Below are 144,179 nucleotides of genomic sequence, written 5' to 3' on the forward strand. Positions count from 1 at the left end.
TAAGACCTTTTTTCCTAAAGTACAATATTGTCACAGACGAGGAGGCCCGTAACTGTGTTCTGACCACCCCCTCTCCGAACAGGTCTGTTTTAAAAAGTTTTTTTTTTTTAAACAATTCTTAAATATATACTAGCATATCAAACGGCTTGTCTCGCTTAGCCATCGTAGGCCATTTAGGTTCCCTTTAATGCTAATCTTAGTGAATTTTATAGGTAGTGTTTCTGGCCAGCTTTTAACAGAGGGTTGTAATTGTTAAAGTGTTATTGATATAATATGTTTGTTATTAATCTTGTCATGATTACATCTGAAAAGATTTTTTTTTTCTCGTATGCTGCTACCATCATGCACAATTGCATATCTATTAATCCAAGATTTGGATATTTGAGCACTTGCACTTTCTTGCTCCCTGTATGCTGCTAGCTATTGCGTGCTATAGTTGCATCCTTGCACTTTGATTCTTTGTCTACTGCTACCGTCAAGTACAATTGTATGTATATCAATTCAAGATTTTGATATCTGAGCACTTGCACTGTAGTATGGCTTATAGGTCCATTGTCAACATTTGCTAATTTAGCAAGAGCTTTGCTGCCATGAGGCTGCTTTTGCGCACGACACTGCATGCATATATTTCGCAAGAACGTGTTTGTGCCCCTTTCACATGAGAACTGTCTACCTTGCACGTTCTCACCTGTGCTCTGAGGTTGAGACTGCACACGCTGTTCATGGTTAAACAATAATGCCTCTTGTGATTCTGTTCTGGTCAGTCCCTCGCACCTAGACATAACATGCTACCCACAGCTGCACTACTGGAAATCGTGTGCTTTAATATTGCAAGCGCAACATGTTTTAACACACTTAGAGAGACCCTTTTCCGAAGAGAAGAGCTGTGCTTGTCCTCAGATGTGAACATTGCATCTAGGCCTTGAGGTATGGGGGTCTGCTGACAAAGCCCAGAGGTCATCTTTTTTATAATAAACTATCTCTTACCACAGGGTGGGTGGCTAGGTCGTTAAGTCCATTTCCACTGATTTTTATAAAATGATATCCCCGTTTGTATTCTATGTGTAGCTCTTGGCCATTTTGGCTAAAGTTCTCTAAACCTTTTGCGTTCCCACTAGACCGTTTTCCTGACATAGATTTGCCAATTTAGATGCTTTGGGTACTTTGCCACTGCTGATCAGTGTCAAAGTACAAGTGTTCCCTATGTAAAATGTAATGGTAATTAGTTGGCCATGATTGGTATGTTTGCCTTACTAGTAAAGTTCCTAGTGATGTGCACTGTGTGTGCCAGGGCCAGTAATGCAAAGGCACATGGAGAAGGGAACTCAGGCCTGCAGTGTAGGGCCTGCACGCAGATTGCTAAGTTAGCATGTTGCCCTGACAAGTGCAACCACTTGTCAGGCTTGACTTTTCCTTTTTGCATACACATTGGGCACCCATGTGGTAGGTCCCTGGTTAATCCCTGGGCAGGGTGCAGTATAGGTAAAAGGCAGGACATATACTAAGGTGTGTTATGTCCTGACAGTGAAAAACACTCCATTTCGTTTTTCACTGCTGAAAGGCCACCCTGCCCATAGGACAGAATGGAGGAGGCTGGGTGTTGTGCTTGTTAGCCTAGTTTTCTGTAAGTTTATAATGGAGAGGTGAAGTTTAGCATGTATGAACTCCCAGTGTCATAATACATCTTTCTGTGAAGGTGGTTTTGTCACTGTGTGTTCAGAAACCACTCTTTTAGAAAGTGGCTGAGTTTTGTGCTTTAGGCATTTCTGCGTGTCTCTGCTGAAATGTGGATTGTCTGTCTGGATCTGAAAGGTGAGAGGAGCTGGGAGAGGTATTGATCCAGGGAGGGGTTTAGATGGCACTAGGCTGCCCTGCATTTGGAGAGTAGGGGGAGGAGACGCCCGGCAGGTGAAAAGGCCTGGGCTGGTGCTATTAACCAATTGACCATCTCCTGCTGAGTGATTAAGGATCCAGACCCCCAGTATGAAAGGGAGAGAGGTGACACTGGGAGGGAGACACCCAGAACTGATTTAGGGAGGGGTCAAGGACCCCTGGGAACCAATGAACTTCAAAGACAGTAAGGGGTATAACTATGAGAGCTGAAACCCCTGAACGTTGGAATGAAACAGAAATGGATTGAGCCTGAAAAGGCTTGGACCCATTCTGTGGTCAAGAGGAACCTCTGCTAAAGAAGGGGCAACTGAAGAGACTGCGGTGGAAAGATCAATCCTTGCTTCGTGATCTGGGGCTGGTCTGCAGTTTGCTGTTCTAACCAAGGGAGAGGCTGTTGGGACTGTGCTTGGAGGCGCTAGGTCCCCCTGCTTGAAGAAGACTGTGCTTTATGCTGTGTCTTGTAAACCCAAGGGCCCGAGGTGAGCTGGCTCCCTGTTTGGAAATACAGGATCATAAAAGTTTCCGCAGAAGTCCCAAGCAATGCGGTGTGCGCATGCTTTTGCAGCATGAGACACTCAGAAGTTGTGCCTTGTGATTGCGGGCATGCAGAAGTAAGCTGAGTCTCAGACGCTTGGGTGCGTGTCATGGTGCAGGCCAAGGCTTTGGCGAGGAACACCTGGTCGTGGTGTGCACGCGGAGACGAAGTGAGACTCGGACGCGCAGAGTGGGTGTTGTGGTACAGGCCAGGGCGTTGCGGAGGAGCGCCTGGTCGTTGTGTGAAACCAAAAGAAGAAGTGAGTCTCAGACACGCAGAGTGCGTGTCGGGGTGCTGCCAGGGCGTTGGTGAGGAGTGCCTGGTCATCGTATACACCGGGAGAAGAAGTGAGACTTGTCGCAGAGAGTGCGTGTCGTGGTGCAGCCAGGGCATTGGTAAAGAGCGCCTGGACATCGTGTGCACCAAAAGAAGAAGTGAGTCTCAGACCCGCAGAGTGCGTGTTGGGGTGCAGCCAGGGCGTTGGTGAGGAGTGCCTGGTCATCGTATACACCAGGAGAAGAAGTGAGACTTGTGAAACAGAGTGCGTGTCGTGGTGCAGCCAGGGCATTGGTAAAGAGCGCCTGGACATCGTGTGCACCAAAAGAAGAAGTGAGTCTCGGACGCGCAGAGTGCGTGTCGTGGTGTAGCCAGGGCGTTGGTGAGGAACACCTGGTCATTGTGTGCACCGGGAGAAGAGGTGAGGTGAGGATGCGCAGAGTGCGTGTCGTGGTGCAGCCAGGGCATTGGTAAAGAGCACCTGGACATCGTGTACACCGGGAGAAGAGGAGAGACTCGGATGCACAGGGTGCGTGTCGAGGTGCAAGCAGAGGCACTGGTGAAGAGCTCCGGGTCATCGTGAGCACCAGAGAAGAAGCGAGTATCGTGCTCTCAGTGTGCGTGTTGAGGTGCAACCTGAGGCACTGATGAGGAGTGCCTGGGTAGGGTGTGCACGTAATTTGAAGTAAAGTCTCCACAGTGCTGAGGACAGGTCTGAGGCTGCCGGAAGGAGGGCCAAGTCATTGGGCCCTCAGAGTAAAATAGCAGAGGCCCGGACCGGCAGCCCCGGAGCAGCAGAGCCGCCGGCCCGAGTTTGCCACACCCCGTGACGGAGTCCTGGATCAAGGCCCAAGTCGCTGAAGCCGGAGTGGAGAGTGGGGTCGTGCCCCCCCAGGTAACGTGGATCACCACCTGGGTGCAGGCCCAGAGGGACACTCTCTCGGCCTCTCGTTTCTGTCAGCTTCGCGAGCCTGCTGCTTTGGCTCGGATCTTGGCCTGTGCTGACCCAAGGAGGGGCAGTACAGGGGCCGGAGTGAGAAGCAGTACTTTTGTGTTATCATTGATCCATACTGGGGGCACTGTTAACGGAGCATCTAAACTGTTCTATTACACTTTGCATTATTGCGGCTAACAAACTATATAACTGTCGTATGATGCCTGACCTCATTTGTGCCTGACGAACTACATGCTTGGTGCACTACGCACTGCGTTATTTTTCCCTTGCAGATTACCTGATTGTAACGTGGCACATTGCATTATTTCTTCATTGCACAGTATCTAATTATAATGTGGCGCAGTGCATTATTTCTTCATTGCACAGTACAGGATTGTAGCGTGATGCATTGCTTTGTTTTTTCCTGGTACAGGGCATGCTGGTAGTGATACGCATTGCATTATTCCTTGTATTGCAAAGTACATGACTGTGGAGCTACGTATGGCATTGTTTCTCTGTTGCACAGTAGAATAAAATGAATATCGTTATGCATTGCAGTATTTGTTTTCTTTTGCAACGTGTGTGATTCTAGCAATACGACTGGCCTAACCTTTTGGAAACGGTTAGAAGTGAGCTTAACTGTTGGTTAGAAGCGGTGGTTGGGATTTGAAACTACCAACCCACCGGAAAGAATACTACCCATTCTTATATCTTGGTTTTGTATCCTGTGGTCATATCGTATAACGTCTTAGATAAAGATTATACTCATTTTATAAAAAACTTGTGTGGAGTCTATTTGTGGAGACATCATTGGGTTGCTGTTGGTGTGGTTGCACATACTGTAGACTTGTGCCTTGGAGATAAGCCTGTCTGCTCGTGCCTAGCTACTAAGGGAGTGAGAAGGGCTATCTCAGATGGTGTCCCTACTTAGCCTAACATTGAAGCGAGGGGTCGGGGACTCCCGCCTCTAGCATTGGTGGCTGCGGTAAGCGATAAGGACCCCCACTTCCAACATTTGGCCGCAGAGTGGTGGGATTCGATCCTAAATAAAATTAAACGCGTATGTGCAAAATCACTCACAGTAATTGGTGTTCATCATAAAGTTTTTGATTTTGTGGTTCTATTGTTGAGTAACCTTTAATCCACACATCATGTCTCAGGGTGAGAGCCAGATAGCCAGTGAGGCTGATGTTGCAGAATTAGAGTTTGACATTGAGGCACTGTTTACCTACAAGGTTGATCAGTTGAGAAAATTCTACAGAGTTTTGGGATGTCCCATGAAGAGTAGCGCCAAGAAGGAGGAGCTGCAGGTGGCCTTGAGGGCCTGGTGGAGAGCCAAAGAGGCTCAGGAGACATGTGATGGCGAGGTGGATAAGGATGACCCAGGGAATGGATTTGGTCCACAGGATTTGTCAGTGGAGGCACCAGCCACAGGGGCTGGTAGTAGTCATTCAGGGATGAGTTTTTCACCAGAGGAGTTGGAGGAAAACCAAAGGGTCAGGCTGCATGAGTTGGAGGTGTTAAAACTTAAAACTCAAGCAGAGGAGAGAAGGAATGCTCTTGCGTGGGAAGAGAAGCAGATTCTCTTCGCTCATGAGTTAAGCATGAGGGAACTGGACATTAAGGGTAGACAAGCAGAGTCCAGTGTAATTGGTGGCAGCGCACAGTCAGTGCCAAGAGTGGATGAGTACAAGTGTGCTGCACTGGAAGATTGCATAGTGGTTAGCATGGTGAATGATTTGGAGGGGTTATCCAATCTGGCCCCAGGGGAGCCCAAGCTCAGAAATTATTTTCCAGGATTGCGCCACCCCGGGTTAAGGTGTGGGCTCTTTGATTCGCGGGAGCCTGCACGAGAACCGGCCCCCTGGTCATGGGTCTAGGGACCTGAAGGGGCCCCAGTGAGGGAAGAAAGGCCAGTTGGCGCAAAGAGATCCCCGAGTAGGGAGGAGGGGTTGCTGGCCAGCCCCTTGTCTCCAAAGAGGGGGAGGCAGAGTGAGCAGCACCCCAAGGGATCAGCAGCACCACCCAGGAAACTGGGGGGGGCATAGGAGAGCCTTGTGCCTAGTTGCCAGCAGTGTGGGGAAGAACACCTAGTGTCAGGAGGGCATGGGGAGTCTGGAGTCAGAGCTCCTGCCGTCCTGAAGTTTGTGGGTGCCATTCCTGAGGGGCAGGCCTGGAAAAATAAATGGAAGGTTAAGAGGATTGTGTTCCCCAGTGGGGACACCAGTGGGACAGTGTCCAGCCAGTGGCACTGGGTTCCCTAGGAGTGACCACGGTAAGCCCACTCTTAACCTAGAGGACAGGATAATTGGAGGTAGTATCTTGACCGATGGGTCTCCCCAGGGTACCACTCCAGGGAGGGATTGGCATGGGTCCAGCACCCCTGGAGAGGTCCCACTAGCAGGGAGGGATCCATGGAACAGCATTGTTGGCTCAGGGGGTAGTGATCAAGAAGTCCCCCTGGGGGTAGGAAGGCGAGGAACAGGAGAGTGTCCCTGTGGTAGAGGGCCTGCGTCCTGGTTCTATCGCCCAAAGCCGGGAAGTCCATCAAAGTAATGATTGGTCTAACCTGGCTTTTGGCTGGGAGGGGGTTGTGTAGGACTTGGCCTTTTCGACTAAAGTTCCCTAAACTTTTTGCTTTCCCCCTAGACCGTTTTCCTGACATAGAGTTGCCAATTTAGGGGGGCGCTAGGGGGCACGCGGACAAGATGGCCGCAAACGCGTAAGGCTCCCACAGCCCAGGGCCGTTATCCCAAAATTCTCCTGCTTGTGCAGTGTGTTGGTGCTACTGTGGCCTCCCACTGCTTACTACGGGACTCCGGCGGCCCCAGGGGAAACATCCAGAGGCAGAGAAGACTAGTCGCCGGAGATATCACCCCTAACTGATTCCCCGGCAAGACGCGCGGAGCGTGCTATCGGTGGCGACAGGCTGAGGGAGAATACTACAGGCCGCGGCTTACCACGCGGGGACCAGGCCGCGCGGGCCGCGCACCGCGAGGCGGGCAGCGAGAGGTCCACTGGTGCCTTGCGAGGCTATTGACGCTCCCCCAAGAGACGGTGGGGTGTGGAGGAGCTGGTGATCGCCTGCACTGCGGCGCTACATGAGAGGAGTGCTGGAGCGGAGGGACCTGCTGTGGTAGATGACCCTGCCAGGTGGTGACATGCACAGCGAGCAGCGGAGGTGCCATCGGAGGTGAGGTCTGAAGAGGCCAGTGTATGGACGGGCGAAACTCCCCCGGCCCGACGAGATTTACCGGGTGTGACCTCGCCGCTCGCCGGTTGGAGTGACCAGGTGAGGCACATAGGGCCGCCGCCCGGTGCAGAGGCGACCAATGTCACTGTGAAAACGCGACCTGGGACGCAGAGCGAGGCCCTGTGTGCAGCATAAGGGGGTCGGGCCAGCCATGTACCCCCGAGTGCCACTGTGAGGAGGCGGACCGCTTTGATGATACGGAGAGCTCCGCTCTGTCCCAGGCTCTAGGGGCATAGCGAAGTGGGACCTGGCACCTGGACACTGGCCTTAAGCCGGGCGGCGGCGGAGAAGCGGGGAGCTGTAGTCATACCGCAGCGGGGAAGCTGCCTGGAGCATCATCCCTGGGAGTCGCCTGGCTGTAGAGGGGCCGAGTTCTCTTCGCACTGGACGCCCACTGGAGACGGTGAGGAACCCACGAACTCATCGGCGAAGGTTGGTGAGACCAGGCCAAAGGCAGTATAGTGTGGGGGAGAGATCCCGGCTGCAGAAGCAAGATCAGCAGAACTCGACGTGGGTGTGTCTTGAGCACTGCCCGACCTGAACTGTGAACGATATCATTCAGGCGGAGACACATTGGTCGGTGGCCCCCGTGTGCTGGGTACTGGCGGCTGAGGTGGAGAAACATCGGACTCTGCTGGTGAGTGCCGCACTTGCTGGGGCTGGAGAGAGAGACAACTGGTAGGCGACCCTGTTGCGGAGTATGCCCACTGTAGACCGGGCGGGACAGTCTCGACCATCCAAGGGAAATAGTCGGACATCTCTGACCCCACAGGGGAGGTGATAGTGACCGGGAGGACCCTGCGACCCTCTCCCTTCTCCGGTGCTGATCGACAAGGTGGGAAGTTAGCTCCTTGCAGTTCTGATACGGTGGTGCCCAAGGTCATACCTGCCTGACGCACATCGAGGGAATTCATGAATGCCGTCAGCGCAATAATTGGCCATGGGGCGGTTGCAGAACAGGCAAGGTAAGGGCCGGCCGAGGGTGGAGGGCCCTGGCCTGACATCGGGACGCTCTGATGGAAGCACGGGACTGCCAGCATCGTCTTTAGAAGCCAAAATGGATGCCGTGCTGGCAGCAGTAGATCGGCTGAGCAACACCATGGAACAAACTAGAACCTACCTGGAGTCCCGTATCGATAAAGTCACGGTGGATTTTACCTTACTCCATGCTGACCATCGTAAACTGGCGGACACTGTTTCACACCAATGCTAGACGCTACAAGATGTTCAACCTGTGGTGCGCAGCCACACTGCAACTTTACAGGACCTGATAGATCGAGTCAATACACTGGAGGACCACGCTGAAGATACGGAAGGTCGCTCTCGACGCCAGAATATACGCATGGTGGGCCTGTTGGAAGGCGAAGAGGGACGGCACCCGGAGCAGTTTGTGGAAAGGTGGTTGCGAGACCTGTCCCTGGGGCTCGGCCGCGTCCCTTTCTATTCAGACTCCTCAACTATCGTGACAGGGATGCGATACTTCGTGAAACGAGGAAACTGGGGGCCCTTGCGGCAGGGGGTGGCCCGGTGATGCTGTTCCCAGATTATACAGCGACAGTTCAGAAATGGAGAAGTAACTATCTAGAGGTGAAGCGCCGTCTGCGTGTACTACAGATACCATATTCCCTGCTGTTCCCCTCACGCCTCCGGGTGGTTACGAAGGAGAGGACGCACTTTTTCGACGCACCATCGATGTCTGGGACTGGTTAGAGGAAACGGGACAACACAGTGGCCGAAGCCCTCGGACTCAGGCATTGGAGGGCGGCGAGAGAGACGGTCGAGGCGGCGGCACAGGAGGGAAAACTGTGGAGGAATGGGGCCGAGTCCCCTTGCGGCACCCAGTCCGGAGAAGATGCGTCTGGAACGTCAGGAAGCCCTTGAAGCAGTGGCAACTCTGGGATCTGCGAGCAGTCAGGGAGACGCGGCAGCTCGCGAACACAGTGACACTGAGACTAGTAGATCTTCCACTCCGTCTGCCATGCTTTCTGATGACCAAATGCTACCAGTGGTGATGCCTCAAACAGCTGACATTATTGCCTGAACACTGACACGCTGGGGAACCGATATGTACAGGTGATGGGGTGGAGTGGTTGTGGCTGGGCACACCTGTGCCGGTGGGGGGAGGGGTGGGTTAGTGGACTTTCCTGCCTCCTTCTCTGATGTGGCACGGCCTATCGTGCTGGCACATGCAGACTAGCTGGGACATCGTGACTAAGAGGGGGAGTTGGGGGGGCGGCGGGGAATTCCCACCCCAGGCAAAGGGAGGAGAGGAACACGTGTTATACGGCCAATAGACGGCGGGCGGCGGCAGTGGGCACCATCGCGCCGTTAGTGAGTGCTTGGCACCGCTGGCACCTCAATAGACACATATATCAAAGGCCGGAGTAACACTGGGCTTTCATAACTCGGGACCAATACATCACCCTTAGCACCCACTAGCACACACCTGGCTTAATATTTCACAGGTGACTGACTTGTAAGTTTGGACGAATGCCAGCTCTGGGATTTGCCCTCATAGTTTCAAGGTTTATGATTTTTGTTAGGTGCCTTCAGCAGTGCATTGTAGTTTTTTTGTTTGTTATGTTATTGCAGCAGACTGACATGATATTTATGACTGCAGTCCCTTCCCCCGGCCGACCCGCTTCTGGCCCTGAACCTCACATAGCCGTTACTCATCCTCGATGGCTGGCACTACGTTAGTTACATGGAACATAAGAGGAATGCACACACCAGCGCGTCGCTACTCTGTGTTCGCCTACCTAAATCGACATAAGGTGGCCATTGCTCTTCTCCAGGAGACCCATATGACACAGCCGGAGCTAGATAAATTACGTGCTCGATGGAGGGGTCAGCTCTTCGGGACCACATACTGTGCACACGCCCGTGGCGCATTGATCTGGGTGAGGCAGGGCACACCTTTTACATGCGTAGGCACGGTGGTTGACCCTGCTGGGCGATACACTTTGGTTAGTGGGAAACTTAATGGACAGCATGTGCTTTTGGGCTCCCTCTATGCCCCGAATGTCGACCAGCAGTCGTTCCTGGACCAACTCTCTGTAGTGCTGACACCATATGCAGGTCTTCCCTGGCTATTGGGTGGGGACTTTAACGCAGTACTCGACACATACCTCGACAGGTCCTATCCGCCCCTCCGTAGCACACAGGCAACCTCGAACGCCAGGAGTCTCACTGACTGGTTGTTACACTGGACCTTATGCGATGTGTGGCACAACTTACATCCCAGCGACCGTATTTATTCGTACTATTCGGCGGTACACGACCTGCACGTCTGACTGGACAGGGTGGTGGGCTCTCCTGCCGTGGCCCCTCTGATAACCCACGCAGAATACTTAGGCCGGACCCACTCGGACCATAACCCCCTTAAGCTGAGTCTGTGTTGGGACCCAGGAAGACCCCCTGTTCCAACGTGGCGACTGCAGCCGGCCGGTCTGGAGGATGCGGAGTTTCGTGCCTCGCTGGGCACGGTGGTTGAGCAGTTCTTCAACCTAAATGAGGGAACGACGGGAAATGTGCTGACGAAGTGGGATGCTCACAAATCCACGATGCGTGGACATTGCTTGGGGGCGACCGGAAATATTCATAGGCAACTCACGTTGTCACTCGCTGCTCTGGAGTCCCGCCTTCTGCCGTGTGAACGCCACGGCGAAGGAGGAGGTCAACATGCTGAGCTGCTTGAGCGACTACGGTGCCACAACTACGCGGCGCATTCGGCTCGGGTCCACGCTACATCCGATAGGGCGGGGCGGTTACTGGCCTGGTTGCTTAGGCAGGAGACGGTACATGCGCCGATAGAAGCTATTCGTGGGTCGGACGGGACAGTGGTGCACACAAAGCGTGAGATCCACCAAGTACTGACAACGCATTACGCGGCCCTATATGGCTCGACAGGGCGCCGACAGGCGCAGGATCTGGATCAGTTTCTAGAGTCCGCCTGTCTGCCCACGGTTCCGGACGATCATCAGGATACACTAGAGGCGCCCCTCACGGTGGAAGAGATAGGGGAGGCGGAGGCTTCATTGGCCTCTGGAAAGGCGCCTGGACCGATGGACTTCCGGCAGAGTATTATAAAGCCTATCGGGAGTCCCTAGTGCCCAAGCTGCATGCGCTCTATCTCGCGGCCCTTGAGGAGACCACCATGCCTGCCTCCATGAGGGAAGCTTACCTGATCTCCCTACTCAAACCCGGGCGTGACCCTACCAACTTGGGGTCCTACCGCCCCCTTGCTCTTCTCAACGCAGACTATAAAATTCTGGCCAAGGTCTTGGCGGAGCGGCTGGCCCCAACAGTATCAGCGCTGGTGCACAAGGACCAAAATGGGTTTGTGCCAAAACGTAGCACCTCTCTTAACCTGCGACGGTTCTTCTGGGTGGCTACGGATGGAGGGCGGCTTTGGCCTAGGGCGGGCTGCCTGGTCTTGGACCTGGAAAAAGCCTTTGACTGCCTTGAGTGGGGGTACTTGGTGGCGGCGCTCTCACACTATGGATTGGGCCTCGGGTTCCTCCAGTTGGTGGCGCTCCTTTACAAGAACCCTGTGGTGCGGGTAAGGACTGGCCCCTACATTTCTGATGCCATCCCGGTTGGTCGCGGTACCAGACAGGGATGTCCTCTCTCGCCCCTCCTTTTCGCGCTCGCAATAGAGCATTTGGCGGCAACACTACGTAGAATGTTGACAGATGGCATCCCCCTGGGTCACGCGACTTATCATGTTTCCCTATATGCGGATGACCTCCTGGTCATCAAAGATGTGACACACATTCCGGGGGACCTAGAGCGGGTCCTGACTGACTTCGCCGCGCTCTCCGGACTACGAGTGAACGCGGCTAAATCGTGCCTTTATGCGTTCCGTGCAGACACTCATGATCCGCAGTACTGCTTGGGGGCTGTACAGGTCAAGTTGCGACCAGACACCTTCCGTTACTTGGGCATCCAAATATACCGGCACCCGGCTGATTTAGTAGAGGGCAATTTGGGTAGGGCGGTAGCGGCGATCAGAGCCCAGATGCGGTTTTGGGGTACTCTCCCTCTCGCGGTCACGGGGCGCATCGCTCTAATCAAAATGGTGATCCTGCCCAGGCTCCTATACTATTTTACTAACCTGCCCATTTACATACCGACATCCTTTTTTACAACCCTGGAGCGGTCGTTCCGGGATTTTGTATGGGGTAGTGCACGCCACAGAGTCACATTCTCTAAGTTATACCTCCCTACAGGTCAGGGAGGCCTTGCGATGCCGTGCCTAGCGCATTATCATCTAGCAGCGCAATTGCAATGGGTGGCCAGGTGGCTAGCAGACAGAGAGCAAGACAACACGGCGTCTGCGGGGCCCCCTATTTTTCTAGCTGATATTACTGAGGCATTCCACCCGACTGCAAAAGTGTTTAAGCCGATGCCCCTCCTCGTTAAAGTGGCCTACAAATGTTACCGCCGTGCTCTTTATCTAACCCGGAATCGAATCCCGTATGCTCCCGCCATACCGATAGAGGGCTCCCCTAGTGGGCGGAGGGTGCTGCGCTCGGCTGAGCTCGCAGATTGGCATGCAGCGGATATTCACACATTGGGGGATCTCTACCGAGTTGGTGCTCTCATCCCATTCGCCTTGTTGGCGGAGGAGACTGGGTTACTGACCGGCCAATTTCACTGTCACCGCTCACTGATATCGACACTGGCGATTCGATGGGGAGATCTCAGAGAGGAGCCAGAGCAGCACTTCATGATGCAATATCTGCATGTCATGGGGCGGGGGAGGCATATGATACGATGGTTTGCAGCTTCCCTGCACGCACAGACGGCAACCGACTTATCCCCTTTGCGCCGTAAATGGGAGACGGACCTGGCCCGCCCCATGGCTGACAAGGAATGGAGTAGAGCACTGCAGGGTCCGACGCGGATCCCCAGGAACATGCGATTGCGCCAAATCCAATATTTTATTCTACATAGAGCATATCTCACACCCGACGCTGGACTGGTTCACATGATGTGGAGCTGCCCTGCACTGGATTTGTACTGGCGGACGGTGTATGGAGCACTGAGTGCATGCACGGGCCGCCTGGCCCCATTCGAGTGGCCGGTCTGCCTGCTGCATCTGTTCCGCAGAACCCCCTCCACGAAAGTCGCTTCCCGATTTTTAGATCTGGGCTTGGTGGTGGCAAAGCAATTGCTTACCAAACGAGCGTGGCGAAGTTCAATGCTGGTGTGGGCAGGGGCGGAGAGCACGGCCCTTCTGAGGGAGGAAACACTAGGCCTCAGACGAACACCAATAGCGAGCCAGTGGGAAACACTCGTGCAAACCCTGACACACCTAGATGGGGACACCCTGAGAACCTGCGAGGCGAATATTGGGGAGGCCCTTGCTGAGGAGGGGGGGGGCGGAGGTCAGACCGGGAGTCGGACATGAAAAGTGTCACTGCGGCATTAGTGTCTAGGTGAGGTGCTGGGAAGTGGTGTTAATATCAACGGAGCTGTTTGCATAAAGGGAATTAGGGTTGGTGGGAAGGGATTGGGCCGAGAGACAGAAAATGGAGCGGTTAAAGTGAAGGTTGGAATTGCTGCTGTTGTTTTGTTGAGGGCATTTGTTGTTTTGGCCCTATACTTTCTGTTTGGTGTACCAGTCATAGGAATGCAATGGGAATGTGTGGGCGAATTATAGATGGCTACTTTAGGAGAAGCCCCCTAGGTCGTGAACGCAAAAAGGGATGTTGGGATGGCGGAGCTGGCTGAGAGGCTCACAATGCTTATCCGTCTCAGAAAGTGGGCGTAGCAACTGTTTTGATCATTATTGCACACAAGACTAGAAATGTATCATTGGACCTCCCCAGCCATTGGCCATCAGATTGTTCAATTGTACCATATACTTTCATTGTACTTTGTAACAACAGAAAAGAAAATGCCAATAAACAGATTTCATAATAATAGAGTTGCCAATTTAGATGCTTTTGGTACTTTGCTACTGCTGATCAGTGTCAAAGTACAAGTGTTCCCTATGTAAAATGTAATGGTAATTGGTTGGCCATGATTGGTATGTTTGTCATACTAGTAAAGTCCCTAGTGATGTGCACTGTGTGTGCCAGGGCTAGTAATGCAAAGGTGCGCGGGGAAGGGAACTCAGGCCTGCAGTGTAGGGCCTGCGTGCAGTTTGCTAAGTTAGCATGTTGTCCTAACAACTGCAACCACTTGTCTGGCCTGACTTTTCCTTTTGCATACACATTGGGCACCCGTGGTAGGTCCCGGGTAATCCGTGGGCAGGGTGCAGTGTAGGTAAAGGGCAGGACATATACTAAGGTGTGTTATGTCCTGATAGTGAAAAACACTCCATTTCGTTTTTCACTGCTGAAAGGCCATCAGAATGTGGAGGCTGGGTGCTGTGTTTGTTCACCTAGTTTCCTGTAAGTTTATAATGGCGAGGTGAAGTTAAGTATGTATGAACTCACAGTGTCATAATACATCATTCTGTGTGTCACTGTGTGTTCAGAAACCACTCTTTTAGAAAGTGGCTGTGTTTTGTGCTTTAGGCATTTCTGTGTGTCTCTGCTGAAATGTGGATTGTCTGTCTGAATCTGAAAGGTGAGAGTAGCTGGGTCCCAGGAAGGGGTTGAGATGGCACCAGGCTGCCCTGCATCTGGAGAGTAGGGGGAGCAGAAGCACGACAGGTGAAAAGGCCTGGGCTGGTGCTATAAACCAATTGACCCATCTCCTGCTGAGCGATTAAGGATCCAGACCCCCAGTATCAAAGGGAGAGAGGTGGCACTGGGAGGGAGACACCCAGAATTGATTTAGGGAGGGGTCAGGGACCCCTGAGCACAAACAAACTTCAAAAACAGTAAGGGGTATAACTATGAGAGCTGAAACCCCTGAAAGTTGGAATGAAACAGAAATGGATTGAGACTGAAAAGGCTTGGACCCATTCTGTGGTCAAGAGGAACCTCTGCTAAAGAAGGAGCAACTGAAGAGACTGCGGTGGAAAGACCAATCCTTGCTTCGTGATCTGGGGCTGGTCTGCAGTTTGCTGTTCTAACCAAGGGAGATGCTGTTGGGACTGTGCTTGGAGGTGCTGGGTCTCCCTGCTTGAAGAAGACTGTGCTTTGAGCTGTGTCTTGTAACCCCAAGGGCCCGAGGTAAACTGGCTCCCTGTTTGGAAATACAGGATCATAAAAGTTTCTGGAGAAGTCCCAAGCAACGCCGTGTGCACGTGCTTTTGCAGCTTGAGATCCTCAGAGGTTGTGCCTTGTGATCGTGGGCACTCAGGAGTAAGCTGAGTCTTGGACGCGCTGGGCCGGTATCGTGGTGCATGCCGAGGCATTGGTGAGGAGCACCTGGTCTTGGTGTGCATGGGGAGACGTAGTGAGGATCGGATGCGCAGAGTGCGTGTCATGGTGCAGGCCAGGGCATTGGGGAGGAGCGCCTGGTCGTTGTGTGCACCAAAAGAAGAATTGAGTCACAGACGCGCAGAGTGCGTGTCGGGGTGCAGCCAGGGCGTTGGTGAGGAGCGCCTGGTCATTGTGTGCATGGGGAGAAGAAGTGAGACTCGGACGCGCAGAGAGCGTGTCGTGGAGCATCCAGGGCATTGGTAAAGAGTGCCTGGACATCATGTGCATTGAAAGAAGAAGTGAGTCTCGGACGCGCAATGTGCGTGCCGTGGTGCAGCCCGGGCGTTGGTGAGGAGCGCCTGGTCATCGTGTGCACAGGGAGAAGAGGAGAGAATTGTAGGAGAGTAGGGTCTGCAATCCTATGATCACCCAAATTTTTTTGCTTTTGCTTCATTGGTTTACGACTTTCCCCGGCTGCGGGCCTGCCAATCAGACCCACATCCTAGCTGTTCTCTCTCGAAATTAACACACATGTACATTAGGTGCATCCACTAATTGGAACTGGGCCGCCTTATCAGTCCCTGTATCAGCATACCACAGGTATCCAGGGCATCGGTGTACCCAGGGCCTACCAGGGGCTGCAGCATGTATTGTGCCACCCCTGGATGGCCGCCCAAATCTGACACAACTGGCTGCACGACAGCTGGGGCAAGGTGGTGTAATCACCCGTTGCTGTAGGTGTAGTATTCCTATACCTAACCCTAAAATGAACGCATGGATTCCTGTCAGTCACTCCTATGGCAGGCCTTATCAATCCTGAAGGCAGAGTGCTGGGAATCATGTGAGATGGTGCTCTGGCGCGAGCTGAGCCCGTCGACGGCTTGCGGAACCAAATCCTAATAGCCGTTCCATGGTGACGCGGGCCAACTACCTTAAAGTACATTATAGTCCTCGCGGTTATTTACTAACTTTGGCATCGCGTCACCCAAACATGTCGAGTAAGGTGTCATACGAATTGGAATACGAACCCCTCGCCAGTTCTGGCGACGGGGTTAGCATTCCACCCTTCTAGAGGGACACGACATGGAAGTAATCTTGAACCCCGGTTAAAAGTTGACTCAAGCCTCAGCATCACAAAATGGATGCTGCCACCAGACACAAGTCTGACCTCCTGCTGCTGGGAGACCTTCCAGCGAGGGGAGCTTGGACAAAGGGTTTCCTGCCAAGGGCGGTGTTAGCACCATCCCAGACAGGGTTTGTGTATCCCAGGTAGGCAGGGCTGAAAGGAAGGTGATTGCAAGTGGCACCCCGGTGCTCACGGTGCATAGCCCGGCTCAAACCAGTTTCGGGGGCACACCAGCCCCTGAGCTGGGGCGAAGCCGGACAAAGGATAGGGGTGTAACCACCCCCCTCCTGGTCCCACCCATAGGTAGGACCTAGTCACGGGCCAGCCCCTTTTTCCTAGAATAAAGGTGGGAGCGGGTCCCCTTCCCAAATTGGATAATTCTGAATCTTGAACTACTTTCCACGAAAGGAACTCTTGACTATTTCTGAAGACTCTCCCTTGTGGCTAAGGAGTAGCCACCCTGCACCAGCAGGCACCACCTAAGCGCTTGCGGTTTGCTGCACGTCTCTCCCACGGATCAAGACTGCCCAGCTCGACGAGACCCGGGTTCCCTGCCATCTCTGACCTCGACCTACATCATCAGCTCAGCTGAGATTCGTAGGTGTGACGAGACCTGCGGGGCCGGCCATCTTCAGAACCTGCACGACGCTTATCTAGCACGCCCACCGAGGGACCCTTGAGTGAGTGCACCTAGGGTTTGAGAAGCCCTAACCCTGAGCGGCTCCAGCACCGAAGTCTGCCTCCCCAGCATCCACGAGATCTGCGTGGGGGCCCTTCTGCTCCTTACTGCTCACCGCGTTGTCCGACCACTCGCCGACCGGCTTGTGGCCCTCTTCACGACGCACCACGACAGACTTTCATCACTGGTCTGGTTGCTCCAGACTGGCTCTTGCTCCCCTTCAACAGAGGAGTACCTCGGACCCTCCTGGTCCACTCCCGACGCCATCTTGACTCCACCGCGTGGGTTTGCCACTGCCAAGACCTGCTGCCCCATTCCTGGGCCCAGCATCATCGACAGCAGACACCTTCGTGGGACAGCTCGCCCTCCCTCCGGGTCGCCGCCGCGCCTCCTGGTCCAAGGAGCAGCCGAGTCCGACGTCATCCACTCACCTGGTCGAGGTGACTTCAGCCGGTACCTTCCTGGTACCCACACGATCGCTGGCTAGCGGTTGAGAACTGAGTCCCCTCTGCTTTCAGGTTTCCTTCCTCACCGATCCAGGCTTGGATCTCTCTGAACATCGACACTGGTCGCCTGCCAGCAGCTTCTTCTTTCAGGCTCCTGAGACTACAACGAGGACTCCCGACATCTTGCTGAACCCCGCGCAGCCGCAGCCTCTGGGCTAGGTAACTCGAGCATCTCGGTGCTCCACCGTAGGTTCACTCTACAAGTGTCCAGTTCCTTTTTCGTTTAGTCCCACTGATCGGATTCCTCCGGAATCAGTAACTTTAAACTATCTAACCTTTCCCATTCCACTTGCAGTGTATATGGTCTCGTGCCCTTCGGGCATTTGTGTAAATTGTGCAACCAGAGGTATTTTCATAAGAGTTTTGTAGTGTGCTTAGCTCCCTGACTCATAAAGAGCCAGGGTAGTCTTGTTATAAATAAATATCCTTTATTTTCATAACAGCTTGTGTGGTGTCCTTTCACTTGGTGTTCAAGGGGTATATGTGATGGTAAACAGCCGGCTTAACACGCCCTCTAGAGTTTAGCCTAAAGACTGCTCGTATCCACGCTACTAGGATAGCTGGTCTATAAGGTTGACTTACAACCAATCATCAATAAGGGTCGTTTGGAATGATACACAGTGATCACTAGAATAGTGAGCACTACATATCAGGCCAACTTCTCACATTGGTGAGCAGCGGTTGGGATTTGAGCTTGCTGTTGGTTACCACACACGTATCCTAAGAATATCAAAGTGAAAGATCACATAAGTACCCAGGTACATATAACTTAACTTAGAATACTCTGAGTTCTACTGAACCAGCTGTTGTAGTGTAACAGGGCTTAGCACACCCTGACTACGACTCTTAGCAAGGGACCAGTAGGTAAACAAATAGTGTAGGTAGGTGCATCACTTACACCTCACTAGAAAGCATGTCGGTCCACAGAGAGTCTGCAGAGACTCCCTTAGTGGTCAGTGACCCTCCACAGGTCGTGTCACGATATGCAGCTCTTAGCTTCAAGGAGATGAGACAACTGTGTGCCTCCAGGAAGCTAAACCAGGGTTCTAACCCTACCATCGCATTTCTGATAGGTCTCTTAGAGACATACGATGCTAGGAGGTCCTCTAACACAGGTCCCCCCAATGCTGATGGGAACATGCCTCCCTTAGAGGGAACCCTTGGTGACCCGGACCTCGACCTCCATACAGAGGAGGAAGACGAGGAGGAGCTATCAGGAGACGAGGCAAACAAAGGTCCAGTGGTAGTCGGCAGGCTTACGAGGACCAACTTAAGCAGGCATGAGAATGGAACCGGGGGAGCCCCGGCCCCACGCTCAAGCAGGCCTAACATTTGGAACGAACGAGCTAGGTCTCTCTCCAGAGGCTCTAACAGATCTGTTCGTACACATGTCTCTCAGGCATCTTCTCAGAGAGGAATGACGTCCCCTCAGAGAAGGGAGCATGAAGCGAAGATGAGGGAAGTCAATCTGAGGATCGAGCGGGAAGAACTTGCCCTCGCCAAAGAAAGACTTGCCTTAGCCCGAGAGCAGAAATTAAGTGGGTTAGATCCCACTGGTGGCAGCATTCTCATTAGAGAGAAAGACAGGGGTATAGATACTAGACACCTGAGTAAAATAGTGCCCCCCTTTAAACAAGGGGACGACATCCACAAGTGGATAACTGCTTTGGAGAGGGCCTGCACTGTCCAGTGCGTCCCCCAAAGTCAGTGGGCAGCTATACTGTGGCTCTCCTTTGAGGGTAAAGGACGAGACAAGCTCCTCACTACTAGAGCTGAGGATGCGAACAACTACCAAGTCCTGAAGAATACACTGATTGATGGGTTCGGCTTAACCACCGAGCAGTACCGGGTGCTGTTCAGGGACACCCAGAAAATTCAGTCTCAGGATTGGACTGACTTTGTCGATTGTGCCACTAAGGCTTTGGAGGGCTGGTTGCTGGGTAGCAAGGTTACTGATTACACAGGATTGTACAATCTTATCATGAGAGAACAGATTTTAAACAACTGTCAGAACCAATTGTTGCATCAACACCTTGTCGACTCGGATCTGACCTCTCCCCAAGAATTGGGAAAGAAGGCAGACAGATGGGTCAGAACAAGGGTCAAGCAGAACCAGACTCAGAACCAGGGTGGTCAGAAGAAAGCAGACCAAAAGGGTAGTAACAAGAACGAACAAAATGACCAGAAGTCTTCGACAGGTCCCCAACAAACTAAAGAGGGTGGGGGTCAGGCTTCACAGAAGAAGAAGACTCAGGAAGGCCAGTCAAAAAGGTGGTGCCAATACTGTAAAAGTAAGACTCACTGGTTTAGTGAGTGCACCAAGAAAGGAGGGCAAACTCCTGCCACTGCAGCCCCTAAGGCACCTGCACCCCCTAGTACAGTCAGCAGTGGTAGTGCGCCTCCCAAGGCATTAGTTGGGTTAACCTTGGGAACCGAGGGGAGTGACGACTTAGTCGGCACGCTCACTCAGGCCGTCCTTGTCTGTACAGGGGATATGGATATGTCCCCTGGTGCCAGTCCCAATACTTTGGGCAAATACAGACAGACACCTTTGATCAATGGAAAAGTGGCTCAGGCCTACAGGGACACTTGTGCCAGTGTCACCATGGTGACGCCTAACTTTGTGGACCCTGGACAGATCATGCTAGGTACCGACTACCTAGTGACCAATGCCAGCAATGTCACTACCAATCACAGTATGGCAGTTGTTGATTTCTCCTGGGGAGGGGTAAGTGGCCCGAAAAAGGTTGTGGTTAGTTCAGACCTCCCTGTAGAATGTCTGTTGGGCAATGATTTGGAAACGTCACAATGGTCAGAAGTGGAGCAGAGGACTCACATGGAAATGTTAGGCTTGCCAGCACATGTCCTTGCTGTGACCAGGTCACAGGCCAAAAGATGCCCCACTGAACAGGTGCTGGATCCTGGAAGAACGGACCAGACACCTTCCAAGAAAAGGAGTAGTAAGGGTAAGGCTTCGCCTTCCCCCTTGCCCCAGGTCGTGGATCAAGTCTCCGAGGAGGCTGACCTTAAAGAAATGAGGGAAACTGAGCCGAAAGAGCTTGAACCTGGTCAGGTTGAGTTTCTGGGCTCAGGGGGACCCTCCAGGGAAGACCTGGGGAAGGCACAGTTAGACTGCCCCTCACTTGAACCCCTCAGACAGCAGGCTGCTGCTGAGGCTGCAGGGAACGCCACAGGTACCCACAAAGTGTACTGGGACGATGGACTCCTGTACTCCGAGGCAAGAGACCCCAAGCCTGGCGCGACCAGGAGGCTGGTCGTCCCCTTGTCTCTGAGAGGTTTCCTCCTTACCTTGGCCCACGAGATTCCCCTTGCAGGTCACTTAGGCCAGAATAAGACATGGGACAGAATTGTTCCACACTTTCACTGGCCCCACATGTCCGAAGATACGAAGGAGTTTTGCCGCTCCTGTGTCACTTGCCAAGCCAGCGGTAAGTCAGGTGGCACGACAAAGGCCCCCCTTATACCACTACCGGTGGTGGGGGTACCCTTTGAACGAGTGGGGATCGACATTGTCGGACCAATGGAACCCCAGACAGCATCAGGGCACAAGTTTATACTGGTGGTGGTGGACCACGCCACCAGGTATCCTGAAGCTATTCCCCTTAGGACCACTACAGCACCTGTTGTGACACGAGCCCTAGTTGGAGTGTTCTCCAGAGTGGGCTTCCCTAAGGAGGTTGTCTCAGACAGAGGTGCAAACTTCATGTCGGGATATCTGACTGCTATGTGGAAGGAGTGTGGTGTCAACTACAAATTCACCACACCCTATCACCCACAATGCAATGGGCTTGTTGAGAGATTCAACAGGACCCTCAATGGGATGATTCATGGACTACCTGAAAAGCTTCGGCGGAGATGGGATGTCCTGATACCCTGCCTCTTGTTCGCCTACAGAGAGGTCCCGCAGAAGGGGGTTGGCTACAGCCCTTTTGAACTTCTGTTCGGACATCCTGTAAGGGGACCCCTTTGTTTGGTAAAGGAAGGATGGGAGAGACCTCTCAAAAAGCCGGCATCAAACATTGTGGACTATGTGCTCGGTCTCCGCTCGCGGATGGCTGAGTACATGGAAAAGGCATCTAAAAACCTTGAGGCGAGCCAAGAATTACAAAAAGCTTGGCACTACCAAAAGGCTGTCCTGACTGTGTATCAGCCTGGGCAGAAGGTGTGGGTGCTGGAGCCAGTGGCCCCAGCAGCACTCAAAGACAAATGGTCTGGGCCCCACACGATCATTGAGCAAAAGGGAGAGGTCACCTACTTGGTAGACCTGGGAACTCCCCGGAGCCCCCACAGGGTGCTCCATGTAAACAGGCTCAAGGCATATGTCAACAGGGAGGGCATGGGCTTGCTCATGGCCACAGATGAGGGACAGGAGGAGGAGAGTGACCCTCTCCCGGACCTGCTCTCTCAGAACCCTGACGATGGATCAGTAGATGGTGTTGTCTTTTGTGGCAGCCTCTCTGGACATCAACAAAAGGATTGTAAACAGGTTCTTCAATCCTTTCGACATATGTTCTCTCTGACACCCAGTCAGACCAATTGGTGTACCCATGAGGTCGACACTGGGGACAGTCTGCCCGTAAAGAGTAAAATCTATCGACAGCCTGATCATGTCAGAGACTGCATCAAGACAGAGGTGCAGAAAATGTTGGAGCTGGGAGTCATTGAGCCCTCGGACAGCCCCTGGGCTAGTCCCGTAGTTCTCGTGCCGAAACCTCACACCCAGGGCGGTAAGAAAGAGATGAGGTTTTGCGTGGACTACAGAGGCCTCAATGCAGTCACTAAGACTGACGCCCACCCGATACCGAGAGCAGACGAACTTATAGACCGGTTGGCTTCGGCCAACTACTTAAGTACGTTTGACCTGACAGCTGGGTATTGGCAAATCAGGTTAGCTGAGGAGGCCAAGCTCAAAACAGCATTTTCTACCCCAGGTGGGCATTATCAGTTCGTGGTAATGAACTTTGATTTGAAAAATGCACCTGCCACCTTCCAAAGGCTGGTGAATCGAGTTCTCACTGGGTTGGACGACTTCTGGGCGGCGTATCTGGACGATATCGCTGTCTTTAGCTCCACCTGGGAGGATCACCTGGTCCACCTGAGGAAAGTGTTAGAGGCCCTGCAAAAGGCAGGCCTCACTATCAAGGCCACTAAGTGCCAGATAGGGCAGACACAGGTTGTATACCTGGGCCACCTTGTAGGTGGAGGCCAGGTTCAGCCATTGGAGAGCAAAATACAGGCCATACAGGACTGGGCTCCTCCAACCACCCAGACTCAGGTTCGAGCTTTCTTGGGCCTGACTGGTTATTACCGGAAATTTGTCAGAAATTATGGATCCATTGTGACCCCGCTAAACGATCTGACAAGTAAGAAGATGCCAAAAAAAGTTCAGTGGACAGCCAGCTGTCAAAAGGCATTCGATGACCTAAAGCAGGCCATGTGCACAGCACCTATCCTAAAGAGTCCAGACTACTCCAAAACATTCATTGTCCAAACAGACGCTTCGGAGTTGGGTGTGGGAGCTGTTCTATCTCAGCTGAATTTTGATGGTCATGACCAGCCCATAGCTTTCATTAGCAGGAGGCTGACCCCCAGAGAGAAGAATTGGTCAGCTATTGAGAGGGAGGCCTTTGCTGTGGTTTGGGCCCTGAAGAAGTTGAGGCCATACTTGTTTGGCACTCACTTCAAGATTCAGACCGACCATAAGCCCCTCTTGTGGCTAAATCAAATGAAGGGTGAAAACCCCAAACTACTTAGGTGGTCCATTTCCCTACAGGGGATGGACTTCACAGTGGAGCATAGACCTGGCACTGATCATGGCAATGCAGATGGGCTCTCCAGGTATTTCCACTTAGAGCAAGAAGACTCACCTGGTCAAGGTTAGTTTATTGTCCCAAAGTTTGGGGGGGGGGTCATGTAGGAGAGTAGGGTCTGCAATCCTATGATCACCCAGATTTTTTTTCTTTTGCTTCATTGGTTTACAACTTTCCCCGGCTGCGGGCCTGCCAATCAGACCCACAGCCTAGCTGTTCTCTCTCGAAATTAACACACATGTACATTAGGTGCATCCACTAATTGGAACTGGGCCGCCTTATCAGTCCCTGTATCAGCATACCACAGGTATCCAGGGCATCGGTGTACCCAGGGCCTACAATGGGCTGCAGCATGTATTGTGCCACCCCTGGATGGCCGCCCAAATCTGAAACAACTGGCTGCACGACAGCTGGGGCAAGGTGGTGTAATCACCCGTTGCTGTAGGTGTAGTATTCCTATACCTAACCCTAAAATGGACGCATGGATTCCTGTCAGTCACTCCTATGGCAGGCCTTATCAATCCTGAAGGCAGAGTGCTGGGAATCATGTGAGATGGTGCTCTGGCGCAAGCTGAGCCCGTCGACGGCTTGCGGAACCAAATCCTAATAGCCGTTCCATGGTGACGCGGGCCAACTACCTTAAAGTGCATTATAGTCCTCGCGGTTATTTGCTAACTTTGGCATCGCGTCAACCAAACATGTCGAGTAAGGTGTCATACGAATTGGAATACGAACCCCTCGCCAGTTCTGGTGACGGGGTTAGCATTCCACCCTTCTAGAGGGACACGACATGGAAGTAACCTTGAACCCCGGTTAAAAGTTGACTCAAGCCTCAGCATCACAAAATGGATGCTGCCACCAGACACAAGTCTGACCTCCTGCTGCTGGGAGACCTTCCAGCGAGGGGAGCTTGGACAAAGGGTTTCCTGCCAAGGGCGGTGTTAGCACCATCCCAGACAGGGTTTGTGTATCCCAGGTAGGCAGGGCTGAAAGGAAGGTGATTGCAAGTGGCACCCCGGTGCTCACGGTGCATAGCCCGGCTCAAACCAGTTTCGGGGGCACAGCAGCCCCTGAGCTGGGGCGAAGCCGGACAAAGGATAGGGGTGTAACCACCCCCCTCCTGGTCCCACCCATAGGTAGGACCTAGTCACGGGCCAGCCCCTTTTTCCTAGAATAAAGGTGGGAGCGGGTCCCCTTCCCAAATTGGATAATTCTGAATCTTGAACTACTTTCCACGAAAGGAACTCTTGACTATTTCTGAAGACTCTCCCTTGTGGCTAAGGAGTAGCCACCCTGCACCAGCAGGCACCACCTAAGCGCTTGCGGTTTGCTGCACGTCTCTCCCACGGATCAAGACTGCCCAGCTCGACGAGACCCGGGTTCCCTGCCATCTCTGACCTCGACCTACATCATCAGCTCAGCTGAGATTCGTAGGTGTGACGAGACCTGCGGGGCCGGCCATCTTCAGAACCTGCACGACGCTTATCTAGCACGCCCACCGAGGGACCCTCGAGTGAGTGCACCTAGGGTTTGAGAAGCCCTAACCCTGAGCGGCTCCAGCACCGAAGTCTGCCTCCCCAGCATCCACGAGATCTGCGTGGGGGCCCTTCTGCTCCTTACTGCTCACCGCATTGTCCGACCACTCGCCGACCGGCTTGTGGCCCTCTTCACAACGCACCACGACAGACTTTGATCATTGGTCTGGTTGCTCCAGACTGGCTCTTGCTCCCCTTCAACAGAGGAGTACCTCGGACCCTCCTGGTCCACTCCCGACGCCATCTTGACTCCACCGCGTGGGTTTGCCACTGCCAAGACCTGCTGCCCCATTCCTGGGCCCAGCATCATCGACAGCAGACACCTTCGTGGGACAGCTCGCCCTCCCTCCGGGTCGCCGCCGCGCCTCCTGGTCCAAGGAGCAGCCGAGTCCGACGTCATCCACTCACCTGGTCGAGGTGACTTCAGCCGGTACCTTCCTGGTACCCACACGATCGCTGGCTAGTGGTTGAGAACTGAGTCCCCTCTGCTTTCAGGTTTCCTTCCTCACCGATCCAGGCGTGGATCACACTGAACACCGACACTGGTCGCCTGCCAGCAACTTCGTATTTCAGGCTCCAGAGACTACAACGAGGACTCCCGACATCTTGCCGAACCCCGCGCAGCCGCAGCCTCTGGGCTAGGTAACTCGAGCATCTCGGTGCTCCACCGTAGGTTCACTCTACAAGTGTCCAGTTCCTTTTTCGTTTAGTCCCACTGATCGGATTCCTCCGGAATCAGTAACTTTAAACTATCTAACCTTTCCCATTCCACTTGCAGTGTATATGGTCTCGTGCCCTTCGGGCATTTGTGTAAATTGTGCAACCAGAGGTATTTTCATAAGAGTTTTGTAGTGTGCTTAGCTCCCTGACTCATAAAGAGCCAGGGTAGTCTTGTTATAAATAAATATCCTTTATTTTCATAACAGCTTGTGTGGTGTCCTTTCACTTGGTGTTCAAGGGGTATATGTGATGGTAAACAGCTGGCTTAACACGCCCTCTAGAGTTTAGCCTAAAGACTGCTCGTATCCACGCTACTAGGATAGCTGGTCTATAAGGTTGACTTACAACCAATCATCAATAAGGGTCGTTTGGAATGATACACAGTGATCACTAGAATAGTGAGCACTACATATCAGGCCAACTTCTCACAAGAATCAGACACAGAGGGTGCTTGTCGAGGTGCAAGCAGAGCTGCTGGTGAAGAGCGCCGGGTCATCGTGAGCACCAGAGAAGAGGTGAGTCTCGGACACGCAGTGTGCATGTCGAGGTGCAACCTGAGGTGCTGGTGAGGAGTGCCTGGGTAGAGTGAGCACCGAATATGAAGAAAAGTCTCCACAGCGCAGAGGGCAGGTCTCGGTGTTCACTGAGACCGCCGGAAGGAGGGCCAAGTCATTGGGCCCTCGCAGTAAAACAGCAGTGACCCAGACCGGCAGCCCCGGAGGAGCTGGGCTGCCGGCCCATGTTCGCCACACCCTCTGACCGCCCCCCCCAGGTAACGTGGATCACCACCTAGGATGGGTTGCGGGCCCAGAGGGACACTCTCTCGGCCTCTTGCTTCTGTCAGCTTCGTGAGCCTGTTGCTTCGGCTCGGATCTCATCCTATGCTGACCCAAGTAGAGGCAGTACTGGGGTCGGAGTGAGAAGCAGTACTTTTGTGTTATCATTGATCCATACTGGGGGCACTGTTAACGGAGCACCTAAACTGTTGTATTACACTTTGCATTATTGCTGCTAACAAACTATTGAACTGTCGTATGACGCCTGACTTCATTTGTGCCTGACTAACTACATGCTTGGTGCGCTGCTCACTGCGTTATTTTTCCCTTTCAGATTACCTGATTGTAACGTGGCGCATTGTATTATTTCTGCCTGGTACAGGGCATGCTGGTAGTGATACGCATTGTATTATTCCTTCTATTGCAAAGTACATGGCTGTGGGGCTACGTATGCCATTGTTTCTCTGTTGCACAGTACAAGAGAATATAGTTACGCATTGCAGTATTTGTTTTCTTTTGCATCGTGTGTGATTCTAGCAATACGACTGGCCTAATCTTTTGGAAACGGTTAGAAGTGAGCTTAACTGTTGGTTAGAAGCAGTGGTTGGGATTAGAACCTACCAACCCACCAGACAGAATACTACCTATTCTTATATGTTGGTTTTGTATTTTGTAGTCATATCGTATAACTTCTTAGATAAAGATTATACTCATTTTTATAAAAACTTGTGTGGAGTCTATTTGTGGTGACATAATTGGGTTGCTGTGAGTGTGGTTGCACATACTGTACACTCATGCCTTGCTGATAAGCCTGGCTGCTCGTGCCAAGCTACTAAGGGGGTGAACAGGGCTGACTATATTGTGTTTATGCATGTTGCTGCTTGTATTGGCATATGTACTGCATCATAGAGAGCGTTAGTTGAAATAAACATTTTAAACTATACCGTGTCTCAGATTACTTGCATTGTGGGCAAGTACGAGTGATTGAGCGAAAGAGTGTCTGGCTCCCACGATTCCCAAGATAGAGTGACGTGTTCTGGGTTGTCTAATCATTGGTAGGTTAGCTGTAGACGGAGAATGAATGAGACACTATAGCTCGTCGGTTTGGGATTTTGGGTGCTAATGTGGTAGGTTGGTACACCCCTTTTCACTGAGGTCCGATTTTCCTGTGCATAGTTCTGTATATGTGCAGAATCCTAGCAACATGGCGCCACCAACGTTTGGTCTGGTTCTTATCTGCGAGATGCTTGAGTAGTGCCTGTGCTTGTCCACAATACCCTCACTTCTGCCTCCGGAGGCGGCTGTGACGGTGCAACCTCCTATACTGACGTTTTAATAGGTTCTTTCAAGCTTGAACTTTTAATAAAAGGTTTTTCTCTCTCTTATTTGCCCTTGTTCTGCTGCGGACTTTTAAGTTGTCCTATATTCTTTTGTGATGGGGCATAATATTGCTTTTCACAATCGCGCTCCGCTCAGAGATTACTTGAGAACATATGATGTCCCTGATGCTGGTGTGGATATGATTTTTGTAGTGGAAGCAGATCCTGCATACCCATTCGAGGCATTTTACTCTTGGGTCACCTTTCCGGCGGTGAATGGAGACAGCAATCTTTTTCTTGAATACACCGCCGGGGCTGTTCCGATTGCATATCAACCCTATCAGACACTTGAAGTTCCGCTAACAGCTTGGCAACACCGAATTTCGTTTAATGGCGCCCTTCCTCACACTTTCACGCCGGTCCGCTTAGGTTCTTTATCAATTGAAGGACCCGCATGGCCGGTGTTGGCTGGGTATGCACCTCATCCTACGCTGCAAGAGCTACGCGTGTTGCATACTTCTTTGATTCAAGTACATAGAGCTGTTATTCAGTTTGTGTCACGTACTTTCCAGGTGGCTCCACCTGGAGTTGTTGTGCAACCTTCAGGGACTGGTGGGGTGACTATCAGTCCCATTATGGTTAATTCGGTAATGGGCAAGCGTCCAACAAATAAGGATGAATTGCCCTATTGGCTTGCCGAGAATTTTGGACAGCTTAAAGCTGTTTTTCCTAATACCTCTCCTGTAGAAAAACACTGAATTTTGACTATCAGTTTGCCTAAAGACTTGATTCCCGAGTTAGCTGATTGTAACACCTGGGGCAAAGTGTTTGCAGCAGTGTATTCGAAGTGTGTCGGCACTCCCTCTATGACAGTCCTCCCCTCCGTGATTAAGCGTGTTCAAGATGAGCATGGTGCTGAAGCGGCTGTGGAACTGGGGATGCGTCTGGTGGGAGTGTTCGATGTGGTGGCTGATATGATCCTTGCCAATGTCAAGGGCGATGCAGTAAGCTTTCAAGTCGTTAACGACTTGGCAGCAGTCCCTGATGTGAACAAACCACGTGAATTAACAAAAATTGTTGCAAAGGCTTATAAAACCATTGGTCACAATAATTTGGGGGTTAAACCTTTTACTCAAATGCAAACTCAGTCTGAAACACAGCTGAAAGTTCCATCTAACACAGATGGATGCCCAGTCTTTTCTAAAAAGAACTGGAGGAACAAAAAAAGGGGGACAGCAACAACAACAGAAGCAAGGGTCGCGTGCTGGTTCACCAACACATGATACTTCTGAGCATACTTATGACTTGCGCAACTGTACGAAAATTAAAACTCCTGATAGATTTCAGGTCCCTGATCAGCGTTCTCCTCGTTCTTCACAGGACTCATCTGGCTCGGAGGTGGGGAATGCCAGGATTGTGGCACAAGTCATCTTGTTCCCCGGGGACGTGATCAGCCTCGTCAGTTTGACAGCAAGGGGAAGCAGGAGGAACAACAATGCTTCCGTTCCCCTTTTCAAAAGAAAAAAGTTGCCGCTTTGACAGCGAGATATGACTCAGACAGTGAGAACCCGAATGCTGGACTGGACTTGGGCAGTAACGCTGCTAATCAGCGCAGCAGAAGTTACCATAGTGCAGGAGGCAATGCATCCTTGTCTGGAGGCAACAGCAACTGATACTTTCATTACTGTGGAGACAGCTGACACCCGGGTTGCCCACCCCGGATCGACTGTACAATATGGTTTTTCGTATAGAGGGTGACATTGAGCGTGTAATCACAGGGATTTTTTTGGAGAATCTAACAGCTTCCTATGATATTTTGCTAGCGGAGGCAGATTGGCCCCCACTTTTTGTTCTACCCGCGGCTCGAGGGGAGGACGTGATACTTCCGAGTTTTTCATGTTACGTCCCCAAAGAGCATGCAGAGGCCTTTGCAGCTGAGTGGGCTTTGGCCCTCGCACTGTACCATAATCAAGTTGGCTGGGATGAAGATTCACCGCCACATGTTATTCCATTGAGGTCTATGCTTCAACCACAACCCCAATATCCCATACGGGCTGGAAGCCAAAGGTCTCGTTGCTGATATTCTCGCCCAGTTGGAGTATCAAGGAATGATTGAAACATGTGTGTTACCAATGAATAATCCGCTTTTTACTGTATCTAAACCTGATGGGTCTTACTGCATAGTTTTTGATTACCGGCATTTGAATTCTCATTGTCGGACCTTTGCGGTAAAGAATACCCATAGCTCTGCTTTAGTAGACAGCATAGTTCGTACAAAATATAAAACAAAACTTGATATTTCTAATGGTTTTTATAGCCGCAACCTGTCCCCTGAATGTAGTCAATGGACCGCATTCACGGCTGGTGGAAAACAGAAAAATTACCGGCGTTTGACTATGGGGTACAAAATTGCCCCCGGGTTTTCGCCGCACGTGTTGTCTCTCTGTTGGACAGCATAGACCCAGATGCATACTCAAATGTGGATGATATCTATCTCACAGACGACGAATTATGGCAGCATCTGTGCCGTGTGGACCGCATAATTCTGGAATTTGTGGACTTCGGCTACAAATTCAATTTTGCCAAATCCCACATGGCGTGCTATGCGGTGCCCTTTTTGGGCTATAAGCTCAACAATGAAGGTCGTGGCTTGGCTCCCCACTTTCTGGAGAAATGTGCACATTTGCAGTCTCCAACTACCCTTAAAAAACGTCAGTCTTTGCTGGGATTTTTGAATTTCGGGCGTTCTTATATTCCAGGAATACGCCCAGTGTATCAAGCCGCTTTATGCCTTGAAATACCCTACATTTTCAAAAGCCAGCTGGTTACCGGAATATTCTACTATTTTACTTCTTTGCAATCTGATTTGCTTGAATCTAAGTACTTGTTGATGTGTGATAACCACACTAACCTGGTGATACGAATCGAGACAGGCACAGTGGGATTCACTTACTTGACGTACAATGAAGGAGGCACAGTACCTATCGTATACAAATCACATTTGTACACTTCGGCCGAGATAAGGTTTTCGACTGTTGAAAAAGTTTTGACAGCTGTGCAGATGGCGGTCCTAAAGGAACGCGCACTGGCACAGGGAAAACGCATTTTGGTGGTTACACCTTACCCTGCTTTAGAAGCAGTGACAAAGGCTAGTGTGCCAAAGTCAAAGGCTTTGCATCCCTGCTGGATACAATGGGCTACTTCCTTGATGTCCCCAGATGTCACTTTTATCTTTGACCCCTCTCTTCAGACACAGAAGTTCTTCCAGTATGAACACGTTCATCCACCTCCCCTGTCTTTGCTTCCTTTGGAGGAGTATGCATGTATCATTTACACCGATGGTTAGGCGCAACCGGCCACCACTTCTAAACATGCTTACTCAGCGGCTTGTGCCATTGTAGCAGGTACAATGGTGAATGAAGAGTTCAAATCTTCCATTGTGCATACTCAGGCACTGGGAGACTGTACTGTCCAATTGGCTGAGCTGCGCGCTCTGATTCTTGCTCTCAAGTTTGCTGATCCAAATGTTTCGACTCTCATTGTCAGTGACTCATATTACTGTGTTCAGTCTTTCAATGACAACTTCTAAAAACAGCACAATTAAGCATAAAACGCTTTGGGCTCAAGTGGCAGATCTTAAACAGCGTCTGCCGCTCACACATGTTATACATACTTTTGGCCACCAGCGTGTGGGAGCACACGCTCTAGGGAATTGTTTGGCTGATGAAGCAGCCAAATCTGCAGTAGCCACGTTTTCTGTAGCAGCCGTTACTAGATCCAAAACAAAGATTGATAATGACATTTTGGCAGCAATAGCTGCTACAAAGGATACCTCAATTACCCGCAAGGTTTCCCTTCTAAATATTCTTATCAGTTAACTCCCGAACAAGTTCCTTTTAATAGAATACCAGATGTTGGAAATCAGCTGATTCCCAACGCGGACTGCAGACAAACTTTAATCAAAACCGCACACGAAGGCATGGCTTCGGGACACATGCCGGCGTGTCTGTGACTGTTTCTATCTTGCAGCAAAGTTATTGGTGGCATGGTTTACATAAACAGACCCGTAATCATGTACTTTCTTGTGACATCTGTCAACAAATCAAGCCTTCTGCAGTAACACGTCCACCACAAACACCGCTTTGCATTGCTAATCGCCCTTTTGTTTGTGTGTATCCTGATCACTGCGGTCCCTTTTCTTCAGATACTGCATTTAAATATATTTTAGTTGCAGTGGATTCATGCACTAGATTCCTTTGGGTAATGCCACAACGCAGTGCTGATGCTCAAACTGTCATCAGGGATTTGCGTGTCTTTGTAGGGATTTGTGCCTGTGGCACCTTTCATTTGGACCAATGTCCACCGATCACCTTTAAGGCGTACAGGGATGCGATGAGGTCTATGGGGGTGCTGGTGAAGTTTTCGTCTCCACACAGGCCTGAGGGCAACTCAATGGTGGAGCGAATGAACCGTGACTTAAAGCAATCCTTGACAACTAGAGTCTTAAGTACTGGCAGCAACTAGTTAGCCTATTTGTATGGCATCCAACGTGCATCTAATAATCTCCCTAGAAGACCTCTGGGTGGGCGGACCCCATACGAGATGCTCTTTGGCATCAAAATGTTTGTGCCAGACCTTGATGGTCTAGACGTAGATAATCATTCTACTATGTTACAGAACCTACAAGATACCCGTGCCAGCCTTGCTACTGAACATTTGTCCTCAGCAGCTGAAGCAGCCCAAGGTGGAGAACACAAAATAATTTGGTGCCTCCTATCATGCACTGGTTCCAGTGCTTGGACTAAAGGGTACTCGAACAGTAATTTTACCTCCTCTTCCTGGTCGCAAAGAGAACAGATACATCTCAGTGGACAATGTCAAGCTACAACATCTGGCCAATCCTGATAATGTGACATCTGCTGTTTCGTGTCCCACAATTTCGAGGACTTGTGGAATTGGAACGTCATCCAATATGCCAAACAACACTGTCATCGAGATGGACCCTGTTATTGATCATACTTCTGTTCCCCCAGCTTCCTCCTGCAACGTGGAGGCTGTATACACATATCCCACAAGTGGGTCTTTACATGATTTGCCGGATAGTCCTTTGAACCATGACAGTTTTTCTTTTGACTCATCCTCCACCTCCTCCAGGAACCAGACAAAATTGTCCATTTTTTTATCCTGGTTTGAGCACACTTATTTCATTCCTCCGTGGACATACATCTTGTTGATACTAATTATGATTTTTCTTTTTATGTCAATTGGATTGGTAACTGTTTTTTTCCTACACATCAATGGTCACTATTTGCCTGAACGCTCTGCTGTGAACTCTGTTGATGGTATTTTGGCACCCCATTCATCTTCCCACATCATGAAGCGTGACAAGACTCTTGTTAACATTTCTGCGTTCCCAGTTTCGGATGGTATCGTTTGGGATAAAGTGGGTTTCCAAGTTCATGGTCCGACAGAGCTCATTAATGTCCCGTACATCTTTCGTGTCTCTATTGGTGATGTGGTGACACAAAACATACGTTCTGATCATTACGATGTGTATGCAATACAAGCCTTGTTTTCAGATTTAAAATATTATTCTGCCTTTGATGCTGAAGTCTTGTATATGAATTCTGCAAATTATGCCGACCTGTTCTGTTATCAACATTATGGGTATCTTTTCATTCACAGGACCAAAACATCCTGTCGTAAATTGCACTCAGTGGGAACATTGCCCTACACCATTAAAAGGCAGCTTGAAAAAACTTAAGAAAAAGTTTTCATACTTTACAGATTTTGATAAAACAAAGCCTGCGTCATATTATTTCAAATTAAGTACCCCTTTCTCTCAGAAAGTCATGTTCACCCATAGTAAATTAATATATTCCAATTCTTTTCGACAGGTTCTGTCCATAAAGGATTATGACCATTGGAAGAACACCATTGATCTAAAATCAATTTGGGGTTCTAAGGATTGGCAGGTGCAAGGCTCTGAAGCCCTACACAGTGCCTGCCTCATCCCAACACAAATGTTGTTTTTAAATAATACAGTATACCAAACCACATGCTTTCGTTTGGCTACTGCTAAGAAAATGAATGACCCGGCCAATCCACCATTAGCTGAACATACTGATTGGCGCACACATACAAATTATACCATAGAAGCTTTACAAAGTTTATTTCAAAATAATTCATTTAATAAATCTACCATGGACCCCCTAGGTTAGCTAGTTTGGCAAACTAGTTCAAATGCATGCCAACTTCGCTTGCTTATCTCTAGTTTAGGTTTTACGCAAGACAGACCTGACCCTAGATTTTCTGATTCTGATACCGTCACAACCTATTCTGTGGGATGTGCAGTACTCTACACTCTCGTCCGTTAAATAACACTTGTCGTTGTTGTCCAACAATATTATTTTGGCCGATTTTGTCTTAGGACCTAGAGCTCCTAGAACAAAATGATGGATATACGCTGCGTACAATGAAATTTGGAAACTTTCTCAAATTGAAGCAGCATCTCGTTTGCGGGAAATAAACCAGGCAAACTTAGAAAAAGTTTTGGCTGTTGTCGACAACAGTATTAATACACTGTCTTCACGCATATATACATAAGATAATATTGTTTCCTCTGTTATTGACATTGTACAAGAAGATGTATCTCTGTTATATCGTGGTCAGAATCAATTGCGCTCTGTAATGCAATTTGCATGGACTTTGCAAACTCTGAAAATGGGAAAAGTACCGTGGGATTATTTGACTGCAACTGCTTTGTTCTCTCAGTTTAATTTAACAGAGAAACAGCAATTCATGTCCATGAAAGATGCAACCTACACGCTTCTGCACATTGAAAAAATAGACCCTTTACCTTTTTCTGTAGCAGAATCTGACTCTGCTGTTTGGTTAATCCATGGGGTAATATCTTTACCTTTCTCTCTATTTCAATTTAGCTCCTGTATGAAACATTACCCTGTAGGCCGCTTTGAACCCCTTGGAAGTGCTTTTCTACGTGAACTGTGGTCCTTGCCTTTCACGTATCGATGTTTAAGGGAAGATACAGAAGTTTACCTTAGCGGGGAGGATTGTGATTCCACAGTAGGGCATTCCCTAGTATGCAAAAACATACAATTGCATGGAGCATGTAATCTGTCAGCTCCGAGCCTTGCATGTGTTTTGAAAGTAACACCAGTGCCCGCAATCATTCCCACATTCACTCTGCTTGCTAACAGTAGCTATCTTATTTTAAATAACCAGGAATGCTGCGGCTTGCTTGCTGGCATACCATACATTGTAACGGTTTTCCAGCGCGTGATTTGTTGCAATAATGTGCTTTTTCCAGCCCCGTGTGGGCCGCTGGACAGTTCAGTTTGGCCTTGAATGCCAACTTTGAAAGCAGATTTCAACAAGCTGAGCAGATTAAAAGCGCTTTTAACCCAGCAAGAAGTTGCACTGACTTCCGCACGAGAAACCTTCACCCTCCAGGTGGCTAGCATGGCCACTGAAATTAAAACACTTTTAAATACAAACCTCCTACTACATTTTGGGGAGTTAATACATCGCATTTTCAATGTGTCGACTACTCAAGGCCTAGCACATTTTTTTAAGGCAGTGTGTTCTGGCCTTGTGTGTTCTTTTCAGACTATATTTGGTGTAATACCTGCATTTATTCATTCTATCTTTTCCAGCATCTTGGGCGGTTTTCCGCTGGAATCCTGCTTCTGCTGTGCCTGCTACGCAATGGCTGCTCCTCTTGTGGTGCTGCATAGAACGGGGTGGCTGCAATTACTTTGTGACAGGATGCATGCATTCTTCGGTACACTGCCACTTGCAACGCTCAGCGTGTCTTATGGACTATCCTTCCGTTTGGAGTATTTCACTTGCGTGCAACCCATATTTTCATGCCTCCGCTGTCAATTTACGTGGGCTTTGGATTTATTCCTTTCCAATACGTCATGTCCGGACCCGGATTTCGACCAGCTGATGAGCCCCTCAGTTGCTCATGAGCAGCACTGTTCTGGGATTGGCTTAATGGCTCGTGCTGCTGCACTTGGAATGTTGGCACAATGGGATATCAGTGAAGCTACACAGAATCTCATTAATTCAGAGTTACATTGAATATCACGCAAGTTATCTTGCAATGCTAATGGAGGCACCAGACTATGAAGAACACTCTTGCTCCCTCAGCTTGCTAAATTGGATGGCATCTCTTTTTTCCACAGACAAAAATAATGACCTTTTGGAGGGTATTGCATTCTTTTGCACCTACACCTTGATGGATTAAGCATGAACATGGCCAGCCAGCATCAATTGGGTTTTGTCTGCCTTTTTCCCACTACATTTGTTTTTCTTCTTCCCTGCATCTTCCAGAACTTGTTTTTTTATATAGACTTTGGTCTTTGCTTTTTCCAAATTTATGGACACGCCGATTAATATCTGCTCATGCTTTTTTAACTCTGGGCCATATTAGCAAGGACTTGCGATAATCATCGCAAAGCGCGCTTAGCACTGTATTTTTTATCGCCGGCTATCGCTGGTTTAGATCGCAGAGATAACGCATTATTATCAACGTTTATCTCCAAGGCGTTAATAAACCAGCGATAGCGGCGATTCTCCATCAATGACACGGGAATACCAGCGATGAATTCCCACCGCTAAGGAAAAGGTCGCTAATAGGCAGAAAACAATGGCTAAGTCAGGATTTAAGCAGGTGTTAAAAGCCAGCGATAATCGCGGTTAGCGCAAGTTTTTTTATCGCTTTGCGGGCATTGCTAATAGGGAGAAGTTGTGTTAGCGACTTCTTCCAATTACTTTTAGTGAGGAACGCCCACTTTGCATGTCATTAGCAATAAATATCGCTGACATGCAAAGCGGTAAAAAAACGTCCGCTATCGCCATTAAGCTGTCGCTAACAGTTGTAAGCGACAGCTTGCTAATAGGGCGATAGAAATATTGCCGCTTTATCGGCAAAGAGTGCCTCTAAAGCGGCAATACTGCCCTTGCTAATATGGCCCTTTGTTTTCTTCCTATGCCTACATATGACGGACTTACCAGGGGGAGGGTGTAGTATGGTTATAGGTCCATTATCGACATTTGGTAATTTAGCATGAGCTTCGCTGCCATGAGGCTGCTTTTGCGCACAACACTGCATGCATATATTTCACAAGACCCTGTTTGTGCCCCTTTCACACGAGAACTGTCTACCTTGCACGTTCTCTGCTGTGCTCTGAGGTTTAGTCTGCACACGCTGTTCAAGGTTAAACGAAAATGCCCCCTGTTATTCCGTTCTGGTCAGTCCCTCGCACCTAGACATAAAATGCTACCCGCAGCTGCACTACTGGAAATCGCGCGCTTTAATATTGCAAGCGCAACATGTTTTAACACACTTAGAGAGACCCTTTTCCGAAGAGAAGAGCTGTGTTTGTCCTGAGATGTGAACATTGCATCTAGGCCTTGAGGTAGGGAAGAGGTGTGGCGCCGCGGCCAGGGCAACTGACTCTGGAATCTGGGGATCACAGTTCGATCCCCGGTGTCGGAGGCAGATTAGCCCAGCACCATGTGACTCTGGCCAATAGCTTGCTTAGTCTTCCCGACGGCCCCCAGCACCTAGAGACCCTTACGGGTGAGTGTTCGCGGTTTACAAATGTGGATATTATTATTATTATTGAGGTATGGGGGTCTGCTGACAAAGCCCAGAGGTCTTCTTTTTTATAATAAACTATCTCTTACCACGGGGAGGGTGGTTAGGTCGTTAAGTCCTTTTTCACTGATTTTTATAAAATGATATCCCCGTTTGTATTCTATGGTATTGTAATAATGCTGACTATATTGTGTTTATGGATTTTGCTGCTAGTATTGACACGTGTACTGCATCATCGAGCGCGTTAGTTGAAACAAACATTTTAAACTATACCGCGTCTCAGATTACTCGCATTGTGGGCAAGTACGAGTGAGTGAGCAAAAGAGTGTCTGGCTCCCACGATTCCCAAGATAGAGTGACGTGTTCTGGGTTGTCTAATTATTGATAGCTTCAATGTAGACGGAGAACTAATGAGACACTATAGCTAGTCGGTTTGGGATTTTGGGTACTAATGTGGTAGGTTGGCACACCCCTATTCGCTGAGGTCCTGTTTTCCTGTGTATAGTTCTGTATATGTGCAGAATCGCCGCTACAGCCCTTTCTCATTTCCCCGTATTCTGCTTGTTATTGCAAACTGAACTCTGAAGCCAAAATTTCAATTCTCAATCCTTCCCCGTTAGCCTTGTATTTGAAAGGACTCTGTAACTGATGCTGTGCCTACATTGCTTCTCCTTGTTTTTATTGTATAATGATGAATCTTTTACTATTTTAAGAAAACAGAATCTTTATTTCCTAAGTGTTGGTTGTATTGATAACTTGGATACGAAGAACCAGGGCCTTATGGGCCTGGCGGCGCAGGGCACGCCTTAATCTCCTGAGTTCACCTGCTTTGTTGAAGAGAGACACAGGACATTCTGTTGAGCGTAGAAGATCAGGTATATTATCTGCAGCTAAGTACAATTGTCCCAGAAGTACACTCAGTATGTTCTTAGGAGACTGCCACTTTACTCCGTGGCGCACAATCTTTTATAGCGCATAGATTCACCAAGAACACTCCCAATGCATACATGGTTATCCAATGAGAAGAGTTTGAAAACAAGATATAACCAATGAGAAAAGTTTGAAAACAAGATATCAAGTAACCCAAATAAACCTCTCTTCCAACTGTTTTTGTCACCCCTCCCCACAAGTTAATCAGTGGTAGTGTCTACAACTCAACTTGCAGGTGGCAGAACATATTTGTATGCTTTGGAGGACAGTTGTGAAATGAGAGAATACAAGTAGAGAATAGCGAAGGCCAGAAGATAAGATAAAGTCAGGAAAGAATGGTGTGAACCGACAGACAGTTGAGACGGGGTTTAGTCAAACCAGACGAGGATTAGTGGACTCAGCCAGTCCCTGACATCAGTCTCGTAAACAGAGGCAGAAGGTTATTTGACACGTCGCAGTAAGATCAGCAGAAAAACTTCATTCATTGTGCTGCCTGAGTGAGGGCAACACAAAATGGCGGTGGAACACAACTGAATACAAGCGAGATCGAAAATCGAATTTCCTCAGACCCTCCTTTTGCCATAACTCAGGCAAAACACACAGATTCACGTTAATCTGAATCAATGTCAATAGCCATGAGGTCGTCAAACTGTTGCTGCAACATCATTTTAATGTTCTCTGTTTTCTGTGACTCAGGTCTTGGGACACATAGAGTGGCACAAAGACCGCAGATGGCGGGGCCACACTGCATACAGAGACAACAGGAAAAAATGATGGCCAAAACCACTCCAAGGAAGGTTAGTACCTTCCATCCCCATTTAGATAGTAATCCCCAAAACCATCCTAATAAAGACCAATCTCCTTCGTCTTGATGAATCGATTCGGAGGTCATGTGTAATTTGGAGATGGCTTGGTATACCGTAGGGGCGTCGTCAGGTATATAAATACAACAGCTAGATCTGATCAATTTACAGACTCCACCACGATCTGCAAGAATAACATCTAGTGCAATCCGGTTCTGCAAAGTCATGAGACGATCCGCCTGAAGTTCAGCTGTGAGATTACTCAAGGCTCCCACAGTGACATCTATGGTAGTCTCAACAACACGAACCAGCTGTCTCATGTTTCTGCTGTTGGCCATTGGGCCCCAAAAAGGAAGAAATCCTTTGAGGAAATCACTTCCCTATTGTCCTGCCGTGTCTTTAGAATCAATAATCCCTATGCCATATCTGTTTCTATGATGGCCTGAAGGAGCAGTGTATGTAGGAGGGAGAAGAAAAGCTATATAGCATGTTCCTGAAAAATCCGTTGGTAGCCACGTGTAAGCTCTATCGTGGCAGACAAAATATGTGCCCTGGGATGGCACTAACGGCGGTGAATTCTGAGACGTGTAGATGTATGTATGGGAACAAAAGCTTTTTCTTTGTCCAGTGTCAGTAGTCTGGCCATTCATTTGTAAACAGAAATTACCTTGATGAGGGACAGTCCAAATTGGTGGAGATTTTCCCTGTTTAGTTTTATCTGTAAGGCTAGTAATGTAACGAGTCACGTTCCAAGTAGTATATGTTTGTCTCACGTCAACAGGAACCTTATTATTCTCCACAATTTTAGTCATAGCCACCATTCCCTTTATCAGAGAATTATGACTAAAATCTGGCTTACTACCATAGGAACCAACTGGACGTCTAAATCGGCTCTGATATGCATTTGAAAATATTACGAAATAGCCCCCACGCGGATCTTTCATAAGAAAATGGAAGGACTAAATATGGCATCCCTTTATCTGTGGTATGAGGCATAAGTCCACACACCCAACAGTCAGTTGTGTTGACTACCAATTGGTGTTGGTGCAACAATTGGATAAATGAATTATTAAAATATTCTGTTCTCCTGATTAGTTAATGTTGGGGAAGTGTATATAATTAATGTGGGGAGATAGAATTAGGGACAACTTTTTGCTGCATAGCATGAATAACCCAACCTACACAAGCCAAAAAGATACACAAAAATATAGAAACACACAATGATACGCCACATCGACTGTACAATATTTTACAATATTTCTTTCTCATCTCTTCCTTATTATCCTTCTTTCCTAATTTAACATCCATCCTCTAAAATTGTTGCTCACAGCAATCTTCCTTACTCACTTGGCTGTGATTATTAGCCGTCCTATTTAGCAAGGTATCCACTGCATGTGGTACCATAACAATGAGAGTATTATCTAGCACCACTCCAGCAGACTGACGAATAGAAATCGCTGCTGCTGCTGTAGCTTTGAGACAACTAGGCAATGCCTTCGCTACTGGGTCTAACGTAGCTGAAAAATAGGCACATGGCCGCTGTTTGTCTCCAAATCATTGTGTTAAGACTGACAACGCACAACCCTCTCTTTCATGGACATAGAGCGTGAAGGGCTTACTGTAATCTGGAGTACCCAACACAGGAGCAGAACACAGAGCAGTACGTAAATCAGAAAAACTCTTCTGACATTCGTCAGTCCAAGGAAGGGGTTGGGGTGTGTCTTTCAAAGTGAGTGCTAACAAAGGTTTGGCCAACAAAGAAAAATTCGGAATCCATTGTCTACAATAAGAAGTGATGCCCAGAAAGGCGCGCACCTCTCTTTGTGTAGATGACATAGACATTTGCGCAATTGCTTGAATTCGTTCTGGGGTTAATCGCCTTCCCTCCTTTGATAAGAGATGACCCAAATAGGTAACCTCTCGACCAGTTCTTAATTTGAGCCGGAGCTTTCCGGTGCTGAGCACCAGCACTTAATATTGGTTTCCGGTGCCGGGCACCAGCACTTAATTGTCAACACCACACTTAGGGCAGTCTGCCACAAGGTAGCGCTGCACATGTAATTTAGAGGGGCAAAGTATAAGAGCTGTTTAGGGAACAAAATACATATAAAAATTACTAATACCTGCCTCCCCAGACATTCCTTTAGCTTTGGGGACCTGGAATAATCTGAACTGTCGCATTTACATGCGAGAGAGATGGTTAGTAGGTGTTTTGGCAGCGATGACAGGGGGGATGGATGGTGCAAGCTGTAGTGGCCTCCTAGTCAGAGCCCTGGCACTTAATATTTTACAAATTAGGCACTGCTCTCAACGGACATATTGTAGTTTAGTAGGCGAAACCTTATGATTAAGATCAGACAAGTGACGTAACAGTGCAACAGTCACATTCTTGCAGACATCCTCTGAATCAGCAGCAATCAACAAATCATCCATATATTGAATAAGAGTAGCACCTGGGGGCAAAGGAAAAACATCGAGCTGACAGTTCAGAGCTTGACTATAAATGGAGGGGCTTTCACAATAGCCTTGGGGTGCGCGCTTGAACCGGAAACTTCGGCCTCCTAGAGAGAAACCAAAAATATCCCTACTCTCTTTGGCAATGGGAATGCTAAAGAAAGCATTTTTCAGATCAATAACAGAAAACCAAGCCGCTGAGGCAGGTATCATAGTTAACAGGGCAGTGATATCTGGAACAACAGGACACTGTGGTACAACAATTTTATTGACCTCCCGAAGATCAATCACAAAACGATAAACAGGAGGCTTAGAAGGATCAGTGCGTTTAAGAACAGGAAGAATAGGACTATTATATACATTTCCTCTCGTTTCCTCAATCACACCCTTCTGAACCAAATCATAAATGATATCCAAAAGTGCTCTTTCACCTTCATTGGAAATTCTGTATTGAGGAATGCGTGGCAATTTAGCATTGGGCTTGAAAGTAACAACATAAGGCGGGATCTCAAGACAACCAACATCATTTGGACCCGTAACCCAGAGCGTTGCAGGAAGAGAGAGCAATTCAGGTGGGAATTGATCTTTAGTTAAATACATTGAAGAAGTCAATTTCTGCCCTAAAGTAAGATGCACACCAGAAGGAGAACAATATATCGTTGCATGCATTCTTTTCAATAGATCCAAACCCAACAGATTCTCGCCGCAACCAGTCGTTAAAAGAAGAGGAGCTTCCATATCATAAGGGCCAATTGAAATAGGCAAAGGACAGGAGACCGGGTTATGAACTGGGGCGCCCGAAAATCCTACCGATACATTTGTTAAGCCAGACAAAGGTGCCCCAGGGAGTTTAGAATGAATGATAGAACTTCTCATCGCACCAGTATCTAAAGGAAATGGCTCTGAAACACCCATTGTAGTGACATTGACATAAGGCCCATCCTGATTTACTGGGATCGATACAACTCCCTCACTTTGTCTATGGCTGTACTAGTTAGCGTGAAGGCTTTCATTTTCACCTTCAACATGATAATCATCATTGTAATACTGTGTAGACTGAGTATTCTGCTGATCGAAGTAGTTCGTAGAATTTGGAGGGGGTAAGGAACGCTGTTCTTGAGGCATCACACCTCGACCTCTACCCCTGTATATTATCTGGAAACCACCACGGCCTCATGGAGCAGATAGTGCTCCCTTACGTTGCAATAAAACTGGGCAGCTATTCTTAAAATGACCTTCCTCTCTACAATAGGCACATTGGTTAGGACCTAATAAAGGCCGCGGAATAAAGGGCTCAGGCTTTTGATACACCCTCTGAAACTGTGGAGGCTGTTGAAACTGGCGCTGAGTATAACGAGGAGGATAAGCTTGTTGCAGAAGAACCTTCGTTTTTAATTCTTTCGTCTTCTTCTCTTGCTTATCTTTCTCCTCTTTATCCCTGTTCTCATAATATTGAGCAGTAGCCAATATCTGGGCAGAAGAAGAAACAGCCCATGAACTCTCGGAGTCTTTCAACTTACGTGCCAGTTCGGGAAGCAAATTAAATACGAATTTATCTACAAATAATCGCTGTCCACCCTCCGTAGTCATATCCTGACCACTGTGATCAATAAACGTCTCCTCAAAACGAGTGAAGAAATCAGAGACACTCTCATCTTTCTCCTGCTTACACGCAGCTAATTTATCCCAATTAACTCGCAAGGCGGGCATCATCGTTTTCATTAAAGTAATAATCCTACCAGGGAGTTCTGAAATCAAAACATCAGGCTTAGCACCACCCACTTGGGCTGCATCCGTGGCAGTTATAGCAGCCCAATCGCCACCCAATGCTTGGGCGTGATCCTCTCTACGAATCCGAGCCCATAATGCTTGTGGGACTACATTTCCCATCAACATATCAATATCGGCTAAATTCATAATACAGGCATCAACAGTCTGGGACAACTCCTTATAATAGCCAGCAGGGTTTTTACGGGGATCCGGTAGAGACTGTTTAAGAGCCAAAACTTCAGATCTCTTCCAGGGGACATGTACCCATATACGCTGGAAGTGCGCGGGAACAGCTGGATTAGCACCTGCTTGTGCAACCGCTTCTCTCCACACTGGAGGAACCTCTCTCATGGGATAATGTTTGGATGTCAGCCTAACAGCAGGATCGGAATCAAAAAAAGTCTGTGAGGAAAATAAGGACCTAAAAGTGACAAGTGTCCTTACGGCATCCTCAACCTTAGAACCCACAATGAGTCCCTTATCGAAATTAGCCTGAACATCTAACAAACCCTGAGGAAGTAAACCCATATCCATATCCTCCCATTCTTTAGCGAGAGTGTCACACATAACATTAAATACATATCTCTGCGTGGGCGCCTCCCACTGATGAAAGGTGGTCATGATATCTTTCACACTATACTGGGGACCCTTCTCGATCCATTTGCGAGCGAGAGAGTCCAATACCACCCGTTCGTCGGAACCTGGGAGTTGACTACGAGACTGTCTTCGAGAAAAAGCCGGAGACATATTCAAAGTCTCAAAGACAGGAGACAGAAACCCAGAGACAGTATCTGTGATTCGTTTGCGCACAGTAGGAGAATTAGACATAAGAACAGGGGACAAGGTATTAGGTGAACTAACAGAAGAATTAACAGTTATAAGGGGAGCCGAAGGCAAAGGAGATTGATGTTCAGGAAACGGAGGCAAAGAAGTCGGTGGCGGAAGCGGTGGGGGTGGCACTACCGGAAGGGGCAAATGCGGAAGAGCCGGAGCAGGCGGAGGCGCAACTAATGGCTGAACTGGTTGTAACAATGGGGGTGCATTAGCCTCTTTTACATAGGGAGGAGGCAATCTCAATAAGTGAGACATTAAAGGGTCTTCCTCCGGATCCTTACTTTTATCAGAAGGGGAAATAGGCAACACCGGATAGCATTTATCTATCGCCATACGATGCTGTCTCTCTGAAATTTCCATTTCATGATTAATCTCATTATCTTTAAGTTGCTGGGCAGCCTGTGTAATCGTCATACTTTGTGTTTTCTTATCTCGTTTTGCCTGTTTAATTTCTCTCTGTTTGGCTTCCTTACGCCAGAGGCGGAAAGAGTCAAACATTGCCGGCCGGGCTTTTCTTTTAAACAAAATTGCTTTCAAATGATCTAATATGTCAGGCTCAAAGCTACCATTCTGTGGCCAATGTAGAACACCATCTTTCTTTGTGTATCGGATCCATGCCTCATTAAAGGCAATGGGGCCAACACAATGTTTAGAATAAAGCTCATAAGTGGGAGTTCCAACCGGAGGAATTGGACAAGAGTCCTCCAGCCGGGACTCCCTATCACAACCAAAACAACAAAACTTTCTAAACTTACTCAGACCAGGCATCGTTATTTCACTGGACTGTTCACAAATATCAAGGGGTTAAATCAAATAATATAGCACAAACGTACTCACCCCTCGGCTTCGGCTTTTGCAATAGCCGAATCAAAGACCCAAATCAAAACAAAAATAGTGGGAGCTACCCACCAATACTTAACTAAGTGTCTTCTTACACCAACAGAGGCCCGTCTAACGTCTCGCGATACCATACATCACCAAAAGGGGCCAAAGCAAGGCGGCAGTCAGGGCAGCAGTCGTCAGCAGCCGTCAGGAAGGAGAAACCATGCTGAAAAAGACCTTCGGGCCACTTCGATATACAGGGGTCGCTTGACGTGGTTTGCGATTCCTCCAGAATTTTCTTGCGGGGTTCCTCACGACCCTCAGGCAAAATCGCTACCTCTGAAGCCGCCTCACAGAGGGCACCAATTGAAGAGCCAGGGCCTTATGGGCCTGGTGGCGCAGGGCACGCCTTAATCTCCTGAGTTCACCTGCTTTGTTGAACAGAGACACAGGACATTCTGTTGAGCGTAGAAGATCAGGTTTATTAGCTGCAGCTAAGTACACTTGTCCCAGAAGTACACTCAGTATGTTCTTAGGAGACTGCCCCTTTACTCCGTGGTGCACAATCTTTTATAGCTCATAGATTCACCAAGAACACTCCCAATGCATACATGGTTATCCAATGAGAAGAGTTTGAAAACAAGATATATCCAATGAGAAAAGTTTGAAAACAACATATCAAGTAACCCAAATAAACGTCTCTTCCAACTGTTTTTGTCACCCCTCCCCACAAGTTAATCAGTGGTAGTGTCTACAAGTCAACTTGCAGGTGGCAGAACATATTTGTATGCTTTGGAGGACAGTTGTGAAATGAGAGAATACAAGTAGAGAATAGCGAAGGCCAGAAGATAAGATAAAGTCAGGAAAGAATGGTGTGAACCGACAGACAGTTGAGACGGGGTTTAGTCAAACCAGACGAGGATTAGTGGACTCAGCCAGTCCCTGACATCAGTCTCGTAAACAGAGGCAGAAGGTTATTTGACACGTCGCAGTAAGATCAGCAGAAAAACTTTGTTCATTGTGCTGCCTGAGTGAGGGCAACACAAAATGGCGGTGGAACACAACTGAATACAAGCGAGATCGAAAATCGAATTTCCTCAGACCCTCCTTTTGCCATAACTCAGGCAAAACACACAGATTCACGTTAATCTGAATCAATGTCAATAGCCATGAGGTCGTCAAACTGTTGCTGCAACATCATTTTAATGTTCTCTGTTTTCTGTGACTCAGGTCTTGGGACACATAGAGTGGCACAAAGACCGCAGATGGCGGGGCCACACTGCATACAGAGACAACAGGAAAAAATGATGGCCAAAACCACTCCAAGGAAGGTTAGTACCTTCCATCCCCATTTAGATAGTAATCCCCCAAACCATCCTAATAAAGACCAATCTCCTTCGTCTTGATGAATCGATTCGGAGGTCATGTGTAATTTGGAGATGGCTTGGTATACCGTAGGGGCGTCATCAGGTGTATAAATACAACAGCTAGATCTGATCAATTTACAGACTCCACCACGATCTGCAAGAATAACATCTAGTGCAATCCAGTTCTGCAAAGTCATGAGACGATCCGCCTGAAGTTCAGCTGTGAGATTACTCAAGGCTCCCACAGTGACATCTATGGTAGTCTCAACAACACGAACCAGCTGTCTCATGTTTCTGCTGTTGGCCATTGGGCCCCAAAAAGGAAGAAATCCTTTGAGGAAATCACTTCCCTATTGTCCTGCCGTGTCTTTAGAATCAATAATCCCTCTGCCATATCTGTTTCTATGATGGCCTGAAGGAGCAGTGTATGTAGGAGGGAGAAGAAAAGCTATATAACATGTTCCTGAAAAATCCATTGGTAGCCACGTGTAAGCTCTATCGTGGCAGACAAAATATGTGCCCTGGGATGGCACTAACGGCGGTGAATTCTGAGACGTGTAGATGTATGTATGGGAACAAAAGCTTTTTCTTTGTCCAGTGTCAGTAGTCTGGTCATTTATTTGTAAACAGAAATTACCTTGATGAGGGACAGTCCAAATTGGTGGAGATTTTCCCTGTTTAGTTTTATCTGTAAGGCTAGTAATGTAACGAGTCACGTTCCAAGTAGTATATGTTTGTCTCACGTCAACAGGAACCTTATTATTCTCCACAATTTTAGTCATAGCCACCATTCCCTTTATCAGAGAATTATGACTAAAATCTGGCTTACTACCATAGGAACCAACTGGACGTCTAAATCGGCTCTGATATGCATTTGAAAATATTACAAAATAGGCCCAAGCGGATCCTTCATAAGAAAATGGAAGGACTAAATATGGCATCCCTTTATCTGTGGTATGAGGCATAAGTCCACACACCCAACAGTCAGTTGTGTTTACTACCAATTGGTGTTGGTGCAACAATTGGATAAATGAATTATTAAAATATTCTGTTCTCCTGATTAGTTCATGTTGGGGAAGTGTATATAATTGATGTGGGGAGATAGTAGAATGAAGAGGCAAGGAGATAGAATTAGGGACAACTTTTTGCTGCATAGCATGAATAACCCAACCTACACAAGCCAATAAGATACACAAAAATATAGAAACACACAATGTTACGCCACATCGACTGTACAATATTTTACAATATTTCTTTCTCATCTCTTCCTTATTATCCTTCTTTCCTAATTTAACATCCATCCTCTAAAATTGTTGCTCACAGCAATCTTCCTTACTCACTTGGCTGTGATTATTAGCCGTCCTATTTAGCAAGGTATCCACTGCATGTGGTACCATAACAATGAGAGTATTATCTAGCACCACTCCAGCAGACTGACGAATAGAAATCACTGCTGCTGCTGTAGCTTTGAGACAACTAGGCAATGCCTTGGCTACTGGGTCAAACGTAGCTGAAAAATAGGCACATGGCCGCTGTTTGTCTCCAAATCGTTGTGTTAAGACTGACAACGCACAACCCTCTCTTTCATGGACATAGAGCGTGAAGGGCTTACTGTAATCTGGAGTACCCAACACAGGAGCAGAACACAGAGCAGTACGTAGATCAGAAAAACTCTTCTGACATTCGTCAGTCCAAGGAAGGGGTTGGGGTGTGTCTTTCAAAGTGAGTGCTAACAAAGGGTTGTCCAACAAAGAAAAATTCGGAATCCATTGTCTACAATAAGAAGTGATGCCCAGAAAGCCGCGCACCTCTCTTTGTGTAGATGGCACAGACATTTGCGCAATTGCTTGAATTCGTTCTGGGGTTAATCGCCTTCCGTCCTTTGATAAGAGATGACCCAAATAGGTAACCTCTCGACCAGTGCTTAATTTGAGCCGGAGCTTTCCGGTGCTGAGCACCAGTAATTAATATTGGTTTCCGGTGCCGGGCACCAGCACTTAATTGTCAACACCACACTTAGGGCAGTCTGCCACAAGGTGGCGCTGCTCATGTAATTTAGAGGGGAGAAGTGTAAGAGCTGTTTAGGGAACAAAATACATATAAAAATTACTAATACCTGCCTCCCCAGACATTCCTTTAGCTTTGGGGACCTGGAATAATCTGAACTGTCGCATATACATGCGAGAGAGATGGTTAGTAGGTGTTTTGGCAGCGATGACAGGGGGGATGGATGGTGCAAGCTGTAGTGGCCTCCTAGTCAGAGCCCCGGCACTTAATATTTTACAAATTAGGCACTGCTCTCGACGGACATATTGTAGTTTAGTAGGCGAAACCTTATGATTAAGATCAGACAAGTGACGTAACAGTGCAACAGTCACATTCTTGCAGACATCCTCTGAATCAGCAGCAATCAACAAATCATCCATATATTGAATAAGAGTAGCACCTGGGGGCAAAGGAAAAACATCGAGCTGACATTTCAGAGCTTGACTATAAATGGAGGGGCTTTCACAATAGCCTTGGGGTGCGCGCTTGAACCGGAAACTTCGGCCTCCTAGAGAGAAACCAAAAATATCCCTACTCTCTTTGGCAATGGGAATGCTAAAGAAAGCATTTTTCAGATCAATAACTGAAAACCAAGCCGCTGAGGCAGGTATCATAGTTAACAGGGCAGTGATATCTGGAACAACAGGACACTGTGGTACAACAATTTTATTGACCTCCCGAAGATCAATCACAAAACGATAAACAGGAGACTTAGAAGGATCAGTGCGTTTAAGAACAGGAAGAATAGAACTATTATATACATTTCCTCTCGTTTCCTCAATCACACCCTTCTGAACCAAATCATAAATGATATCCAAAAGTGCTCTTTCACCTTCATTGGAAATTCTGTATTGAGGAATGCGTGGCAATTTAGCATTGGGCTTGAGAGTAACAACATAAGGCGGGATCTCAAGACAACCAACATCATTTGGACCCGTAACCCAGAGCGTTGCAGGAAGAGAGAACAATTCAGGTGGGAATTGATCTTTAGACAAATACATTGAAGAAGTCAATTTCTGCCCTAAAGTAAGATGCACACCAGAAGGAGAACAATATATCGTTGCATGCATTCTTTTCAATAGATCCAAACCCAACAGATTCTCGCCGCAACCAGTCGTTAAAAGAAGAGGAGCTTCCATATCATAAGGGCCAATTGAAATAGGCAAAGGACAGGAGACCGGGTTACGAACTGGGGTGCCCGAAAATCCTACCGATACATTTGTTGAGCCAGACAAAGGTGCCCCAGGGAGTTTAGAATGAATGATAGAACTTCTCATCGCACCAGTATCTAAAGGAAATGGCTCTGAAACACCCATTGTAGTGACATTGACATAAGGCCCATCCTGATTTACTGGGATCGATACAACTCCCTCACTTTGTCTATGGCTGTACTAGTTAGCGTGAAGGCTTTCATTTTCACCTTCAACATGATAATCATCATTGTAATACTGTGTAGACTGAGTATTCTGCTGATCGAAGTAGTTCGTAGAATTTGGAGGGGGTAAGGAACGCTGTTCTTGAGGCATCACACCTCGACCTCTACCCCTGTATATTATCTGGAAACCACCACGGCCTCATGGAGCAGATAGTGCTGCCTTACGTTGCAATAAAACTGGGCAGCTATTCTTAAAATGACCTTCCTCTCTACAATAGGCACATTGGTTAGGACCTAATAAAGGCCGCGGAATAAAGGGCTCGGGCTTTTGATACACCCTCTGAAACTGTGGAGGCTGTTGAAACTGGCGCTGAGTATAACGAGGAGGATAAGCTTGTTGCAGAAGAACCTTCGTTTTTAATTCTTTCGTCTTCTTCTCTTGCTTATCTTTCTCCTCTTTATCCCTGTTCTCATAATATTGAGCAGTAGCCAATATCTGGGCAGAAGAAGAAACAGCCCATGAACTCTCGGAGTCTTTCAACTTATGTGCCAGTTCGGGAAGCAAATTAAATACGAATTTATCTACAAATAATCGCTGTCCACCCTCCGTAGTCATATCCTGACCACTGTGATCAATAAACGTCTCCTCAAAACGAGTGAAGAAATCAGAGACACTCTCATCTTTCTTCTGCTTACACGCAGCTAATTTATCCCAATTAACTCGCAAGGCGGGCATCATCGTTTTCATTAAAGTAATAATCCTACCAGGGAGTTCTGAAATCAAAACATCAGGCTTAGCACCACCCACTTGGGCTGCATCCGCGGCAGTTATAGCAGCCCAATCGCCACCCAATGCTTGGGCGTGATCCTCTCTACGAATCCGAGCCCATAATGCTTGTGGGACTACATTTCCCATCAACATATCAATATCGGCTAAATTCATAATACAGGCATCAACAGTCTGGGACAACTCCTTATAATAGCCAGCAGGGTTTTTACGGGGATCCGGTAGAGACTGTTTAAGAGCCAAAACTTCAGCTCTCTTCCAGGGGACATGTACCCATATACACTGGAAGTGCGCGGGAACAGCTGGATTAGCACCTGCTTGTGCAACTGCTTCTCTCCACACTGGAGGAACCTCTCTCATGGGATAATGTTTGGATGTCAGCCTAACAGCAGGATCGGAATCAAAAAAAGTCTGTGAGGAAAATAAGGACCTAAAAGTGACAAGTGTCCTTACGGCATCCTCAACCTTAGAACCCACAATGAGTCCCTTATCGAAATTAGCCTGAACATCTAACAAACCCTGAGGAAGTAAACCCAAATCCATATCCTCCCATTCTTTAGCGAGAGTGTCACACATAACATTAAATACATATCTCTGCGTGGGCGCCTCCCACTGATGAAAGGTGGTCATGATATCTTTCACACTATACTGGGGACCCTTCTCGATCCATTTGCGAGCGAGAGGGTCCAATACCACCCGTTCGTCGGAACCTGGGAGTTGACTACGAGACTGTCTTCGAGAAAAAGCCGGAGACATATTCAAAGTCTCAAAGACAGGAGACAGAAACCCAGAGACAGTATCTGTGATTCGTTTGCGCACAGTAGGAGAATTAGACATAAGAACAGGGGACAAGGTATTAGGTGAACTAACAGAAGAATTAACAGTTATAAGGGGAGCCGAAGGCAAAGGAGATTGAGGTTCAGGAAACGGAGGCAAAGAAGTCGGTGGCGGAAGCGGTGGGGGTGGCACTACCGGAAGGGGCAAATGCAGAAGAGCCGGAGCAGGCGGAGGCGCAACTAATGGCTGAACTGGTTGTAACAATGGGGGTGCATTAGCACCTTTTACATAGGGAGGAGGCAATCTCAATAAGTGAGACATTAAAGGGTCTTCCTCCGGATCCTTACTTTTATCAGAAGGGGAAATAGGCAACACCGGATAGCATTTATCTATCGCCATACGATGCTGTCTCTCTGAAATTTCCATTTCATGATTAATCTCATTATCTTTAAACTGCTGGGCAGCCTGTGTAATCGTCATACTTTGTGTTTTCTTATCTCATTTTGCCTGTTTAATTTCTCTCTGTTTGGCTTCCTTACGCCAGAGGCTGAAAGAGTCAAACATTGCCGGCTGGGCTTTTCTTTTAAACAAAATTGCTTTCAAATTATCTAATATGTCAGGCTCAAAGCTACCATTCTGTGGCCACTGTAGAACACCATCGTTCTTTGTGTATCGGATCCATGCCTCATTAAAGGCAATGGCGCCAACACCATGTTTAGAATAAAGCTCATAAGTGGGAGTTCCAACCGGAGGAATTGGACAAGAGTCCTCCAGCCGGGACTCCCTATCACAACCAAAACAACAAAACTTTCTAAACTTACTCAGACCAGGCATCGTTATTTCACTGGACTGTTCACAAATATCAAGGGGTTAAATCAAATAATATAGCACAAACGTACTCACCCCTCGGCTTCGGCTTTTGCAATAGCCGAATCAAAGACCCAAATCAAAACAAAAATAGTGGGAGCTACCCACCAATACTTAACTAAGTGTCTTCTTACGCCAATAGAGGCCCGTCTAACGTCTCGCGATACCATACATCACCAAAAGGGGCCAAAGCAAGGCGGCAGTCAGGGCAGCAGCCGTCAGCAGCTGTCAGGAAGGAGAAACCACGCTGAAAAAGACCTTCGGGCCACTTCGACATACAGGGGTCGCTTGACGTGGTTTGCGATTCCTCCAGAATTTTCTTGCGGGATTCCTCACGACCCTCAGGCAAAATCGCTACCTCTGAAGCCGCCTCACAGAGGGCACCAATTGAAGAGCCAGGGCCTTATGTGCCTGGTGGCGCAGGGCACGCCTTAATCTCCTGAGTTCACCTGCTTTGTTGAACAGAGACACAGGACATTCTGTTGAGCGTAGAAGATCAGGTTAATTAGCTGCAGCTAAGTACACTTGTCCCAGAAGTACACTCAGTATGTTCTTAGGAGACTGCCGCTTTACTCCGTGGCGCACAATCTTTTATAGCGCATAGATTCACCAAGAACACTCCCAATGCATACATGGTTATCCAATGAGAAGAGTTTGAAAACAAGATATAACCAATGAGAAAAGTTTGAAAACAAGATATCAAGTAACCCAAATAAACCTCTCTTCCAACTGTTTTTGTCACCCCTCCCCACAAGTTAATCAGTGGTAGTGTCTACAACTCAACTTGCAGGTGGCAGAACATATTTGTATGCTTTGGAGGACAGTTGTGAAATGAGAGAATACAAGTAGAGAATAGCGAAGGCCAGAAGATAAGATAAAGTCAGGAAAGAATGGTGTGAACCGACAGACAGTTGAGACGGGGTTTAGTCAAACCAGACGAGGATTAGTGGACTCAGCCAGTCCCTGACATCAGTCTCGTAAACAGAGGCAGAAGGTTATTTGACACGTCGCAGTAAGATCAGCAGAAAAACTTTGTTCATTGTGCTGCCTGAGTGAGGGCAACACAAAATGGCGGTGGAACACAACTGAATACAAGCGAGATCGAAAATCGAATTTCCTCAGATATATGTTTGTATGTGGAACTCTTTGGAGTTACAAATCATAATAAATAATTGAATGGAATTGCCACATTTTTTTTCCCTCGTCAACATTACAAACATTTCCGGTGTTTAAGGGAAGGTGAGCTTCCAGGACCGAACACCCCTCCTTAATTTGTGGTAATTACTCCGTTGTTTGTGGCATAATTTTGCTGCCAGAGAATTTTGAGTTAATACCTGGCAGGAGCAAGATGCACTTGCTTATTCCTCAAAACTTTGGAACAAGAATAAACTGTCAAAAATGAGACTGCTGTTCGGCCTGTGGGTTTCAGCCTTTTGTGCAGGTTCATAAAATGAGCATCTTTGGACTGGAAAAGTAACATTCATTATTAAACACCAAGAAACAATCTTTTTGATGGTGGGTACTATAGAAATGGGCAATCTAACATATTTAATTGCTGCTTAGAATAACCATCCAGGGTGCTCCTCTGCGCACAATGTGACCCCTGGGGGCATGAATCTGCAGCCTGGTCAGGGCGGCACCAAAAGGAAAGACGCATGCCTATTTTTCCTTTTCTTTTTATCAACTTAGCCCCAATGAACCATTCATTTTAGTGGGAGGTTAATAGGTTCGGGATAATGCATCAATTGATTTGTGAAATTAATACAACGCGCGAGCCTCACAATGGGGAATTTTGGTCGTGCTGTTACTGTATAAAGATATGTCAATGGGTGCCCGTGGTTCATTGAGCTGTCTCTCAGCCTATCAGTGAAAAGTACACAAGACAGAAGACCTCATGCAAAGAGGGATGTGATGGCCAAAAGAAGCAGCTGAAAAGACGTCTCCCAGGAATAAAATGGAGGTATTCGCCAAAGCTAGCTTTCCTTGTTTGTTAAATACAATCATTTGACATCGCAGAAGCTATACTTCAGAAGTCATATGTATAGTGTTTTATATATGAATTTATATATAGTCTCTTTATAACCCATGTAAGCCCCAGGGCGCTCTATGAAAAATTAAACTCCAGAAATTATTTTCAGAGCCTGCTGAAATCGAGCACATAAGTGCAGGCGATAGGGGTAAAGCCAGTGCTTAACTTGACCCAGGAGCAGAAGGTGGGGCCCACTATCACTAATTGTTAGGAACTGGAAGTTATTTTTCAGGAGTCTCAAAAAAAGAGAAAGGCAAAAATGGGAGAAATAAAGTGGAAGTGAAAGACGGAAAAACAGGGGCAGCAGGAGAAAGCAGGTATGAAAAAGAACCTGCAAGTGTGAAATAAAAGTGCAGGGAGTTGTGGTGGTGGATGAAAGAGGCATGAGGGGCAGTCAGGACCACACAGACTTGGAATTCGGTACCCTGACCTTTAGTAGCACAGGTGGTGGGCTACTGAGGAAAACGCTTACAAATTAAGTACTGGATAGGGAAGATGCTATGTAGCACATAATTACATAGCTACAAGGACGGCGATAAATAGACGCAAAATGTGCTTAGCGCTTTTCTATTTATCGCCGTCTATCGCTTGATTATATCGCCCTGTTAGCGCGTTATTTACACCGCGTTTCCCCAGGGCGATATAATTGCCTGCGATAGCGGGGAGATCACCGTTTTGCAGGGAACATCGCTGGTTTTCCAGCGATGTTCCCTGCAAAACGGCGATAACTTTGCAGATACGACCCACACGGTCGTATCAGCACAATCCACCCCCATAATAGGTATGACTAAGTCTGCATTTTAGCAGACGTTAGTTTCCGGCAAAACTAACGTCTGCTAAAATGCGTTGGCAGCCTTGTAAATATCGCGATTTGCAACTTCAGCGATATTTACAAGGTTGTCCTGCCCAGTGACGCCCACTTTGCATCTCATTAGATATGCAAAGGGAGGCGTTGGGTAAAAGGGTGCTAACATGCATTAGCGCAATAGGGCGATAGTTTTATCTCAGCTTTTTTGGCTTTAAAAGCCAAAAAAGCGGAGATAAAGCCCTTGTAAATATACCCCTCTGTTCTTTGCATCTCACTAAAGTATGGGCGCACTTCATCTGTGAGCACACAGGATGCTGGTTTAAAAAGGACATGCAGAGAACACCCGGGAGCAAATGTTCTGTGTTCTCATGGTGCGGACAGTAGGACACAATGAACTACTGAGACAGCAGCTGTAGCGTGGATAGGAGCGTAGTATAATTCCAAAATATAATTCGCAGAGTGTCGATTGGCATAAATTGTGTGTCCTAAATATCAATTACAAAAAGATTGCCTCATTGGAGTAAATAATAGAAAATCTATTGACAACAGGACAGTATTTTTCTAAAAGATATTTCGCACACAATATTTTTGGCAGCCAATATTTCTGTACATCATATTATACATCAAAAAGCGAATTAAACAAGGCCCAGGTGGAATTTCTTTCCGTCAGGCATAATTTTGTGTAATTTGGGGAATTTTGCGCTATGATTGTTTGAAAATGTCCCCAAATTATGTCATTCCGCCATGTGGCAGGGGTGCATGGTAACAACGCAAGCGACCAAAACATGTGCTGCTATTGTTTGCAGCACTTGTGGTTTCTTGTGCTTTTTTTAAAGTGTGAAATGCATACTTGTTTCAAAAATTCGATGAGAAAGCATTTTGCTCTAAAATAAAGCTCTACATGCTATTTTTGCATTTTACAGAATTCGGTGGAACGTTTTTAGCTAGAGGCTAGACTAGAGGCAAGGGTCCCTATTTGGACAAAGGTACCTTCTCATGTGGGTGGCAGAATCAGTGCTGCTGGCCCACTAGTAACATTTGATTTACCAGCCCGTGCACACTCAGTGCACTTTACTAGGGACCTACTGGTAAATCAAATATGCCAATCATTGATAAACAATCACAATAAAAATTTATACAGAGAGCATATGCACTTTAGCACTGATCAGCAGTGGTAAAGTGCCCAGAGTCCTATAGCCAACAAACACAGGTCAGGAAAAAATAGGAGGAAGAAGCAAAAAGTTTGGGTATAACCCTGCAAAAAGGGCCATTTCCAACAAGGGGCAATTGTTTATGTGCAGTAAGGAACACCTTCCTGCATATAAACAATCTTGAAAGGCCATTTGCTCTTTTGAAGTGTGCAGCACACAAGGAAAGAGCAAAAAACGAGAGTAAATTAATAATTTCTCCTCATATCACATGTCTAAGACCAGGTATTACCTGGTCTTCGTTTTTGGCAGCCGTGGCTCGCACAGGTAAATGGTGTGGGGTGGTGAGGCGGGGCTGGGGTGGGGCAGAGTGGGGGGTAGTGGAATTGGACATACGACGGCATCGCTGAAGTCTGCGATGTGGCGAGCGCAAGGTAAGTCCTTTTATTTATTTATTTTATTAGTTTTAACATTGCCATCGTATGTCCGATTCCACTACACCACACCCCACCCTGCCCCGCCCCAGCTCCGCCTCACCGCCCCACACCATTTACCTGTGCGAGCCCCGGCTGATTTTTGGTGCTGTGCCAGCCTTGAAAATATGGGGCAGCTAAAAAGCAATGGGTGTTGCGGCGCAACGCCCACTGCAACACCCATTGCACGCTCCTTTCACGCAAAGTGAAGCATGAAATGGGGCCTTATTTACAACGCAGCGTTAACCAAGTTAAGTGGCTTAAGGCCGCTTTGTAAATTAGGAGAAGGGGCTACAGTCTGTCTTATCGCATCTGTACCAGAGTACTTCACAGGTCTTTCAAAGACCATTTACTTGTTAATGAGACTTAGTTGTTTTTTCACACCTTCTTTAAGCCCCTGCATCTCCACTCTGCCTATTGCTAAAAGAATTAACCCCCCCACGAAATTTTCTAGTAGTCCATCCGTCGTGAAGAGGAAATGCTTGCTATTTCCGCTTCTGAACTCTTCACCACACTTGACGACGATGCCGCAGTTTTTATTTATTTTGACTGCACCTTAAGCATGCTTCAGTGAAATTCCGGTTATATAACGGCTCCGTTTTCTCTGTGTTTAGTTATACTAAAGTAACATTCAATAATCTTTGTTGAGACATTGTTAATGGGAGGCGCAGCGCCAATGAAATATCAAAAAGGATTGCTGTTTAAATGCTTTATGCTTGGCGAGCCCTATCTTACTGATCCAGCGCGAGACCGGGGAAAAAGAGAGAAAGAAGCAAATTTACAACTATCCCTTCCAGCGTCGCAGACCCGACTTCACACTATCTCATTCACACACGTAGTCATTGGTGGGGCCCATAACACCAACACTCACACTAACTACACTCAACGAGTCTGCACGCAGGAGGGAACGATGAATCAAGCGCTGGACATGTGGGGGGGTACCTTATTATCTGTAGGGAAGAAAAGTTATTTTACAGAATATACATTAGCATTCACCACCTATAGATTCCTAATCCTAAACATCAAGGCACTCCACCACTTGGTCGACGGACCAATTAGTTGGATTGGTTGATGGTGATTTAGCTAAAACACATTTAAGACTTAGAATCCTCTACTCTTTTCATTGAAAAACCACAAACTCGTAATTTCCGTTAATCATATTTGTTTATCTAAATATTATTTGCAATTAATGGTAACATTTATGGTCAATCAAAGTTTAGAATTTTATTCAATTAATACAAATCTCATGACATTTATATTTACCTATTCTTGCTATCTGGATTTTTCTCTAATTCATTTGGCTCTGCATAACCGAATTTAGTCGTTAAATTGTCCAAATAAAGCAGGCCAAAGCTCAAAGTCCAAAAGTTCTTTGCTCAGCATGTTACAGTCCCAAAGATCTCCAAAGGACCAGAAATCGTGCAAGCATCTGTCATTGTCTGTGGGGTCGATAGAGGTGTGCAGTCATTGAAAACCGCAGAATGCCAGCATAGATGTAGGGAAAAATGGGGGATGGATGCCCCTCCCTATTCTACTACCCTTTTTATAATAAAATTCAGGATAACATGAAACATTCTTAGGCTAAGAAAGAAGGTGATTGGCTGGTTGGGGAACGTCCGATTTTTATAATATGAGGTTCTCATGGATTTTGCTGGTTTATTTCCTCTGTCCATGTTGCCGTTATGCAACATTGTTGAAGATTTGCTTGTATTTCCCAATTGTTCATTTAGACCAGATTTTACTGAATGAAGTTTGGCAGTCCTCCATGTTCCTAGCCTTGACCAGGAACACTGTGACTTGGGGTCGCCTGGAAGTTCACGGAGACATCCGAGTCTGCGCAGTAGGCATCGCGCTCTCGAGACAGTGGCCACTTCTGAACTCCATTTCGGATGCCATATTTTGGTAGACCCAAATGCCAACTTAAGCGAAACAAACACAAAAGAATAATTAATACAAAGATATTAAGCTTCTAATGTTAAACCCTCACTAATCCCTTTATGTATTAGTATTTTCCGAGCTTTTAGCGACTTTTAAAGCGATAATACTCACCTTTACGATCCAAACAGGAACGCAAACGTCACATAAGCAACATAAATCATGCAATGTCCTATTACCACATGTACTACTATTAATATGCGTACATTTTTTAGTAATTAGAGTTATTTTGCCATGCAAATAGCAATAAGTCCCACGTGGAATTGGTGTTTCCAAAATTTCCAAAAGGTTGATTAGTAGAACACATCATACCGTTAGTCAAATTATAATATAAGTAGGTTATATAGTTAGTATTTTCATGCAAATAGAGGAGGTATACAACATTTTGCTTTACCTGCTCCATCAAGGAAATGCTTGCTATTTCCGCTTCTGAACTCTTCACCACACTTGGCGACGAGGCCGCAGCTTTTATTTATTCTGACTGCACCTCAAGCACGCTTCAGTGAAATTCCGGTTATTTAACGGCTCCGTTTTCTCTGTGTTAAGTTATACTAAAGCAACTTTCAATAATCTTTGTTGAGACATTGTTAATGGGAGGCGCAGCGGCAATGAAATATCAAAAAGGATTGCTGTTTAAATGCTTTATGCTTGGCGAGCCCTATATTACTGAAGATGTTTGCAATATCTGTGCGAGCCTCAGGGAAGAGCATTTAGTGCAGTAACTAAAGTCCACTGCTGATCTATGTAACAATTATAAGCTCTTCTGTAGACCTGTCTGGCTTATGTCAGTGGTGTAGTGACATTTTACAGGACACCCCTTTAAGAAATGGCGAGGGACGGCAAACCGAATTGTGTTTATCTTCACAGTAAAAAAAATATTTATTATTATTTTGATTTTCAAAATTGATGTTTGAAGCTGTTTGTTTGTGCCCCTCGATGACATTAGTACAAGGGAGTATGTTTATAAGAGATGTGAACATCCAAATAAAATCTATCCACGAAAACTAAGTGGTCATTTATAGTTTGTCAAAGCGAACAGCTTTATCATAAATTGGTGAAACTCTTGTTCTGCCAAACTAGTCATTATCGGCTGTCCTGGTAACTCTGGATGAAGAAAGTAATGAATACTATAAATGGGACTCTTAAAAATGAATTAATGAAAAATTAGGAATTGAAAACCTAATTCCCTGGTTATTCCTCCTTTCACATACTCTTTTTTCTCCCATAGATTACTGGCCCCATCGGAATTACATAGTCTTAATCAATGGCTTAATGAGGAACAACCACTGACTGGGGGAGTTCACATGGCTCCTGGTGTTAGTACATTAGTATGTCTGACCCATTTTAGGTGTGCTACCTGATGCAAAGCCTCGCCATAGTTTGCAATGCCAAACAGGGAAAATCATCATTGGCAACCACCTGCAGGGAAAGTAACTCTCTGCACATGGAGGTTTTTATTTTTGGTTTTTCAGAGCCAACCCCTTGATTTGGGGGTTTGTTTCTGAAAGAAAGAACCATTTCGTGACCTACTTGTCAGTTGTGCTGAAAGTCCATCTGCTGCACCAGTGGGAGCACTTTTGTCAAAGAGATCCACATCATGAGACCGAGGGGATCTGAACCGGGTTGTCTGTTCCCCACTGGGGAGAGCAAAAGTGTGGCCACCGTGCTGATTGACCCAGGGAGCACTCAGGGCACCAGACTTAGTAATAGGTACAAAATACCCCAGGTCCTATGATGTCACTTACCTTCTCTGACAGCATGTCTATCACCCAGGTAACAGATATTACCAGAATACCGTTTTGCAACTTATCCCAACACGGCTCACATTGTCATACTAACTTACACATTAGCAGACAATATAGATGATGTCCTGATTTAAAACAGGAGGGGAGGAACACACATAATGTGACCGATTGATCAATTAGTTGAGTAGTACTGGTCACGTTTAGCAAGTTTCACAGTAATTTGCACATTATTTGCATAGGGGAAGTTTCTGAAACTGCAAGATCATATAAAGGGGCATATTATCAAGCACGGCGTTAAAATTATCACCGCTTTAGCTGCAGAAAACTGCAGCTAAGGCGGCGATAATGGGCTTGATAATATGCCGCAGAGAATTCCCATAGACGCCCATGCTGACACCAGAACATGGGCTTCTATTGGAATTCTCAAGGGCATATTATCAAGCCCATAATCGCCGCTTTAGCTGCAGTTTTCTGCCGCTAAAGCAGCGATAATTTTAAAGCCTTTTCTTGATAATATGCCCCAAAGATCGTTGACTTTATGAGAGGTAGGACAGTACTTAGAAAACACTGTAAAGCATGGAGACCTAAATAGGATGGGGAGAAAACCTTTGATCAAATGCTCAGGAAGGAGCTACTGCAGTTTAAGAGTTGCCCTAAGGTAACTACCATCGCTAGCCTATGATTCTGAATCAATTGAATGCAGTGGACCTAACCAGAGTGTGCATAACTAGAGTCTTGAATAAAGCACAGGCCATCCAGGACAGCAGCCAGCATGGATTCCATACTATCAGCCGTCCTGGAGCTTGTCTACTGTGGTTGTACAACCGGTTGAGTATGACTCTTGGTACACAGAAACTGACATGAAGTCTGGAGGGTCTCATGGATCCAAATGGGGCTTCTTCAAAAAAAGTGATTATCACTGATGTTCATGGCCGAGGCACAGTTTCTGAAGATAAAGAGGGGATCAGAGTATTCGAAATACAATAATAAATGCCAGTTAGAACATGTCACAAAAAAAATGAAATGTGGGCACGATTGCATGGAGACTATGATTTCGAAAGAGAGCAACAAACCCCCTTCGAATGTGTGATAAAGGGAAACACTACACCAGTTAGAGGCGTAGCAACTACTGAACTAGGAGCAGGCCCATTGAAAGAAAAAATAATACTTTCACAGATATTAGTCATTTTTCCTGTTGGAGTTCAAGTGATGCTGTCAAAAAGCATTTGGAAAGATTTAGTCTTTACAATTTGGACTTATTCCAGCTCTTTCATGATTCAGAACAGCTTCTTTTTTAATGTATTTTATTAATAGGTTGTTTACACAAATATTGAAGACATCCAAGAGCCAAAGTAGGGGAAGAGAGGAGGGAAACTTGACTGGTAGGCTCAAGAAATTTGATTTGGACCTGATGTCTGTACACCAAGATGAAAATAAAGTAGAGAGACAGAGAGGGTGAGTAGAAACTGATCAATGTTCTAGCCAGTGGTTGCTTGTGAGAGAGGTTAGGTTGTGGGTGCTCAGTCCTCTAATTTTCAGCACTTCAATAAGTCTGCAAATACACTTCAGTGTAAGGCAGTTTCATGCAATATAATCAGAGGATAGTCCTTGCTCTGAGTGAGAGTCTGGCAGCTTGGCAGTGGATGGGCGGCCAACAGCACCTGTGCACAATTCTGTTAGGGCTTTACCGAGATGAGCTCATAATTCAATTTAAAAATACAGTTCTCCAGCTGCACTGATCACATTTATCCCTAGAACAGCCTGATGTAGGCCTTCCGGATGTTCTAAGGCCCATGCCACTCACAAACAGACATCCACCAGATCCCACTAGACACTAGTTGGGTTGGACTCAGAGAATATCGCTGACAATTCTCTTTCCTTGCTGAGGGGGAAAGAGCAAAATTAAGTAGAAGTCATTGTTTATAACTGGCCTAGTACCCCAAGCACCTCCTCCTTGGAAAGGTAAGAGGAGAAATAGTGTTGCCAGCGTATGACCTTGAGATTAGTGGCAAGAATTACACCAAGTCATTAAAACTATTACATTTTCATAGTTCTACTTTAATTTCCCTGTTTATTTCCGTCTGAAATCGAGAAAGGAGGATGAATCATCCAGTTCCTGCTACACATCTTCACCTGAACCACACATCCATTCTCACTAACTGCAATAGGAATACGTAAATACATCCTGAGAGATGATGCTCCTAAAGTGTTGTTGTGGAGGTTATGGTGATATGACAAACTACCATGAGGGAATTAATAGAAATATAATAGGAATGTCTCTATTATAGTGGCATACATGACTATGTATTTATTTCTCCTGCCCACTGTCCCTTAGCATGATAAAGTTACATGTTATGAACCAGCAGATGGCACAATTATTTTGTCACTCATGGATGAGGAATGATTTAAGAGTCAAGCAAAACCAGACACCTGTGGACAAGGGGTAGTGATGGAGAAAGCGTAAAAAGGTCTTCTGATCTCTTTCCTTAAATTTCTGTCGATAAAGTGTGAAGCATATCAAGTTTGTTGATAGAGAGATCTGGGGTATCACAAAAGTTGTATGCATTAGCACTTGTATTCTGAATTTTTGTTTAAAATACTTTAGGTTACTGGCATATTAGTGCCTCTAAAATGTTATAAGGGCTAAGGCAGAGTAAGTCACATATGGGAAGTCACTACCATACATAACTGACTTAAACCCAACCCTACTGCCCTTTTGTTAGCTGGGAGTCTGCTCTAAAAAAACTCTAATTATTCATTTAGGTCAGTACACCTCAGATGAAAATGGCCTCTTTTCTACTGCACATGCTTTGATATGACTACCAGATCTTCACCTGGGAAATTTTCTGTATTTTTGGCCTTTCTTCACTCTATGGTCTCTGACTAACAGTAGGTGAATTTTCGGAGACTTTGCCACATTGTCCTGGGACGTTGTGCCTATAAACCAGGGGGTTTATTTACAAGCCCTGCCTTTTGTGAGGTTCCGGTGGCGTACAGGGCTTATCCGTATGAACAAGGCCATGTAAAGCCACCTTGCATGGCTTTTCATGGCCTTGGAGATATGGAGTGAGGCAATGCAGCACAAGTCGCTGCGTTGCCTCACACTGCATCAGGGAGCCGTGCCATGGGCATTGCAGTGTGTGTTCCCATGCAAAGTTCATAGGTTTTGACACATTTCCAGATTTACAACGTGGTGTTAACCAGGGGTGGCTATGCGAGAAATACTTTTATTACTCCTTGTTTTTTCCTCTTTCCATGTGTGCTGCATTCTGCAGCACACACGGAAAGAGGAAAACACCTCCAATGGTTGTTTTTGTGCAGGAAACTGTCTCTTCCTGCACAAAAACAACCATGCCAGCAACACAGGCACCCTTGCACCATGGTTGTTGTTTTTGCATTTGTCACCCCGAGTGGGGCAGGTATGCTCAGACGTGAGTCCCGTGCTCTCCACGCCACTGGAATCAATCTATCCTGGCTGAAGAGGGGTGAAACCCCGAAACCGGTCCTAGGATGCTTGTTTCCAGTCCAGGTAGGACCTGGCTTGGCAGTTCGGGCTGGACTGTTCCCATGAGGCACCGGGTCAAGACTGATTTGCATATGGCTGGGTTCAAACTGGACTGGCATGGTGAGCGAAAAAACTATGGATTTAGGCCCAGATCTCTGTACTGGGGTGAATGTATGACATTGTTCTGCATTCTGTCCATCAACTGCTGTTTTTGCATTTGTCACCCCGAGTTTGGTGGGTATGCTCAGACGTGAGTCCCGTGCTCTCCATGCTACTGGAATCAAGCTATCCTAGCTGAATAGGGGTGAAACTCCGATACCGGTCCTACGATGCTTGTTTCCAGTCCAGGGAGGACTTGGCTTGACAGTTCGGGCTGGACTGTTCCCATGAGGCACAGGGTCAAGACTGATTTGCATATGGCTGGGTTCAAACTGGAATGGCATGGTGAACAAAAAAACGATGGATTTAGGCCCAGATCTCTGTACTGGGGTGAATGTATGACATTGTTCTGCATACTGTCCATCAACTGTTGTTTTTGCATTTGTCACTCTGAGTGGGGCTGGTATGCTCAGACGTGAGTCCCGTGCTCTCCATGCCACTGGAATCAAGCTATCCTGGCTGAAGAGGGGTGAAACCCTGAAACCGGTCCTAGGATGCTTGTTTCCAGTCCAGGTAGGACCTGGATTGGCAGTTCGGGCTGGACTGTTCCCATGAGGCACCGGGTCAAGACTGATTTGCATATGGCTGGGTTCAAACTGGACTGGCATGGTGAGCAAAAAAACGATGGATTTAGGCCCAGATCTCTGTACTGGGGTGAATGTATGACATTGTTCTGCATTCTGTCCATCAACTGCTGTTTTTGCATTTGTCACCCCGAGTGAGGTGGGTATGCTCAGACGTGAGTCCCGTGCTCTCCATGCTACTGGAATCAAGCTATCCTAGCTGAAGAGGGGTGAAACCCCGATACCGGTCCTACGATGCTTGTTTCCAGTCCAGGGAGGACGTGGCTTGACAGTTCGGGCTGGACTGTTCCCATGAGGCACAGGGTCAAGACTGATTTGCATATGGCTGGGTTCAAACTGGAATGGCATGGTGAGCAAAAAACCGATGGATTTAGGCCCAGATCTCTGTACTGGGGTGAATGTATGACATTGTTCTGCATTCTGTCCATCAACTGCTGTTTTTGCATTTGTCACCCCGAGTGGGGTGAGTATGCTCAGACGTGAGTCCCGTCCTCTCCATGCTACTGGAATCAAGCTATCCTAGCTGAAGAGGGGTGAAACCCCGATACCGGTCCTACGATGCTTGTTTCCAGTCCAGGGAGGACGTGGATTGACAGTTGGGGCTGGACTGTTCCCATGAGGCACAGGGTCCAGACTGATTTGCCTATGGCTGGGTTTAAACTGGAATGGCATGGTGAGCAAACAAACAATGGATTTAGGCCCAGCTCTCTGTACTGGGGTGAATGTATGACATTGTTCTGCATTCTGTCCATCAACTGTTGTTTTTGCATTTGTCACTCTGAGTGCGGCTGGTATGCTCAGACATGAGTCCCGTGCTCTCCATGCCACTGGAATCAAGGTTTCCTGGCTGAAGAGGGGTAAAACCCCGAAACCGGTCCTAGGATGCTTGTTTCCAGTCCAGGGAGGACCTGGCTTGGCAGTTCGGGCTGGACTGTTCCCATGAGGCACAGGGTCAAGACTGATTTGCATATGGCTGGGTTCAAATTGGAATGGCGAGCAAAAAAACGATGGATTTAGGCCCAGATCCCTGTACTGGGGTGAAAGTATGACATTGTTCTGCATTCTGTCCATCAACTGTTGTTTTTGCATTTGTCACCCCGAGTGGGGCGGGTATGCTCAGACGTGAGTCCCGTGCTCTCCATGCCACTGGAATCAAGCTATCCTGGCTGAAGAGGGGTGAAACCCCGACACCGGTCCTAGGATGCTTGTTTCCAGTCCAGGGAGGACCTGGCTTGGCAGTTCGGGCTGGACTGTTCCCATGAGGCACAGGGTCAAGACTGATTTGCATATGGCTGGGTTCAAACTGGAATGGCGAGCAAAAAAACGATGGATTTAGGCCCAGATCCCTGTACTGGGGTGAATGTATGACATTGTTCTGCACTCTGTCCATCAACTGTTGTTTTTGCATTTGTCACCCCGAGTGGGTCGGGTATGCTCAGACGTTAGTCCCGTGCTCTCCATGCCACTGGAATCAAGTTATCCTGGCTGAAGAGGGGTGAAACCCCAAAACCGGTCCTGGGATGCTTGCTTCCAGTCCAGGGAGGACCTGGCTTGGCAGTTCGGGCTGGACTGTTCCCATGAGGCAAAGATTTGCATATGGCTGGGTTCAAACTGGAATGGCATGGTGAGCAAACAAACGATGGGTTTAGGCCCAGATCTCTGTACTGGGGTGAATGCATGACATTGTTCTGCATTCTGTCAATCAACTGTTGTTTTTGCATTTGTCACCCTGAGTGGGGCGGATATACTCAGACGTAAAGCCCGTGCTCTCCATGCCACCGGAATCAAGCTATCCTGGCTGAAGAGGGGTGAAACCCCGAAACCCGTCCTAGGATGCTTGTTTCCAGTCCAGGGAGGACCTGGCTTGGCAGTTCGGGCTGGACTGTTCCCATGAGGCACCGGGTCAAGACTGATTTGCATATAGCTGGGTTCAAACTGGAATGGCATGGTGAGCAAAAAAACGATGGATTTAGGCCCAGATCTCTGTACTGGGGTGAATGTATGACATTGTTCTGCATTCTGTCCATCAACTGTTGTTTTTGCATTTGCATTGACGGACGGCTGCCAACTGTGCAACTTTGCTGGCTAAAAGGACACAAATGCATTGTATCTTGTAAATACAGTGCATTCCTGCCCTTTTGAATTGGCAGGGCAGTGAAACCAAATGACTTACGGTGCTACCTTATGCAATTCTTTGAAAATATGCCCCCAGGGGCGGGTGGGACATATTTGGCCCCAGTAGTGACGTGAAGTCTCACAGAGTCAGAAAGTTTCAGTTAGAGAGCAAGAAGCGTATATATCCAAGACCCACTCACTCCAGGGACACACAACCTACATGTTTACCGTTTAAGCTGAACTTGTGTCAACTTAGTGATTTGATATTAGCTAGATTGTTAATTTGTGCATCTTTACATGTTGTGGCAGATGCTGATCCTATAGCTTCTAATGCATCTTGCCTGAAAGGGCACTGAGCATGTGACCAAGTTTGGATCAGACCTACATCTCCTCTAATGAGGAGATGTAGTTTCTTTAAATTGTTGACCTCACAGTGTTTTCTCTTCTAGCACTATGCTGTACCTCCATCTTCCACAGGCTGGGTCCATGGGTGGAGGACCTGACAATTCTTGTACTGCTGGATCCATGACTTTGTGTACCCTATAAATGATGTGGAGCCTAGATACCTCATCACAAGCTCTCATTGCCTTTCTTCCAACTGCTACTCTCCCTGGAACCCCATCTCCCAGCATTAGATTGATTTTCTCTAGAGAATCTTGCAAGGGGTGTTGTAAACACCATACATGTAAAAATCCAACGAGCAAAGCAGATTTATGTGATATTCCATGCAGGAAGAAGTAATTATTGTTTTTGGAAAATAAAATTAAAATACTTCCTAAAGGCTGCATAGTGATTGTAAGACTTGCTTTTAAATTTTAAATGCCTATTAGTGTATTAAAATAAATCATGTTTCTGCTATACATCTGCCTTGCTTTATTGCATATGCAGCTGACTTTATGTAAACAGCTGCAAATAAGACATAAACACCCATGCAGACAACCTCTCAGCCAACATGGAGCACCTCCACTTCCAGGTCCAGACCAACCCGAACACCACCCTAGGACCCCGCCCACCCTTCAACGATTCCATTATAGACTTCAACACACCCCACGTACTCACCTCCACAGACTACATCCTCCTTGGCGACCTCAACTTTCGACCTCAACTTTCACCTGGACAACTCCAGTGACAAAAACACCTAGTTCCTGCAGTAGAACCTCATCACCATCATACTCAAACAACTGGTCACTTCCCAACCCACTCAGCAGGACACACGCTAGACCTTATCTTCTCCGCCAGCAACAACATCACCTTCAGCCACACCACCGAGCGCCAGTGGACCAACCAGCGCTGTGTCCACTTCACCTTCACCAAACCCACACCCACTACTACCCTCATGAAGCTGGAACAAGGTCACCGAAGAACAGCTAATCACTGCCCTTAGCAAAACCCCTCCACAGACATCTACAGATGCCAACACCACAACACGCAATCTCCACTGATGGATCTCTGACTGCACCAACACTTTGGCTCCCCTGAAGAAAGCCCCAAGCAAGCTGCACTCCAAGAAAGCCAGCTGGTTCTCTCTGGCCTTCATGAGTCCAGACGCACCTGCAGATGGCTCAAGAAGAGATGGAGGAGCAGCAAGACCCTGGAAGATCACTCAGCTTTCAAGACCGCTGTCACCATACACCACCACCTCATGAGAACAACGAAGAAAGCAGCCCTACAAGAAAGATCAAAGTCAAAGCAGTGGACAGCAAGGAACGTTTTGCGATGGTCAAATAATTCATCAAACCCAAAACAGAGACAGCAGACACCCTCCCTCCCAAGACCTCTGCAACAATCTTGTTACCTACTCTTACCGCAAGATCAGGGAGATATATAATAGCTATGACAGCCTCGATATCCAAGACCCTCCCACCCCACCCTCATCCACTGCACCGTAAGATGCCAGACCCCAACAGACCTACTCAGCTGAACCCCTCTCACAGAGGAGGACACCCTCAAGATCATAAAGAGCATCCACTCTGGAGCATGCGCAGATCCCTGCCCGTATCTCATCTTCAACAGGTATAGGCATCACCATCACCTCTGAACTCTGCTGCACCAGCAACTGCTCCATCAACTCCGCCACCTGCCTGGAAGACTGGAAACACACAGACATTAACCCTTTGCTGAAGAAACCCTCAGCCAACCCAATGGACCTCAAGAACGTCAGACCCATCTCGCTTCTTCTCTTCCAAGCCAAGGTCATTGAGAAGACCATCAACGGCCAACTTTCCGAGTCCATCAAAGCAAACCACATCTTGGACTTCCCGCAATCAGGTTTCTGAAACAACCAGTGCACTGAGACAGCTCTCCTCGCCAACGAATAAAGGCAACCCCCTAAGGAACAATTAATTAAAAGGCCAGGGAAAAGGAGGGAAAACAGTAATGATAATTAAGTGATGTCCCTCAAGGCCTATATTTCTTTACATGTGGCTTGTGATAAGCTCAGACATGGGGCATGAGAAGGTATTCAACTACACACAAAACTGATTTTATTTATTTTTATCATATTTGATTTTATTTGTGCCATTTTTTTAAGTCATTCATTTCATATTCTTTATGCACATTATTACATGATTAGAATTTGAAGATAATTGCATAGAATATCACAAACATTAAAGCAAAAGTACAAAAATATACAAATCTAAATATTTCAAAGACTAAATATATACAACAATATTGTCGAGGAATGATATCAATAAAGTTCAACAATAAATAAAGAAATTACACACTCACCATCCCCCTTGTCATTCATACACACCTATTCTCATACCTCATACAGCACATTTGCACTCAATACACACACACTAAACACCTCAGACCCAGACTGCATACACAGATGAAACCATTGGGGAGAAAGACTCATCTGTGGGCCAATTGGCCCATTTTAAGTCTTCAAAACAACAGGTCCTGAAGAAGATGGCTAAAAAAGGAAAATAGGCCATCGAAACGTGCATTTACCAGTTTTGTGTGTGGTGCCCCAGTACACAGCACAGCATTTGAGGGATGAGTATTTCTCCCCAATGGTTTCATCTGTGTATGCAGTCTGGGTCAGGGGTGTTTAGTATGTGTGTATTGAGTGCAAATGTGCGGTATGAGGTATGAGAATAGGTGTGTATGAATGACAATGGGGATGGTGAGTGTGTAATTTCTTTATTTATTGTTGAACTTTATTGATATCATTCCTCGACAATATTGTTGTATATATTTAGTCATTGAAATATTTAGATTTGTATATTTTTGTACTTTTGCTTTAATGTTTGTCATATTCTATGCAATTATCTTCAAATACTAATCATGTAATAATGTGCAAAAAGAACAAGAAATGAATGACTTAAAAAAAGGGCACAAATAAAATCAAATATGATAAAAATAAATAAAATCAGTTTTGTGTGTAGTTGAATACCTTCTCATGCCCCATTTCTGAGCTTATCACAAGCCACATGTAAAGAAATATAGGCCTTCAGGGACATCACTTAGGGGTAAGCGATGATCTAAGGACTGTGTTTGCTGGAGATTGAAATGTGCTTGCCTGTTACTAGAAGCCCCCTGACCCTTCCTTCAAGCACATCAGATTATGCATCCGTATTCCTAAGAGAGATGTCATGAAATTCATATCACTCACCCAGGACAGAGCTTATGGAGAATGACTGGCTGGTCAGTAAGGCAAAAAAAGAGGAATCAGCTTTACTCATGCATCCACACAGAAAACCTAAGCTGATATAGCAATAAAGAGTACCCCCAGTGCCAGATTACCTTGTTTTCAGTTTTCCTGAGTTCATTTCTCCTCTGGGTCTCCTGCACCAAATTCCAGATCCCCCAAAAACACAGCAATACAACAAGATCATGCCAGTTGGTACATGCAGGAACTCAAACTGATTAAACACCAGTGCAAACAACTGGCGCGGAAACAAAGAATGAGATAATGCAGACATGAGCACATTCAAATATGCCTTTAGTCACTACCACCAAATTTCCGGAACACCAAACATACCATACTGGTGGACCACATTGATGTCAACACCAACAGAAGCAAATAAATCTTTGCCCTTGTGAAGGATTTCACCACACCAGAGGACACCTCCAATCCGATCACCACCTCAAAGGACCTCAGCAACAATCTTTCTCAATTCTTCAGCAACAAAATTACTGCCATTTACAGCAACTTTAATCTGCAATCAGACCCAACAGACCTCACAAACCATCTCTTGATCTTATCCAAAGAACCAATGCTAACCACATGGCTTGTCATCACCCTAAAAGACAACACAGCCACCATGTAGTCCATCCATTCAGGGGCCCCATTGGACCCCTGCCCACCAAACATACTCAAGATGATGGCAATCCATCAGCGCAATGCTCACACCCATTCTGAATGTCTTCACCTCTCCCAGTTGCTTGGAAACACAAAGCTGTTCTTCCATTGCCGAGAAAACCTTCAAGGGACACTGCAAAGCTTGCCAACTACAAACCGATTTCCCTTCTACCATTCTCAGCCAAGCTCTGGCTTCAACATAAACAGATGCCTCTCTGAATACTCAGTGACCAACAACTTTTTGACATCATTCAATATCGTTTCAGACCCAACCTTAGCTTGGAAACTGCCATCATTGCCGCCACAGATGAAATCTGCATGACTCTAGATGGAGGAGACATGGCGGCCCTCATCCTCGTGGGCCTCCCCGCAGCATGTGACATGGTCTCCTTCCCCATCTTCATTCAACGCCTACACAACATAGAAATCCAAGGGCACACACTCCAATGGGTCTGCTGCTTCTTGATTGGAAGGACCCGGTCAGTCTGCCTGGCACCATGCACCTCAAATGCCAGTGAGCTAATCTCTGAGTTCTGCAAGGATACCGCCTGAGCCCGACCTTCTTCAACACATACATGAACCCTCTGGCCAGCATCACATGCTCTCACAACAACGACATCCTGTACTCCGCTAACGACATGTAACTTATTCTCCCCTCACAGACAAGATACCTAGCATCCAGATTAAGTTCAATGCCTGCATGACTGAAATCACCCACTGAATGTAGACCAACCTTCAAAAGAGGAACACTGAAAAAAAAAAAAATCATGATTATCGGGAAGAACACTTCATTGTGGGATTCCACATGGTGGCCCACAGAGCATAGATCGACACCCACCCCTCACACCAAGAAGCTCTGGATCCTCATTGACAGCAAAACAGATATGACCACCCAAGTCAATGCCATCACTGCCTCATGCTTTCATACCCTAAAACTACTATGGAAGATTTTCAAATGGTTCCGATCGGCACCTGGAAAACAGTCAAACATGCCATCATCACAAGCAACCTGGACAACAGGACTAACCTCCATGATGGGAGAAAAAAGCTCACCAGAAGGAAGCAGATCATTCAGAACAGGGTGACCAGTATCACTCTCAACCTTTCACACTATGGTACACTCACATCATACCACACCTGATGGAGATACACTGGCTCCCCATAAACAAATGAGCACAATTTGAATTCCTCACATACACATTCAAGACACTACATACCACTGGCCCAGCATGCCTAAATAATTGAATCTGCTTATACAACATTCGAAAGATCTACACTCCTCTGGACTCCTACTTGCACATATCCCATGTTAATGGATAATATGATCCAGCAGTCAAGCCTTCTCCCACATAGATCCTAAAGTGTGGAACAACTTTCTGCTACACATAGTAGCCTACACCTTAATTCTTGAATTCTACAAATAGCTAAAGGCTTGGCTTATTGAGTAGACCCACTAGACCTAGATTTGGCTCGAATCTACTCACATCTGCTCAACACCAGGATACTCTCCCAATGAGCTCTACAAATCTGCATAACATAATTCATCCTGCAATCTGCACAACCATCACTTAGCCAAAATCGTGGCTTTGCTCAAGTATCCATACTCTGCATTTCACCGAATTGTTGAGGCTGTTTGTTTGTGCTAATGCCGGCACCCCTCAATCCTTCTCCACAGCACGTTTGATAATCTGTCCAGTAGCTCCCTGGAGAAGACATCAAATTCAGAATACCTCACACAGGACATAGCTTAATTAGAAAGAGCATCTTGTAACTAGTAAGGAGGTACGACAAAGAGGCAAGGGCCAGTATTGTCTTAGTGTAATTTAAGGAGATAAGCTGCCAAATCAAAACATGCACCTTAATCACCCCTTTAGATACTCGTGTGAAACTTTAGTGGTATACTGTGTCTCAGCATCACTTTTTCTGAACTTCTTTTTTTGTAAGCAACCTTTGGCACCCCGCACCAGCAACAGTTATCATAGTGGTAGCTTGCTTACCAAGAAAACTAAGAATTCTTTGGATTGTGGCAAGTCATAACGTTGGTGCTCATGCAGTGCCCCTCTGATCCTATTACACATTACATCACATTAAGCATTCAGACTCCCAATAGATTTTCCCATTACCCTTGCCACACAGATAGAACAGTGTTTCGGTCACTGGATGAGTTTGTGTGTGGGGAGAAATTGAGGCTATTGTCACCTTTGCTCTACAATTTGTACATGAGGCTAAACTGACATAGCATTACACAATGATCTAGTTTAGCCTGTTGTGTAGTTCCTATAAAAAGTATACAGGATCTGCGTGTTTAGACAACATACACTGTAGGATTGGCGTCAGATTGACTCTGAACACCTCACGGGGTATGTTGGCCTTGTGTACAAACTAGCTCACAGTGCCACTAGAATCTCCACTTACCAAGGAGAGAATAGTTCTTGGCAGCCATCGAACATGACAACCCTGATCTCTCAGGACCGTGGAAACAATATACTACTTTTTTCTCAGTCACTGGTGCTTACTTAGTCTGTCTCAGAGAGCTACACAGAATAAACAGGCTGGCATTTTCAATAAGAATTTGTTAAACAGTTGTTAGTCTGTAGAATAGATGAGCTGCAACAACCGTTAGACAGTATAAGATATAAATGATTAACAGTACTATTAGCGTAAATGGATAGTATAGTTCTACCATCTTACCAAAATCATGAATACATTCAAGTATATAAAACACATGATAAAAAGATGCGTACTCCTATGATGTCTCCCTAACTCGATATACCTACATGTACCTAGTCTGTGTGTAGGTGTTAAGCAAAGAATCCCTCTAGGATTTAGTCAACCCCATTACCTGAAGTGAGAGACTGTGGGACCCTGTCCTGTTCTTGAGTTGGACACCCCGTGAGGGATGTTAGACCACGGCGAGCTGGAGTGTCTGCATGCAGGAAACTCAGCGTCTCTGGTCAGTGTGTTGGCCGGGAAGTCTTGGTCTTCTCAAGCTATCTTAGCAAGATGTGATGTATATATATCCATCGGTCTCCCCAGGCGACCTACCTTGCTGTATTACTGTGTCGGACTAAGGATGAAGTTGGGCATGAACTTTATACATAGATTTAATACAGGAGATGATAGTCCCTCTGTGCTTCCAAGAATCCACATGCATAATGTATGAGATTTCGAACCAGGGAAATCCTGCGTTCTGAATGCAGTGTAGTATCTAGGTAAAAGGTCAGTCCCTGTAAACCGTGACAAGTGTAATGTAGGGAAGAATATAGGTGAAGGGTAATGAAATTATCGAGGCCTATATTATGGAACCTATATGGAATATAACACCCACTCCTCTTCTGAATGGACGACATAGTTAAATTCTAAACGTACTACTAGGTGGACTAGTTGCTTGTAAGCAAATAGTTAAAACATTAGTTTCTCGTTGTGTTAAAAAACATTGTTTTAATTTTTTTTTAAAGGGTTCTAAAAAGTGTTAAAAAAGAGAAAATATTAGAAAGTGATACTTAAGCCGCAGCTCTAATATGTCCGTAGGTATAGTCCGAAATACTACAAGCATTTGAAAGACTTAAATGCTCAAAAAGAATGTAAATTTTGAAATGGAGTTCTAATTTTTCTGTTTGTTTTCCAAAAGTTTAATTTTTTCCCAGCACACAACGGGCCAAATGAGTCAAATGTTTATGTGTCCTGGCTAGTAGATGCAACATTTTCCGCAGTCTACGGTCCCTGTAACACCTCGCAGATTATGTCAATTGACCACAGATGATCTTCCGTACTGTCCACAACCGGTGCTGGGGCAGCCTGTGCACCGTCCAAGGCCTGGGTGTCAGAGGAAGAGCCGGTGTCCATACCAACAGGAGCTGATACTACCTGTGGTGGCTCTAGGAATGCCGCCATCAACATGGGAATACGACCGGGACACTGCTGAACATGGGCCAGTAAAGCATCAACGTCCGGATGCGCACATGATGGGAGTGTCAGACAAAGATCCAACAAGCATTCTTCTCCGCAAAACAGGCATCGGAGGGCCGATAAAATGCAGTCCATCGAGACTGGTCTAAATGACAAGAACCAAGAAGCACTTAGTTCCCTTAGGTGAGATGTGACTAGAAGTTGTACCATGCGATCATGGTATTTTCGCTCCAGGAGTACTGGATACCTGCTATTAGAAACAGGATCAGCGGCAGCCCTCCATATATGCTTCCAAATACGGATTGTATAAAGTTTGATATAACTCCGAGGACCATCTGAAAGGTGCTTAATAGTCCAGAACCTATGGTCTTAAATAGGTCGACGATGCCTGTCGTATCAGACATCTTAAAGATATGATTTACCATTTCTGCAAAATGGAAGGGGCAGTTCGTACCTATAAGTGCCTGTATCTCTGCCGAAGACATTGCGACTTGAAGATCAAAAGTCTCTCAAGTGGAGGTTAAGGGCACGGATTTCTGTATAAGCATGGCTTTCATTCTGCTCAAAGCTTCAAACCGTATTAATAAACTATTTAGCAAAGGGCATAACGGCGCCTCTCTGACTGTATGTGTTGGTGGAAACAATACTAGCATACAGCAAGTAACCCTGGAACTCACGGTTACCAGATATGCGATGCCCGGAAGCATCCCACAGCAACCTTGATCGTTCAGCATCAAGTAACTCCCATTTTAGAGTAGTCTGAATACTGGAGTAATCACGGCAGCCAGGGCACCCTTTATAAGACACGATAAGTTTGCTACTGAACCGTTACAGGCCCCATGAAGCATTATATCCTAGCATATGAGTGATCCAATTAAAGCATTCTCGCAGTTTGTACCACTTAGAAACAGTACTTTTTCCCCACTCTGTCATCGAAATCTGTATGGTAATTCCCAAGATTCTTTGAAGAATTCCCTACCCATTTCTTCATATCTGCCCACCTGCATTCATTCAATGCAATATTGAAATTGAAAAGTTGTGACTAGAAGAGTTATGTGGCCATGGATTAACCATTCCATGGATGGTGACTCTGCCACTGTATAGGCTAGTCTGTCCAGTTTTTCAATGCACAGCATTGTTTATTTTGCTCCCCTCTGTGCCATTTCTATCTGTTTTGCTGTCAGATTGTATGAAGAAAACAGAGACGTGCTGTTTATGAAGTGCCAAGGCACATAGTCTGCGCGCAAAGATTTCAGCGTCCACCTTAATAACACAATAGAACACAATTGTGATTGCCCATGTTGTAATATGGACAAATCCTGTTTTATTACATCATTAGCAGAAGATACAATGCTGCCCAATGAATATATCCTGGAGGTTAGTGACGTTAAGCCATTATCGACCACGGCTAGAGCTTTCTCTAGATTCATACGATCGATTTCTCGTAATCTTTCTGCGGCCTCTTGTTGTGATATTTTCCAAATCTCATTGTAGACAGCATAATAGAAACGTTTGTGACATGGCTTCCTAGGACCTAATTAAAAATCCTGTAGGTCCACATCCACTGTAAGTAAGGATAAGTGTTGTTTCACATGTGTGAGTGTTGAGGTCTTTAGCCAATCAAGGCTTAACTTCCCAACACTGTATGATGTCACTACCCCTGGGTTTTGTCTCTGTAAATAGCGTGGATCTGGCATATTGATACTAAATCCTTTAGTTTTACCCACAAATCTTTCCTGACAGTTATTGGTGTCCACGGGCCAAATCCACCATCCCTTCCAATCGGGGTCTGATCTATTGTATTGAATGATGTCATTTAGTGTAACCTCTTCTTGTGATGTCATGTTACCCTCAGTATATGATGGTGTGGGCATCGGAGGTTTATTCAAATCTTTGTTCCTGGCTAATTCAAGACAGGTCATTTGTTGCACTGTTTCATTCAAAAATATTATTTGTTGAGGAATCAGGCATGCTCTAAATTTTGCCTCCGTTCCCTGGACCTGCCAGTCTCTAGTACCCAGACCGATTTTAAGTCTATGGTGTTTTTCCATAAGTCGAAACCTTGTTCAGACAATTGGGCAATAAATGAAGCAGAATAAATCTGTTTGGTGTTTGTCAACATATTTTTCTGTGATGGTGTTGGTGCAACCTTATAATAATATGAGGCTGGGTCTGACTTGTTAAACCCTGAAAAATACGGAAATTTCTGTGCAAATTGTTTTGAACTACTTCTCGGTGGTGTTGGGCAATGTTCCCATTGGTGGTATGCGAAAACATTTCTGGGATTAGCAGATTTATGCAGAAAGTGATGACCATAATGTTGATAGCAACACATTGTTTCATAGTCTGATGTGTCTTCTAACATTTCATTATTAGAACAAGCATATTATTTACAGTTTCATAATCCCAATCATCGGAAAATGTACTGGAGGTAATGATATCACTCAATGAAACTTTAAATAAATTTGGTATTTTTAAATGTTCTGTCGGGCCAAATATATCTTAATCAACTTTGTCCCTTACTATACTGTCAGGTATAGGAACTGCTGTAATGTTCACGGATGATAGGTCTCTTTTTTCACGATGTTTCAAAATCACATTCACTTTTTGTGCTGCAGAGCTTTCTCGGAGATACATTCTATTTATAAGCATACTAACGACAGTTACTAGGCCTATCCAGAAAAGAAAGAAAAGTATTCCGGTAGATACCCAGAGCTCCGCCCAATGTGATACCAGGTAAGTTTTTTTAAGAAAGTTCAAAAAATCTTTAAATCGCTGTAGACGAGAGTTTTGGGCTGGCATCAGGTTCACTTGGATCCAAAGAAAACGTATCACAGTCAATGAAATAGCCAGATGCAGTTCGATCAATTTTCAGTATTTCCGCAGGTCTTGTGGAAACTGTAGCTTGCTCTTGTTGGGGCATGTTGACGTAGATATCCGTGTTTGGTCGAATTGAAATTTGTCTTTCAGTGGAGTTCTCATTTTGAACTTCAGTTTCAAGAGGAACGAGTTCCATCGCATTGTTGCGTAGTCCATAATTCCGGGCAGGTGACCTTCAAACGTGATGAGTATTTCTGTTTGAACTTTTTGTATGTTCTGAGAGGAGGGTGTCTGTTACTCCGGAGTCCACGCAGACTACTACTCAGTATTGCTCCATAGTGTGGTTTGATCAGGTCTCTTGAGACAAATCTTTCTCCTTTTTACCGGCAAAAGGTGGCAGAAGTACTGTTCTTGTTCCTTCAACTCCCAGGACAGGTACAGGATTTCTGCATGATGGCCCAAATTCTTTTTGTCCACTATCTTTTCTCTGACCAGATCCCCAACTTTTGCAATCCGGACAGGTCTTGCTGTGACACTTTTTACTTCCCCAGTGGCGGTCCTTTTCACCGGGACATTACTCTGTAGTGCCCTGGATTCATTCAGGTCATTTAAAACAGCCAAACGTTTATGGATTTCAAAAGGTTTTTCATCCGCCACTGTGTCTTTACAATCAAGATCAGGTACCCACATTCTAGTCGCAAATAGGACCTCGTAAGGAGTGACACCTCCTAGAGAGCTTCTTGGCTGATTATTCAATGCACTTTGAACTCCATACAGATGTTTTACCCAATTTCCTCCCAAGCCTAATACTCTAGCTGTTAAAGACTGTTTTAAGTCCCGTTTTTTCCTCTCCACAACCGAATTTCCCTTGGGATGGTACGGAGAGGAGTACCACAATGCTACACACAGGCTTTCCATGGCTTCTTTGTAAGCCCTAGAGCTAAACAGATCAGAATGTAATGTGCCAATTGAGTATGTCCCTATAAAGATTCGCTATTTTTTATAACAGTTCGAGCGTCAGCCCAGGACCGGGGCCACACCCCTAGGAACCTAGAGCAGGAATCCACTGCAACCATGATATACTTGCAAGTGGTTTGTCTGATATTAGTAATGGTGTCTGCACTGGACGTGTTACTGTGAAGCCTTTCATCTGCTAGGTCAAATAAAAGAGAGGGGGGGACCAGGAGCCTGTTAAGGTCCAGTGTCGGGGCTCCACAAATAGACGTACATCAGGGGGGACACTGTTCCAAGAGTCGGGTGTGAATTATCACCCACTCGTCAGGTGGAGAAAGTAAGAATAAAGAGGGTAGTGAGAAAAAGAAGAAAGGGACAGAGGCAGATGTGTATCCCCGGTATCAAGGAACTAGTCCCGAAGGGGAGGGTAAGGTCTTGCCTCTTTGTTAGCCCTCACACTTCCTGAAGAATGTCATGTTTCATCACTAGGCTTATGCTCCTCGTCTGGCCAGTGGTGCAATGCATGATGGGACACCTATTGAAAGGATCACTTTCACGGAGATGTTTTAAGAGAAAAGCCAACAGGTAAGTGCGGGTATGCGGGCTAGATCCAGGGGTGGGGGGAGTGAAGTGCATGCAGTGAGAGTATAATAATTAAAAATACCCAAGGGTATCCACAGGGAGACTTTAATTACGTGGTACCCTTGGTAGGATTAAAAACCAAAAAGGTTAGTGAGTTACTCTGGGGCTTAATGTGCCCAAGTAACTGTTAAAAGGTCGACATGTTTCACGCCTGGTGTGTCCACAATAGGATCAATGGTGTTTCTTCAGGACCTAACTGAGGTGAGGTAGTGCACATGAGAGGTTGGGTTCCAAAGAGAACGGTAACTCGCTAAAGTATAAGGTACTGAAGGGTTAACCACATGGCTAGTGCCTTTGCTAGAGTGGTTGTAATCTCGATTCGTAGATTTTCCCTAAATAAAAAGAGTACCTAAGAGGGGATAAACAAAAAAAGGAGGTGAGGTAGAAACTATCAGTAGCCATACGTATCAACAAGGGTGTGCACGTAATCTGATTGTTTGTACAGAGAGCAATGTGTCAACACAAAATAGACCAGACGGAACTGACCAAACTAGGCTATAAAAGAATATTTAATTTAAACATCCCCACAGTTGCGTTATGTCCGGCTGACAACCAAATGTCCTTAGGCATAGAGTGAGGGGGCCCTCAAAAGAGCAGTGCCATAGCTCACTACCCCTGAGTAATGGCCCCCCGCGTTTAGCCTGGGACAAACGCTGCCGCTGGGTTTGAAGCGCAAACGCAAGGCAATGTGTGAGTGGCATGAAGGTATCAAGTGCGGTGCAGGTAACGCCCCGTGGTGTTAAATGGAACGACACCATAGGTAGCGAGCGGCGCCAGCCTGAACAATACCTGAAGTAGTCGTAACTGGTGTGTGTAATGAGCATCGTCTATTACATGTATCTATGTGCCACAGTAAGCGCGCTGTAGAGGCTTACCCTCAAATCAGGGGATCAATGTCCCTAGGCTAGTCCCTGCTGATGGCCCGCACCGAATTGGCTAGAGAGGAAGGGAGAAAAGGTTGAGGGGAAGAGACATCACGAGTAAAGTTAGATGCAAGATACACTTGAAAATATCTGTATTCTCACGTAAATCATGATCTATAATCCACCAAGGTGGTGCATCTTACTTACGGTTGCGTCAGGTGCCGGCTCAATCACACCTACCCTGTATCAGCGGCTGCCTGCTAGGAGTGGGTCTGGTAATCGGCCGCTATTCATAGAATACGTGCAGTTCACTGGAGACGTTGCCTCCTTCCTGTCGGAGTACGTGCAGTGTGTGCCTGCACAGTGAGCGCTGAGTGCGCATGTTCTGAGAGCAGTGTTTCCCGGTGCACGTGTGTGCTAGGGTGGTAACGGTGGTTACAATGTGCGCAAGTCAGTCAGGTTCAGCGGTCTCAGATGAGCCTCTGAAGGGCATACTCATGTTATATGTCAATGTTAAAAAAACAGTCACACAGACCACAAGGACTCGTTCTCTGAGATAGAAACAGGGAGACCCAAGTGCTACAGGTAATATCAACCAAGTGTAAGCAGGGGATGCCAAGGTATGTGGAGGCTCAGAAGGGGTTATTGTGTCATAGATGTCCCTGATTTCGAATACTAGTTCAAAAAAGGAATTAAAGTTCCACCCATGGTATCTCGTCATTTAACCCTCTAGTGCCAGTTTGTAAACGGAAAACCCAACGTTGTTCTTGTCGCAGTAATGCATGCAGACTCCATGCTGGTCTAAATTTCTAGGACTGTCCATGACATCTGGTCTTGATTGTGCCCAGCCTCCAGAAAGCGGTTGGTCAATTTTGTGGCTGATCTGCCGCATCTAATAGTGCTCTTGTGTTCGCTTATTCGCGTCTTGATCGGACGTGATGTCATGCCAATATACATAAGGTTGCATGGGCATGTGATAAGGTATATGCAGTTCTTAGTGTTGCAGTTAGAGTGCCCGCGTTGTTCCCAGGTGAAGTTATCTAGAGTCAGTCTTTTCATATGGGTGGTGGTTGGGCAGGCTGAACAGTTTCCACAAGGGTATGACCAGACACTGGTGGGAGGTTCCATAGTGTGGTCTCTTGTTGGTTCTTCATCTTGGTCATGGGACGTGTGTTTATCAGGGTATCATGCAAGTTGCATGTCCGCTTGAATGCAAAACGTGGTAGTTCCATGTTTAATGAGTCTGCATTCAGGGTTTTCCAGTTTCGTTTGATGATGTTTTTAAGTTTGCTGGATAGGTGTGTGAAGGTCGTGACGCATGTTATGGTGTTATTCAACTCCTTTTCTTGAGGTTCGAGGAGAGCCTGTTGGTTGGTATTTCTTGCTCGTTTTTTTGCCTTATCTATTACCCTCTTGGGGTAATGTTTGTCCCTGAGGTTTTTCTCAAGGCGATTGGCCTCGGTGTCGAAAAATCCTCGGTAGTTGTACAGTTTCGACGTATCCGTAGGAACTGCCCATACGGAAGGTTATCGCGTAGGGCCTTGGGGTGGTGGCTTGTGGAAGTTCAGAAGGCTATTGCGATCGGTATCCTTTCTGTAGATCGTGGTTTTTAGCTTGCCCTCTGTGAGCACGATTTGCAAGTCCAGAAACTGGATAGTTGTCTCGCTCATCGTACCAGTGAATCTAAGATGTTGGTTAAGTCCATTCAACCAGTCCAGAAACGGGGTGCAGGTGGCCCTTGGGCCTTTCCATAGTATTAGTATGTCATCTATGTACCTCTTCCATGTAATCAGGTTATCTTTGTAAGGGTTCTCATCTGAGTATATGTACCGGGCCTCAAAAGATGCCATATACAGGCCCGTCAGGCTCGGCGCAAATGGACTGCCCATACTGGTCCCTTGTATTTGATGGAAGATCGAAGTTTTGTACATAAAGAAATTCTGTTTCAGGGCAATGGTGATCATGTCGATGATAAAAGACGCCGGAGTGTTGGATTGGAGGTCTGCTTCATCAAGAAGGTTCCCCACCACCTCGATGGTGGCATCCTGGGGGATATTGGTATAAAGTGCTTCCACATCCAGGGTAAGGAGTAAGTCAACTGGTTCGGTGTCATCCCCGTTAATCGCCTCAATGAGGTTCAGAACCTCACGCGTGTCCTTCAGGTACGCAGGAGTTGCCTGGACCAATGGGCGGAGGAAATAGTCGCTGAATTGACTCAGGGGTTCCAGGAGTGAATTAATCCCGGATACTATGGGTCGACCTGGCGGTGGAGTTACCCCTTTATGGATCTTCGGGAGGGTGTTAAAGTATGGCATACTCGGGTTATCACTCACCAGGAAAGAAGCCTCCTGTTGGGAAATCCAGTCCTCTGTGTTAGCCTCGTTCACCATAATGCGAATTTGTTTGGAGATACGTTCAGTGGGGTCCTCATTTAGTTTCCAGTAGTACTTGGTGTTGTTGAGTTGTTTGTCGCATTCAGCCTCATAGTCATGAATGTCCAGGAGGACTGTGGTGCCCCCTTTGTCCGCCGGTTTGATAATGATAGTGGTGTCCTCTTTCAGGGAATCAAGGGCGCGGCGTATCCTTATAGGTAAGTTATTGAAGGTTGTCCCTTTGTCCAAGCGGTTAGCCTCCTTTAGAACTGCTACCTCAAATGTTAAGACTTCGCTCTGGACTATCACGGCAGTGGGTGTGAACTTGGAGGGTCGTCTTAGTCCTGAGTCATGTTGTTCTTGTGTGGGTTTTCCCAGAAAGAACGCATGTAGTCTTATCTTTCTGAAGAGTTGGTGGAGTTCCTGGTTCATTCTGAAAGCATTCTCCTTCGGTGTGGGGACGAAGCCTAGTCCTAATTCCAGTGCGGAGGTCTCGTCTTCATTTAATGTCTTCTTTAAAAGGTTGACAATTAAGGTCTTGGGTGTGTCATGCTCCTGGTCTGTCTCTGTTGTTGTTGTTGACCCCCGTCCTGCCATTGTACTTGTTTCTGACCTCTTCTTTTTCCTCTGCCTCAGAGTGCCTCGCCCCCTGCCTCTGTACTGAAAAGGAGGAAAGGGTTGTGAAAAGGAGGTTGTTGATAGCCAAGTTGTGGATAGCCAGGTTACGGTCCTTGGAAAGCAGGGTACCACATCCGTCCCTGTGGCGGGTATGCTGGGTGATGGAATACATTTTTAGGAGGTTGAAAGAGGGCCGGGAGTAGACCCGGTTTGGCCTGGTTCTTTCCCCAACTTCTATCGCTCGAGTTACTGTAGGCCAAACGCCCCGAGTTGTTTGAGAATGAGGATTCAGCATCGGATACGGCATCTGTCTTGGAAGTAAGGGTAGATTCTTTCGCTGTCAAATTTTTCCCATCCTTCTGGAGTTTAGAAACCTTCTGTTGAAGGAGGTATTCACGATGATCATTCATCTCAGTGTTAATTTCCGCAAGGCGGGATTTTAATGTTGAGATGTTGATCCCCGGTTTGAGGCCGTCTTCAGAGATCTTGATCTTGATGATCAATGCTTCCGATAGGTGTTTAGCTGTGCTAATGATCAGGATGAGCTGTTCGCGAGTGCATTTCCATGCGACTTGGCTCCATTCCTTTCTAAAAACTGGGTCATCTAGGAAATTGCGTGGTGCGGTACGAATAATCAGTCCATTGGGTGCAGCATTGGCTCTGAGGTATTCTGTCATTATCTGGCCATGTAATGCTGCCTTGACCTGTGCTTTCTTAAGGGATGCCAGTGAGTTCTAGTCTCACTGAAGGCTTGTGCCTGCCATGTTGCCATCTGTATCAAGTAGTGATGGAGTCTTTAAGATTTCAGATATGATATCTTCACCATAAGCTAGGCCTAAATTGTCCCCCCTAGTTGAGGTGGTCATGTCTGGATGTGTAGGTGCAAAAAGGAGGAAGAGATTGAGGAGGGTTCCTCGGCTGAGCTGCCATGCTAATGCTAAGTCAAATAAAATAGAGGGGGGGACCAGGAGCCTGTTAAGGTCCAGTGTCCGTGCTCCACAAATAGACGTAAATTAGGGGGGGACACTTTTCCAAGAGATGGGTGTGAATTATCACCCACTCGTCAGTTGGAGAAAGTAAGAATAAAGAGGGTAGTGATAAAAAAGAAGAAAGAGAGAGAGGCAGATGTGTATCCCCAGTATCAAGGAACTAGTCCTGAAGGGGAGGGTAAGGTCGCATTTCAAGACGTTGTCCTTAGTCTGCTTTATTAGTCCTGGCCATCAGTAGCGCTGTTTCAATAGAGAAACAGTTGCTGAAACTCCTGCATGTGCTTGTGTGCTTCTAGAATTAATCCTAACCTACGATCCATATTTGGTATTACTCTATACCTACTCCTGGAATTTGAGAAAATTTAACATTGTTTGCATCTAACTTGTAGGAGTACTTGTGTGGAAATGTTTTTGGTACTGCTAAGTTATTGCGTGTGGCAATAATTGGAACCATTATCTCACCATCTATTCTCATTTTTGAACGAGTGATTGCAGCTACAGAAGCCGTGAGTACAGCCCTCTTTGCTGCTTCGTCAACCAATGAATTCCTTTCAACAAGAAACGCCATCACGTAGATGACTCAGTGTATGTATCACGTGAGCCCTTGGTAGTTCGTTTTTCAACTCCATTACCTGTTCCCACAGTGTTCTGTGCTTAACTGTGCCACCTTTTGCATCTTTAAATCCATTCTGTTCCCAGTGATGTAAATATTCATTATATGACTGTACACAGTAAAAGGAATAACACATGATTAGTGTGGGGAATTCTCGATCAGTATTTACCAATGCCAGTATTAGTGCTTATCATTCTGCCAGCTGTGCCGTGCAGTCTCCTAGAGACTGTGTTTTTGTACACTTCGGGTGAAACTTTCCATACCGCATGCGTCCTTTAACGATAGCACACGCAGCGCTGTATTGCTGTTTACGCCCTATGGCCGGTTGCGCAGAACAGTCAGTGTAAATTATATTTTCATACTCATGCAGAGGATTTCTGTCATCTGCAGTCCTGTACCTCGGGATTGGAGCGATGCACAATTGGGTCCACCTCTTGATCATCCCAATTCCGTCTGATATAATAGCACAGAATTTTGATATGATAGAGCGAGGGAAGGATAGGAAGGGAACAGCAGGGAAGCAGATCTGGAAATAGAAGAACATGCAATTATTATTTTGGACCTGTTAAACATATAGCTATCAATGTTCTCACCCTTATACACTCTAGGCAATAGACAGTACCTGTGAAAGAAAATAACAGAAACCTCTCTTCAAGAAACACAATCGTCATTGGAAAAGATTTATGAACATCCTTGTTCTATATCAGGCAGAACTGCACAGTACAATACATCCATGGAACAGATATAGTGTTACTCCCAAATAGTTATGTACCATGGTCACAAAACAGTTTGGTTGGTTTCCCTACATACCGTATGAATTGCCTTTACACTCATCACAGGGTGTGGACTTCATTCCTAGGACACCCCTGTTAAATAGCTAGGCATGAAACATATAAAAATAATAAACTTAATGAAGTCAAGGTTTGACAAGTATATCACCTTAGTTTTCATTGTACTTTTAACAGCATACTTCCTTTTGATAATTTCCTCCTGTTTCAAGAACATTCCAAGTAATAACTGAGCAGAACATGAGCAGGTTATGAAAGCATTCACAAGGAATTTAACGTTGTAGGCTACTGCCTCAATGAGCGGTAAAAGAGTATATGCCAAAATGTTGTCACTGTCAATATTATAATCACCACAAAATAGATTGTCTGTGCCTTAATTGTCAAATCAGATATCCCAGAAAATGAGCACAAGCACCAGAGAAAAAACGATATTCAATATAAGGGTTCCTTCACCCTTATCAAAATCCCTAAGGAAAAGGCATAAACTTCAACTGGCTTGGCGGGTTCCTGCACCCACGCACCCACGCAAACTGAAATGGCCAAGCAGATAAGCCAAGTTAGATAAAGGAAATGGTGGTGCTAATGCACCCTTACCCGACCCTTCGAGGAGACGCGAACCCGGCGTCTCCATCCACAACCACAAATATTCTGCGTGCAGCCGGCGCATCGGCTGTCCTTTTCTCCGCCCAACCCGGAAGCTATTTGCGTGTCCCGGAAGGGCTGGAGCATGCTGGTACTTGTGATGGAGAAAGGACTCATTCTTGCTCGGATTCAATTCACTCATTTAACTTATTAATTTACTAACATGAAATTATTAAATGTGTCCGTGATTAATCTTTGCACAATACAGTCAAATGATTAAGGTAGTGAGGCTTGCTTATGTGTTTACTAACCATTAATACGGATAGCGGACTAAAAGCACGGCTCTTACAAGGAAAACTTTAATGCGCATGCGTCAATTGCATCTACGTAATATGACGTGTAATAGCTTTGGAGGGAACTTTTCGCGCATGAGCAGAATGCACTAACATGGTGTCTTCAAGACCCACTTGCCTTGCACCTGCTTTGCTATTTAGAAAATGCTTTTAATTACTAAAAGCTAATGCAGGGAAGTATTGAATAATTAAAGGGGAATAGGGTAGATGTAGGTGGTATACAGTGAAATAATTTATTTCTTGAATTAATATTATTTCTTTTGATCTTTTATTAGTTCTTATGGGCCTTTTTGCCGTAATCTGAGTATCTGAGCAAACCCGTCTGCGCATGAGTGGCCTCTACTTCCCCTGGACGGATGATCCCATGATTGGACAACATCCAAGGTCATCGACCGCTAAACCCTGGGAACCACGGATGTCAGAAGCGCAGAAGCCGAAGACACATGAATATTATTATTAAAAATGGATCAACTGTGAATAATTTCGGGTGGGAATTAAATAAAATGAATATTAATAAATGGGTGGGTTGGGAACAAAGAAAATGCTCTGCCATCATGGTGTGACGACCCAACGCCCTTGCCTGTCCAATCAGAAATTGGAATTTTGCGATATTGCAACTTTAGGGGGTTGTACATGAATCCCAAAAGGTATAACTAAGGTAGTTTAGTTAGTTGAGTGTGCGCAATCCTGAAGAGAATGCTGAGAGGGGAGATGCCTTCGTAATTCTATGATGCTGATGCTGTGAGATGCTGAAGAAGATTTGAATAGAAAAATTACTTATCTTAAGCAAATAATTAGAAGAAGATCGCGGAAGAATCTCGAGTAGGAAGAGAGTGTCAGAGAGGGGTGCGGTGAGATGTCGGTTCTAGATAGGTCCACTATGCTGTCCTAATACCTGTCCTGAAGTCTTTGTTGCCTGATCTTTCCTAGGGGACCCTTACCTGCCCTTTGTCCAGAGGGTTGGTCTTCACACCATCTGTGGTAATTATAAATTCGTATATACCGTGATGTACTGCTGTATCTATTCTCTAATTTCTAAGCAACGTCAATCTATTTGAATATTGCAAGAATACATGAATTGACAGATTTTTCCTTCCTAATGATTGATGGTGTCTGTGGTGTATTTGAATGGTTCACTCACAATTTAACCTTTAGATAAAGGTTTTGAAAACTTCCTGAGTCTGTGATCATTATTATAAATTAATTATTTTGTGAGAAAGGTATGTGCATCAGCTAGTTCCAACTAATTTGGTCCATCGACCAAATGGAAAGAACTTCTTGATCAAGTGATCAGTAACAAACCCCAGCTGTTAACCAAGGGAATTTGAGTGTGAGAGTCATTGATGGGCCCAAGTGAATATATGGTATTGGAGTATATGTTATTGGTGTGCCGCTGGATCAGGTTTCTGGCAGCAGAGTTATGGTTATTATTGACTAGTTTGGTAATGAGTATTGATTATTGATTAATGTTTCAACAAATCTATTTGGTTGTCTTGTATGTTGTCTGGAACACGGGTATGGTGATACCTGGAACTCTCGGGAAGGAATAGCGAGTGGTGGAAGTAGCCACACTGCTCTGAGGTTACTCGTCTGTTGGAATAGCACTGAGAAGCTACACAGGGCTGGCAGTGTTAAAGTAGGGATTATTTCATATAAAAGTGAGAGTGAATGAAAGCAAAGAGTTCACTGGTGAAACTTCAGTCGTTATATCACCTAGAAAGGGTAACAATGGAGGAGTAGCAGGTTCTTCCGAGCAAGAGTGACAGCAAAAGAGTTCGCTGGTGAAAATTTGGTCTTACATTAACCTAAAAAGGAGTAACACCAAAGAAGTAGTTGGTTCTTCTGAGCTTAAGTGACGGGTAAAACGGAAGACTTCACTCAATGAAGAGTGAGCGGAAAGTTTTTACTTGCAGTGTCTGAAGAGTAAACGGAAGTTCTTACTTTGTGAAGAGTAAGCGGAATGTGTTACTTGCAGTGAAAATAAAGTATATCCTTTGATTAGTGGAACAGGCAGAGTAGCAAATGTTTTTATGTTGTTACTAAACAAGAATTTAATGAAAAGGTATTGAAAAAAGTCATCGTATTACCTTGGGAAGGAAGGGTCAGTCACTGGAACTTGACTGACGTCACAGTGTGCCGCGCTGGGATTGGTGGAAAAAGCGGGCGTGTGTGACAAACGCAGTTTGTAAAGGAGGGGTCAGTAGTAAGGAGTGATACTGACGTCACAAAAGGCCACGCTGGGATTTGTCAAACCACTAGTGGGAGCCTGAATTTGATTGGTTAAAGGAAATAAAAGATGCTTTAGGATTGGACTAGGGAAAATTAGATGCAAAATTGGGAAAAGGTTATTGTAGGTAATCGCCCGGACAGGAGATTTTTATGATTTGCGGAATACAACTTTACACATCACTACTTACCCAAAATGTATGGGGAAAAGAGGAAAATGTCATTGATAAAAAGAATTAGGAATTTCTTCAAGAAAGACAAGCCCTTATTGACTAGAGAAGGGATTCTTATCCCTCCACCAAAAACACCTGCTTCATTTATGATGATGGAAAGAGGTTACCATACCTGTGTATTGCTAGAAAATTGGGTAGATTGCACCAAAAGTGATGGAGTCTTAGCTATCCCCGAATAGGGTACTTTCAATGGGAGAGTTCTTCAAAATTTGAGGATCAGAATGAATAGTTTAGAACCAAAACCTAGATTAACTCAGTATGAAGCTTTAGAAGAATGGGAGACTGAGTCATATGAAAGAGAGACGCATGGAAGAGGGAGAATGAAGGGGTTTTTCCCCAGACATTTGAATCAACCTCGAGAAGATCAAATAAACAATGGAGAAGGGCAATGGTGTCAGAAGGGTTATATCCAGTATTGACAGATTAAGAGCAGACAGGAAGTAAGTGTATAGAGAAAACAAAACACATGGTTGCGACAGGGTTTGTTGAATCAGAAGACCTTAGAATATATTTTCACTAACAATCCTCCGCCATATCAAGAAGGGCTAAATAGAGTAGTTAGCCCAAGTGCCCCAATATTAGGAACCCCTTTAGTTCCACATATTTTGCATGATAACTTGACAAATAGAATACTCCAAGAAGAGGAAATTGAGGCTCTGAACAAAAATAGAGAAGGACTGATACAGAAAAGAAACCAATTGAATTTGCCCGCAGAAGCTTTGTCCGTACCGGTAACTATAGGCCCTGTTATACCATTATTTGGGAATAAAGCAAACGTTCAATCTTCTCAAACTGTGCCTGCCCCAATGAGTAATTCCAGAAAAGAAATAATAATTGCGGATGATCAAACTAGTGAGTGCAGTTCAGTCATTTCATTAATGGATCTTCCCATATGGGAGCCAGTAATTGGGACCTCAAAAAGAAGTTCACCTGATCATGGGAAAGAAAGGGGGACAGTGGCACCTCCAATCACTAAAAGAACAACAGCAGTTACCACAGAGGACTTGGAAAATATGGTCACAGGGAACGAAGATGAAGTTCAGTCGAGAAGATTCTAGATACTTATAAATTGAAAGTGGAGTAAGGGGAAATGATTGCTGGAAATGTGGGATTAGGAAAATTGAATGTTTACAATTAAGAAGAATTGTTGTTTGTCTGTAGGAGTATTATGCGAAATGCAAAGGTGTATCATGAGAAATTGGTGGAATTGGCTGCGGAGATTGGAATAGGCATAGGAAAATCTAAAACGTTTCAGAAACCTTATTGAGTGGAATTCACAGACAAGGACTTAGAAAACATGAATGTGTCTGGTAGAAAAATGCAAGTAAAATAACTAATGAATATTTTGCAGTATTGGGGAGACACGGATACATGGAAAACTAGGTGTACAAAGAAGAAAGAGAAGGCAAAGGCTAGTGAAGCATCAACATCTGTTTTCTTATTGAAAGACACAGAAAAGCTGGAAAGATTGTGTCTTATGAGGGAAGTACCTGGTAGTGGATATGCTCATGTCCCATGGAGTAGACAGGATATTTTATCATTTACAAATGATTTTCCGAAATTGAGACAGAACCCCATGGAATGGTACAAACAGGTTGAGAGGTTTGTGAAGGTGTCGAAGGTTTTGTTAAAAGATCTGGATGGGTTATTTGACATTGTGGTACCTGCAGATTTGTGGACAGAATGTAAAATTACAATTGATTGGCCAAGTGAGGAGTATCCACGAGATGCTAAAACAAGAGCACCCTCAGATGATGTGATGAAAAAGTATCACCGAGTGATTACTTTCTTAAAAGGGAAAATTCCATCAAAAGTGACAGATTGGGTAAAGATAGACCGAACAACTCAAGAATCAAATGAGACTGTACATGCCTACTACAAAAGGCTGTTTTAGGTATTGAAGTGATTTTGAAATTATTGGTGATTTATTTATTTTATTTTATTTAAGCAATTTATTGAGCGCGCAAATACCCGTGGGTGTCTCAGCGCTACGGACTGCAAGGAGTAAGCGTTTATTGGGATGCTCATTGATTGAAAAGTCAGTATTTTATAAGTTTCCTGAAGGCAGGTAGCGTTGGGCACGTTTTTATGTGTTTGGGGAGGGAATTCCATAATTTGGTAGTGTCAATGGTGAATATCTTGTCACCCCATGATGCCTTATATGTGCGGGGAACCCTTAGCAAGTTGGCGGTTGAGGAGCGTAATGTTTGATTAGGCACATGGGCACAAAAGGCTTTTTTCAGAAAGTCTGGTCCAGTGTTATGAATGGCCTTATAGGCAATGCAAAGGGCCTTAAACTTGATGCGGCTTGTTATTGGTAGCCAGTGCAGACTCCGGACCACCGGGGAAATTAAGTTGTACTTGGGGGTGCCTGTTATTAATCTGGCGGCGGCGTTCTGCACCATCTGTAATCTTTTGATAATCTGTTGTTGGGCATTAATGAGCAGGCCATTGCAGTAGTCAATTTTTGACATTACTAGAGAACTAACCACTGTTTTTCCTGCATTTGGGGGGAGGAACGGTAGTAGTTTTTTGATCATTCTGAGAGTGTAAAAAGATGATGAGATGATGGCGTTTGTATGGACTAAGAAGGTTAGTTTGTCATCGAATATGACGCCTAAATTTCTAGCTTTAGGTACAGGTCCCAAGGTGGTCGGCCACCAAATAGGGGACCATGCTGGATGTAGTTTGCCAAAGATCACTACCTCTGTTTTATCGGAATTCAGCTTTAGACAATTCTTAGCCATCCAGGAACTGATGGCAAGCTTGCCAGTTTGAAAATTGGCTGCAATTGCTTCTCCGTCGTTGTTGATTGTAAGCACCAGCTGTGTGTCGTCGGCGTAGGTTATCAACCTGATCCCATGAGTTTTAATTACCTTGGCCAGGTCCGACACATAGATATTAAATAGTGTCGGACTCAAGGATGATCCTTGTGGCACTCCGCAGGGGAGGGTAAATGGGGGGGAGTTAAATTCGCCGAGACTCACCAGCTGAGAGTGGTTGGATAGGAAGGAGGCCAATAGTTCCTTAGCTTTAAGTTTGACGCCTAAGTTTGAGACACGGTCGATCAGAGTAGCATGGTCGACCGTGTCAAAGGCCGCTGATAGATCCAGCAGTATCAGGACTGCTGATCCACCTTGGTCTCGAGTGGCTCTGATTTCATCTGCTGCCTTAATGATGGCGGTTTCCGTCCCATGGCCCTTTCGAAAGCCAAATTGTGTCTCATCCAGGATATTGTTTTCTTCAATGTAGTGAGCTTGTTGCGTGTTCATTATTTTTTCAAAAATGTTTACTGGGAAAGGGAGGTTTGTGCTGGGTCGTTTTTGGTGTCTAGTGGGTCTAGATGCTGCTTCTTCAGCAGGGGTTTGATAGTTGCCCTTTTCCAGGCTGTGGGGTAGATACCTGTGTCAAACATGGCGTTGCAGATGTCTGCAAGGTTAGGGGCTAGTAGGTCAGGAATGAGTTTTAATACCAAGGGTGGACAAGGGTCCGTTGGAGAGCCCGATTTTATGGTTAAGATGTGGTCTTTTATTAGTTCGGGTGAGACTTGATGAAAGTGCAATAAAGAAGGGGAGTTGTCGTTATTTTCGGGAAAGATTAGGTGATCGTTTTTTGTTTGCGTAGTGAAGTCATCGTATATTTTGCTGACTTTGTCTTGGAATGCACTGGCCAAGGCGTTGCATTGGTCCTGGGTAGGAGCTGGTGGGGGGTTTACTGTGGATCCTGATAGTTTAAGGAATACCTGAAACAGACTCTTGGTGGAGTCTTGGGCTGCTTCTATTTGATTGGTGTAGTATTTACTTTTCTCGGCGATTAGGCGCTGTTTGTATTGGTGGATTGCCTCTTTATAGCGCGTTTTATCGGAGGTGTTATAATCTCTGCGCCAGTGTCTCTCGAGGTTCCTGCAGCGTTGCCTTTCTAATCTTTCTGAAAACCAAGGTGCTGAAGGGGAGGTTCTGTTTTTTGACAGATTTTTGAGGGGTACCAGTACTTTAAAGGCATTGTTCAGCCAGTCAGAGTATTTGGAGGAGGCTAGTGTAGGATTGGCTGTGGGCTCGTAGTTGGATGCTGACAGTTGAGCGTTAAGGAGCTGCTGATCTATTTGGCTCCATGCTCTAAATTGTTTAGGCCTTCTAGGTATAAGTGAAGGGGAGGTTTTTTTTGCCAGGATGTTGAATAACACTGCCCAGTGATCAGTCCAGGTCAGGGGTAGAGTTTTGATAATGGATAGATTGGCGTTATTAGTGAAAAGCCCGTCTAACGTGTGACCGGCTCTGTGTGTGGAGCAGGTGACCAATTGTCGGAGGGTGATAGCCTCTAGCTCAGTAAGTAGGGTTGCTGTATCCTTATCGTCAAGGTTTTACAGATGGAAATTAAAATCACCTAGAATGGTGAAGTCCGTTTCCCCTGCTACGGGTTCCAGCAGGCTGTCCAGGGAGGTTAGAAACTCTGATCGTGGACCTGGGGGGCGGTATAGTAGGGTTCCTTTGAAGGTATAGGAGTTGTTAATTTTTATGGAGAAGGTTATAGCTTCACAGGTCGTGCTAGGGAGAGTCTCTGTCCTTACCAAGTATTTGTCTCGGTATATTATCGCCAGACCACCCCCCTTTTTATTATTTCTGTCCTGTCTTACTACGCAAAAACCGTCTGGGGAAGCGGTACAGAAATCTGGGCCGGACAAAGGGTCTCCCCATGTTTCCGATATAAATAAGATATCTAGGTTATGATTGATTATGAAATCTGCTAGTTCATATTTGTGTTAGGGAGTGAGCGCGAGTTTACCAGTGCCGCATGTATATATTCCTGTTTGGAGTGAGTTTGTCGGGCCCAGGTGTCTCCTGAGATCTTATAGCTGTCATTAATGTTAAGCGTAAAAGGGCATGCGGGACAGCTAAAGGTTGTGTTGGTTTCTAACGAGCAGAAGTGGAGATGAGGACAGAGGGGGATGTTAGCAGGGTGGCCAATATTTTTAAGCTGGGTGCTGGAGTAAGATAAGTATTTCTTGGGCTTGACTGGGTTGTTTAGGCCAGGATTCCTGGCCCTTGGCACGGTCGAGGCGTGGACGGGCGCAGACGGGCTTCCTTAGTTTACCACCACCCAGCGTTCCCCCAGGTCTCCCGGTAAAAATGGTGCCTCACTTGTGTGGGAGGCCCAAGTACCCGCGGCAGGCAAGGGCCCAAAACGTAGTTTTGATAGGCAATGTTGATGTCGCCTCACTACGTTTTGGGCCCTTGCCTGCCGCGGGTACTTGGGCCTCCCACACACGTGAGGCACCATTTTTACCGGAAGACCTGGGGGAACGCTGGGTGGTGGTAAATTTCTGTGAGCCCGGTGATGCCACAACTTTCCCACACTAAAATGTGTGAAAAAAGTGATTTTTTCAGCAAAAATTGAGGTATGCAGGGGATTCTGGGTAAGGAAACGTTGGGGGATCCACGCAAGCCATACCTCCCTGGAAGCCGCCGGGTGTCTAGTTTTCAGAAATGCGTGGGTTTGGTAGGTTTCCCTAGATGGCCGCCGAGCACCGGGCCAAAAACCAAAGTGACCCCCCTTGCAAAACCAGGTGGTTTTGCAAAAGGCCATTTTGATGTCGCCTCACTACGTTTTGGGCCCTTGACTGCCGCGGGTACTTGGCCCTCCCACACAAGTGAGGCACCATTTTTACCGGGAGACCTGGGGGAATGCTGGGTGGTGGTAAATTTGTGTGAGCCCGGTGATGCCACAACTTTCCCACACCAAAATGTGTGAAAAAAGTGATTTTTTTCAGCAAAAATTGAGGTTTGCAGGGGATTCTGGGTAAGGAAACGTTGGGGGATCCACGCAAGCCATACCTCCCTGGAAGCCGCCGGGTGTCTAGTTTTCAGAATTGCGTGGGTTTGGTAGGTTTCCCTAGGTGCCGGCAGAGCTAAGGTTAAAAAACTACAGCTAGTCACTTTGCCAAAAAAGGGTCATTTTTCACTGCAAAATTGAGGTGTGACCACATTGCGTTTTGTGCCGTTTCCTGTCGCGGGCACTAGGCCGACCCGCACAAGTGAGGTACCATTTTTCTCGTAGGACTTTGGGGAACGCGGGGTGGGTGGAAATTTGTGGATCCACACAGATTCCAGAACTTTCCATCACAGAAATGTGGGGAAAATGTGTTTTTTTTGTCAATTTTTTACGTTTGCAAGGGATTCTGGGTAACAGACCATGGTGGGAGGCAGTCAAGTCACCCCATCCTGGATTCCTCTGGGTGTCTAGTTTTCAAAAATGTATAGGTTTGCTAGGTTTCCCTAGGTGCCGGCAGGGCTAGGGTTAAAAAACTACAGCTCGTCACTTTGCCAAAAAAGGGTAATTTTTCACTGCAAAATTGAGGTGTGACCACGTTGCGTTTTGTGCCGTTTCCTGTCGCGGGCACTAGGCCGACCCGCACAAGTGAGGTACCATTTTTCTCGTAGGACTTTGGGGAACGTGGGGTGGGTGGAAATTTGTGGATCCACGCAGATTCCAGAACTTTCCATCACAGAAATGTGGGGAAAATGTGTTTTTTTTGTCAATCTTTTACGTTTGCAAGGGATTCTAGGTAACAGACCATGGTGGGAGGCAGTCAAGTCGCCCCATCCTGGATTCCCCTGGGTGTCTAGTTTTCAAAAATGTATAGGTTTGCTAGGTTTCCCTAGGTGCCGGCAGGGCTAGGGTTAAAAAACTACAGCTCGTCACTTTGCCAAAAAAGGGTCATTTTTCACTGCAAAATTGAGGTGTGACCACATTGCGTTTTGCGCCGTTTCCTGTCGCGGGCACTAGGCCGACCCGCACAAGTGAGGTACCATTTTTCTTGTAGGACTTTGGGGAACACGGGGTGGGTTGAAATTTGTGGATCCACGCAGATTCCAGAACTTTCCATCACAGAAATGTGGGGAAAATGTGTTTTTTTTGTCAATTTTTTTATGTTTGCAAGGGATTCTGGGTAACAGACCATGGTGGGAGGCAGTCAAGTCACCCCATCCTGGATTCCCCTGGGTGTCTAGTTTTCAAAAATGTATAGGTTTGCTAGGTTTCCCTAGGTGCCGGCAGGGCTAAGGTTCAAAAACTACAGCTAGTCACTTTTCCAAAAAGGGGTCATTTTTCACTGCAAAATTGAGGTGTGACCACGTTGCGTTTTGCGCCGTTTCCTGTCGCGGGCACTAGGCCGACCCGCACAAGTGAGGTACCATTTTTCTTGTAGGACTTTGGGGAACGCGGGGTGGGTGGAAATTTGTGGATCCACACAGATTCCAGAACTTTCCATCACAGAAATGTGGGGAAAATGTGTTTTTTTGGTCAATTTTTTTACGTTTGCAAGGGATTCTGGGTAACAGACCATGGTGGAAGGCAGTCAAGTCACCCCATCCTTGATTCCCCTGGGTGTCTAGTTTTCAGAATTGCGTGGGTTTGGTAGGTTTCCCTAGGTGCCGGCAGAGCTAAGGTTAAAAAACTACAGCTAGTCACTTTGCCAAAAAAGGGTCATTTTTCACTGCAAAATTGAGGTGTGACCACATTGCGTTTTGTGCCGTTTCCTGTCGCGGGCACTAGGCCGACCCGCACAAGTGAGGTACCATTTTTCTCGTAGGACTTTGGGGAACGCGGGGTGGGTGGAAATTTGTGGATCCACACAGATTCCAGAACTTTCCATCACAGAAATGTGGGGAAAATGTGTTTTTTTTGTCAATTTTTTACGTTTGCAAGGGATTCTGGGTAACAGACCATGGTGGGAGGCAGTCAAGTCACCCCATCCTAGATTCCCCTGGGTGTCTAGTTTTCAAAAATGTATAGGTTTGCTAGGTTTCCCTAGGTGCCGGCAGGGCCAGGGTTAAAAAACTACAGCTAGACTCTTCGCAAAAAAAGTGTAACTTTTCAGTGTGAAAATGTGGTGTGTTCACCTTAGGTTTTGAGCCACTTCCTGTCGTGGGCACTATGCCTACCCACACAAGTGAGGCACCATTTTTATCGGGAGACTTAGGGTAGCTCAGATTTGTAAAGCAACTGTTATTACCTATTGATTTTTGATGCATTTCTCCCTTCCAAATGAAAGACATTGTGTAAAAAAAAAAGTCATTTTGAAAAATGACCAATAATTGTCATGCAAGTATGAGTATTCCCAATTTCGAAAATGTGCAAATATGCACTGTTTCTAAACTCTGTAATTTGTTCCCATTTCAGAAATACATAGGTGTCTTTAATAAAGATTTTTCCATGTATACATTTTCCCACAATAATTGCTATATACCCGGAACAAAAAAAAAAAACATCACAAAATGCTGCTCAGTTTTTTACTCTGGGTTCGTTGGGCTCTTAGTGAACCTACAAGTCCTATATATCCCCACAACCAGGAAGGTCCACGGGATATAACGGTACATTGCTTTTAAAAAGATGTCATAATTAGAAGAAGTTACAGGTGAAAACGTTGACTCAAAAGGCTGCTTTTTTCAACAAATTTTTAATTTTTCCTATATTTAACTGTTAGTTGCTATAAAGAAACCTTGATGGATCTACACACATGACCCCTTGCTGAATTCAGAATTTTGTCTACTTTTTAAAAACGTATAGCTTTCCAGGATCCATTATTGCTTTTCTACCCATTTCTACCATTATCTGGAAAGAGGTTGAAAGCACAAAAAATAGCAAAAATAGGGTATGTCCCAGAAAAATGTCAAAACTGTGTAAAAAATGTTGGATTTCTGTCAAAAATCTGTCATTCCCTAAAAGCTGGAGAAATGGTGATTTCAGCCCCACAAACCCTTTTTTGATATCATTTGCAGAGAAAAACCCAGACGCTTTCATTTGCAGCCACTTTTCCCCATTTTTCACAATAAAAACAAAATGTTGCTGTATTTTGACTAATTTCTGGGAACCCTCTAGGAGAATCCACAAACCCTGGGTACCTTTAGAATCCCCATGATGTTGGAAGAAAAGGACGCAAATTTGGCGTGGATACCTACTGTGGTCAAAAAGTTACAGGGGCCTAAGCGCGCACTACTCCGAAAGCCCAAAAAAGGCTTAGCACAGGAGGGGAAAAGGCCTAGCAGCGAAGGGGTTAATTATGCATACATTAAATCACACAGGTAAGTAATACAGTTAGGCCCTAGGGGCCACGCAAACCATATACTAAATAAGTGGTATAAGGACCACTGTCACGGAAATAGGATAGGCGTAGGCCTAGGGAATCGCTGGGGCTACACTACACTACCAACAGTTAGGAAGTGGGAGGCCCACGGGATTCAGGTGCAGAGTGGAAACACTCACGCGTAATGCGTATAATCGATATAAATAGTACAGTTTAGGATTATTAAGATTTAGGACACTTCTGGAGCAACTAGGAAGTCGAGACTTGAAAACTAGATACTAGGATTGTCAATACCCTGATGAGCACCGGAGAACCCAAGTTACCTAGCCTACGGGCTGCGGGTGCATAGGTGTGAACTTGCGTCGGGTTTCGTCGTTGACTTCTATGGATGCCTGAAGGAAAGATGCTGACAGGCAGTCAGTGAAGAGTGTCCGGTGGATCCCAAGGCCGGGATCAAGAAGGAAGGATACCTGCAAGCAGAAGGGACAGAGTCTGGGTCACTAGCCAGTGACCACGTGGAACCAGGAAGGAACCAGGCGATGTCGGGAGATTGCAGGTGAAGAGGTGAAGCTTGTCGCAGCAGCCACGGGTACCAGGAGACGTCGAGGACGACCAGGACCAGGAGGTGAGCTGTCCCATGAAGGCTCATGCTGTCGGCGGCGTCAAAGTCGAACTAGGACTCACCAAGCCTTGGCAAGCGGAACCCACGAAGAATGGAGGACTTGCTTCTGGTGCAGACCAGGAATGTCTGGGGTGCTTCTCTTTTACAGAGGAGCGGGAGCCAGTCTGGAGGAGCCAAACCAGCAGTGGAAAATTGAAAGTGTCGTCGCAAAGGTTACTAGCCGACGGGCAAGCAACCGGACAGACGCGGCAAGCAGGAAAATTAAGAAGGGCCCCACGCAGGACTCGTGGAGTGTGGGGGGCTGATCTTCGGTGCAGATGGTGCTTGGGGTTGGGGCTTCTCAGTCCCCGGTGCACAACTTCGAGGGTGCCTCAGAAGCTGCGCTGGAAGATACTCGCCACTTTTCCCAGGTAGCCGGTCCCACGTCTCTCGTCGCCTCCACGGATCTCAGCTCGGCTGTGGATGTGGATCAGGGTCGGAGAAGTCTGGAAGTCAAGGCTCTGGTCAGGCTCTGCAGTCGGTCCCTCGTAGAACTTCAGCAAAGCAAAGGGTAAGTCTCTTGATGGTGCCTGTTCGCACAGGGTGGCCACTCATTGGCCACAAGGGAGATTCTTCAGTCTTCTTCTTTCGTCGAATGTCGAAGGTCCAGAGTTTCTGTTCAAGTTGCAGGTTCAGGATAATCTAATTTAGCAGGGCCCAACTAGCTACTAATATACTGGACTAGTGGGCTGGGCTACCTGCAAGGTCCCTCCTATGGGTGGGACCAGGAAGGGGAGTGGCTACACCCCCTTTCCTTTGTCCAGTTTCGCGCCAGAGCTGGGGCTGGAGTGCCCCAGCACCGGTTTGAACTGGACTATGCATGGAACACCTTGTGTGCCCCAGGCATGTCTCATTCCTTTCAGCCCTCCCTGCCCCAATACACTAAAGTCTGTCTGGGGAGGTGCTAGCACCTCCTCAAGCAGGAAACCTATTGTCCAGGCCTCCCTGGCTGGGAGGGCTCCCAGCAGCAGGAGGTCAGACTCGTGTCTGTGGCAGCAGCATCCATTTTGTGATGCTGAGGCTTTGGTGAGAGTTAAACAGCAAAGTAGGATTTTAACATGTCTCTCCCTCTAGAAGGGAGGAATAATATCCTCATCACCAGAAATGGTATGGGGGTATTATTCCAAAGTGTTAGACACCTTACACGACATGTTTTGATAAAGCCAAACCATAGTTACCATAACCGTTTAAGATTATAAGGCACTTTAAGAGTATATGGTAGGCTATATCATAGAACAGCTATAAGGACATGGTTCCGAAAGCTGCAGACAGGCTCAGCTCATGCTAGAGCACTATCTCACATGTTACCAAGCACTCTGCCTCCAGGATTGTTAAGGCCTGCCATAGGAGTGGCTGATAGGTACACATGTGTCTATATATAAGGTAGGTATAGGAATACTACACCTAAGCAAGGGGTGATTACACGACCTTGCCCCAGCTGAGTGATCAGCCAGTTGTGTCTGATTGGAAGGCCAGACCAGGGGTGGCATAATGCATGCTGCAGCCCCTGGGAGGCCTAGGGTACACCTATGCCCTGGGTACCTAGGGTACACTGTACAGGGTCCAATAAGGTGATCCTTACCAATTGGGTATGTACCTAGGGTACATGGAGTCCATTTTAAAGAGAGAGCAGACAGCCTGAGACCCTGAATGGCATGATCTCAGGCCAACTAAGTCGAAAAACCAGCTAGACACTAGGCAAAAAGTTGGGGGTAACCATAGTCAGATATCCACCTTCCTACACCCACCCCACCCCCCAAAGCTTGGTGGTCCAAGCTTCCACATCCCGAGGCATATTCCCTTCCACACCCCAAACAGGGAATCCAAGAGGCTGGAAAAGTTCAGGAAAAAAAATGTTCTCTTCCACCAGCCTGGCACTGCAGTCGGTGAACACCGCATGCCTCTTGGGCCATTACTCCAATTCTCTATGAGGAGGACGGGGCTCTACTTCACAAGCTATATCAGATTGGAGGGACGCAGGTAAGTACGCCATCAGATGTGGCTTGGACACGACGGACTAGCTAGGTAGAACAATTTCCACGATGGTGGCAGTTCGTCGCCATGCCTGGCTGAGAACATCTGGCTTTTCAGGGGATGTCCAAGCCAAACTCATGGACATGCCCTTTGATGGCTCCCATCTCTTCAGAGACAAGGTTGATACTGCCCTTGTGCGCATCAAGAACTGTTGGGCCACGGCCAAGTCCTTGGGCCTCACTACTGCCCCCAGGGCTTCATTCAATTTTAGCTCCCTTTGTGGCTACGGAAGGGGCTACCAGCAGTGCCAACCCTATTCTGGCCAGAGGGCCCCACAAGTTTAACAATCTGTGTAGGGCCGTGGGCACGGCTCAACCCGGCCTCATGGGGCAGGGAACCAGAGGCCAAGCCACCAATCCCCTCCTCCACTGCAAAACCTTCCTAGTCCAATCCCCCAGGAACACTCTAGGCCAGTTGGTGGCAGAATATGCCATCACTTCCACCACTGGCAAAACATTATTTGCAGCACCCACTTGTCTGATGTAGTCTGGAGGGGCTACTCCCTCCCCTTTGAGACTACCCCCCCTTCTATGCCACCAGCAAACGATCTGCTGCTGGTGGATGACCTTGCCTTCCTCCGGGAGGAAGCAATGCTCTCTTGGCCAAGGGAGCTATAGAAAGGGTTCCCAGGCCCGCAGTAGGCAGTGGTTGCTATTCCCGCTGCTTTCTAGTCCAGAAGAAGGACGGAGGCCTTCATTCTATCCCATACCTCAGCACCCTCAATTTCTTCCTCAAAAAGGAGAAATTCAAGATGCTCACCCTTGCTCAGGTCCTGTCTGCCTTGGACCCAGGAGACTGGATGGTAGCCCCGGACTTGCAGGATTCATACTTCCATATTCCCCTCCTGCCTGCCCATCATCGCTATCTGCGGTTCACGGTGGGCCACAAGCACTTTCAGTTCATGATGCTCCCCTTTGGCCTCACCAGTTTGCCCCTCGGGTGTTCACAAAGGTGATGATGGTGGTCGCAGCTCATCTGCGGGGATCTGGAGTTCCAGTCTTCATCTTTCTGATGGATACATCTGCCAGTGGATTCCTCACCTTGTGAATATCCCCTGCGCCAGCATTCCACGTAACTTTATTTTTTCCCCAGCTCTCTACGCCGACGTGGATGTCATAATACCTCTGCTCCGCTCGCAACTCCGTATGACGTCAATGGAGCCATAAGAGAGCCACGTCGGCGTGATGACGTCAGTTCCCTTTTTTCCGCGCCGTCGACGCGTAACGGTTTTCCAGAACTCTCCTGCTACTTTGTAGTCTTGTAGTAGGTTACTGTTTCTGGATAAGCTATGTCTTCAACAAGGAAGTCGGGTTTTAAACCTTGTAGGGAATGTGGGGGCCACTGTAGGAGAGTAGGGTGGCCAACTTCTCACAGCCACATGTCCATGACTGACCCCCATGAGCATTGTTTATGGTGCCTTTCGTCGGACCATGATGTGGATGACTGCTCCAGCTGCAGAGAGATGAACCCGAAGGCCCTGAAGGAGAGGCAGGCGAAACTCTTCAAGGCCAAGGCGAAGAAGGAAAGAAGAGGTAGGAAGGAGAAATCGAGGCCGGAGTCGTCGTCTTCGCACTCTTCGAAGTAAAAGAAACATCATAAGAGGAGGAAGCATAGCTCTCGGCGCCGGTCTTCGAGGAGTAAGGCTTCGAGGTCACCGTCGCCTCGGCGTCGAAGCAAGGAAGTTATATCTCCATCTCCTTCTCGAATGTCTCCAGAGAGGTCACCTTCGCCGAAGCGGACTCTGGCGCGGTCCCCGGCGCAGTCCCCGGTGCAGTCACCGGCGCAGTCACCAGCGCCAATGGAGTCTCCAGCTTCTGATGCCGAACCGGATCAGGAGGCAGAGCCTTCTCCAGGACCAGCTGAGCCTGCGGCGCCAGTTGAGGACACTTTGGCTCCGGTTCCTGGTACTCGACCGGATCCAGGGCCTATCCCATACCCGCAGTTCCCGACTCCGGATGCAGATTCAACGCATTTCCTCAATGCGATGTATGGGATTTTTCAAAGGGCTGCCTTCCCATCCGGCGCACCATCTTGTCCCGTGGGTCCTATGGCATACACTTTGGGAGTGCCGCAGCATTATGCTCAGGCTCCCTTTATGCCCTTTTTGCCGATGGCTCCTTCATGGCAGTTTCCGGTGCCGTCTGGTGATCCTTCCCGGCTTCATCTGGATCGGCCTTCTTCGGAGCCTTCCTCGATGCCGTTGCCGACTCCTTCAGCTCCACGCCCAGCGCCGCCGACTCCGGCGCCGCCGACTTCACATTCGGTTCCACCGACTCCGCGTACGGCGCCGCCAACGCCGGTTCCTCGGATCCGTTCTAGAAGAGAGGCCCAGAGGGTTTTGGAAGAGGAACGTTATAGGGAGGAAGTGGAAGAATGTGAGGTTGATGGATCTTCTGATGACTTTGAAGGCATTCAGGATGCTAGTGGTCTTGATACTACTCCAGAGTGGGAGCCTCCTTCTGCTAGGTCTTCACCACCACAAGAAGTGGCCCCTTATCATTCAGTCATCAGGAAGGCTGCAGAGTTGCTGGACTTACAGTTGGCCTCAGCAGAGTATAAGCCAAACCTCCTAACTGAAGTCCTGCATTCACCATCTTTGATTGTTGAGCCCTTGTTGCCGGCTTTAATGAGGCTATTTTAGAGCCTGTGATGGACGTTTGGCGCAAGCCACTTTCTTCGCCTGCAGTCTCCAGACAAGTGGAAAGGAGGTATAGGGTGGCTCCAAGCTTTCTTTCTTCCCACCCTTCTCCAGAAAGCCTTGTGGTGCAAGCTTCATGCTCGATGCATTCTTCAGGTGCCTTCCCTCAAACTCCTGCGGATAGGGATTCTAAAAAGACTGATCAGACAGCCAAAAAGGTCTTTTCTTCAGGAAGCATGGCACTTAAATCAACCAATGCCACTTGATAATAGGGGCGTTATGTTCATGCGCTGATGGACTCTATGAAATTATTAGCTCCTAAGCTGCCAGAAGAAGAGAAAGCCTCTTTTATGGAGGTAACTTGTCACAGACACTCAGTCTGCTACAAGGCAGGTTATTCAGTCGGGCCTAGACACGGCTGATTCTGTGGCTAGAATAATGGGGTCTTCGATAGCCACTAGGAGGCAAGCTTGGCTTCGTTCTTCCGGCTTTTCGGCAGATGTTCAGGCCACCTTGGTCGACTTGCCTTTTGATGGAGAGAAGCTGTTTGGCGAGAAGGCTGATTCTGCCTTGCAAAGGTTTAAAGATAGCAGGGTTACTGCAAAGTCTTTGGGTTTACAGACTCCTGCTAAGGGATTTGGACTCAGGAAAGTTAGAGGATTTGGGAGGTCCTCATTTCGTTCCTTCCGGCAACCTTAGCAGCAGCAACAACAGCAGCAGCAGAATCCCCTCTATAGGTCGTATAGAGGAAAACAAAGGGGTAGGAGAGGTTCTGGCTGCAACCCATCTTCATCTTCAGCCTCCTCTGCTCCCAATGAAGCTTCAGGGAAGCATCCCTAGATCCCCCATCCTAGATCATGTGAGACCGGTGGGAGGTCGGGTGTCCCACTTTTTGCACGGTTGGAAATCTGTCCCGACCGACCTTTGGGTTTTAAACCTCGTGGAGAATGGGTACGCCCTTCCTTTTCAGGAGTTTCCTCCCCCTTACCCTCCATGCCAGGGTTTCTGCTCGGAAGACCATCTGCTTCTTCTGCAGAAGGAGGTCCTTGCTTTACTACAAAAAGGTGCGATAGCGGTGGTTCCGGAACAGGAAAGGGGTCAGGGATGCTACTCCCGGTATTTCCTGATTCCCAAGGAGGACGGCAGATTGCGTCCGATCCTGGATCTCAGAGTCTTGAATTTTTACCTGAAACAGGAGAAATTCAAGATGCTGACCCTTGCACAGGTTCTTGAAGCGTTGCAGCAAGGAGACTGGATGGTGTCGATCGACTTGCAGGATGCGTATTTCCACGTCCCAATCCTGAAGTCGCATAGTGTTGCGACCCAACCGTAAAACGGAGATACTTCCTACCAGTTTGCGGTCCTCCCGTTTGGTCTTACTACCGCACCTCGAGTCTTCACAAAGGTGATGGCAGTGGTGGATGCTCATCTCAGGAGGTCGGGGATTCCAGTATTTCCCTACCTGGACGACTGGCTTCTGAAAGCAGAGTCCCCAGAGATGGTGCTACATCATCTGCAGGTAACATCTCAGCTGTTATTCGATTTGGGTTTTTCAATCAATGTGCCCAAATCTCACCTGGTGCCCTCTCAACGCAACCTGTTCATAGGGGCAGTAATAGACACTACTGTGTGTCAAGCATTTCCTCCTCCTCAAAGAATTCTCGACATTCAGGAGATTATACCTTTATTCCACAATGGAGCGGTTGTTCCAGTTCTGAAGGTCCTTCGACTGCTCGGTCTGTTCGCCTCCTGCATTCTGTTGGTCAACCATGCACGCTGGCACATGAGGGCACTCCAGTGGTGCCTCCGCAGGCAGTGGTATCAGCACAACGGAGATCTCAGGGAGTCTGTGAGGATCTCGGGAGAAGCTGCAGCGGATCTGTCTTGGTGGAGCATGGAGGGCAATCTGTCTCAAGGAAAGACCTTTCATCTTCCTCCATCGGTGGCCACAGTGATAACGGATGCCTCCACCCTGGGGTGGGGTGCTCATCTGGGGGATCTGGAGATCAAGGGTCTTTGGTCTCCAGAGGAAAGGTTGCTTCACATCAACCTTCTGGAATTATGGGCTATACGTTTGGCGCTCAAGGCCTTTCTCACTTTCCTTCGTGGTCAGTTGGTTCAAGTCCTGACGGACAACACTACCGCAATGTGGTATGTCAACAAGCAGGGAGGAGGAGGGTCGTATCGTCTCTGCAGGGAGGCGGTAAGGCTCTAGTCGTGGGCTCAGGATCATCAGATTTGCTTGATGGCGAATCATCTGGCCGGGGTGCTGAACGTACGTGCAGACAGTCTCAGTCGGCAGGTCTCTGCCGACCACGAGTGGAGGCTCCATCCGGAGGTGGTTCGTCACGCTTTTCGGACATGGGGGATTCCTCGGATAGAACTATTTGCCACCCGCGAGAACGCGCATTGCCCGTCATTCTGCAGTCTCCAGTTTCCGTTGCAGGGGACGTTGGGGGACGCGTTTCAGTTGAGTTGGGCCTCACAACTCCTTTATGCGTTTCCTCCCATACCCTTGATTCATCGGGTTCTGAGGAAAATTCGCCAAGACCGGGCCCAAGTTATTTTGGTCGCCCCGGATTGGCCAAGAAGGGTGTGGTACACAGATCTACTTCACCTCTCATCGCACCCTTCGCTCCGTCTCCCTTTCAGGGCAGACCTTCTCTCTCAATCGGAGGGTCAGGTTCTTCACCCCCACCTCCAGAGCCTGCACCTTCATGCCTGGAGATTGAGCGGGGCAACCTGAGTTCCTTCTCTCTCCCGCCTGATGTGGTGGATGTTATTTTATCGGCCAGGCGACACTCCACCAAGTCCATTTACTCATATCGGTGGTCTAAGTTTGTTAAACGGTGTGGAGGGAGATCCGTTGATCCTTTAAAAGCCCATCTTTCTAATGTGCTTCAGTTTGCTCTTTCCTTGGCTCAGCAGGGCTGTGCTGTGGCCACGGTCAAGGGCTATCTATCGGCGTTATCGGCTTTTCTGTGTCTTCCAGATCAGCCGTCATTATTTAAATCTCCTATTGTATTAAGATTTATCAAAGGTCTTACTAATAGGTTTCCACCTACTCCTTTTGTAATGCCACAGTGGGACCTTAATCTTGTCTTAACTTTCTTGATGGGGTCTCCTTTCGAGCCCCTTCATAGTTGTCCTTTAAGGCTGTTATCTTTTAACATGGTCTTTCTTGTACCCATAACCTCGGCAAGGAGGGTGAGTGAGCTTCAAGCTCTTAGTTCTAAACCCCCTTTTTTAACCTTACATGCTGAAAAGGATGGTTCTTATGACCAGGGCTGCTTTCCTTCCTAAGGTAGTTACTCCCTTTCATCTGGGGCAGTCTGTTACTCTCCCTGTGTTTTATCCGCCTCCTCATCCTTCCAAGGAGGAGGAAAGACTTCATCGACTGGACCCAAAAAGAGCTGTGAGCTTTTACTTGGACAGAACGAAAGACTTTAGTTTGGACGGTCAGCTCTTCGTGGGCTATGTTGGACATTCTAAAGGAAAAGCTGTGCACAAGCGCACTCTGTCCAGATGGATCATCCTAGCCATCAAGATCTGCTACGCCCTTGCTGGTAAGGTTCCTCCTGAGGAGATTAGAGCTCATTCAACTAGAGCAAAGCCTTCTACCTCGGCTTTGGCCAGGGGTGTTCCTGTTGCAGACATTTGTAAGGCTGCGACTTGGGCCTCCCTCCATACTTTCGCAAAGCATTATTGCTTAGACTCTGAGATGAGGAGGGAGGGCCACTTTGCGCGCTCTGTCTTGCAAGACTTTTTGGTGTAAGAAGGTGGACACCCTCCTCCGGGAGTGGGACTGCTGTGGGAATCTATTCACAAGGTGAGGAATCCACTGGCAGATGTATCCATCAGAAGAACAAGTTACTTACCTTCGGTAACGCTTTTTCTGGTGGATACAGTATCTGACTGTGGATTCCTCACTGGCCCACCCGCCTCCCCGTTGTCCACATTTGTATACCTTAAAGGATGTCTTGCTTGAGATGTTGTTATACTTTGGAGATTCTTTCTATCTGGTACATTGGTAGGAAATGCTTTCCTTTTGTATATGTACTATGTATATTTGATCGAATGTTGTATACTGTGTATACTTTGAATCTGTCGTTGGTCCACCTGTTCGCTTCGGAGGCACGGAAAAATGGGTGGAACTGGCGTCATCACGCCGACGTGGCTCTCTTATGGCTCCGGTGACTTCATACGGAGTCACGAGCGGAGCCGAGGTATTATGACGTCCACGTCGGCATAGAGAGCTGGGGAAAAAAAAAAGTTCCGTGAAATGCTGGCGCAGGGGATATTCACAAGGTGAGGAATCCACAGGCAGATACTGTATCCACCAGAAAAAGCGTTACTGAAGGTAAGTAACTTGTTTATCTCGACTACTGCTTGTTGAAGGCGGGCTCATCCCAAGCAGTCGTCTCCAGATGACAGCAAACCTCTTGCATTCGCTGGGATTCACAATCAATGCCCAAAGTCACACCTGACTCCCTCTGTTGCTTCCTTTCATTGGGGCGGTTCTGGACACAGTGCAGTTTTGGGCCTATACTCCTGAATGGTGAGCCCAGGAAATTCAGGCTATGACCTATGTTTCAGCCTCTATCCTGGGTTTCGGTGAGACTGACTCTGAGGCTGTTGGGCCTCATGGCCTCCTGCATCCTGCTAGTGACCCATGCATGGTAGCACATGCGGATTCTGCAATGGGACCTGAAGTTCAAATGGGCACAGCATTGAGGAAATCCCACCAACCTGGTTCAGATTTCAGAGGGCACGAAAGATCTGCAGTGGTGGCTGACGGACTGCGAATGCTTCAACGGCAGACCCCTCTCCCTTCCCCACCCAGATCTCGCAGTAGTGACTGACATGTCCCTTCTGGGCTGGGGTGGCCATATGGGGGTGGTAGAGATCAGAGGATTCTGGACTCCTGCAGAAGCCAAGCGCTATATCAACTTGCTGGAGTTTTGGGCCATCCGACTGGCACTGAAAGCCTTTTTGCCGTCAATAAATGGAAGGCTTGTTCAAGTGTTCACAGACAACACTACCGCCATGTGGTACTGCAACAAACAGGGCGAAGTGGGGTTGTGGACCCTCTGTCAAGAGGCCCTGCATCTCTGGACTTGGTTGGAACATCAGGGCATTTCCATGGTGGTTCAACACCTGGCGGGTTCTCTGAATGCCAAGCTCAACCGAAGGTGCCTTGCAGATCACAAATGGCATCTCCAGCCAGAGGTGGCACAAGGTCTCTTTCAGCGATGGGGAGAGCCTTGGTTAGATCTGTTTGCCTCTCTAGAGAATGCCCAATGTCAGCTGTTTTGCGTGTGTTAGAGTTTTCAAGGCGGCACTTGCTCGGTGACGCTTTTCATTGCGAGTGGAGTTCAAGCCTCCTATATGGGCTTCCGTCCATATAACTTCTACCCTGAGTGCTCAAGAAGATCAGGAGAGACTGGGCACAAGTTATTCTTGTGGCTCAGGACTGGGCATGGAAAGTGTGATAGCCCGAGCTTCTAGACATGAGCATCGATCCTCTAGTCAGGCTGCCTCTTTGGGAGGATCTTCTGTCGCTGCAGCAGGGAGTGTCCTCCACCTGAACCTGTCCGCTCTCCGCCTCCTTGCATGGAGATTGAGCGGCGACAGTTAACAGCTTTTGACCTACCTTCTGAAGTCTGTGAGGTTATCTTGGCAGCCTACAAATCAGTATACGCCTGCTGATGGAACAAGTTTTGTAAATATTGTACAGACCGGTCTATTGACCCCTTATCTGCTCCCTATTCTGAAGTCCTTCTCTTCATACTTTCTTTGGCCCAGCAGTGCTCCACTCTGGGCATTTTGAAGGGCTACCATTTGGCCCTTTCTTCTTTTCTTCGGCTGCCTGATCAGCCATCTTTGTTTAAATCTCCTATTGTGCAGAGATTTTTGAAGGGGCTAACCCATTTGTTTCCCCCTTCACCTTTCATCATGCCATAGTGGGACCTTAATTTGGTGTTCACCTTCTTGATGTGTGCACTATTTGAGTTGCTGAAAAACTGTCCTCTGCAGTTGCTCACCATCAATACAACTTGTTTGGTGGCAATAACGTCTGCCAGGAGAGTCAGTGAATAACAGGCACTTTCGTCAAAGCCTCCTGACGACATTCGGATAAGATAGTACTCCGGACTAGGGCATCTTTTCTTCCCAAGGTGGTAACACCCTTCCATCTGGGACAGTTGGTTAACCTGCCCACCTTCTTTGCACCTCCGCAGCCTTCCAAGGAAGAGGAACGTCTTCACCATCTGGAACCAAAAACAGCATTGTCATTTTACCTTGATCGAACAAAAGAGTTCCAGGTGGATGACCAACTCTTTATATGGTATGTGGGTGCAAAGAGAGGCTTTGCTGCCCAAAAGAGGACTATATCCCGATGGGTTATCCTCTGAATAAAAATGTGTTACGCCTTAGCAAAGAAGGAGCCTCCTGAAGGGCTTAGGGCCCATTCCACCATGGCAAAAATGGCCACCACGGCTCTCCAGCGTTCCCGTTTTTGGATATATGCCAAGCTGCCACGTGGGCATCTCTGCACACGTTTGCCAGACACTACTGCCTGGATTCCCAGGTTCGCAGAGAGGGCCTCTTTGGTTGCACTATTTTGCAGGATTTTCTGGTCTCAACCATTCCGCAGTCCCTCCTCCAGGGTTGGTATTGCTTGGATATTTGTTCAAAGGTAAGGAATCTGCAGCTTGATGTCTCTGACAGATAAGGCGTTACCGAAGATAAGTAACTTGTCCATCTGATAGAGACATGACATAGCTGCAGATTCCTTACCGACCCACCCATCCTCCCCCCACTGCGGAATTGGAGTTAAGTGTGTCAGTAATTCTTGATCTCCTCAACACTTCCTTGAGCACGGGTGATATACCCCAGAAATGGAAGCATGCCTTGGTACTCCCTCTGCTCAAGAAGGATGACCATGACCCTCTCTGCTGGTCAAACTTCAGGCCAATCTCTCACCTCTCATTTTTTTCTAAAATTCTGGAAAAGCATGTAAACACTCCACTCTCTTCATTTGCCACTACTCGTAATCTGCTTCATCTGTCTCAGTGTGGGTTTAGGGCAGGCCATAGTTCCAAATCGGCCCTACTAGGAGTCACAGAACTCCTTAAGCAAGAACTCGACTCTGGTGGGACCGCTGCCCTTATCCTTTTGGATTTAAGTGCGGCTATCGACACGGTCTCACACTCCATCCTTCTGGACAGATTGGAGGCACTAGGCACTAGGCATTGTTGACCTGGCCTTGAGGTGGTTGTCTTTCCTTCTGAAAGATGGAACATTTCAGGTCTCATCAGCAAACAACACATCCATGACCCTAACATTGACCTTGGGGTTCTGCAGGGATTCATTTTGAGCCCCCTGCTTTTCAACATTTATCTTCGCCCTCTGATGGATGTGATTGAGAAGTCTGGTCTCACTGTATTCTCTTATGCAGAAGATTCCCAGATTTTCTCACTTTCTGATGCTCATAAACAAGATTCTTCCCCACTCAGGCAAGGGTTGACTAATGTTGCCCTTTAAATGAACAGAAATGCCCTAAAGCTTAATGGTAATAAAACTGAAGTCCTGATTCTGGGAAATAATCCCAAACTTTGGGGAGTTAACCACTGGCCTGTCTAACTGGAGCCCTTACCCACGCTGATTAATATGGTTAAGAATCTCAGATTAATTATTGATAAGAATCATATCGTAAAAGCCGCAGGTCCCCAAGCTCACAGCCTCTTGCTTTCCCATTCTTAAATGGCTCAAGAAAATCCTCTGGATGATTTGTTTGAATGCACAGAGAACAGTGCTGCAGGCATTGGTAATGTCCAGATTAAACTATGGGAATGTACTGTATCTGATAGAGACTACTAGCTGCAGATTCCTTCACGTAGAATTATCCCCAGGCGTGAGACTGGATCCGGAAACTTTTTGCCACAGCATCCATGCGCGCCGGGGGCGGGGCGACATCACGTGACTCCACCTAGGCGTCGTCCGTGTACGTGACGTCAGCGAGGTCACATAAGACCCGCCCCGGCGCGCCCACATCAGTTTTTTCCTTTTCTGCATGCAACGCGTATCCGATCCTTGCTACGGGCCTGTTAGGACCCTTTTTTCTTCCATTTTTTAGTGGAACAGTGTGCGAATGCCTTCGAGCTTTAAGACTTGCACGTCTTGTTGGCATCTTATGTCGGCGACGGACCCTCACCTCATTTGTATGTGGTGCTTGGGGGAGGATCACAGCTCCACAGACTGTACGCCGTGCCAACAGTTGAAGCTGAAGTCGCGGCGGGAGCGCCGGATGAAACTTCTCTCGGCGCGTCTCTCCAGGTCGACGTCCTCCCCTCGGTCTGCTTCGACGGACGGCTTCAGACTCGGCCGTGGTCGTCATTCTCTCCTTTCTCCGATGTCACGTGAGCGTCGCTCCCCGGTGGGTAAGTGTCACAGTTTGTCCCCGGGGGCTGGGTTCCGGCCTCCTGGACTCTCTGCGGGTGATGCGGCCCGTGTGTCGTCCTATCCACCGTTTCCCGGTGTTGGGGCGTCGAGAGTCCAAATGTAGACATATGCGGTGGCTTTGCAGGCCTTGCTGGCGTCTCCTCCTTCTTCCCCTCGTGGGGCGTCCGCAGATCCCTCGCTCTGCGCAGGGCCCTCTACGGCACCTCCGGCCCCATGCCGACTGGTTTGGATCCAGGTTTGGAGGATGTGGTACTGTCGGGGTGCGGCTCCTTTGGGGCACGTCCTTCAGGCGACAGCATCTCTGCCTTGCCGCAAACTCCCGCAGGGGTCCCTGTGGTGTCGTGGGAGATCACTTGGGCTCGGGTTGCATCCCGAGCCCCTCTCGGTCCTTTGACAGGGTGGTCCTGTCTAAGGCCGAGGTAACGCCGCTACGGCACTGGCAGCAGCTGGACCGTGCGGAGCCAAGGAGGTCGTGGACCCTCCTCATGCTGCTCAGGGTCAAGGCTGAGGGGAGACCCCTCGTCCTTCTCCGGGCCCCTCTCGTCCCGCCACACAGGTGTCTGCCTCGTCGGAGGGCGAGTCGGAGGTTGGATTGTCCCTGGCGCCGCCGCATGGGTTGCCGAGCGATCTTCGCCTCATTCTGGGCCGTGGCTCTCGGAGGGCTCTGTGCCACTCCCCATGTCCGTCTTGATCCCCCGCGCAGGTGGCTGCCTCGGCAGGGGTCGGGTCAGAGTCACTCCGGCGCCGTCCCGGAGTCGGTGCAGCTCCAGCTCTACTCCGGTCTCTACTCCGGTCCCCGGTGCTGGGTGACTTGGAGGTCCCTTGTCCGGCGATGCCGGTTGGTGCCGACGTCCTACCTCCCGCGGATTCTGTGGCTCCGTGCAGGGGTCGTACCGCGGATTCGTCTTCGGATGCTCCTTCTCCGGAGGCATGCATTTTGATGTCATCATCCCCGGAGACTGGTCGCCGTGTGGTGTCTTTTTCACCGGAGTCGAAGGGCGGCTCCCCACCCTTCCTGGGGCAGAGGTGTTTGTCGGAAGAGCAGCAGGTCCCTCATTCTTTGGCTCCTTCTGACTTCCAGGTCTGGCCCTTGCCCCCCCCGCTTGGCCTCGGGGATGGCTGCCTTAGTTTGCAGCCGTCGCCCACGGAGTAGCTGAATTCTCCGCCGCGGGGCCCGCCTTCAGTAGGGGTGTCTCTTTCCCTGTGGCTCTTTTTTTTATTCCTCTGTGGCAGAAGTTCTTCCAATGAGGGTTCCCATATCTTGGGACTTAACGTACCCTATGTGGGGTAGCGGTAGCTGTCATATAGCTTGCGCTCTGCTAGAGGGTTCTGGTCGCCTTCGGGTGCCTGTTCTCCATGGCGTTTAGGTGGGTTGCTTGCTTTTGCTTCCTGAGGTCATGTGCGCGGCCACTCGTAGTGGTGGCCCGGGCATCTCCTCCTCTCCCTGCTCCTGTCCTGAGGTCTGGCATGATCCTCTGTTCTCCCTTGCTAGGCGTCGCCTACTCGGCCATCCTGGGGCCTTCGGCTGTTCTTCTTGCTTCTGGCTTTGACTGCCGGCGCTGTTCTGGCTGGCCGGCTGCTTTTCATCTGGAGTGGGTTTGCCTTCTTTACCCTAGTTTCCTTGGGTCCTCTAGGCTTCTTCTTCTTCTTCCGCTTGCTGTCATGGCATTGGGCGGAAGCTGTGTTGCCTTGTGAGAGAAGTGGGGTGCTTCGGCCTCTCAGTCCTTGCCCTTGGTTCCTCTGCTGTGAGGGTATGGGCCTCTTCAGCCTTCTTTCCCTCCTACATCCCCTTGGGGTCAGTGGGGTTCTACTCGTGGGGGTTCCCTTGGCCTGGCAGGGGCGAGGTTCTACCTGGTCACCAGCTCTGGTCCCCTGTGGGGCCCTCTGTTCTGCTTTGACTTGTGGGGTCCTTTCACAGACCCTCCTTCCCAGGGGGTATTGCTAGGGTATCTATTCTACGTGAAGGACTCTGTGGCTAGTAGTCTCTATCAGATGTACAAGTTACTTACCTTCGGTAACGATGTATCTGGTAGAGACGATTCTAGCCGCAGATCCCTTCACGGCCAGCCCTTCCTCCCTATTCTGTGAGGACCCTTGGGTTGGTCTTCGGTACTCGCCTCCCAGTGGGGGGCTGTGTCTCCTGTGAGTGTCTTCCTTGTTCTTGACGGGTGGCTCCGCCTGGGGGCGGTTCATTCCTCCTTTGGTCCTTGGAGGATGGGGTTCCGGTGTTCCGGTGCCCTGCTGCTCTTGCTACTCTGGGTTTTTGGGGGATTGCTTTCTCTCCCTGTCCCCCCTCCCCTGCCTTCCTTCCATTGCTATCCTCTGATTGAGGGTCATCTGGCCTTGTCTTGCCCTTGTCCCTTGTGGGTGGTTGCCCTCTAGGTTGGGGTGGCCTGGAGGTTTGTTGTCCCTGTCTGTCTTGGGTCTGGTCCCATTCCTTGGTCAGGATGAGGGGGGTGGGCTTCCTACATGTGCCATGACTTTTACGCCTGTTTTTGCCTCCGGGGCACAGGGATGGGAGGTTGTCTATGTGCGGGCAGGGTGACTGCGCAGGTTTCTGCTTGTTCTTCTCCTTTCTTCTTTCCCAGCCCTTGGCTTCTGCGGTGTTGGCACTGCCCTGGCAGTGTTGTTAGTCACCGTTTCTTTCCATTTTTTCTGCTCTTCACACACTGTTCCCAAGCTCAGACAGTTTTTTATCTGGTGGTTCCGCGTTCTGGTGCGGAAAAGTTGTCCAAAGAAAACTGATGTGGGTGCGACGGGCGGGTCTTATGTGACCTCGCTGATGTCACGTACGCGGATGACGCCTGGGCAGAATCGCGTGATGTCGCCCCACCCCCGACGCGCAGGGATGCTGTGGCAAAAGGTTTCCGGATCCAGCCTCACGCCTGGGGATAAATCTACGTGAAGGAATCTGTGGCTAGAATCGTCTCTACCTGATACATCATTACCGAAGGTAAGTAACTCGTACATCTGGGTGCCGATAAATCCTTGATCCACCACTTGCAGATAATTCAGAACGCGGCTGCCCGCCTTCTCTTTCTGCTGCCTAGATATGCTTCAGTATCTCCCTTGCTCCACAAATTGCACTGGCTTAAAGTTGACAAGCCAATTAAATTCAAGACCTTATGTTACATGTTTTGAGCCAGACACGGACTCGTCCCTTCATACATTCAAGGTCTGGTATCACCTTATGTGCCCACCTGATCGTTGATATCAGCCAAGCTCTCACTATTTACCACCCCTAAGTCTCATCGGGCCCGTATTAAGTGGCGATGTTACTCCTATATAGGCCCAAAACTCTCTTCCTATAGCTCTCAGGAACTGCCACTCGTTACTTACCTTCCGTAAGACCCTGCTCTTCAATTGCCCTGACTGAGTGCATGTTATCTGGCAGGTTGTTATCCTCTCTTCGGCATGTCAGTTCGCTGTCTGCTTTAGTGCCAGGAGACCCTTTCTCGGTAGCTGTGTGCTCTACAAGTTTCTTAACCCCTTCGCTGCTGGGCCTTTTACCCCCTGTGCTAAGCCTTTTTTTTGGCCATTTGGTGTAGTTCACGCTTAGGCCCCTCTAAATGTTTTACCACATAAGGTATCTTTGCCAAATTTGCGTCCTTTTCTTCCAACATCATGGGGATTCTAAAGGTACCCAGGGTTTGTGTATTCCCCTGGAGGGTAACCCAGAAATTAGCTAAAATACAGCTAAATTGTTTTTTGGGGGGGAAAATGTGAAAAAAGTGCTGCAAATGAAAGTGTCTGATTTTTTTCCCTGCAAATGGTATAAACAAAGTGTTTGTAGGGCTGAAATCACCATTTTCCCAGCTGTTAGGGACTGACAGACTTTTGTCAGAAAACCAAACATTTTTACTGTCAGGTTCCACCATCCAGAATCCTCGGGATTGTGCTGATGCTCAAAGGGGTCCACCTCTCAACTGCCCCAAGTCCGAAGAACAATATACTCGGACTGGTCAGGTAGTTAAGCGGGGGAAGGAAAGGATAGGGACCACAGGGAGGGAGATCTGTGGGGACACAATAGCATACAGTTAGCCCCTGCTGTCCCTTCACAACACGCCCATTATATAAGGCACATGGTAAAATCGCATGCTATGGTAAACCCCCTACCTGAAATAAAGAGAGTGAAGGACTGATACCCGAAGAGAGAAGAGGGTGATTGCAAACCTCTGGCATGAAACTAGTGGGAAGAGAGAACACACAATAAGCATATGACAGATGTGTACCCATTCCCCTACTGTGACCCACAGAGGTTTTTTCCCCCCATTATACCCAAAAGTACACGCAAATCTGTAAATAGTGCAATCATACAGCTTCCGGCACACCCTCCTAAGTCTCTCTCTCCTAGGGAAATAATATATAATGAACCAGAAGAACGTGAAGAAACAGCTAGCGTATGATCATCCTCTGTACGGTGCTCCAAACGTACTGAAATAAATGTTTTCATGATACATGTGAGAAGTTGGCCTGATATATGGTGTCACTAGTTCTAGTGTACTCCCTGTATCAGTCCAAACAACCCTTATGGTGATTGGTTGTAAAGTCAACCTTATAGACCAGCTATCCTAGTGGTAGCATGGACAAGAGCAGTCTTAGGCTAAACTCTGTATGGCATGTGAAGCCAGCTTTTATACCATTTGTAATCCCTTGAATACCAACTGAAAGGACACCACAACAGATGTATATAAAAATAGAATGTATTTATTCTAGTCAAAATACCCTCAGCACTCTTTATGAGATTCGAGGTAAGTACAACACATTCTTATTGAAGCATACATTAAGTCACACAGGTAAGTAATACAGTTAGGCCCTAGGGGCCACGCAAACCATATACTAAGTAAGTGGTATAAGAACCACTGTCACGAACACAGGATAGGCCTAGGCCTAGGGAATCTCTGGGGCTACACTATACTATCAAAGGTTAGGAAGTGGGAGGCCCAAGGGATTCAGGTGCAGAGTGGAAACACTCACGCGTAATGCGTAAAAGTCGATAGCAATAGTGGTTATTAGAAATTAGGAGTTTTAGGACACTTCTGGAGTAACTAGGAGTACAAGACTTGGAAACTAGACCCTAGGATAGTCAATACCCTTGTTAGAACTGGAGTACTCAAGTTACCTAGCCCACGGGCTGCGGGTGCATAGGTGTGAACTTGCGTCGGGTTTCGTCGTTGACTCCTATGGATGCCTGAAGGAAAGTTGCTGACAGGCAGTCAGTGAAGAGTGTCCGGTGGATCCCAAGGATGGGATCAAGAAGGAAGGTACCTGCAAGCAGAAGGGACAGAGTCTAGGTCACCAGCCAGGAGCCAGGAAGGAACCAGGCGATGTCGTGAAGATGCAGGTGAAGAGGTGAAGCTTGTCGCAGCAGCCACGGGTACCAGGAGGCGTCGAGGACGACCAGGACCAGGAGATGAGCTGTCCCACGAAGGCTCTTGCTGTCGGCGGCGTCAACAACCCAACAAGCCTTGGCAAGTGGAACCCACGCAGAATGGAGGACTTGCTTCTGGTGCAGTCCAGGAAGGTCTGGGGTGCTTCTCTTTCACAGAGGAGCGGGTGCCAGTCTGGAGGAGCCGGACCAGCAAGTTAGAATCAAAGGTTCGTCGTCGCAGAGGCTACTGGCCAACGGGCCAGCAACCGGACAACACTTCGAGCAACTCAGGTGCAGAAGGGCCCCACGCAGAACACGTGAAGTGTGGGGAGCTGATCTTCTATGAAGATGGTGCTCGGGATTGGGGCTTCTCAATTCCCCAAGCACAGCCTCGAGGAAGCCTCAGAAGTCGCGCTAGTCAGTTACTAGACACTTTTCCCAAGTCGCCGGTCCCATGTTCCTCGTCGCCTCCACGGGTCTCAGCTTTGCTGTCGATGTGGATCTGGTTCAGAGGTGTCTGGAAGTCACGGTGCTGGTCAGTCTCTGCAGTCGTCCCTCGTAGGATCAGTCGCAAAGCAAGCAGCGGCCGCTGGATGGTGCCTGGTTGCCCAGGGTGGTCACTCCTTGGCCCCAAGGGAGATTCTTCAGTCTTCTTCCTGAGGTTGAATATCGAAGGTCCAGAGTTTCTGTTCAAGTTGCAGATTCAGGATAATCTAATTCTGCAGGGCTCAGCTACCCACTGATATACTGGGCTAGTGGGCTGGGCTACCTGCAAGGTCCCTCCTATGGGTGGGACCAGGAAGGGGAGTGGTTACACCCCCTTTTCTTTGTCCAGTTTCGCGCCAGAGCTGGGGCTGGAGTGCCCCAGCGCCGGTTTGAACTGGACTATGCATGGGACACCTTGTGTGCCCCAGGCAGTGTCTAGTTTCTTGCATCCCTCCCGGCCCCAATACACTAAGGCCTGTCTGGGGTGGTGCTAGCACCTCCCAAGGCAGGAAACCTATTGTCCAAGCCTCCCTCGCTGGAAGGACTCCCAGCAGCAGGAGGTCAGACTTGTGTCTGTGGCAGCAGCATCCATTTTGTGATGCTGGGGCTCTGGTTAACTTTAACCGGGTAAGTAGGTTTCAACATGTCTTTTCCCTCTAGAAGGGAGGAATAATATCCTTATCGCCAGAAATGGTATGGGGGTATTATTCCAAAGTGTTAGACACCTTACACGACATGTTTTGATAAAGCCAAACCATAGTTACCATAACCATTTAAGATTATAAGGTACTTTAAGGGTATATGGTAGGCTATATCATAGAACAGCTATAAGGACATGGTTCCGAAAGCTGCAGACAGGCTCAGCTCATGCTAGAGCACCATCTCACATGTTACCAAGCACTCTGCCTCCAGGATCGTTAAGGCCTGCCATAGGAGTGGCTGATAGGTACACATGTGTCTATATATAAGGTAGGTATAGGAATACTACACCTAAGCAAGGGGTGATTACATGACCTTGCCCCAGCTGAGTGATCAGCCAGTTGTGTCATAATGGAAGGCCAGGCTAGGAGGGGCATAATACATGCTGCAGCCCCTGGTAGGCCTAGGGTACACCTATGCCCTGGGTACCTAGGGTACACTATACAGGAGCCAATAAGGTGATCCCTACCAATTGGGTTATGCACCTAAAGTACATAGTGTGAATTTAGAGAGAGAACAGCTGGGCTGTGGGTCTGATTAGCAGGCCCACAGCCACATCTAAGTCGAAAACCAGTGAAGCAAAAGCAAAAAGTGGGGGTGAACATAGAAAGCAGACCCTACTCTCCTACAATACAGATTACTGCATAATACTCCACAGAGTTCCTTAAGCCGCTGGTACAGTTTTTAGAGACTGGTGCACCATGGAGGAGGTAATTCCTGTGAGCCTTACAGATCTGAAAGAAACACGTTAGTTAGATTCCTCACCTTAGAATATCCCCAGGCGTCAGGCTTGATCCGGAAAGATTTTTGTAGCAATACCCCTTGCGCGTCGGTAGGCGTCGTCTGTGGCTTCGCGTCCGTCATCGGCGTCGTGTGCCGGAATGACGTCGTCGGAGTACTTGGACGCCGCCCTCGCGCGCTGACGTCAGTTCTTCTTTTTTCCACGCCAGTAAGCGCCGATCCGGGAAGAGCTTAACCCTAGTCAATTTTTGACTAACTTTTTTGTGACTTTTTTGGTCGACTGTTGGTGCCGGTAGGATGCCTGGTTTTAAAGCCTGTGACGCCTGTCATCGACTGATGTCTGTGACTGATCACCATCGCCGGTGCCTCTTCTGCCTCGGGGCCGACCACGACGCGGACTCATGCCCCGACTGTCAGGCCTTCACATCTAAGGCTAGGTGGGAGCGGTCCCGCAAGCTTCTCGAGCTTCGCCACTCAGCTCCGCACCGCTCGAGTTCCTGGTCCAGGAGGAGGTCCAAGGACCGGTCGCGGAGCCGCAGTCATCGACATCGCTCGTCAGGCTCTTTGGTTAAGTCAAAGCACTCCAAGAAGTCCAAGAGGTGACATCGCTCTTCGGACTCCCCTTGCCGGTCGCGCGACTCGGCCGAGGGTCAAGGTGGTTCCACCCCCACGGCTCCGCCGGAGCCGCAGGCGCCGCGTCCGTCCCCATACCCTCCGGTCCCTGGGACTGACATGATGCCGGCGGAGGTCAGTGCCTTCCTCACGGCCATGAGAGGCCTGGCTCCGCTGCCGGCGTGCCTTCAGGCCCCGCGGACTCGACTGGGCGACCTCGCTTGCCGGCGGCTCCGGCCCCGGCGCCGTCGACGGCTCCGGCCCCGACGTCGCAGGTCCCCGAGGGATCCAGGCCTGGATCTCTGTCGGTGCCGGTCGACCTCGTCACGCCTCCTCCGCCAACGCCGACCCCGGTTCCACCACCGGCGCCGTCCCCGGACGACGCCGTTCCCCTGTTTACCCCCATTCTGGACCCGACGCCGGCTCAGCGTCGACCGACGCCGATGCCCGCGCCGCTGGATGAGCACGTCATCTACCGTCCGGCTCCGTCCCTTCCTCCTGTGTATCAGGACTCGGATGACGGGGGTGGCTGGGAGGGATCTGAGGATCCTCTGGCCAGACAGGCCTATCTTTCTCAGGACTGGGCAGACGAACTGGGGAATGCCAGTGGTCTGGACACCTCCCCGGACGCTGGTCTCATCTCTCCTCCGACTGTGGCGTCGGAGGAAGGTGCAGCTTTTTCAGTGGTGCTGCGCAAGGCGGCCGAAGCCCTTGGGCTCGACTTGCCTGCTGTGGCCGTGAGGACTAACGTCCTCACTGAGGTGCTTCAACCGACAGCAAGCTCCACAGAGCCTCTGCTGCAGTTTAATGAGGCCCTTGTCCTCCAGGTCACTTGGTCCAAGCCCTCCACAGTACCTCCTGTGGATCGGAACGTAGCCCGGCGCCTCCGCCCTGCTCCGGGCGACCCCAGTTTCCTGTCCCAAAACCCCACCCCTGAGTGTCTGGTTATCCAGGCCTCTACGTCCCAATCCTCCTTCCCATCTGCTCCTCCGGACAGGGAATCCAAGAGGTTCGAACAGTTCGGGAAGAAACTGTTCTCGTCCCTGAGCCTGGAGCTGCGGTCTTTGAACACCGCTTGCATCTTGGACCGTTACTCCCACTCTCTGTGGGATGCGGTGGAGGACGTGCTGCCCCTGTGTCCGGAGGAGGCCCAGACACGTCTCTTCCAGGCACTTGCTAATGGGCGAGATGCAGCACGACATGCCATACGGTGTGGACTTGACACCACAGACTCGCTGGGTAGGGCGATTTCCACCATGGTGGCGCTTCGGCGTCACGCCTGGCTGAGGTCCACGTCATTTTCGGGGGATTTCCAGAGTTCCCTCATGGACATGTCCTTTGATGGCACTCGCCTTTTTGGTGAGAAGGCGGACAGTGCGCTGGCTCGGTTCAAGGACTCCCGGGCCACGGCCAAGTCCTTGGGTCTCTCGGCCCCGCGGCCACAAACTTCCGCCTTTCGTCCCTTTCGTGGCCAAGCAAGGGGCGCCTCCTCACGTCCGCCCAGCCACCGGCCGCAGAACCAACCTGCACGCAGACGCGGATGTGTATTCCGCCGAGGCGGTACTGGAGGTCAACGTGCCGGTCAGTCCACATCCACCCCGGCAGCATCCGCCTCAAAGCCCTCCTAGTCCGAGCTTTCAGGCCCATTCAACGCCAGTGGGCGGCAGAGTTCGCCATCACCTGCTCCACTGGCGCTCCATCACGTCGGACAGGTGGGTGCTGCAAATCGTCCGAAGGGGCTACTCCCTCCCCTTCGAGACGACCCCTCCAGTCATGCCACCGCTGAACCACTGTATGTCGGGGGATCATTTGCATCTTCTACGAGAGGAAGTTTCGGCCCTCTTGGCCAAAGAGGCAGTCGAGCGCGTTCCTGGGCTGGAAGTAGGTCGTGGTTGCTATTCCCACTACTTTCTGGTTCCCAAGAAGGGCAAAGGGGGCCTACGCCTGATCTTGGATCTCAGGAGCGTCAACGCCTTCCTCCGGAAGGACCGTTTCAAGATGCTCACCTTAGCTCAGGTTCTGGCTGCCCTAGACCCTGGAGACTGGATGGTAGCGTTGGACTTGCAGGACGCTTATGTCCACATCCCCGTCCTGCCGGCCCACCGGCATTACCTGCGGTTCACTGTGGGTCAGGAGCACTTTCAGTTCACCGTGCTCCCCTTCGGCCTCACCAGTGCCCCTCGGGTGTTCACGAAAGTGATGGCGGTGGTCGCAGCTCATCTGCGCAGATCAGGGGTCCCAGTCTTCCCCTATCTCGACGACTGGCTGTTGAAGGCGGGCTCACCCCAGCAAGTCGTCTCCCACCTCCAGACTACGGCCGACCTCTTGCACTCGCTGGGGTTCTCCATCAATGTGCCGAAGTCGCACCTGAGTCCCTCCCAAAAGCTCCTTTTCATTGGGGCGGTTCTCGATTCGGCGCAGTTCCGGGTCTATCCGCCGGAACAGCGGGTCCGGGACATTCAGGCCCTGATTTCCATCTTCCGGCCTCTGTCCTGGGTTTCGGTTAGGTTGGTGCTGCGGCTTCTGGGGCTGATGGCCTCCTGCATCCTGTTGGTACCTCACGCCAGGTGGCGGATGCGGGCTCTGCAGTGGGACCTGAAGTTTCAGTGGGCCCAGCATCGAGGCAACCTGTCCGACCACGTCTTGATCTCGGAGGGCACTGCGAACCAGCTGCAGAGGTGGCTCACGAATCACGATTGGGTCAGTGGCAGATCCCTCTCCCTACCCCAACCAGAGCATGTCGTAGTGACGGATGCGTCCCTCCTGGGATGGGGGGGCCACATGGGAGAAGCGGAGATCAGAGAACTCTGGTCTCCGGCAGAGACTCGGCTCCATATCAACCTCTTGGAGCTGAGGGCGATCCGACTTGCACTAAAAGCCTTCCTTCCCTCTGTCCGGGGAAGTGTCGTGCAGGTGTTCACGGACAACACCACCGCCATGTGGTATTGCAACAAACAGGGCGGGTTGGGGTCCTGGACCCTTTGTCAGGAGGCTCTGCGCCTCTGGACATGGCTGGAACATCAGGGCATCACCCTGGTGGTTCAACATCTGGCGGGCTCTCTGAACGCCAGAGCAGACGAACTCAGCCGCCGGTGCATGATGGATCACGAATGGCGCCTGAACTCGGACGTGGCGCAAGGTCTCTTTCTGCAGTGGGGAGAGCCTTGGTTAGATCTATTCGCCACCGAAGAAAACGCGCAATGGCAGCAGTTCTGCGCATTGGAATTTCCAAGGCGACACTCGCTCGGAGATGCTTTTCGTCACGAGTGGAGTTGCGGTCTGTTGTACACCTTTCCGCCTATACCACTTCTGCCCAGAGTGCTGAAGAAGATCAGGCGCGACCGGGCCCAAGTCATCTTGGTGGCTCCGGATTGGGCATGAAGGTACTGGTATCCCGAGCTACTCAGTATGTCCATCGATCCCCCGATACGTCTGCCTCTTCAGGAGGACCTTCTGTCGCAGCAGCAGGGGACGGTCCTACACCCGAACCTGTCCAGCCTCCACCTCCATGCGTGGAGATTGAGCGTCGACAGTTGATGCCATTTGACTTGCCTCCTGAACTCTGTGATGTCATTCTGGCAGCCAGGCGTCCCTCCACAAAGACGGTATACGCCTGCCGGTGGAACAAATTTGTGGCATGGTGCATAGCAAAGGCTGTGGATCCCCTTTCCGCCCCTCTTTCTGAGGTTCTACTCTTTCTTCTTTCTTTGGCCCAGCAGGGCTCTGCTCTGGGCACCTTGAAGGGTTATCTTGCTGCAATCTCTGCATTCTTAAGGCTTCCTGATCAGCCTTCTCTTTTCAAGTCCACTGTTGTCTCCCGTTTTCTGAAGGGCATTACTAATATGTTCCCTCCTGTCCCCTTCGTAATGCCTCAGTGGGACTTGAACCTTGTTCTCACTTTTCTGATGTGCGCTCCTTTTGAGCCCCTTCACAACTGTCCACTTCATCTACTGACTCTGAAAACTGCTTTCCTGGTGGCTATCACCTCCGCTAGGCGGTAGAGTGAGCTCCAGGCTCTGTCAGCTAAGCCTCCCTTCCTTTCGCTTCATCCGGATAAGGTTGTCCTCCGGACACGTCCTTCTTTCCTTCCTAAAGTCGTGACTCCCTTGCACATCGGGCAATCTGTCACGTTGCCCACCTTCTTTCCGCATCCTTCAAAAGATGAAGAGAGGCTCCACCGTCTGGACCCAAAACGTGCGCTGTCCTTTTATTTAGACCGCACAAAACAGTTCCGGGTGGACGACCAAATTTTTGTTGGATTTGTAGGTGCTAAGAAGGGTAAAGCTGTGCACAAGCGGACCATCTCGCGATGGGTCGTGTTGTGTATTAAGATCTGTTATTCCTTGGCGAAAAAGGTCCCTCCTGTTGGGCTGCGAGCCCATTCCACTCGGGCCACAGCGGCGACAACTGCCCTGGGACGGGGAGTCCCCTTGCAGGACATCTGTCAGGCGGCAACGTGGGCTTCACTGCACACGTTTGCCAAGCACTATTGCCTGGACAGCCAAGTCCGGAGAGATGGCCACTTTGGCCGTTCTGTTCTCCAGGACTTTCTGGTGTGATCTTGGTTCGCAGACCCACCACCGGGGTTGGTATTGCTGGGGTATCTATTCTAAGGTGAGGAATCTAACTAACGTGTTTCTTTCAGATGAACAAGTTACTTACCTTCGGTAACGATGTATCTGTAAGAAACATTAGTTAGTTAGATTCCTCACCGACCCACCCAGCCTCCCCGTTCTGCGAACCGTCATCTAGGGTTAAGGTTCTCCCTTTCAGGGCCCTATATTTTTTGGCACCAATTGTCGGTCTCTTGCATGGCTCAGCGTCCCTGGTGCGGAAAGCTATGTATAAGAACTGACGTCAGCGCGCGAGGGCGGCGTCTTAGTACTCCGACGTCATTCCGGCGCACGACGCCGACGACGGACGCGGAGCCGCAGACGACGCCTACCGACGCGCAAGGGGTATTGCTACAAAAATCTTTCCGGATCCAGCCTGACGCCTGGGGATATTCTAAGGTGAGGAATCTAACTAACTAATGTTTCTTACAGATACATTGTTACCGAAGGTAAGTAACTTGTTCTTCGTGACCAAAGACAGTCATACCTTGGGGAGTGCAAAGTTTGCAATAAACCACCCCCAGAGATATTGGCTTGGTTTCTGGAAACAGGCCAAAAGGTTCAAAGCACAGCGGGTCTCTTTGTGATATCAAGCACCAGTATGAAATACCACAAAGATCCCACTAGAGTCTCCTCTGCAATGAGACTAACAACTTATGCTGTCTCCTCCAACAGAGGAGCGCAAGGAGAGAAGTAGCTATTTCCCATCGATCTCTCGTTCCTCTGCAAGAGACGCAGAAGTGCAGTCTCGCCAACAGAGGAACGAACAACAGGCGCTTTGGGTGCAGGAACACAGGACCCCAAAGCGTAGAATCACTGAAGGGCACGAGCGTGCTCCTCTGCAAGAGACGCTGAAAGGCAGTCTTGCCAACAGAGGAGCGTGCGGGGCGCCAGCGTCACCAAAGTCTACAAACACGGATTTCCTTGCACTCATGGTACTCCAAAGACTCGATGAGTCTTCACACCACCGGCTCTCTGGAAGCTGGAGCATCAAACGGACGGCCGTCCGGGACGAAAATAATCGGCAGCGTTGGGTCTGTAGCTTGCGCATATATCCGGTTCTCTCCGCGTAGCGTAGCGTAGCGTCACGTGAACGTGACACCGCTACACCTGCTGGGTAATGTAGTTCAGGAGGCCCAAAATGCTTCCTGGTTGCCCCTCGCGATGCAGTCAGTGTTTACCGGGGCTGGGGCCTGACATTTACACAGTTTTGGAATTTTGCTGGGATGAAGCCTATTTTTGCTATTTTTTTGTGCTTTCAATCTTCTTCCTGATAATGGTAGAAATGGGTATGAAAGCAATAATGGATCCTGGAAAGCTATACATTTTAGAAACGTAGACAAAATTCTGAATTCACCAAGGGGTCATTTGTGTAGATCCTTCAAGGTTTCTTTATAGAAACTAACAGTTAAATATAGGAACAATTGAAAATTAGTTGAAAAAAACAGCCATTTGTGCCAACGTTTTCACCTTTAGCTTCTTCTAATTGTGACAGCTGTTTGAAAGTCATATACCGTTACATCCGCTGGACCTTTCTGGTTCTGGGGATATATAGGACTTGTAGGTTCACCAATAACCAGACGAATCCAGAGCCAATAACTGAGCAGCGTCTTGCAATGGTTTTTTATTATGTACCGGATATATAGCAATTAATTTGGGAAAATATATACATGGAAAAATGGTATGAAAGACACCTATGTATTTCTGAAATTGGAACAAAATATAGAGTTTAGAAACAATAGATATTTGCACATTTCCGAAATTGTGAGTACCCATACTAGCATGAGAATAATAGGTCATTTTTAAAAATGACTTCTTTTTTACACATTGTCTTTCATTTGGAAGGCAGAAATGCATCGAAAGTCAATAGGTAATAACAGTTGCTCTACAATTCTGTGTTACCCTAAGTCTCCCGATACAAATGGTACCTCATTTGTGTGGGTAGGCCTAGTGCCCCCGACAGGAAATGGTCCAAAAGCAACATGGACCCACTTTATTTTTATAGTGAAAACTGACCCTTTTTTTGCAAAGCGCCTAGCTGTAGATTTTGAACCCTAGTGATGGAGCAAGGTGTCGAGGAAAACTGACTTTCTCGGAAGCAATCCACTCATTTAACTCCGTAACAAGTTGTTAATAAAGTTTGGTGAAAACTAATACACATTACATGAACATTGTGGGTTAGTGAAGCTTGCATATGCATGAATTAACGCAAATAACACTGAAGTAAGACTAACACCTCTTTAAACGGGAAAAATTGTTTTGCATGTGCGTCAACTATATCTACGTAGGATGACGATGTAACGCTTGGAGGGAAAATCTTGCGCATGATCAGAAGCTTCTAAAATGAAGTCTTGAAGACTCGCGTGCATGGCACCTGCTTATCTGAAATAAAAGCAAGCTATTTACTAATGCTAATGAGGGGAAAAATATTAATAAATAAAATGGGATAGAGTAGAGGTGGGTGGTATACAGTGCAAACACTTTATATGAGAAATTAAAATTTGTCAATTGACTTTTATCATTAGTGCATATTTGGGCCTTTCTCGCATAACTGAACTGAACAGAGTGATGTAATGTCCGCGCATGTCATTTGGAAGGGATCCATGAAACGATGACAGTGGGTTTGAATGGGAGCCAAGAACAAGGGAACATTCATGGGAACAGGATGGCGCAGAGTTCAACTGTGAAGAGTTGTATTCATAATAAAGTTTAAAATGTTGCCGAATAGATACAATTAGTACATGGGTATAAGATTTATGAATAGAAAGTAAGGGGATGGGATTGCCAACAATAACTGAATTTATTTTTTTTACATGTAAGCATGGTATGATGAAGATCCCCCCTTGCCTGACCAATCAAATCTCCTATTTACCCGATATTTAAACTATAGGGGGTGGGACATGGAGAAACTAATGTATAATTAAGATAGTTTTAGCTAGTTAGTTAGCTGATGCTAGACGATGATGCTGGGAGATGCTGGAGTTTCTGGTGGAGAGCTGGAGAGACTAAAGGAGCGCAGAGCAGGGTAGAGGGAGCTGATTCCAGAACCTGAAGCAGAATTTTCTATCCTGATTGGGTTATATCTGAAGATTGCGGAAGAAACTTGAGGAGGAAGAGAATGTCAGAGAGGGGTGCGGCACAACCGTCGGTATTCTATAGAGGTCAACTACCCTGTCCTGATTCCTGTCCTGAAACCTTTGTCCTCAATTTATCTCAGGGGACCCATACCAGCCCTTTGGCCAGGTAGTTGGTCTTCCACACAATCCTTGGTAATTATATTTTCTGTTATTTTACTAATGTTCTTATCTTGTCTTTCTGTCCTCTCTCTCATTGAGGATTGATTAATGCATGAGTCCGAGGCAAATACATTGTGTTTTTATTAATTGAATTTTCTCTCCTATGAATGTTGGTGCCTGCACTGTATTGAGATTGTTCACATGCACCTGAAATTTTAGATAAAGATATAAAAACTTTCCTGAGTTTGTGGTTATTTACTTCGAAAGTATATGATAAGATAGATGTATGTTATTTGTCACCTTCAACTAGTTCAACCAATGGTTTCGACCAGAGGAAAGAACTTTTTTATCTGTGAAGGGTTATTTAGAGATGAACAAAGATATTAATTAAACTAATCCAAACAGTTGGCGGCAATTATAAACTTGACCCCAGCGGTTTATGCACTGTGAGTTTATGGGCCCAGGTGAGTATATGATAGTGGAGTATCTATTAGCAAACCGCTGGATCAGTTTTCTGGTAGCAGAGGTATGGTTATTGACTAGTTTGGTGATAAAACAAGACACTAACTTTTAATGTTGAACATAAATCAATAATCGATATTTATGTCATCTAGAAGCACAGATAAAGAGGCTACCTAGGAATCCCGGGTGTGGAATTTGAATAGCGCGTGGTGAAACAAGCCACACTACAGAAGGTTACTTGTCTGTTGTCATAATACTGAGAAGCTACGCAGGGCAGGCAGTGTTATATTAGGCACTATATAGTGTAAAAGTAGAGTGCGAGTGATAGCAGAGGGTTCGCTGGTGAAACTTTGGTCGCATTTCCCAAAAGGGGTATCAGTGAAGTAGTAACAGGTTCTCTCGAGCTTGAATGAAGGGTAAACAGGGGTTTTACTCAGAGCGAAGAATAGTTGGAAATCTATCCTTTGTTAGTGGAACAGACAGAATAGCGCTGTTTTTATGTTGTTACTAACAGATTTTAATAAGAAAAGTTAAAAAAAAATAGGTTATCGTACTACCTTGTGAAGGGAGGGTCAGTTGCAGGAGTTATACTGATGTCACAAAGAGCCGTGCTGGGATTGGTTGAAACAGCGGGTGTGAGAAGGAAGCAGATTGTAAAGGGAGGGTCAGTAGTGAGAAACAATACTGACGTCACAAAAGGCCGTGCTGGCATTGGTCAGACAACAAGCGCAAGTCTGAGTACTGATTGGTTGATAGATAGAAGCCACGCTACGATTGGTTGAAAAGGAATTGTATGTTGAGTCGTGATTTGACTGCTGGTGTGAGTCGTGCTGACATAGGACAGGACGTAGGTAATAGAGTTCGAAGATATACAGAAGACTCTTTTCTATATTGTTCGTCTAAAATGTTTGGAGAAAGAAAGAAAATTATGTTAATAAAGAAAGAGATGGCATTCCTATTCCGCCAACTAAAACGCCTGCTTTGTTTATGATGATGGAAAGAGGATATCATACTTGTGTATGGTTGGAGGATTGGGTGGAGTACACAAAAGGTGATGGTGTTTTAGCATTTGCAGATCATGGTACCTTTAATGTAAGGATACTTCAGAATTGAAGAAATCAAATGAATGTATTAGAACCAAATCCTAGATTGACACAGAATGAAGCTTTAGAAGAATGGGAGATTGAGGCATTTGAATGAGAGAAATTCAGAAGTGGTCGGAGATTTAGTGGGTTTTTGCCTAAATATCCGTATGAATCACGTGGAGATGAAATGAAGCGTTTGAGAAGAGCTGCAGAAACAGAGGGTTTATATCAAGTGTTAATGGCTGAAGAGCAGTCAGGAAGCAAGTCTAATGAAAAACGAAACACATGAATACGACAGGATATGGTGAATCAGATGATGAACTTTTGGAGGCTATTTTAATTAAAAATCCTCCACCATACCAAGAACAACCTAGTAGGGTCACCCCAAGTGCACCAGTGAAAGGAACGCCCTTAATTCCATATTTGTACATGATACATCAGTTAATAGGGTGTTGCAAGATAATGAGAGAGAAGCCTTAAATAAAACTAGGGAAGAAATAGTTCAGAAAATAAGTCAATTGAATTTAAATGCTGAAGCTTTGACAGTACCAGTCACAATTGGTCCTGTAATACCATTATATGGAGATAAAAAATGTTGCCCAAAACCTCAAGCTGTGACAATTCCTTTGAGTAATTCTAGAAAGGAAGTAGTGATATCTGATGATCAGGCCAGTGAGAGTGATTCAGTCATTTCATTAATGGATCTCCCAGTAATTGAACCCTTAGCCGAAACTCCAAAGAGCGTTTCACCCGAATATTTCAAAGAAAAGGGGTCTACGGTCCCTACATGAACAGGAGGTTCAACAATGGTTACTCCCGAGGATTTAGAGAGATGGGCACAGGGAACAGAAAAACGAAACTCACAACCAAAGGGCCTAGATATTAGCAGGTTGAAAGTGGATTTGGAAGGAATGATAGCTGGTATTGTGAGCACAGAAAGATTGAGCATCTACAATGATGAGGAATTGTTGTTCTTATGCAAGAGCATCACCAGAAGAGCAAAGATCTTTCATGGGAAATTAACAGAGGTTGCCTCAGAGATTGGAATAGGTATAGAGAGATCAAAATTGTTGCAAAAACCATATTGAGTGGAGTTTACTGAAAGGGATTTAGAAAAAATAAATACTTCCGGTAAAAGTCTACAGCTAGGAGTTGATGAACATTTTGAGATAGTGGGGAGACATTGACAAATGGAGGACCAGGCGGACAAGAAAGAAAGAGGAAGCACAAGCGAGAGAAGCGTTGTCTGCATTTCCAGTGAGGGAGTCAGAAAAGATTGAGAGAATATGTCCAATGAGAGAATTTCCTGGTCGTGGATATGTTCCACAAAAAGACGCACTTATGGTAGTCAAGGATATCATTGAAACTCAGACGATCTTACACAACAGCAAATTCTTAATGGAATGCCTTAAGACTGTACTGGAGGAAAATTACTTCGAGTTTGATGGAGACATCTACCATCAAATCAAAGGAGTTAGCATGGGGGCATCATGCGCCCCAAGTGTGGCCTGTCTTTATATGGGACACTTTGAAAAAAAGAACATCTATAACGAAGTGGCCCCATATTACGAGAATATCCGTTATTGGGCACGGTTCATCGATGATATCTTTTTCGTTTGGCAGGGCGACAGGGATAAACTCGATGAATTCGTATCATGGATCAACTTAGCAGACCCCAACTTGAGGTTCACCGCCCAGACCAGCAACCAAAGCTTGGAATTCTTGGATGTTATAGTGGAACATGAGAATGCTCAATTGAAAGTATCGCTCTTCACCAAACCCACATCGAGAAACACCCTCCTTCATTTTGACAGTTTCCATCCATCCAGTCAGAAGAATAGCATCTCATTCGGGCAATTTCTACGACTCCGTAGAAATTGCACCTCCATTCAAGACTATCTGCACCATTCAGAACCAATGAAACAAAAATGTATCCAAAGGGGTTATCCCAAAAGGTTGGTACGCGATGCTTTCAAAAGGGGTCGCTATTACAATCGGGACTCGTTATTTGTCCCCAAAGAGAAAAAAGACACAGAACAACTGGTTTGTATAACAAAACACTCCTCGATTAACAACAAAATTCGACACATTGTGAATTCTCAGTGGCACCTGTTAAACCTTGACTCGGGTGCACGTAAGATCCCCAAACCATTGTTTGCCTTCAGACGCAACAAAAACCTGAGGAATCTGCTAGTCAAGGCCAAATTCACTAATTCTAAGACAACATTTGTACAGAAATCCATTACTGATAACCAACCAATTCGTGGCCACCACAAATGTGGAACATGCCACGCATGCGCCAATGCCATTGTAAGCGAAAAAATCAATTTTCGCAATCGTTCAGTGGAACTAGGGGAAATGACCAACTGTCGCACTTTGAACTGTATCTATGCTATTCTATGTCCGTGCGAACTGCCCTATGTCGGAGAAACCGCGAGGGAATGCAGGGTACGGATTGGAGAACACAAATCGAACATAAGACGCAACAATCTCTTAGCTCCACTAGTATCTCATTGGAAAGAGGCGAATCACAAGGAAGGTGACCTACGCTACACCATACTGGAAAAAATGCACAGCCATAAGGGCTCTAACATCACTAACATCCGTAAAAAACGCGAGGTTTTTTGGATATTTCTTTTAGATGCACAAAAAAATGGCCTAAACGAGTATTTACCATGGGAGAATGCGATTTTATAACCTTGATGAGGCAATTTTCCTGTTTGATTTTGATACTGATGGCCTGTATCTAACCATCGTCTATGGCCCTATATTTCTGATCCATTGTGGCCTAAACCTTGGACATATCCCTGTATTTCTGATCCATTGTGGCCTTAATACTGGGCATATCTATAACCTCTTTAGTTAACTTCCACCTAAAGAACACTTAGCTTATTCATTAGCATTCCATTTTCATAGCTGACCGGACTGGTGTTAACTACTTATGCTTATTAATTAGCGAGATCCTCCACCTAGCTCGCTCATCATTCTAGCTGAACCCTTAGTGTGACGGTCCTTCTTTTCATATCGGTTTACTGCTTTATGCCTAACTTTGCGTTTTGTTGTTAACCTTATTTTTGTTCCACCTGGACCGTAGCGACCTTCTCTTCTTTTATGATCGCGTGCACATCTAGCACTTCAGAGATTATACGTCCCTTGATTGCCTGCTTATTAGTGAACCGTCTTATGTCGTTTACGAACTTACCGTTTTACTTTCCATCTCGGCCAACTCGGATCGCCAGTTGGCTTCATTACGATTAAGCTCCGATCACGTGCCTTCTGATGTCATGGCTCGAGTGTCTTCTCAGTGGTTGACCTTTTATTTAAAAGACCCATCTACTCACCCGCTTTTTGCGCGGTTTCATGCAGCGGTAACTTTTCACTTGGAAGGACGTTATCCTTACGACGTATTGCCATCACGCATCACGAACGTATATACAAGGTAAAGACTAGATACAAGATTATCCTTTTGTTTTGAGTACCTTGTGCGGGATTTCACACGCTCAAATTAGAATGTGTTTTAATTTTAGAAAAACCTGTGTTTTTTGGGCTATTTCCCTTTCAGCCATGTTATTCTACATCTTAATTTTTGATGTTTTTCATTCAGCCCAAAAACATCGACACGCTTAAACTATGACTTTCGCATCAGTGTGTGACTCGAGATACATTGTTTCCATGCACCCTGGTATACAGTAACGTGACCAGTTGGCCGTCGACCATTGGAGAATAAAGCTACAGGTTCGAGTGAATTAACCGATATTTGATTTAAAGCCGTTGGCAACTAGCAAGTATCACGGGTATTTGAGTAGCATAAGTACTATTACTTTATTCATCTTGCTTCTTTTATTATCATTATTTCAAATGAGATGGGACTTTGAAGCTTTATATTAGGCAGTCAAGATCGTCCTTAAACTTAAATGTTTTGAAGATTCGAAAGCTTTCAGCTCTTTCACGATGCTTCTCTTGAGAAACCAAGTATCCAGATGCAATTCATTAATGCACCTTTACTAGGATATCTTGTGGTACAAGGAATTTCATTACCCAATTTAAAACTTTTAAGCGGTCACGAACATTATATATGAGCTACTGGTCCTCGTACCATTTATGAAAATTATAACCAAGGACTGTCCCAACTTAAACATTTACACTGATTTTTCTTTTAGTCTGAAATCCTTAAAAGAATCGACGTGCTTTCAAACACAGAACAGTTGCCATTCTCAATTTGCGACCACCGATTTTGGAGCTTCTCTATAACATCTGTTGCCGCACAACTTGTCAGGCAAGTAGTTATCGTCTACCTTCAACATATTAATCATGTCTAACTTTCTCTGCAGTCATCTATACATATGTGTTTCTTTCTATCTATATCGTCCTATTTAGGACGCAGACAGTCGGGACTCATTCAGTATCGATCCTATGATTCCTTTACAATCATTTTGATGTACGTTAGGATTTAACTCAGGTGAGTGTTTTATATATTCCATCGTAGACCCACCCTTTTTCCCATTTTTTGGTTTCTGTTTTTGTCTTTATGTATTTTCTACAGTTATGGCATGGCCCCCAGGAGGGTCATTACTATTTGATTCAAGTTCCTTTATAGCCAATTCATTCAGCAAGAAGTGGCATGTTATGTGCAGGTGCTTTTAATTAACCTTTTTTGATAAATTATGTTGTATATTCTAAAAACAAATATTCTGACCCATTATATGGAAACCCAATTTGAGTGCCTTTATGCTACACCATTTGTTCTATAATCGAGTAACTAATAAATATCATCTGTACATAAATTCCTCAAAACCTCAAATTGATGTATGGACTAGAATACTGTAAAATTATTGAATAAACTTCCAATGAGATAGTGATTCTTTATATATTTTCACAGGCCCCTCGGACAACAGAAACGCATAAAACCCACGCCCTGAAGAAGGTGGCACCCTTAGTGTTGGGTTATTGCACCGAAACGCGCGTCGGCGTGTCTTTTTTTGTAGTGTTTGGTTGTTTCCATCAACTCCAACAGTACATATTAATGTTTTGAGGAGAGTTCCCCTTTATGTGTATTTTTTAATGTGGTGAAAATGTATGTGTAGTGTATTGATTGGATGTACAAGATTGAATGCTTTGTTTGGTGAGTATGAATGTGACTTAATTGTTTATATATCTCTTTTACCTCTCTGATGGGGCCGTCCTTGGTTTTTGTATATATATTTTCAAAAATGTATCCAAGTTATATTTTGAGTATCTGTTTTTTGCATTTATACCAATAGAATTATCAAATAAAAAGTATAATCCTTAATTAATTTTTTTTTTTTTCTTGTGTGCTCTTTTTCAAATGGTATAGCCGAAGGCAACTCTTTGGGTTATATATCAGCGAGATCTAGTCGATCCACTACTATTTAGATAGGTAGAGCAAATCTTTTGTTCTTGTTATTGGTCTTATCCCCCATTGCTCTCCCTACATCAATTTCGGGGTACCCCCTTTTCTTAGTAGATGTTCCTTGGAGTAGACAGGATATTTTGTCATTATCGAATGATTTCCCTAGGTTGAGAGAAAAACCAGTTGAATGGTACAAACAGGTGGAAAAATTTGTGAAAGTTTCAAAGGTGTTGTTGAAGGATTTGGATGATTTGTTTGATATTGTGGTACCTGCTGATTTATGGACAGTGTGTAAAATCACAGTTGATTGGCCGAGTGAAGAGTAGGGGTGGGTGGAATTTGCGAAATCCACTTTCGCAAATTATCGCGAAAATGTTAAAAATGATCGCAAACACGCGGAAATATCGCGAAGATGCGGAAGTTTTTTTCCCGCATGTTCGCGAGATTTTCTGCATGGTTGCGGCTCGCCAACTTACCCATGCGGTTGCTCGCGGGCGCGGCCATCTTGTTTTCAGTTGTCTCGCGGTGCATGATCGCGAGAAGAAAGACGTGATCGCGCGACGCATGACGTCACTGCGGGCGCGAACTGTCGCGAGACAGCGCAAATGGCTAAAAACAATACAACATCTCATGGAGAACGCGACCGGATCAAGAAAACTTGTCGGCGAACACAGGGATTCAGGTAAGGCGATCGTGCGCGCGCGAGAATGTATTATTTTACAGCGCGAGCAAGAACCAAATTATCACAAAGCTGCGTAATGCGGAAATTTTGACATTTTCGCGCTTACCGCGGAACGCGAAAATGTCAAATTGTCGCAATTTCCGCGAACGGAACAAAATTTTAGCCCAGGCCTAGTGAAGAGTATGCAAGAGATTCCAAAACAGGGGTGCCATCAGAAGAGGTGATGAAGAAATATCAACAGGTGATTACTTTCCTGAAAGGGAAAAGCCCTCCTAAAGAAACGGATTGGGTAAAAATAGACAGAACAACTCAAGAGCCAAAAGAGTCTGTGCACGCGTATTATGAGAGATTATTACAGGTGTTTAAGCAGTATAGTGGATTTGAAAACATTGGTGATAAGGATATGAGACATTTTGTATATCGGTTTGTGTATGGTCTGAAACCAGAGATTAGTCAAATGATTCAATAGCACATATTGTGCTGGCAGAGTAAGACAATAGACAAAATATTGAAATTTGCAAAGTATTGTAGCGATGACATTGATGCAAAACATAGAAAGCCAAAAGAGAAAATGTAGGTACAAGTGAAATTGGCAGAGCAGCAGGAAACAAATGTAATTTCCCAAACTGATAATCAGACATAAGGGCAGAGTCAGAGTGAACAAGTGACGAATGGTGATAAAGGAAGAGGACAAATGAGTAGAGAGGAAGCAAAGAAGAAGTTTCCTTGTTATACGTGTGGAAAGCACGGACATTAGAAGAACGAGTGTAAAAACGTCCAGAGTAATAATGGGGCAAATCAAGATTTAAATCCACAGATGCAGAATGAAGTAGTTGTGAACCAGCAACAGCATGCAGCAGGTAGTTACTCCACAGTATCAGGTGCCACAAGCTCCTATGCCAAACCATGTGAACATTAAAAAATACAGTGCGAACACCGGATTTCACGGAGAAAGTGGTAATAATACCGCTATGATCTCACAATATTTTTTGCAGAGCGATGAAAATGACTCGGACTTTCGCAGTGACGGTGCCTGTGGGGGGAGGAAGAGTAGTGCGTGCTTAGTGCATCCTTGCTGGTAGACCAGACAGGTCCATTTATAGATGGGATAGTAGAAGGCAGTGATATCACTTTTCTATTGGACACTGGTGCTACCCAATCTACTGTGAGAGCAGCAGACGTCCCAAACCTAACCCTCTCGGGAGAAACTATCCAAGTTGTAGGAGTCTCAAACAAACCGATTAGAACACCAGTTACAAAACCGATGGAAGTACATATTGGAAATTTTAAAGACATGCATTGGTTTGTAGTATGTGATTCAAGCCCAGTGAACTTGCTAGGAATAGACCTATTGTGCAAGATGAACACAATTTATTGTACTCCTGATCGTGTTGCCTTTCAAACACCTGATGAGGACATGGCCTATAAAATGCTGCTAGCTAAGCAAGGTACAGAAGTGGATGAGATGTTTTCATTACTGCCAAAGTGAATTGCCTGAAGAATGGAAAACCACAGTGAATCCAGAGGTGTGGGATTTGTCGGGAAAAGATATAGGGCTAATGGCAAATGTAGATCCAGTGAAAATAGTGATGAAAGAAGGTGAAGTTTATCCAAACTTACGACAGTATAAAATGTGTCCGGAAGTAAAAGCAGGAGTTGTTCCATTAATTGACCAAATGATTGCGCAAGGAATTCTGAAACAAATAATGGGTAGTCCTTGTAATTCGCCAATTATGGGACTCAAAAAGCCTAGTGGCAAGTACAGGATAGTACAGGATTTGCGTAAAATTAATAAAATCGTAGTGCCTTGTTGTCCAGTGGTGCCAAATCCAGCAGTGATACTTTATCAAATACCCTGGAATACAAGTTGGTATACCGTAATTGGGTGTAAAGGAATGGAAAAGAATGCCTGACACAAATCAGACAGCCAGTACCTTTTTCGCCTTCCAGTTTGGAGATCGTGTTTCGACATGGTGCCGAATTCCTCAAGGGTATACAGAGTCCCTTGATTTTCAACCAAATTCTGAAAAGTGTCTAGAATCACTAGTTATGCCCAGGAAATAAGTCTTGGTTCAGTACATTGATGACCTATTGGTGGCATCAAAGACACAAGAGGATTGTGTCACTGACACAATTGCATTACTGAACCATTTGGCTGAAGGAGGACACAAGGTGTCGCCAAAGAAATTGCAATTTTGTCAATGAGATGTTAAATTTTTCAGGGCATAAAATAGAAAGAGGAGTTAGAAAAGTCACCCCAGAAAGAATAAAAATAATGAGACAAATGCAACTATCTCAGGCCCAGAAAAGATGCAAATGTTTCTAAGAGTGGTTGGGTATTGTAGACAGTGGATAAATGGATTTTCCCTGCTTGCAAAACCATTGATACAATTGACTCGGAAAAGAGCAAAGGATCTAATCGATTGGAATGATGAATGTTTGGAAGCATTTGTGAAATTGCAAAATTGTCTGTGTGAGGTGCCTGCTTTGGAATGCCTGATTATTCAAAAGAATTTGCACTGTTTCGTTGTGGGAGAGAATGGATTAAGCCGACGTCCAGTGGCATATTTCACTGCCACTTTGGATCCAGTGGCTTCAGCCTTACCTGGCTTTTTAAAGGCAGTAGCTGCTACATATATGAGTCTGGAGCAAAGTGAATCAATTGTGATGGGACATCCTGTTGAGGTGTATGTGCCACACTCAGTTGAGATTCTTTTAACAAGAACTCGAACACAGGACCTCACTCCTAGTCAGATGACTAAGTATGAAAGAGTGAATTTGGGAGCAGAAAATGTGACAGTGATAAGGTGTACAATGATGAATCCTGCCACATTATTGCCAGATCCTTGTTGTGAAGAAGTGAAAGAGGAAGTTGATCATGATTGTTTGGATGTGACTGAAATGTGTACCAAGCCCCGCCCAGGCTTACAAGAAGTACCCTTGACGGTCATGTTTGAGAACATAAGGAGGGCTAGGTGCTGCATATGCTGTATGTAAAATATCAGGAGTCATTGAAGCATCCTGTTTACCAGGAGTCAAGTCTGCACAAGTAGCCGAATTGGTGGCCTTAAAGAAGGCATGCAAAATTGAGAAGAATTGGAGAGTACCCATATTCACGGACAGTCAATATGGTTTTTGGGTTGTGCACGACTTTGGCCAGCTCTGGATGCAGAGGGGATTTCTGACTTCTTCAGGATCTCCCATTGGAAATAGCAAAAATATAAAGGAGGTGTTGGAAGCATTACAATTGCCAAAAGAAGTAGCATTGGTCAAGTGTGCTGCACATCAGTCAGGAAATGACTATGTGACGGCAGGTAATCGATATGCTGACCAGATTGCGCAATATTGTGCAATAAATACAATGTCAATCAACAAGAAAATGGAAAGAAATGAAACCAGCTACCAACTTATGTTTTTCTTAGCTCTAGAAACATGGGATGAGGTCAGACAGTTGCAGGATGAATTTGAGGAGAAGGAAAAGGAAATCTGGATAAAGTCACGTTGTACAAAGAGGACAGAAGATGAAGTGTGGGTGTACTCAGACGGCAGACCAGTCATGCCAGATTTTCTGCTCTCTCAAATGGCGAGGGTACATCATGGAACAACACACATTGGTAGGGACGCAATGATAGGACTATTCAGACAAAATTTTATAACCCAAAGTTTAGGGTAGTTGGAGAGCCTTTGCCATCGATGCTTAATCTGTCAGCAGCAAAATCCAGGTAGGAAGACAGTGGTTAGTTGGGGAAAAATTTGAAAGGCAGAAGGACCATTCACCACGCTGCAGTTAGACTTCATTGAGTTGCCTCCGTGCAACGGATTAAAGTATGTCCTTGTCATAGTGTGCTTATTCTCGTGTTGGGTGGAGGCATACCCCACTAGAAGAAAGGACAGTCTCACAGTTGCTAAATTACTGTTGAGAGGGTTGATACCTCGGTTCAGTTTTCCAGTCACTTTGGAATCAGATAGAGGACCTCATTTTAATAATTAAATAATTAGATTAATCTGTGATGCATTTAACCCTTTCGCTGCCAGGCCTTTTCCCCCTCCTGTGCCAAGCCTTTTTTGGCTATTTGGGGTAGTGCGCGCTTAGGCCCCTGTAACTTTTTGACCACATTAGGTATCCACGCCAAATTTGCGTCCTTTTCTTCCAACATCATGGGGATTCTAAAGGTACTCAGGGTTTGTGGATTCTCCTAGAGGGGTTACAGAAATGAGCCAAAATACAGCAACATTTTGTTTTTTTTCGAAAAAATGGGAAAAACGGACTGCAAATGAAAGCATCTGGGTTTTTCCCTGCAAATGTTATCAAAAAAGAGTTTGTGGGGTTGAAATCACAATTTTCCCAGCTTTTCGGGGATACCAGACTTTTGTCAGAAACCCAACATTTTTTACACAGTTTTGGCATTTTTCTGGGACATAGCCTATTTTTACTATTTTTTGTGCTTTTGACCTCCTTCCAGTTAATGGCAGAAATGGGTACAAAAGCAATAATGGATCCTGGAAAGCTATACATTTGCAAAAATAAGACAAAATTATGAATTCAGCAAGGGGTCATTTGTGTAGATCCATCAAGGTTTTCTTATAGAAACTAACAGTTAAGTATAGGATAAATTGAAAATTAGTTGAAAAAAACAGCATTTTGTGTCAACGTTTTCACCTGTAACTTCGTCTAATTATGACAGCTCTTTGAAAGCAATATACCATTACATCCGCTGGACATTACTGGTTGTGGGGATATATAGGACTTGTAGGTTCACCAAGAACCCGACGAACCCAGAGCCAAAAACTGAGCAGCAACTTGCAAAGGGTTTTTATTATGTACCGGGTATATAGTAATTATTCTGTAAAAATGTGTACATGGAAAAATCGGTATGAAAGACACCTATGTATTTCTGAAATGGGAACAAAATATAGAGTTTAGAAACAATAGATATTTGCACATTTCTGAAATTGGGAATACTCATACTAGCATGAGAATTATCAGTCATTTTTTAGAATGACTTCTTTTTTTACACAATATCTTTCATTTGGAAGGCAGAAATGCATCGAAAGTCAATAGATAATAACAGTTCCTTTACAAATCTGAATTACCCTAAGTCTCCCGATAAAAATGGTACCTCACTTGTGTGGGTCGGCCTAGTGCCCGTGACAGGAAACGGTGCAAAACGCAACGTGGTCACACCTCAATTTCGCAGTGAAAAATGAGCCTTTTTTGGCAAAATGTCTAGCTGTAGTTTTTGAACCCTAGCTCTGCGGGCACCTTGGGAAACCTAGCAAACCTATACATTTTTGAAAACTAGACACCCAGGGGAATCCAGGATGGGGTGACTTGACTGCCTCCCACCAGTGTCTGTTACCCAGAATCCCTTGCAAACCTAAAGAATTGTCAAAACACATTTTCCCCACATTTCTGTGGTGGAAAGTTCAGGAATCTGCGTGGATCCACAAATTTCCACCCACCCCTCGTTCCCCAAAGTGTTACGAGAAAAACGGTACCTCACTTGTGTGGGTCGGCCTAGTGCCCGCGACAGGAAACGGCGCAAAACGCAACATGGTCACACCTCAATTTCGCAGTGAAAAATGACCCTTTTTTGGCAAAATGTCTAGCTGTAGTTTTTGAACCCTAGCTCTGCGGGCACCTTGGGAAACCAGGCAAACCTATACATTTTTGAAAACTAGACACCCAGGGGAATCCAGGATGGGGTGAATTGACTGCTTCCCACCAGGGTCTGTTACCCAGAATCCCTTGCAAACCTAAAAAATTGTCAAAAAAACACATTTTCCCCTCATTTCTGTGGTGGAAAGTTCCGGAATCTGCGTGGATCCACAAATTTCCATCCACCCCGCGTTCCCAAAAGTCTTATGAGAAAAATGGTACCTCACTTGCATGGGTAGGCCTAGTGTCCGCGTCAGGCAAGGGCCCAAAACCAATTGAGAAGACATCAAAATTACCTATCACAAAACAACCTGGTTTTGCAAAGGGGGTCCCATGAGTTTTTGGCCCCGGGCTTGGCGGCTATCTAGGGAAACCTACCAAACCCACACATTTCTGAAAACTAGACACCCGGGGGATTCCAGGGAGGTATGGCTTGCGTGGATCCCCCAACGTTTCCTTACCCAGAATGCCCTGCAAACCTCAAATTTAGCTGAAAAAATCACCTTTTTCACACATTTTTGTGTGGGAAAGTTGTGGCATCACCGGGCTGACACAAATTTCCTACCACCCAGCGTTCCCCCGGGTCTCCCGATAAAAACGGTGTCTCACTCATGTGGGAGGCCCAAGTACCCGCGACAGGCAAGGGCCCAAAACGTAGTGAGGCGACATGAAAATTGCCTATCTCCAAACGACCTGGTTTTGCAAGGGGGGGTCACTTGGGTTTTTGGCCCGGTGTTCGGCGGCCACCTAGGGAAACCTACCAAACCCACACATTTCTGAAAACTAGACACCCGAGGGATTCCAGGGAGGTATGGCTTGCATGGATCCCCCAACGTTTCCTTACCCAGAATGCCCTGCAAACCTCAAATTTAGCTGAAAAAATCACCTTTTTCACACATTTTTGTGTGGGAAAGTTGTGGCATCACCGGGCTGACACAAATTTCCTACCACCCAGCGTTCCCCCGGGTCTCCCGATAAAAACGGTGCCTCACTCGTGTGGGAGGCCCAAGTACCCGCGACAGGCAAGGGCCCAAAACGTAGTGAGGCGACATGAAAATTGCCTATCTCCAAACGACCTGGTTTTGCAAGGGGGGTCACTTGGGTTTTTGGCCCGGTGCTCGGCGGCCAGCTAGGGAAACCTACCAAACCCACACATTTCTGAAAACTAGACACCCGGGGGATTCCAGGGAGGTATGGCTTGCGTGGATCCCCCAACGTTTCCTTACCCAGAATGCCCTGCAAACCTCAAATTTAGCTGCAAAAATCACATTTTTCACACATTTTTGTGTGGGAAAGTTGTGGCATCACCAGGCTGACACAAATTTCCTACCACCCAGCGTTCCCCCGGGTATCCCGATAAAAACGGTGCCTCACTCGTGTGGGAGGCCCAAGTACCCGCGACACGCAAGGGCCCAAAACGTAGTGAGGCGACATGAAAATTGCCTATCTCCAAACGACCTGGTTTTGCAAGGGGGGTCACTTGGGTTTTTGGCCCGGTACTCGGCGGCCACCTAGGGAAACCTACCAAACCCACACATTTCTGAAAACTAGACACCCGGGGGATTCCAGGGAGGTATGGCTTGCGTGGATCCCCCAACGTTTCCTCCACGCAAGCTATACCTCCCTGGAAGCCCCCGGGTGTCTAGTTTTTAGAAATGTATGGGTTTGGTAGGTTTCCCTAGATGGCCGCCGAGCACCGGGCCAAAAACCCAGGTGACCCTCCTTGCAAAACCAGGTGGTTTTGAGATAGGCAATTTTGATGTCACCTCACTACGTTTTGGGTCCTTGCCTGTCGCGGGTACTTGGGCCTCCCACACAAGTGAGGCACCATTTTTACCAGGAGACCCAGGGGAACGCTGGGAGGTGGGAAATTTGAGGGAGCCCGGTGATGCCACAACTTTCCCACACAAAAATGTATGAAAAAAGTGATTTTTTCAGCTAAAATTGAGGTTTGCAGGAGATTCTGGGTAAGGAAACGTTGGGGGATACACGCAAGCCATACCTCCCTGGAAGCCCCTGGGTGTCTAGTTTTCAGAAATGTATGGGTTTGGTAGGTTTCCCTAGATGGCCGCCGAGCACCGGGCCAAAAACCCAGGTGACCCCCCTTGCAAAACCAGGTGGTTTTGAGATAGGCAATTTTGATGTCGCATCACTACGTTTTGGGCCCTTGCCTGTCGCGGGTACTTGGGCCTCCCACACAAGTGAGGCACCATTTTTACCGGGAGACCCAGGGGAACGCTGTGATGTGGGAAATTTGATTGAGCCCGGTGATGCCACAACTTTCCCACACAAAAATGTGTGAAAAAAGTGATTTTTTTCAGCTAAAATTGAGGTTTTCAGGGGATTCTGCGTAAGGAAACGTTGGGGGATCTACGCAAGCCATACCTCCCTGGAAGCCCCCGGGTGTCTAGTTTTCAGAAATGTATGGGTTTGGTAGGTTTCCCTAGATGGCCGCCGAGCACCAGGCCAAAAACCCAGGTGACCCCCCTTGCAAAACCAGGTGGTTTTGAGATAGGCAATTTTGATGTCACCTCACTACGTTTTGGGCCCTTGTCTGTCGCGGGTACTTGGGCCTCCCACACAAGTGAGGCACCATTTTTACCGGAGACCCAGGGGAACACTGGGAGGTGGGAAATTTGAGATGGACTTCAGTATGGATTGTGGTGGACAGGCCTTCAAGGTTAACCCATAATTGACACCACTAGGGTACACCTGCTTGTGCTAAGACATCAAGCCTTCTAAGGTCTAGTGGGGCCTTCTACGGTCTAGCATGGGAACGTGCTCCCTCAGTACAGTGGTGTGGTGGACTGGTCATGAATGCGGAACCCGGTTCCCCAGTTCCAAATTCCACAGCTCTGGCCATAGTGCCACATCCCCACTGAACACCATACTTACCCACTGAAACTCGCACTGCCTTCAGCTGTAACCTAATTGTGCCCGCTATAAACACTTGGATGTGGCTCAATTCAAATTATGCACTTGATAAGAGTAATATGCTGCCTAAAAAAAAAAAACAGCAACCACTCATAGGGAATGCAAAGCATGTGAAATGTAAGCAGAAACAACATGGTTACCTAAACGATCTCTCACTAACTATTCAGAAACCAGCGAGTGGTTTCACCTGAAAAGTTATGGACATGACTAGAGGGCCCTGAAGGGAACCGTTTCACTGTCCATTGCTTACATCCTTACAAAACGTAAGCAGTATGGTATAAAAAGACCACATCCATAAACACAGAGCCATGGTACACATTGTGTTTTCCAATCCACCCATCAACCAGGTATTGCAGTACCTCCAGGAATGGTACACTCTCCCAACCTGGAAACAACAATGCTCTTCAAAGAAAG

Source organism: Triturus cristatus, chromosome 9 (assembly GCF_964204655.1).
Source record: "Triturus cristatus chromosome 9, aTriCri1.1, whole genome shotgun sequence".
NCBI lineage: Eukaryota > Metazoa > Chordata > Amphibia > Caudata > Salamandridae > Triturus > Triturus cristatus.